This window comes from Pseudorca crassidens, chromosome 19 (assembly GCF_039906515.1).
Source record: "Pseudorca crassidens isolate mPseCra1 chromosome 19, mPseCra1.hap1, whole genome shotgun sequence".
NCBI classification, from domain to species: Eukaryota; Metazoa; Chordata; class Mammalia; order Artiodactyla; family Delphinidae; genus Pseudorca; species Pseudorca crassidens.
The window spans coordinates 39,340,108-39,454,359 of record NC_090314.1 but is presented as its reverse complement, the minus strand read 5'-3'; the positions used below and the strand labels follow the sequence as shown (position 1 = coordinate 39,454,359).

At 38.1% G+C, this 114,252-nt stretch overlaps 2 protein-coding genes across 18 annotated transcripts; one reads left to right on the top strand and one right to left on the bottom strand.

Annotated features, from left to right (window-relative positions):
- Positions 1–1,425: 1,425 nt before the first annotated feature.
- On the bottom strand, positions 1,426–69,241 carry MBTD1 (mbt domain containing 1). Of its 10 annotated transcripts, none has more exons than XM_067714421.1 (18): positions 68,993–69,241; positions 68,035–68,098; positions 64,191–64,288; positions 42,318–42,519; positions 37,799–37,938; positions 36,415–36,529; positions 35,760–35,845; positions 25,273–25,390; positions 22,753–22,887; positions 22,393–22,481; positions 21,949–22,183; positions 21,286–21,341; positions 20,844–20,948; positions 16,597–16,744; positions 15,520–15,602; positions 14,880–15,114; positions 14,308–14,385; positions 1,426–4,694 (listed from the first exon to the last, which is right to left on the bottom strand). In XM_067714421.1, exons 4-18 carry the CDS (start codon positions 42,469–42,471, stop codon positions 4,576–4,578), a joined length of 1,896 nt encoding a protein of 631 aa, XP_067570522.1. In that variant the 5' UTR covers positions 42,472–42,519; positions 64,191–64,288; positions 68,035–68,098; positions 68,993–69,241; the 3' UTR covers positions 1,426–4,575. The 10 variants fall into 10 exon arrangements, with proteins under 10 accessions (XP_067570522.1, XP_067570520.1, XP_067570523.1 ...); XM_067714419.1 differs by lacking the exon at positions 68,993–69,241 and adding an exon at positions 68,709–68,956; XM_067714422.1 differs by lacking the exon at positions 64,191–64,288.
- Positions 69,242–69,338: 97 nt separating this feature from the next.
- On the top strand, positions 69,339–108,919 carry UTP18 (UTP18 small subunit processome component). Of its 8 annotated transcripts, XR_010937215.1 has the most exons (15): positions 69,342–69,788; positions 71,432–71,544; positions 73,726–73,824; positions 75,853–75,920; positions 80,332–80,420; positions 81,959–82,084; positions 82,897–83,071; positions 88,884–88,984; positions 89,274–89,364; positions 92,070–92,193; positions 101,003–101,177; positions 106,053–106,195; positions 107,526–107,564; positions 108,388–108,434; positions 108,764–108,919. XR_010937215.1 is itself a non-coding variant. In XM_067714429.1 (14 exons), exons 1-14 carry the CDS (start codon positions 69,459–69,461, stop codon positions 108,771–108,773), a joined length of 1,587 nt encoding a protein of 528 aa, XP_067570530.1. In that variant the 5' UTR covers positions 69,339–69,458; the 3' UTR covers positions 108,774–108,919. The 8 variants fall into 8 exon arrangements, 7 of the variants coding, with proteins under 7 accessions (XP_067570530.1, XP_067570529.1, XP_067570531.1 ...); XM_067714429.1 differs by lacking the exon at positions 106,053–106,195 and having other exon boundaries at positions 69,339–69,788; XM_067714426.1 differs by having other exon boundaries at positions 69,341–69,788; positions 108,388–108,919.
- Positions 108,920–114,252: the final 5,333 nt, after the last annotated feature.

Genomic DNA, 114,252 nt, shown 5'->3' with positions numbered 1-114,252 from the left:
AAGTCATGAGTTTGGAGGGTGATGAAGTCAAATTTGGAGTGGTGAGAGCTGAGAGGAAGGATATGAATGTTAGGACTTAATTTGGTAGAACTGAATGAGGAAGGGTAGGCTATGGTGAGGACAAAAGCACTGCCTCTGGAGTAAGGTTGGACCTAATCCTATGTAACAGTTGGGTGTGTGAAAGTGGACAACTAATTCAGAAACTTTTATGCTTTCATAAAACTGTATTTTAAACATATAATAAATGCATTTTAAATAATGCATTACTTTTTATATAATTATTTGTTAATAGGCAAGCCCTGCTTTGGCCTGCTCGTGAGGCTTGGAATTCTTAACAGGCCAAAGAGGGATGTCAACCTAGCCTCAGTAAGAGTCTGCAGAAAGGAAATAGTTGCTGTTCTCCCCGTCTCACAAGGCTGGATAAACAACACAGTGCTAAAGTTACTTGTTTTGGGGAAACATTTGTTCCTCTTAAAACATGGGCATAAAGCACTTTAGGAAACTAGTTTCCCAAGAGGCGCGTAAGGGTTTAAAGAAGAATGTATATGTCAGAGCTCGGGGTAGTAATTGAGGCCAACCTGGGAATTCCAGTTTACTAGGGCAACTGTTTTCAAGCCATTTTAGGTAGGAAGCAGGGCAGAAATTAGGTTCTGTCTTTCTTGGAGTGTGTTATATTTTTCTCAAGTGATGAAATTAACTACTAAAGATACCCAATCCATCTCATTACTATCTAACATCCATAAAATTCTCTACAAACTGCTTCTGCAGTAAAAGTTGGATAATTTCCCACAGAATCAGCTGTTGATAAAGGAGGGTGTCTGCGTTCCCTCTTAATGTAAACAGCAAGAGCAAGCTGGGATAATTCATTTACATCCTATGAACCTTGTTGCTGAGGTTAATGGAGCTGGAAAAAAAAAAAAAGTCTCCTAGCAATCATGCCAACCCTGAAACACCATGTTCTGACTAAAGTGATTTAATTTCCCCACAAGGGGTCCACACTCACCCCTCCCGTGTTTTTTGCCTATTCCCTCCAAGTGAGATCCTGGCTCAAATGCAACTATGGCCATATATCCACCCATATCCTCTTCCTCTCGTCAGCCAGCAGTAAATTCTTCCTCACTTGTGCTGGCTTACCTTATGAGAGTACAGGTTCTGTGAGGGAGGAACTGATCTGACTTTCCCAGGTGCCTTCGACTGCTTATAGAAGGCACTCAAGGGGCTTCCCTGGCCGTCCAATGGTTAAGACTCCGTGCTTCCACTGCAGGGGGTGCAGGTTCAATCCCTGGTTGGGGAACTAGGATCCTAAATGCTGTGTGGCGCGGCCAAAAATAAATAAACAAACAAATAAATAAAAGGCGGCACTCAATATTTCGAATAAAAAAGGAAATCCCTCAAATATCAAAGCATATTAAAGAATTGCTCATATACAACTTAACTTTAACGTTTTATTTTGTGTAAAAAAGGGCAAATTTAGTGAATTATTTTCATCTTGTACACAAAGTTATAATTTTAATGCTTTTCACATCCATGCTGAAAATTTGCAATTTGGTAAAAATGAAAGGAACATAAATTTCTCCAAAGGAATTTTTCACGCCATTATATACACTTTACGAGAAAGTTTCAAACACTTTCTCAATGATCACAAGTTACCAAGAAAATAAAAGATTAAATTTGTACAGATATTGATCTATTTATCAAATACATACAGAAATGATGTAAAAACCTTATGCAGTTTACTTTGACCTCTGTCCTCAAAAGATTTGCCCAGGGACAGATACTTTTCTTTTGTATAAATGACTGTGGCTTTATTTAAAATATGAAAATCAAAGGAAGAAACCCAGTTTAATCACAGTATTTTTAAAATCCCTTCCCAATAGTAAAGGATCATTACCAAATATATAGCACCATAATACAAATATTGACGGGAGAGGGTATTCACATCACACAAAATTAATAATAATAAAAACAAACAAACACTGAAAACCCGTGTTAGTATCCGTAGAATAAGAAGTTGATAACAGCTTTAGCTTTCCTCATACACAGCAAGGAAAAGGTTAAAGAGTTTAAACCACCAAAAATCCCCAAATAATCCTAACAGGAAAAAAACAAAACAAACCCAAGGTCAGCAGTACATTTGAACCGTAGAATAGAATGGGGCTACTGAGTTGTACACTTGGAGTTGTGGCTAAGACATAAATCTCCTCTGCATCAACTCATTTTCTGTTCATCGGCAGCAGGGAGTTAGAGTCTGAACAATGAAGAGGGCTTCAGATTGTGTTTACTCGGTAGGAAGTCCTTACCAACATTTAACGTTGGTCATGGGATTAAGACACGAAACACTTCATAAATAGGTGGGAAATCTGAAAACACTCAGAGCCTGGCTTTGCTGTAGAACTGGAAGCTTATAAAACCTGGCTACAAATGAGCATTTCACAGAACTAATTACCAGGCTCCAAATCAAATCCCTCCTGGTTTATTCAGGTCCCTATAGAGCCCCTAAGCCCAGGGTACTGTTAGAGCACACGATACAACTGGCTTCTGGTGCCCATATCATGGAATCGGAGTCCTGGGTTTAATTCACTAAGCCTGAGAATAAAGATTGTTGTAACCCTTGCTTTTTGGAAGTCTTCCAGGCTTTAAGTTTATAGGAAGATTCTTAAAAGTTAAAGATTTGGGAAGTGTGAGGATGTCACATTTACAGTAGGTCCCTCTCAGTAATGTTGTTTAAGATAAATATCCAGTAATTTAACAGCTGAATTCACATATATCTGACACATGAGAATCAACTTGGCATTGATATGGTCTGCATTTATGCCCCTAAAGAGTCAGTATTAAGAAATGTTGACATGCGATTCCATACATTCTTACACTATAAAGTAACAAATTTTACTTCCAGTAGCAACTATAAAACCTTATGATATTAACCCCTCTTGCATAGAATGAGGTAAACCTGTGCATATTACCAATGCTATTATTCCCAAAAGTAGAGCAATATTTTAGAAAATAAATTGCTGGTTTTTAATGTTTTATGCATTTTAAAATTCAAACAAAAAAAATCTTACCTAAAATGGTCTCCTGGGGCTTTCCATTAACATTTTTTAAAGCATTCCATAGGCTGAAGGACTGTAGAGGTTAATCATTTTGATTAATTTCTAATTAGCCCTACCTATATTCCAGAGGAGATGGTCAATATTACCACTCTGAAGAGGCCAGGCTAAGACCCAGAAGCACTTCTAGAACAGATGCAAGTAATTCCTGAGAGTTTAGTTTATGAACCTCACTGGTAAATGCTAAAGCTCTCTCATTCAGTCACAACTCAGAAAGTCAAAAAATGCAGAGAGCAAACCTTTCACCAATTTACCTTTATATCCTTTTTTCAAAGGAAGCCATGTGAATTTTAAAATAGGGAATGTTCAAAATGGTCCAAATCCATTATTATTGTTAAAATTAATTCTGAATAGAGTTAAAGACAATTCATACTAATTTTACACATATACATATATATATATATAATTAGTATGAATTGTCTTTAAATTTTAAGAAAATTAAATTCTCTTTCAAATTAGTTTTCTAACAAATCCAGGATAGTTAAAAGCAGAGCTGGAATGATTTTGAAATCTAAACTTATCTTGGCTTTAAACTGTTAATTTGATTCTCCTGGTAATACAGAACATGTGTTTTGGGGTGTGGTTATACCAAGTATTATCTCACAGATGGAGAGAAATGGCAGAGAACTGATGAGAATCCCTTTTGTGGGGTATTTTTTAGTAAGGAAAATAAAATAAACTTAGGACAATATTGCATTTTCCCCAACCCCTCAACATGTAGACTGAGATCTCGTATATCTTGTCAACCATTCCAGTTTAACACTTTAGTGTTAGGATAATTTTACTCATTTTTTAATTAAAAGAGAACATATAAAAGTATCCAGAGTTCTTCCAGTTTCATACAGAACTCTAAAGAAATTTTCACAGAATGAAAAACATTTCTGTACAAATATTTAAAATGGGCTGCAATAAAATGCCAACAAGCAGAATTAATTACCCTTCCGTGATCTATGTGGTGATGAGCTCTCCATGGGGCGGGGATGGGGGGGGGACGTTCAGTTGCATATTCTGCAGCAGAGGAAGCTGGAGATGTGACTGGCCTAACTTCCAAAATCCCAAAATCTCCCAACAGGTACCAAAAAGGTTCATTTGTAATGACAGTTCATTTGCATTTACAACTATATCCTTCTTAAATCATTTCCTTCAATCCTGCTACCTAAACTTTAATCTTACCAAAAAAGTTAGAATTTCAGTTCTTGTTAACAATGCACATAAATCCAAACTTGGAAAATATTACAAAATTCTTTCAAAAGCTTCAAATACAACACAAAAATTGTCCATCTTTATAAATTGAAAAATTTCCCCCCACAGCTAAAATAGTTTCCCTACCCACTTGAAAAATCTGGAACTGAAATTTTCTATGTTTAGCAAAATGTTCCAGTAGAATAGCCCCGCTGTACAGCTGGATTGATTATAAATCAGTCCTGTGTAAAATTCTTTCCCTCCCACCCTCAGTTTCTGAGCAACCTCAGGGCTCTTGTTTGATGTAGAAGTTGGCAGAGCCATTGCTTTCCTGATCAGATGCTCCTTGGAGGAAATTATAATCCTCTCCATCTATCAACTCCTCCTTCAGCTGCAATGTAGTCACTGTAAGAAATAAATGTACAAGATGTTATTAAGTCTTTCTAGAATATTCAGATTGCTTCATGTTCCACCAGCTTCACAGTTAATAAGACTTCTTCATGTCTTCAGTAACTCTTAAAACTAACCCCCCCGAAGGAAGAGCATTTAATTAATTTTAAGTTTCAAAGTATATTCGTAGTTAAGAAGAGTTCCAAAAAGGAACAATACTGCAAAATGGACACTGTCAATGAAACGTTGAAGGTAACAGTGATCACTAATTTGACTAGAATGATTAGAGCTTTTCTCATGATTAAGTATTCACTTTTATGTCAATGTCTACATAAACAGCATATTTCTTGGATAGTTCTGAATAATAAGTAACACAACAAATGACTTTAACATGTTATTATCTCCAAGGAGTACCTAAAGACTCTCTTCATAAAAAAGATATAAATCTGATAATATTAAACACCTGTATTAAAACTAAAATCAAGAAAAACTTAAGTAATCATTTTAGGTAAAATAAAAATTGATTGACACCAGCAACATGAAAATCCTTGGTATAAAAAACAGCTAACTTTGGGAATTCCCTGGTGGTCCAGTGGTTAGGACTCTGCACTTTCAATGCCAAGGGCACGGGTTCAATCCCAGATGGGGGAACTAAGACCCTGCAAGCTGTGCAGTGCGGCCAAAAAAGAAGACAAAAACAAAAACAGCTAACATTACCAATGGGATCACTTAACAGTAGTACTACCTGTTTGAGTTCTTATCTGAAGGCTTCTTTTTTTTTTTTTTTGCGGTACGTGGGCCTCTCACTGTTGTGGCCTCTCCCGTTGCGGAGCACAGGCTCCAGACGCGCAGGCTCAGTGGCCATGGCTCACAGGCCCAGCCGCTCCGCGGCATGTGGGACCTTCCCGGACCAGGGCACGAACCTGTGTCCCCTGCATCGGCAGGCGGACTCTCAACGACTACGCCACCAGGGAAGCCCCGAAGACCTCTTTTTTAATGAAAACAAACAACAGTATAGGCAATCTTCAATTTATGAACAGGTCATGTTCCAATAGGTCTTTATTTTTATGGACAACTGTTTTTCAGTTTCCAGTATTTTCAGTGGGGTTTAGGTTTCTTGGTAGTCACTGAAGTCATGCTAGTCATAAGTTTTAGTGACAGGAGGGCTCTTCTTACTGCATGGACAAGCAAGAAGAAAAAGAGGAATGTTTTCTTTGCTGGTCCCAGCACTGGTCTTAGGCAAAAGTTTAGGTTGTTTAATTCTGAGATTTTCCTATCTCTTTTTATAAACATCTCTTAAGTTACCTCAACGCAGTTAGTCAGTAATTTCAGGCTGCCCTAAATCCTTTCCCCGAAGCCCACCCTCTACTTCCTATAGAACACCTCCCTTAAAAAAAATTACTTTCCTACTTTTTAAATGAAAATGATCTCAGCGAGGTGTTAAACAAACACTAGTCTTAGTAACTGCCAACCTCTCAGAGATGTATTTGAGTTTCTTAAAAAGTTACTGTTTAACCAAAATTGAGTTGGTAAAGTTTCAAATAATTTAAAGAACAGGTGATCTTTTATGCTTATATTCTCACTGGAATCTAATCCCATTGTGAGTAATGCTAACTTTCTTCTTCAATTTCTTCAGCACAGAGATCTGTTAAGTCAGAGTTCACAAACTGGGCTTTTCCCTCCCTCACCTCTGCCCTGTGGTTCTTTCAAATTGACTGAATATTCTGAAACAGGAGATTTCATATAAAACCATGAAAAGTAGGGAGACTTGGTAACATAAGACTAGCATTCTTGAAGGGCTATTAACAGCGGGAACCAATGTAGCCTAAGGCCTCCCTCTGCACAACTTGTGACTCTCAGACTGGCTGCTCAGCCACTGAGTAACCCACCTGTCTGCTTCCTGCAGGGACTGTCTCCAAAGGAAAGATGAAATTTTTCTGTTTCTTTTTTTATGGCTCTTTTCATAACAATTGGAGTGAGAGGATGAAGATATATATGGAATGTAAATTGGGAACTGCTTATACAGGGGGAAAAAGGTCAATTTATGAGAAGAATTAGGACTCAGAGTATTTAGATGAGTAGTAAGCCAACTAAGTTTCATGAAACAATAACACCACGTGGAACAATATTAAAATGGCTATTTTTAAAGTCAAATAGTGATAGAAAAATACTTCGTGTCTTGATTTTAGTTACAAAAGATTAGTTTCAAAAATAATGGTCTTTGACATCTTATTTAATAATTTAAAGAATAATCTTTTGGGGCTTCCCTGGTGGCACAGTGGTTAAGAATCCGCCTGCCAATGCCTGGGACATGGGTTCGAGCCTGGGTCCGGGAAGATCCCACGTGCCGCGGAGCAACTAAGCCTGTACGCCACAACTACTGAGCCTGTGCTCTAGAGCCTGCGAGCCACAACTACTGAGCCCACGTGACTAGAGCCTGTACTCTGCTACAAGAGAAGCCACCGCAATGAGAAGCCCACGTGCAGCAACGAAGACCCAACACAGTCAAAAATAAATAAAAATTTAAAAAAAGAATAATCTTTTGAAATAACGCTAATTCATTTTATTTTACTTTGGTACTTGTTTTGGTAATGGTGTTAAAAAATTTAATAGCCCAAAGACTGAAAAGTGAATACACTATGCCTATAATAATAGCAAAACACATACCAATCAGATTGCTGAAAGGTAAAGCAAACATGACTCTGCTTACTTTCTTTAAAAAATCCTTTAAAAAAATTAGTTAATATGATAAAAATGCTTTTATGGAGGATATCAAACATATAACAGTTATCCTTCAAGTCAAACCAACATGCGTTGTTAAGGACATTTGAACAATACCATGAAAATAAACACATGGAAAAGGAAAAAAACCCCAAATTTCATTAAAGGTGCAGTACCCACAATAAAAGGTTGATTAAAACAATATCTTGTTATATGATGATCAGATGGCTAAATGAATGAGAAAAGAATTACTGTGCTTCAAGACCAAACATGCTCCATTCAAACAGATGCTTTTTGTTTTTTTTTAAATGTAAGAAAAGTAAATTGAAATTCTAAAGCACATCCTGAAACTATTTGCACTTATTATTAACAACAAAGTTCTGGATTATGCTTCTACTCATGTTAAAATATGGAAACAATGTTCTTAAAAAAAATAACTCAAGATAAAGGTGAAACAGTCACTCAGATGTGTAATGTTCTAATGCAAAGTTTCAGTGTTTTCAAGGAACCTAAAATAAAGCCTGTCTGGTATCTTCACACTTATCATTTCTCCTTTACAGGCCTTATTCTCAATGAATGATGGATGAAATAAAATAGATCCTGTGGCTGATGTCACTTTCTACACAAATGCATTTTCTTGGCTCTGTTTTTAAAAAGAAGTTACTTTGCTGACTTTACTCACTAACATTTCAAAAGACAGTCTAACAGAAATCACATTTTCCTAGTTAGAAGTCCAAAAATAATAAATTCTCTCAATAGCTAAACAAACTGTAGCTTTCAGAGTTAAGACAGCAATGTAGTCCCTACACAGTTTCACCACAGTAAAATCACATTAAATCCCAGAAGATGTGCCCCTAGCTCAGAAGATACACACAATAGACACCAGTGGAAAGGGAAGTCACTTAGGAGGCCTTGTGGGTTCCATCCTGTATGCCTACTCCAAGTTCCTGGGTTTTGCCAATCCTAAAAGTCAAGTTCTCTTACAAAACGTGACACACGCCTTCAAAATCAGTCTAATGCTTAAAGAAAATACACCTCAAATGCAATAAAAATTCAAACATATTCAGAGCTCACAATATCTATAGTTAATCACTTAGGTTACAGAAAACTTTCATAATAACAAGTACAAAAAGAAAAAAGTTACAAAGACAAGAAAAGAAGTTGAAAGGCTCTTTAGTCATTTGAAGGTATTTCCATAAAAGAGCAGATAAACTTGCATCTGCAGTCCTAATCCATTTCTTATACAACAGAGGTATAGTAATTTTCTCTAGATATAAAGATATGAGTGATCTTCAGAGAAACAGACTAGGAAGGATCAAGATCACCTAATACACTGTTTAAGAAGGCAAAAGCTAAAGAACACATTTTAAAATGGAAAAAAAAAGGCTGATGACAACTTCAGGTGCAAAAATATTAGCAAACAGAGGACTGAGAAGAAAACAGAGCTAGGTACTAAGTCCCATCATGCTTTTCAACATATAAAAGGCATTTTAAAGACTGCAAATTCGATAAAAAATTGTTTAAAGGCAATAGTTAGGATATGGCAGAATATATGCCAAGGCAGATACAACTTTGGATTTGGGGCTATTTGATCTGTACTCACGTCTAAGATTCATCATATGCAAGTGAAGCCTCTGACATTCTACGGTAACATGTTTGTTCTTAGCATTTACAAAGGGCAGTCTTCCTTATACTCTACCAGCTTAGCCTAACCAATTCAACTCAAATTAAATGTCATTTACTTACTTAATCACTGTACATATATAAACGTGAAATTATAGAAATAAATTTCACTCAAATTCAATACCAAAATTATAGAGGCATTATATTTCCAAATCCGTTATTCAACTAAGACTGTGGTAAATGTTACTACCAGAACTAAAATCACACAGGAATACAAAACACATCCTGTCTACTGAATGAGGCGCTATGGAATGCTATGAACAAAGCCTCATTTTTGGATCTGATTAATCAGATTGCTCCCTTATGGCATATTTCTCCCTCAGGTCAAGTCACGTAGAATTCTGCAATGCAAAACGTTCAATCATTTTAACGAAACCATGAAACAGTACAAGTTGTCTCACAATTCCATAAACTGAAATCACAGCTTTACCTGAATTTGAAGCTCAAAAGTGGCTTGTAACAAAATAAAAATCCTTCCCTGATTATTCATTTTAGTGAAGTGACTACCAAAGACTAATGAAAATGAATTTTTTAGTTGAAAGAAAAAGAAAAATTTAATGTCAGCATCTGTCATGCCAGACCATGCTTCTGTCTCCCACCACCCTAACCCAGACTTTGACCCTCTGCAGTACCTGAGGTGCTGATGTGACCAATTACCTGTTTTGAGGCTGGGACTGAACTCTCGGCTAGTGCGGGGAGGTGGGAAGGCCTCCAGGGCTGTCTGTGCTGGAAGGGCTCGATATAGAGGGGGAGTCAACTCTTCGCCACCAGAGAAGCTCCTCCGTACCCCACCTGTCATGGGCAGGCTCGACAAACTGACAGGCTTCTTCCCAATTGGCATCTTCCTCTCTAAATATCAAGTTAAACTAAAGTAAGCTTTTACTTACATGTGTGGTAAGAAAACTGCATCATAACTAGGAAAGGTTGTGCTGCACAGGATACTCTGAAAAGAGAACCAACTATGCAAGGTTTGTATTTCCGAAAACAAGGGGGGTGTGTGTGTGTGTGTTGGGGAGTGGATGATGGGGGAGATTATTTCTAGTCTCTCAGAGTCTGGTAATCCTGGTTCTTGACTCTCTAATCAATTTAAAACAAAACAAAGCAAAATGAACTACAGAGAGCATCGAGTGTGGAGAACAGCTGGCTAATTACCTTCAAAAAAATTTTAGTTTGAGGGGGACTGACAATCCAATGGCAGAGAGGGTTTTAAAACCCTACTTGTAGGCATTTCACTGCCCATATAAGCCCAAACAAACACTGTCCTTCAGGGAGAAATCAAACAGTTTAATTAATGAATTATATGAGTGGCAGGATTTTACTGATATGAAATGTGCTCCCCTAACTTTTGGTTTATAATTCACTCTTTTAGAAAACAATTATAGTTCTTATTCTGAAAAGCAGTTCTAAAATTTAAATGTTTGTTGCCTGCAAGTTCTTCAGCAACCTAATTTCTTTTGAAACACCCTTTGGTTACGGTTTCATAAGCACACATAAGCTTTCAAAGACTTACACAATGCTCTTACCAACAAAAAGAAAATAAGCTTTGCAAATACTGAACAACCAAGCATACTGCATTAATTTGATCGAAAGCTGAAGGATACTTACATATCTTTGTGACTATAAATTATATCTGTTTTCTTCCAGAGTTTACAAATGACTCAGGCAAGAGCAATCAGAAATTATCCTTTGCAAAATCAGAACTAAAAGACAAATCTAAGTTAGACAGTATTCTTATGTAAAATGATCTGGAAACCAAGCTCCTGTGAGTACACTCTCAACTGCCAAACCAAAACCACTTGCAGCATTCATTTAGACGAAAAAGTCTAATGTACTACACACTTGGAGGTAAAAATGCAAGGAGAATCTCCAACTCTCTACTACTTACAATAGCCCCTGAAGATGGTACAGAAATTAGTGCTGGTTTTCCTGGTCTAGAATTACTAGGCCTTGAGGAAAAAAAGGCTTTTCAGATTGGACAGATCATGCGTACACAACAGTCTACATGATTCCCTCGACAGAACATCACCCTTATTTTTCAGAAGCACTAATTAATAGTTATCCCTCTGCAGCATGAACACAGCTAATTAAAAAATAGGCTAGAACCCGCGCACTGCAATGAAGAGCAGTCCCCTGCTCGCCACAACTAGAGAAAGCCAATCAACTGTCTAGTTCCATAAAAAATAAGCCCTAACAAAGAACACACTGATGGATGATTTTAGGTACAAAAAGACCAAAGAGCCTAAGATGAAACAACAGAGCCAGAATATAATAATCTGTAGACAAACTTAAAAACAAATAAAAGGTTTTGTGGCCTATCTGACTGATATAAATCTGCATGCAATGGATGACTTAGGTTCCTGGACCCCAACTTCTTTCTTATTCTGGTGGGTAAAGTTTTGCGGAGAAAATTTCTAATAAATTATTTGCTGAGTAATGTGAAAAAATAAAAGGAACAGTGTCCTTACAATGAAGACTGCTTCTTCATTCACAAAGCACTACAATTCCTTATCCTCAATTCCAAAATTCAAAGGTTTTTTTGGGCAAAACTTCGGCAACAAAATCAGACCTCACTTGGTGATACTATTTATAATCTTTATTTGGCCCATTAAATGTAACTATTTATATATATTTTGCTTCAAAAAATGCTGCAGATGGGGCTTCCCTGGTGGCGCAGTGGTTGAGAGTCCGCCTGCTGATGCAGGGGACATGAGTTCGTGCCCCGGTCTGGGAGGATCCCCCATGCTGCGGAGTGGCTGGGCTCGTGAGCCATGGCATGGCTGCTGAGCCTGTGCGTCCGGAGCCTGTGCTCTGCAATGGGAGAGGCCACAGCAGTGAGAGGCCCGCATACTGCAAAAAAAAAAAAAAATATGCTGCAGAGTCTGCAAGGGGTGTTACATAATATATGCTACACACACTGTACTTCTTTTCTAAAATCCAAAAAATTCTAAATTCCAAAACACATTTGGTCTCTAGGATTTCTAATAAGGGGCTGTGAGTCCCTAGTTCTTTTCTTTTCTATGTCCAAAGGACAATTTAAAGGCATTAGAGGGACTTGCCTGGTGGCGCAGTGGTTACGAATCCACCTCCCAATGCAGGGGCCATGGGTTCGATCCCTGGTCCGGGAAGATCCCACATGCCGTGTAGCAAGTAAGCCCGTGCGCCACAACTACTGAGCCTACGCTCTAGAGCCCGCGAGCCACAACTACTGAGCCTGCGCGCCACAACTACTGAAGGCTGCACGCCTAGAGCCTGTGATCCACAACAAGAGAAGCCACCGCAATGAAAAGCCCGCGCACCGCAATGAAGAGTAGTCCCCTGCTTGCCACAACTAGAGAAAGCCCGCGCACAGCACTGAAGACCCGACGTGGCCAAAAATAAATAAAATAAATAAATTAAAAAAAAATAAAGGCATTAGAGATGATGTCATAATATTAGGAGCTATTAAAATGTTAAAGAACAAATTATACTTTTAGCTAAATTCATTTCTTCAGCTAATCCAGAAATCTGATAATGTTAAATGTCACTAAAAACTGGGATAGTGATATCATCACTTCATTAATTTCACATTTCTTCCCATGTCCCCAGCCCATTAATTCAAAATAATTAAGCCCCATAAACCATAAACAAATCATGTGAGTGTCACACTGAGGAGGTATGTGAACTGTGTATACAATGCTCAGAAATTCGTCCTAAAAAATATATGTCATAACGTCACTGAGTAATAAAAAGCATTCTTAAATTCGACACATTGCAAAGAAAATTCTGAAATCTCATAATAATAAATAAAAAGTGAAAAGACAAGCCAAAGCAGCCTGTCTTAGAGAAAGCTTAGTGATCACGTCTGCTATGGTTAGTCCACTGACATGAAGTTACTATGTAACTTCTTGCTAATCAGTTCCAGATAAGTGGGAAGTCACTTTCATGGATCTGGTCTGGCAATGTTCTCTAGAGTTCTTTTAGGTGAATATCAAACAGCCAGTCAGCAAAATAATTTTTGGTCTGTGGGAGGCTTATGTCCATAATATAAAAGAGAGGGTGAGAGACAGGCCTGATGATTATCACGATTGTGAGGCTGACTTGCGTTTCATGTGGGGAGGAAACTAAAGCACCACTGCAGTGGCTGCTAGAAGTCCCCACTGAAAAAACAATTCACATCAACTATAATCAAACGTGTGAAGGTATATTTGACTCTTCACACTGTTTCAGTCTCTTTGTTGTTAATGAGACAGATTAGCACTTAGTCGAACATATGGCAAGTCAGTTGGAAAAATCTGTTTTACTTTCAATCCTCTAATATACTTTTTACTTAAAAAAAAATCTTTAAGTAAAAATAATCTTATCTCAGGATGAAATATTCCATGACAGGTTTCATGAAGAGAAAAATCTGTAGTTCACTATGGGGTGGGGGAGGGAGATTTTAAAAGAATCAGAGCTATCAATATATTTTATATTATTTTGGCATCAATGTCAGTAATCATTCATTGTAAGGTAAAAATATAGACAGCATATTGAAAAAGAGTTTCTTAAGCCTGATTGTGCTACCTATCAACTTGACTTTCTTTTCTTTTTTTTAACTTCAATTTCTTACAAGTATCATTCTAGAAAGAGAGTTTTGGTTTATAAGAAGGATGGGTTTATTAGTTTCCAAGTCTATTGTAAGCATCAAGCATCTGCTTTTACAGTTATTTTAATAAAAATTTTTTTAAAAAAGGATTAATTTTCAGAAGGTTTACATATTACTTCAAGAATCATTCACAGGGCTTCCCTGGCGGCACAGTGGCTGAGAGTCCGCCTGCCGATGCAGGGGACACGGGTTCGTGCCCAGGTCCGGGAAGATCCCACATGCCGTGGAGCGGCTGGGCCTGTGAGCCATGGCCGCTGAGCCTGCGCGTCCAGAGCCTGTGCTCCGCAAAGGGAGAGGCCACAACAGTGAGAGGCCCGCGTACCGCAAAAAAACCAAAAAACCAAAAACAAAAAACGAATCATTCACAGACTCTATTCTTTACCATATATCAAATATTATGGTAATTTTTCATGTCAATCAAAGATAAGTGCTTCTCATTATTGAAAAGGTTTGCCTTTTATGGCATACTGCACCTTTAAGCATAATACAGAATGCACAGTTATCAGCTCTCACAAGGGATACCATTTCTGTGCAACAATACCAAGATCCCAGTTGGCTGACAAGTTAGGAAATGTATATAAACACCATGTGGTGACCCACTTTTCTTATGTCCTTTGTATTGCTGGGACTTAGCCTTTTTCTTCTGTTTTGATGAACCTGATTGGCTTTCTCTTGATGCTGAAAAATAAAAGAGAAAATTGATATCAAATAATTGCTTACAACTCTAGGTACAACTTAGATGAACTATCTTCACCAAAACCATGACGTTTATAAAAGTACACGATGCTTTGAAAATAAGGGTACTTGTTCCTGCAAAACCATGAAGCTCAATACCAGACAGATTCCATTATTTATTCAGTAAGCACTTATTATATATCAATAAATTTTAGCCTATAACTTTAAACTCATTAAAGGAAGTCTAGCTTAATTTGGTGAGTGCTCTTAATGTTGTGTTTCTATAGTCATTAAGCAACTGCCTATTGAGTTCACACTGCCATGGTACACATGGTCTGATTCTGTGATATTGTTGTTGAGTCTTAAGATCTTACCTGGCAACCAATCAGACATAGGTATATTCTTGTCCTGTGAGCTCACAAGATGATTTATGTGAGATAGTCCTCGGAGAATTGCTGATTTTTACAAAAGGACACCTTTTCTGTATACCAACTTACACTGTGATGCTGGAGGCTGTAGTTGATATCCAGTTAATTGACACCACCCTACAGGATAGAGGTCAGGGGATTCACAGTCTACCCACTGATCATATTCTTCTTCCCATCCATCAAAATGTATCCTCAAGAGACGATGAATAATTCGAGTTACTGTGGCTACACATATTAATCGTGGCTCCATGAGATCTACTGCTTCTAATTTCATTCCTACACGAAATCCGTGATTTGGAACATCCTAACATGGAGAAGCAAAATATTAACACTGGTGAAAAGAAGAATGTGTAACTCTACTAACACTAAGAAAGACAAAAGAGAAGTAACATAACCAATTAACAATTTAGACCAAAAAAATCCCAAATAATTAATCATTGAAACATATGAAGGTGAAGCATATAAGAACTAGTTAGGAAATGTATTCATTCCTATTTTACTCAGATTAAAAATGATACAAAGTTTGGAAACAAGCTTCAATGCCTATGTAAAGGAAATATGTACATTGTTTTACTAATATATATTTGTTTATATTAATCTCCACTAAGAAACTCTAACATAAGGCAAAGACATTTTGATCAGCAATGATTTGCATTTGTGAAGCATCAAAAAAAATCCACGTAAGTATTATGCGATCTTTTAAATTTACCTTATTAAATAGTTTTACTGGTGCTGCAATGGAGCCAGTTTCCCTGAGGTAGTCAAACCATTTAAAAGGAAGTTTTGTGTAACCTGAAAAACATAACTGGTTTAACTAGGAGTTCACCTAAAATTAGTGTAATATTAAAATGCAGACATAAAGTAATTCAGTGCGCACTACGATCACAAGTGCTAATGCTGTACAGTACAATAGCTCCTCCCTGTTAGATGGATATTCTTCTTTTTCTAGGCAGAAACAGGTGCGCCCATTTATTCTAATGCCAAAGTAACTCTCCTCTCCTCAGTGTGTAAGAACTACAGACTTTTGCTTTTCAATCCTAGGCTTAGAACAGTCTAATATTTAATATTTTTTCAGTAGTATTTTTCTTTCTTTGTAAGAAAGAACACTGGCTGGGCAAATACTAATTTTATAGTCTTCTGTTTGGCTTTTCTCCTTCTTAAGAGGAAAATCCAAGGCTCAGATATTGAAATTAGGAAAGTCACTGGTTAAGCCATATGAGCTATTTAAGGGTATGTAATCTTTTAAAAAGTCACATGGTAATCATTTTTATTTTTTAACTTTTTTTGGCCACACTGCTTGGCTTGTGGGATCTTACTTCCCCAACCAGGGATCGAACCAGGGCCTCAGCAGTGAAAGTCCCGAGTCCTAACCACTGGACCGCCAGGGAATTATTCCCTCATATGGTAATCTAAAGATGAAAACTTGCTTTCTCTCAAAGGCTAAAGTACCTATTTTTTAAAAAAGCTCATGTATGCAGTAGCTCTTTGAGCCTACATCAACATCTCAACAGGGCTTGAGAATACCAATTCTTATTATAAAATGTACAGACACTAAGGGAAAATTCTACACCAATGTAATTTATTAAAGCTACTTAGGATACAGTTCTTTATGTTTTCAGAACACCTCTCAGCTCTTGTTATGTACGCATATGTTTATATATACGTATACACACATACTATATTTTCATACAGCAAGAAATCTAGGGCTGTGGTAAATGTTGTAAACAGGTACCATGTAAAAGGAAAGCAAGGATGAAAACCCAGTGTATATATTAGGAAGAAGTACCTCTGGGTGGAGTAAGTTCAATCATGTTAATTTCACAGAAACCAACAGGGAAAATAGAAGGGGAGGTTGCATGATAACAGAACCAGTCAGATCCATCGGCTGCTTCTGAGCCATCGATCCCAATCATCAGGAATCCATCAGCCAGCACCTTTTAAATTAACAGAATTCCAAGTATTTTAAATTAGGTACCCACAATGTTCACTGCAGCACTATTTACAATAGCCAGGACATGGAAGCAACCTGAATGTCCACTGACAGATGAATGGATAAAGAAGTTGTGGCACATATATACAATGGAATATTACTCAGCCATAAAAAGGAACAAAACTGAGTTATCTGTAGTGAGGTGGATGGACCTAGAGTCTGTCATACACAATGAAGTAAGTCAGAGAGAGGAAAACAAATACCGGATGCTAATGCACATATATGGAAAAAAAACAGTACTGATGAACCTAGTGGCAGGTCAGGAATAAAGATGCAGACGTAGAGGATGGACTTCAGGACATGGAGGTGGGGGGAAGGGGAAGCTGGGACGAAGTGAGAGAGTAGCAGTGACATATATACACTACCAAATGTAAGACGGATGGCTAGTGGGAGGCTGCTGCATAGCACAGGGAGATCAGCTCGGTGCTTTGTGACCACCTAGAGGGGTGGGAGGCTCAAGAGGGCGGGGATATGGGGATATACGTATACATATAGCTGATTCACTTTGTTGTACAGCAGAAACACAACACTGTAAAGCAATTATACCCCAATAAAGATGTAAAAAAAAAAAAAATTAGGTACCACTATTATAAAAATGATTCTTTAAGTCACATTCTAAAAGAAAGGAAAATCTATTACATAAAGATCTCTTAAAAGTGAAAAATGTTTCTTTATTTAATTACCTTAAATAACTGAAATTATAATGAAAAAAATCTGTGTAAGTTCTAGTGTGCACCAGAAATCACAGCATGGTTCCACAGAAGTGATTTCAGAGGTCTAGGGAAAACAGTACCTCTGCCAGTGGCCAAGGCTGTCTGCTGCTGTGGCACGTGAAAGTGGGCTGAGTGCTCTTCTACAATTTAACTATCTAGTCTCAGCTAAGCTTTAAATCCTACTCAGTAATATCTGATTTATCACATAGAGAAGTTTTTCTAAACCTTTTCCACCTTCCTCAAGCTCCAACTTTACCTCTCTCATGCTCTGGATGATCGCGCTCCTCTATCACAGAAACTATGTGAGGGGCCTCACAGTCCATCCTTTGCACCTCAAATTGTTGTAAGCAGTAGTCCTTTCTTTGCCCCTCAAGACAAACTTCTCCATCTTGACCTATTGTCACTGGTACCTTGCTCCTAAAACACCATCTCTTATACTCTAATGTCTCCCAACTCCCATTACATTAAAATAAATATTTTATTTTGAAACAGTTCAAACTTACAGAAAAGATACAAGAATAATACAATGAATTCCTATATACTCTTCACCCAGAGACTCAATGCAAGTTATATACTATGTAACTCCTTGAAGTCTGACTTCTGTCCTGACCCTACTAAACTGCTAAATTCACCGATGACCTCCTAGTTTGTCAAATCCAGTGCCTTTTTTCCAACACTTCAGCCTCCCTTACAGTATTCCATACCAGTTGACTACTCAATTTTTTGAAACATTTATTCCCATACTCTCATTACATTACAGTCTACTGGTCCATCTTCTCCCCTCTGTGTTCATTCCTTCACATTATTTTGGTGGCCACCCTTTCACCTCCAACTCTTGTTTCTGATTTTAGCCCTTTTCTTTTGTTTTCATGATGGCATCCACTCTTCAATGGTTGACTTTTATGCCAACAATTTCTCAAGTTTTATCATGAGTTTGTCACCCTCAAACAAACTGTCTCAGTCCTGCATTTTACCTGCATGCTGAACATATTCTCTGAGAGTTAGTACAGGGCATCAAACCAACAACTTCCTTCTCCTGCTCCTTTCAAAGGCAATCAATCACTGGGTCCCCACAGCTCTCCCTAAACATTCAGTCCCTTTATCCTTGCCATTAACTAACTCTCTCCCCATTATGTTGTTTGATATCATTGCTTTCAGCCTTCCTCTATGGACATCTCCCCTCTTACACAGTTAAACTTTCCTTTGGTATGACCTCTGTTCGTTCCAGAAACCTTTACCAACTTCTCCTGTTCATAAAGAAAACTCAGACAGCCTGACCAAGCATTAAAGACTGCATAATCTAATTCCACATCATCTTTTTGTCTTTGCCTGCAGATTCCTTTCTCCTAGTTATTTCTACTATATTGGATATGTACACTAACTTTCTCTTCAACCTTAACAGCTCTAAGACCTCTGGAAAGGACTACCTCCACTCACATGGGATTCTTTTCTCCCTTTCTAAATACAGCTGAGTGGATCCGGGGTTAGTATTCAACCTTCAGAGGACCAGGCCAAAGGCTGGGCTCAGTTGTTTAGATTCTCTCTCAGTAATTAGAATTAACAGACACAGAGATAGTAGTCAAGCCATCGGTTGGAGCTGGCACTGAAAGGTTGTGATACAGACAGGGACAGGGGCTACCATGTGCAGACTGAGTGAGCAGGACACCAACAGAGAAAGAGTGAAAGAAGAGTGGTGCAGACACAGAGCATAGGTGGAATAAAGAGGCCCCTGAGAGGTGGAGGATGACACTAAGTTTATGCCTTCCCAGGTCTCATCCCTGTGTCCTTGCCTGTCTGTGAGCGTGCCCATTGCAACCTTAGAGTAACTTTCCTAGAGCTCACTTGAGTGGGTTTCTGTTCCTTATAAACAAAAAGCCCGGTCCAGAATATTCAAAGCAACTTGTCTGATGTGTAATGTGTGCGAACCACTCTCCACTTCCTAAACGTGGCCTGTACTTTCCACTCTTGATGCTTTTGTGCATATTCACTTTCCATGGCACAGTTTCCTCCTGCATCTCTGCTTGGCAGAGTTTTTCCCATCCTTCAAGACAAAGTTTTCAAATGTCCTCTCTTCCATAAAGCTTTCCCTGATTCCTCTGAGAAGATGTGACCTCTTCTTTATTTGAATTCCAACAGTACTTGTACCTTTCTTAAATCATAGTTGATCTTGTATGTTAAACTTATTTTCATACATCTTATCTCGTTCTACAAGACTGTAAGCTTCTTAAAGTCCAAACCAAACCCAGCATGGCAAGAATTCATAAAGTATGTTCTGAGTGAAGCTGGGTATTCTGCTCGCTGGACACTTATTTTCCTTTCACACAGAGCATGGCACTGGTTCCCAAACCTGGCTGATTTTCAGAAGTACCGAGAGAACTTTTTATTTTCTTTATTTTTTAAACAAATACAGATATCTGGGCAATAATTCTTGTGATTCTGATTGAGTAGGTCTGGAGTAGGTCATGGAAATCTATGTTTTAAATAGTACCAGGTGGTCTGGATCACTAGTCAGGTGAAGAAGAAGAACAAGGGTTTGGAGCCTGTCTGGTCTAGCTGTGTGACCTGAACACAAGTGTCTGGGACATGGCAGCCATCACAACTGTTTTTAATTCTTCTGGCTTAAGGCTTAAAACTGTGTTGAAATGCAAATCACAATTTAGTTACACCTTTATGTAAGCAGATTCTGGATCAATGGTTCTTAACCTTGGTTGTACCTGAGAATCACCTGGGGACTTAAAAAAAAAAACAAAAAACCAATGCTAGGGCCCCAAACCAGACTGATTAAATCAGAATGGGGGTGCAGGGTCAGGGAAGAGGCCTAGTCAATGGTATTTTTTTTGTTCGCCAGGAGATTCTGATGCCTACTGAGAATTGAGAACCACTCTTCTACATCTTTTTATAAAAACAGTTTCAGAAGAGAGAAAAAAAGAGAAAAGAAGAAGTAAAGTACTACTAAAAGGGAAAAAAAAAAAGCACACAAAGGAAACGTAGGAAACTGAAGATAAACTTGGCCTTGTTACAAATTCTGTGTGGGACAAGCTTTGACCAGGAAGTAAGTTAAATAACTATTCCTCCTCTAACTTAAGGATATACTTCCATAAAATAAAGGTAGCAGACTCAAGATAACAATCTTGACAACAAGCTATATAAAAAGAAAAGCCCCTAAGAGAATTCAAATTTATTTTGAAATTACTAGTAACGTTCTCCCCAGTGAAGATGCAGATGCACACATTTTATGTCAAAATGAATATGTTAGGGGCCTCCTTCTCCTATTACCTTAAACCTAGCTCCTATAACTGCATTTCTATATTTTAAAACCTATTCTCTTACCTTTCTAATGGTCGCAACACATATTGTGGAAAGATTTAATGGGTCTATAGCTTCCAATTTCATTCCTTCCTTGAACCATTCCCCACTCTGGTCTACTTCTTTTACCTAAAGAATTACATGAAAGTACATCTACTGTCACAAGTGTTATCAGTTTAATAATTAAAATAATACCAAGTTGAAGAAGTTTACCAGATGAAAATACCAAGTGTCTTCTCCTACCTACCTAATATTATAACTCAAACTTCCATTAGGGAATAGAGAGAATTCAGGCAAATAGAATTGAAGAATAATTATAATCAACAGTTGTGACACATATGGATTACAAGGTCTTAATCCTTGTAGGTGAACATATGTAATTACGATTTCCATAATATCAGGAAAAAACCCACAACCCTATTTCAAACCTAACTTACAAATGAGGGTTCTTATAAAAACTTCTTACCTTAGCAAATAAATGTGGTGGTGTATCAAAATGTCCATCCTGTTTCTTTGTAATATCTGCAAGGAAAAGTTACATACTAATCTGTCAGCATTTGTGGGAAGACCAAAAACCACGTTTCTTTGAAGGTTTCAAACTCACAAGGTATGTATACTCTAAAACATGGCAAAAATACATGCCTTCTACATTTATGGTGAATAATATTCTTTAAAAGTCTTTCTCTCTTTAGAGTACATGTGCTGTTAAACACATTCAGCCAATCAGAATGCTGGAAATTCCCTAGTTAGGGAATTACAACTTTAGAAAGTACGTTTTAATGTGTTTAGTATTAAGCCTAACCACATTTAATTTCACTATTTCAACTAAAATTGAATGGAAAGGGAAAGGCTATCTTCAGTTCTTTCAAACAGGCTGGATAAAAAAGTGTAAGAAAACAAATGTAGTTGTGACCAAAAGTGCATTATTTTTTACTTGAGCACAAATGGAAGGAATATAAAGGAACTGTTAGGACATTAACATCCTGGTGTGAAACTTTCCTAATTAAGGTAGAATAAGCAGCCCCGGCAACTAGTTTTGATCTATGCTATTCTGCAGAGAAAAATAACCAAGTAGTACAATTTAGCCTCAATGATATTTTCCACAGGAGTTCTTGTGACAGGTGCTTACCAGATCTTTTGAATCGATGGCCTATGCTTCGAGACCAACCGATATGATGGATTAATGGGCTGTGCATATGGCACCAGAAGTCATCTGTTCTATCTTCACTCTCTTCATACACTAGTCTTAATCTTCCTCCAATTACACTTTCCACCACTGCCACTCGTGTTCGACACAAATGCCTCTTGTCAACCACTTCTACTCTCATGCAAGGTTTGAAAGGATACTGCATGCTCTCTGAAACCTTGAAACAAAAGCAGAACTGTTGGGAATTCATGACAAAGGTCTACAAATAATTTTAGTATTGTACTATAAAAATACCGAGCGCACTCGATAGTTAACATAGGTCATCTGACTCACTAATTCAAACAATTCCTTAAAAAACTTCGAAGGTATTCCATTTTTTAGAGTTCTCATTTGCCACTTCAGTCCTTTCTAAGATCCTGTCTTTACCTTTTGTGAGAAATCGGGAGGAAGTGTTTTGGCACCAGTAAGTCGTTTCACTAGAAAAGCTTTCCAGTTTGTATACTTATGCTGAATAGCTAAAACAAAAGAAATAACCAGTTACACTTTAGCAAAGAATAGAATTGCTTCATAAACTGTTTGTTAAAAAAAAAAAAATAACAAATTTCCCTGCAATTAAAGTTCTCAAGAAGAGTAACAAAAATAGGGAAAATAAGCATGTCTTACTAGCAAGTAAGTTACTTGAAACCAAAAAACATTATTTTAATTTCTATGTCACTTTAACGTTACTAAGTGTAAAACTGCATTAAAGTGCAAATACTCTATAGTAAGGGTAAAGAAGCTACTCACTTCTGGGAGGGACAAGAGGTTTTCCACTGGCTGCACACCAACCAACTGGATGGATATCAGAACCACATATATTGCACCAGAAGTCCAGACCAGAGTCATTTTCAAATCCTTCATATCTTAAAAGGGCATTGTAGCCTGAAACCAACAAAGCAATTGCCGCATAATAAGAAAACCAAATGAAATAAAACAGGATATAGTTGCTGGTAGCGGTTGTCAAATGTCAGTGAGCATCTGAAACAGATCCACATGCAGGGCTTGTGAACAGACAGATAGCTGGGCCTCACACCCCGGAGATCCAGATTCAGTAGATCTTGGGTGAGCCTGAGAATCTGCATTATAACACCTTCCCAGAGGCTGCTGTCACTAATGGTATAGATGAAACTTTGAGAACTATCTGAACAATGTAATTAGTTTAACTGTTTTCAGAGCATGGCCTACTCCTCTGAATATATTTCAACTTGACCCATAGTTTCTTAAATTCTAGAAAAGAAATTCTCAGTGAAAAGAGGGGTGGGAAAGTTCTATTAGAATGTGTAGTTTTGGAAATAAAGAAGACTGTGGTAAGTTAGTATAACCTTGTTAAGTCACAGAAATCCAGTTAAAGTACATTTCAAAGAAACTGCTTTATCCAAGTGATCAGGTGACCAAATTATTATTGGATAATTTGGATGTGGCTCCTTTAGGAGCCTAAACTTTTCTGTCTTGTTTATTTGGAAATAAGATTTGAAAATGCGAGGTAAAAAAGTTCAGTAAACACAAATAAAAGTATGTGAAATCACTTAAAATCTATATGTACTAAACAAATCGGAAGAATTATTTCCTGAAAAGAACAAATAGTATAGGATATATATTGTTTATAATTTAATAAACCTTGTATTGATAATAGATTAAGGTTTAATTTAAGGCCTTTAGTGGAATAAAAAAGGCCCAATAAACTTGTATTTCAGGCTGGGAGCTAAGTTCAGTCAGCATTTTCATGTGTTAATATTTATGATGAAAATTTATAGCATTAAACTTTTAGTTTTAAAATTCAATAATTCACAGAACAACTCATGACTTTGCTAACTGTTGCTGATTCTGGGTTCATGATCAATATCAGGCTCACTTCTAAAATGTCATTAAAGGGGCTTAAAATGAGATATAAGGTGCAATCAGATAAAACAGAAATGTAAAACCAGATGGAAGATAGAAATAATTCTTGGATATTAAATACATTGATCTTTAGAGCCATTTAAATGCAACTGATTTAACCATCAAGCAAAAAAATATATACTGCTGTTTTCAATTAAGGTGTAGAGCATAATACAAGCATTTAAAGAATGCTTATATAGCTGGGGAAATGTTTCAAGGAAAAGGTGGGAACTGAACTGGGTTAAATACGGTAAGTGAGAGAGTGAGTGAGTAAAGGCATGGAAGTGACACAGAACATGCTGTATGAGAGAGGAGGAAAACTAATCTCACAAGAACAGATCATTTATGTTGGGGAACAATAAAAAATCTGGTCAGTGGTGTATGGTGAAACTCATCAATAGCTGTAAATGCTGACCATCCTGATCCTTTAAGGACGAAGAAGCCATTAAAGACAGAAAGACGGAATTGAGATCATTTTTAGGTAAATTAAGTCTATCAGCAGTACATAGGGAGCAATACGCAGGGTGTATGGGGGAGAATGGCTGGAGATAAGCCTAGAAAGAGTAGGAGGAGTAAGACACCTCTTCCAGTAATCTCAGGACAACTTTTATCATCTGAGCGGCTGCTCCCCCTCTGAAGCACTAGTGTCCTACTGCACCACTCACTAAGCACCTTGTGTTAAAATGTATTCAATATTTAGCAGATGTGAGCTCGCTGAAAAAAACAAATCTTATACGTCTGCATGTCACCTGCCCACGGTGTCTAACACAGCAGACACCTAATGCATTTACTTCATGAGCAACAATGTAATAAGGGCTGGGGTACTTGGAAGAGGTGGGAATGAAGAAAAAGGTAGTACCCAAAATAGATGAAATTTTCATCACTAGTTTACTTCTCATATTATGGACCATATCACTTTTTTTTAGTACTTCGACTTTTTTGTTACTTTGCAAAGCATCTCCCTCTACCAGGGGCTGGTAAACTATATATGGCCCACAGATCTGGCCTACTGCCTGATGTTTCTTAGTTTGCCATCTAAGAATGGTTTTTACATTTTTAAATAGCTGAAAAAAAAATCAGAGGTAAAATAATATTTTATGACACATAACAATAAATAAAGTTTTACTGGAACACAGTCATGCCTATTCATTTACGTACTGCTTCGGCTGCCTCTATGCTATGATGGTAGAGTTAAATGGTTATGACAGAGACTGCATTGCTCACAAAGCTGAAAATATTTACTGTCTGGTCTTTTACAGAAAAAAATTTGCTAACCTCTGCCCTACATCGTACTTATCTGGCAATACTTGAAAATTTACAAATATGCTTTCTCATAAGTTACAAATATAATTGACATTTTTAAAGTAAATTATTACACATGCTTTTCACCTGCTAATTTTACAATCCCAGCAATCCAGAAGACTTTGGTAGGTAGGCTGCAGTCTGTATTGGGAACTTCTACTCTCACATTTTCTGAGATATCACCCCAGCAGGTCCCCATAGGTGCCTGTCATATAAAAATTATTAAATTATCATCTTATTAAATAAAGCCTAAAACACATCATTCAAAATTAAGCACTACTATCAATCATGGAAACATTAAACTAAAAATACCGTTTAATTCATTCATTTTTCTCTAAAAATATAATTGTTATTCCCTGTGTCACAGAATTCTATTTGGAAAAAGCCGACGTCAGGGACAAGCTCAAGATGAAGAGAATTCACATATATTAGAATAGATCCATGTCGAGTTCAAAATTCAAAACTGCCCTAAAACAAGATTTGAGCAGCAATTTTTGTAAAATCCAAATTACAAACTTGATAGTAGGTTTCAAAGGAAAAAGCTGATTTAAGAAATTCATTATTTTTAATATGAACTGAATGAATGTACTTTACCTTAACCTCTAATTTTAAAAGATCTGGTCAAAGAGCAGAAAGAAAGATAATTCCAATCAGCAATGTGGTTTCAGAAACGTAGAGAAACAAAACTTAGTTATCTATATTTTCAACTTCAGTTAAATTCATAGAATAGAAATATAGTCTGTTACAACTGACCTGTGGCAAAAGCACCAGATAAAGTTATTAAAAAGGTGGAGTGGAAGAGTTTTTGGAGAATCGTACCATGGTAAATTATTAAATAATTTATTATTTCAAAATTTCTCATGCAGGAATTAACATAAACAAAGAGAAAACTTTCAGTGTTAGATCTGGTAATCAATAGCCTCCACGCAAATGGTTAAGATGGGGACTCAGAAAACCTATTAAATGAATACCATGAAGGGATTTTCCAAAACTTAATATGTTTCCAAATTACAATTTCCATTATATTTTAATCCTTAAATTTGAGGCAGTTTACAACTATTTGGAATTTAGCAATGGTTAACTAAACCAAATAAATGAATATAGGAATTTAAATACTGATACTACCAAACAGTTTCTGCGGTCCTTGATAATCAGCTCCTCGTTAAATACAATTTAGAACCTTGATCACAGAAAAAAGGATTAGGTAAGGTTATAAAAGACCTGATAATATGAACAAATCAGGAAAAGACAAAATAGCTTCAAAGCTAAAAGATGACTAAACAAAGATATCCAAGAGTCACACAAACTAGTCCATCTGAACACTGGGCAAATGTCTTCCATGCAAGGCTGCTCATACTTGGGTGGATGCTAACCCAACAGGATTAGCTTAAAACAGCACTCAACCCTTATGCTCTCAATAGTTTAAGGAACTTCTGAAGGAGAGGAAGAAAATGTCAAACAACACTGAACTAGGATAAGTCTAGAAACCAAACACAGAATCAACTTACAGCTATTCTTTAAAGTAGCAAGCAATGAATATACTTCAATCACTTGGAGACAGTGGCCTATCTCAACTATTTGTAATTCTGGAAGGATACACATAACTATCTTCCCGAGCTGTGCAAAAAAATAATACATCTATTATGACTACCTCTTTCTGCTTTTTTTTAAATTGAAAGAATGGACTCTTCAGGTTCTGCTATCTCCCCCTATATCATTCTAGACTGTAGGGCCATCCCTATTGCCAGCAGATATGATTAGAAAAGGAGAGGCTGGAAAGAAGATAGGTAACAGATTAAGCTACCATATATTAACACAAAGACCATGTGTTAATTTCTGTGAGGATGAACCAATTAGAGCAGACAGATGCAGTGAAATGTATGCATTAAATTAAGGTAGGATATCCATTCCTCTTTGTTTGGCTGCCAAATCTTGTGGAATGGGCTTTATTTTTCACTGAGAAGGAAGAAGCATGGGTATGCTGACAAGTTGTGTGTTAGGTGGGCACACTGTTAAATGAATTTGGCATACAGGACTGACTCCCTTTTGAGCTAGATGTGACAATGTCATACTGACTTTTTTTTTAAGTCTTAACAATTGTTTGGAGAAAATAACTTCTGGTCACATTTTACTAAAGAGAATGTGTCAATATGCTCACTTAGAAAATAAAGTTAATGCTCACTTTAGTGGGGTATGTTATGTTTTGCTCCCTACAGTCTGGATTGGTATAGGAGAAAGTAGCAGAAAGTGACATTTGTTCTTGCCTGTAAGGTTGTGGTTCTGCTAGGCCCTCTTAAACCAATCCATATGGTTCACTCTAAGAAAAAAAATGAAGAAACAAAAACGAGCACCATAGTCATTGCATAGTATGTGCTCAATGTGTTGAAATAATAAAGTCATTTCATAGATATATCTGCCCTTTTGTTTAAAATGAATACTCTTAAGTGTGGAAGACTAAATGACCCAGGGCTTGAGAGCCATCTTCATCCAAGTCATCTGTCTTCTCTTGCTGGCAGGAGGGATACCTCTGAAAGTCTGGATTGGCATAGCATGAACTAGCAGAACCATAATTTACAGGTAACAACAAATTTACCTTCCAGACTCAGGACGAGAGGTCCACCTCAGGTTCCTCCCAAACCAAGAAGATCTGCTGCACCACTTCCTGCTCCAGGGCTACTCGTGAGGGCTATCTGGGAGCGACTCTCCTTCCCTGCAAGGTACGCTGTCATCAGGTCCTGCAGGACATGGCCAAATCCAAATGTTGAGGGCTCCCCAACACAAATATATGATAACCTCCACCTGACTGTCTATCTGTAAGAAACTAATTGGGTGGGATTCTTACTTTTCTGTGCTTAAGAATATTCCCAGATAGTCCAACAGCTCAGATGGCCAGTATTTCGACTCTCGGAGGGCTGACACACTGTACGTGTGATGCTTTATGGGAGAAATACAGATTTCCCTCCACAGAGCTGACAACCTACAACTTTTGATAATCACAATCTTCAGCAGTGACAAAGAATTTAAGTGGGCAGAAGTTAGCCTTCAAGTTGCACATAGGTAACTATTATTGATCCTAATAATGATATGGCAAATATACAAAAAGCCACCATTAAAATACTTTGACTAATAGGCATTATGATGACTAAAATGAACCTAGTAGAGAAAGATAGACTATTATTTGGCCAAAAAGGGGAGAAAACATTATAGGAAATTAACTAGAAAGAAATTAGAACTCCTAAGTATTATTTGCTAGAACTGATAGGAAGTAGAAACAGAAAAAATAATTGATCCCTCTTTCCCCAGAAAGTCCACTCACCTTTTGATTTGATAACACAATCTATTGGGTTGGCCAAAAAGTTCGTTCAGTTTTTCCGTAAGCTGGCTCTAGTAGCCCTTAGTTGTCTTTAACTTCATTTGAAACAATTTTGTTAGACTGTATTGTGACAGCTGTCGTATCAGTGTGCACTTAAAAAAAAAAAACTTATCAAAACTGGTGAATTTTTGTGTAGCCATTTTAATATTGAAGATGGAAGAAAAAAGCAAAATTTTCAGCGTTATCATGCTTTATTATTTCAAGAAAGGTAAAAACGCAACTAAAACGCAAAAAAAGATTTGTGCAGTGTATGGAGAAGGTGCTGTGACTGATGGAACGTGTCAGTGGTTTGCGAAGTTTTGTGCTGGAGACTTCTTGCTGGATGATGCTCCACGGTCAGGTAGACCAGTTGAAGTTGACAGCGATCAAACTGAGACATTAATTGAGAACAATTAACACTATACCACACGGGAGATAGCCGACATACTCAAAATATCCAAATCAAGCACTGAAAATCATTTGCACCAGCTTGGTTATGTTAATCGCTTTGGTGTTTGGGTTCCACGTAAGTTAAGTGAAAAAAACCTTCTTAACCGTATTCCTGCATGGGATTCTCTACTGAAATGTAATGAAAACGTTCCATTTTTAAAACAAATTGTGACGGGTGATGAAAAGTGGATACTGTACAATAATGTGGAATGGAAGAGATCACGGGACAAGCGAAATGAACCACCACCAACCACACCAAAGGCCAGTCTTCAACCAAAGAAGGTGATGCTGTGTACATGGTGGGAACGGAAGGGAGTCCTCTATTATGAGCTCCTTCCGGAAAGCCAAAAGATTAATTCCAACAAGGACTGCTCCCAATTAGACCAACTGGAAGTAGCACTTTGCATCGGCAAAGCATCCGGAATTAGTCAACAGAAAATGCATAATCTTCCATCAGGATAATACAAGACCACGTGTTTCTTTGATGACCAGGCAGAAACTGTTCCAGCTTGGCTGGGAAGTTCTGATTCATCCGCCGTATTCACCAGACACTGCACCTTTGGATTTCTACTTACTTCGGTCTTTACAAAATTCTCTTAATGGAAATAATTTCAATTCCCTGGAAGACTAAAAGGTACCTGGAACAGTTCTTTGCTCAAAAAGATAAAGCTCTGGGAAGATGGAATTATGAAGCTGCCTGAAAAAATGGCAGAAGGTAGTGGAACAAAAGAGTGAATATGTTGTTCAATAACGTTTTTGGTGAAAATGAAAAATGTGTATTCTTATTTTTACTTAAAAACCGAAGGAACTTTTTGGCCATCCCAATACGTTTTGGGGTGGTGGTAGCAGGGGGATAGGGAGTACAAGGAAAGTTCAAAAGTAAAATGGGATGTTTGGGGTGAAAGTAAGATTAAGAATGAGGGAATACTAGTGTATGTAAAAAGAGACAGGAAGCAGTGGTTACTAATTTGAAAGGCATAAACAGCCCATAATTTAAAAAAAACATATCAAATGAAAATAATCTAGATTATTTAGGCCTTCCTTAAAACAGGTGATTTTTATTATATCAGAGTCCACTGCTTTCCTGCAGAGAATCTGTTTTGTGGCAACACTCACAATAGCTAAACTGGATGGAGTACTAACAAGTACCAGAAACTAATTTAAGTCTTATTTCCATTAGAAAGAAGTTTTGCAATCTAGGATGACATACTGAAGATTCTAACTTTAGTTAAAATGGATGTGAAATCACATTTATTTTCAATTTTCAATGGAGTTACGTATGCATGGTTAAGGCTAGGGAAAAAAACAAAGAATAATTTTATTTGAAAGAGATTATTTTAGTAATACAGACCTAAGAAATAAATCATGAGTTTTACTATAAGCTACTGTTACCGCACATACACAAACAAAAAGGTTTCTGTTTTTGTCCTTAAAATCCAAAGATATACTTGTAATATGTGTTGCAAAGAAATATGGATAACCTTATCCCCTTCAAAATAGCTGGCATACAGGTCTGGTACCAAAGAGAGGATTAGAAAACATCATGTAGGGCTTCCCTGGTGGCGCAGTGGTTGAGAGTCCACCTGCTGATACAGGGGACACAGGTTTGTGCCCTGGTCCAGGAGGATCCCACATGCCGCGGAGCGGCTGGGCCCGTGAGCCGTGGCTGCTGAGCCTGCGCGTCTGGAGCCTGTGCTCCGCAACGGGAGAGGCCACAACAGTGAGAGGCCCGCGTACCGCAAAAAAAACCACAAAAAACAGAAAACATCATGTAAGCAATACAAGGTGATATCTGTGGAGAAAGGATGAAATAGTATAGTAAACGCAGCTTTAAAGTTATGGCACGCACGTGTGCAAAGGACCTTTTTAAAAAATACCTAACTACAACTATTTTCAAGGGAGAAGAAAGTAGGATGATTACATTTCTGGTTTGGCAATGACAGTATCAACAAGACACCAGAGTATATAGTCCAGGTACCAAACAAAAGAAATCTGAAGTCTGTAAATACATAACTAAAGGAATATGATTTTAGCTTTTTATGATTCACATACATTTGATATTAGCACATTTTGGCCTGTGCTGTAATGCTTAGAAAAGACATATTCTACTTGATTTTTTTTTTTGGCCACGCCATGTGGCTTGTGGGATCTCAGCTCTCTGACCAGGGATTGAACCCGGGCCAAGGCAGTGAAAGCCCGGAATTCTAATCACTAGGCCACCATGGAACTCTCTGTACTTGATTTTATAAGGCAAATAATGGGGAACAGGAGTGCTTCTATTTAAAAGACTATAATATTAAAAAAATTAAGAATGCTTTAAAGCTAAATGTTCTGCATACACAGAACAACTCTCTTGGGTTCAAACATAAATTGTCAATAGGAGAAAATAGTCTGTGAATTTCATTAACGTGGAGTACCTAACTGGCATGTGATACTGCAGTAGTATTTTGGAGATTGTTCCACAGTTAGTAAAGATAAGGCTAAAAGGTGCTTTTAGAAGCTGTGAAATAAAAAAATATATGTATTAGTCTCTGGCCCTGCTCCTGGCACAGAGGTCTTAACAGCCTTCGTAATTATCTAAGTGATAAGAGTACTAGAGGTATCTTTTCTTTTAATATTTGATCTTTGACCCTAATTCCAAGACACAGACCTCCTTTGGAATTTCTTGGGTGATAAGAGTGTCTTTTGTTCTAATGAGGCAACTCTTTGTGGGCCCCTAGATAGCTTCAGGATGGGAGCTGGTCACCACCTAGATCAAACTATGATTAGAAGCTTGGAACTTTCAGCCCCATCACCCATCCTCCAGGAAAGGGAGAGGGGTTAGAGACTGAGTTAATGACCTATTATGCCTATGTGATGAAGCCTCCATAAAAATCCCAATACACAGGATTTGGAGAGCTTCTGGGTTGGTGGATAAGTAAAGGTGCCAGGAGAGTGGTGCACCTCAGAGGGTATGGAAATTATGCCCCTTCTCATATACCTTGCCCTACACATCTCTTCATCTGACTGTTCATCTCTTTTATTATATCCTTAATAATGAAACAGTAAACCTAAGTGTTTCCCTGAATTCTGTGAGCCATTCTAGCAAATTATCAAACCCAAGGAAGGAGCATGGGAACTCTGATTTACAGCTATCTGTCAGAAGTAGAGGTGACAATGTGGGATTTGCAACTGGTGTCTGAAGTAGGGGCAGTCTTGTGGGACTGAGTCCGTAGGTGTGGGATCTGATGCTAACTCCCGACAGACAGTGTCAGAATTGAACTAAACTGTAGGACACCCAAGCTGGTGTCAGAGAAATGCTTGATATGAGGAAACCCACACAGCTGGTGTCAGCAGCACTGTGTGGTCGAGTTGTGTAAGTAAAGGGGGAGCACAGGAGGGTTTTCCTATAGGGGCTTAATTCAAAACTATGTTAAAACCCGAACAAATAAGAAAAACTGCGTGAGGAAAAGCAGGTTAAAGCCCAAAGTTGAAAATTTCAATCCAGCTACTGAAAAACGTAGCAAGAGTTTCTTCATTTATAATAAGAGATGGAGTAGATGAGCTAGATGATTTTTAAGATAACTTACAGCTTTGTGACCATATGATTTAGGATTAATTAAAAATGATATTACTTAACACCTGAAACCAACACAAAATTGTAAATAAACTATACTCCAATAAAAATTTTTTTAAAAATGGTATTAACCTAATTCAGTGGTTTCCAACCTCAGAGACTGCCAAAGAAGGGAAAGCCAAGGGTCAGGGGCCAAGGCTCCAGCCATACCACCCTACTCTTGCCAGACCAATCAGTATAACTTCCCCTTATGCTAGCTATGTTTATTAGGGAAAGCGGGAATCGTAATGCTTTAAAAAAAAAAAGTCTGAAAACTACCACCTAGATGAAATGAAAGTTGCATCAGATATACAGCAATCATAATATACAGGTTTCCAAGCAGATATATTTAATGACAACTGGGCTCCATTTACACTGATAATTATAAAAAATGTCAAACACTGTTGTAATTGAGTGATTAAGTATAAACCATTATGCACAATTACAGCAATATTCAAAGAGAATATTGTCCTATGATATACTTTGCAGAAACTTCCCAGAAATTTAAAGACAGACGATGGAAAAGAGGAATTCTACTGAAATTCTATGGTTTAAGAACTAATCACTATCATTTTTAAGTGCTGGAAAATATATTTACCTGGGGTCCCTACTGCAAGAGGTTGAGTTACCTTAAAGAAGCAAGGCAGTCAAAGCTGTGACACCACCCCCACCCCCAAATCCTGGTTCAACCAGAACAGCTCTGTTTCCATGTACACACTGAATTTTTGTTTGTTTGTTTTTGGCGGTGCCACTGCCTTGTAAGCCGCGTGATCTAAGTTCCCCAACCAGGGATGGAACCTGAGTCCCAGCACCGAAAGCACCGGACTGCTAGGGAATTCCCAGATTGAATGTGTTAAAAACTTATGCTTGAAAAATGAATCCCCTAGGCTTCCCTGGTGGTGCAGTGGTTGAGGGTCCGCCTGCCGATGCAGGGGACAGGGGTTCGCGCCCCGGTCCGGGAAGATCGCACATGCCGCGGAGCGGCTGGGCCCGTGAGCCATGGCCGCTGAGCCTGCGCGTCCGGAGCCTGTGCTCCGCAACGGGAGAGGCCACAACAGTGAGAGGCCCGCGTACCGAAAAAAAAAAAAAAAAAAAAAAAGAATCCCCTAGGAGCAGGGAAAGGCTCCCAACCTGCGCTCAAGTTGGAGACAACGCAGGTGTAGAGTGTGGAGGAAGAGGCCCCACAGATGAACCAGTGTTAGAGCAGGCATCAAGTGTTAGAAGATTAGAAGACTGATGATTCAAGGCAGGACCTTGTGCTTGCAGCTGCTCCTGGCAATAGGTTTTCTAAAGCTAAAGCCAGTAATTCTCCTTGGAGACCCCAAAAACCATCTAAGGGGGAGAACCATGAAGAGTCAACTCTAAAGGACAAAAATCAAGTACAGCACAAAGTCTGACCTCCTAAACCAAATGACTTCAAATAAAAATGCTCGTTAAGGCAACAAAGCAAACTCATTTTGTACTAAAATATATTAAGACATTAGCAGTATAAAATGTTTCCTATTTGGTAAGGAGAAGGCAGTAAAGGAAGATGAGTGGAGCAGGAAGGCACTGGGTGACAGATACCTTGCTTCTGAACGAGAAACAGGAGGTCCCACAGTATCATTATTAATCATACAGCTAAGGCTACCTGCTCTATTCTATATGATAGAATACTTTAATCTTAAAAAAGCAAAGTCAAAAAAAATCTGTTTCATTATAATAGAGATTTTCTTGCAAAGAACTTTAACATAGTATTACTACTCAAAGATACGGACATGAAATAAAATATTATACGTTTGGGACTTTGAAATGCTATTTTAAAAAATATCCTGACTACTTATATAAAATAGCTGAACATGGCTTATGATATTAAAACCTAAAAAAACAAAATATTAAAATAAAGATAGGGAAAGAGATAAAGGATACTCAGAAGGAGACAACAGACAAATGTCCCAGGAATCTGGGATGAAAGAGTTATTATAACTGAGAACTTAATCTAATTCTTATCTTCTTAGTGCCAAAAAGAACTATCTCAAGACAGGAGAGTTAAAGACTTGCTTTGTAATTCTCATGAAAGCTGCTGTTGCCATGTATTTAACGTATCTCATAAACATGACACTACTATCAACACTACAGTAAAATATATCAGCTACTGGATACTAAGGCAAAGTATCTAAGATTCCACTTAGGCTGATTCAGATGGTCAGCATGCCACCGACCAAGGGCTTAACACCTGGACTTTTAAGAAAGAAAACTTAGCAAATGAATGAATTTGGCTTTAATTCATATTTCTACCACTGAATTAATATGTTTGGCCTTGATCAACATCCTTTATTGGACACGAATGAATTAAAATTCATTGGATTTCCACAGCAAGAACTCAAGCTCAGTTTTGTTCACATGCTATTATTTAACAGTAAACCCCAAGTTAACAATATGTTAAGTGTACACAAAATTTCATTCATTAACTTTCTAAATTCTCTTTCCTTCTTATACATGGTCAGTAGCAGATAGAACCTTTAAATATAAATTAAGCTTACAGTAAGGTTAAAAAAAGTATTGAAGAGAATCAGATAACTGAATCAAAAGGAATGAAATCAAAAGGAAAGAATTTATCATTAGATACATTTTAAACATAACTCTCAATTACTCCAGATGTTCTGTGACACTACTTGTTAAAAAGAACATCTCCCAACAGATCATTTCAGCCCACGATACTGTATTACTAATAGTTCCTTCTTTGTTCTTGTGATTTTACATTTGAGACAAAACAAAACTGGAAGATCTTTCCTTTTCTGAATTATTAGGTCAAATCACAAAAATTTAGGTAACATATACAATGCATGGTTTCTATGAGGTTGAACCATATGACTTTGCCAATATACAACTATTTCTGATACACAAAACCAGCAATTTTATATGGTTCAACTTAATACGAAAATTGGATGAGACTAGTGGCCTTCCCCGTTTGAAACAATTTCAACTTGCAATGTCTTTATAGGAAACTTTTACTTATAAAACTTAGAGAAGTTATGTAACTATTCATAGTACAATAATTAATAAAAAAAAGAAACATTTCCATTACAACGTATAAAATAAAGACCTTCTAAGGATAAGATGATTAAATGCCATTGTGCCTTCAGATTTAAACAATGACTAAGCATTTCAACATAAGCTGAGAAATTCCATACTCACATGTTTAAAGCAGGTAACTGGAGCTGCTATAAAGCTATTGCTACTGATGTAGTTACCCCAGCTGAAACCTTCCATGGAGACTGCTACTGAAATAAAATAAATTTAGATATATTACAGTTCTCAAATTTGTAAGAAGGCTATTATTTTAAAATGTGAAATGACATAAATTTATCACCTCTGAAGAAAGTTTCTTCTATAAAGACAGAACTTCTCTAAATAAACATGAACTTTAGCATATATCATATTTGCAAACAAATAGCAGTTTAACTCTTCTATATACAACATATGCTCCTTGGGAAGTGAGGCAAGAGCTCTCCAGTTATAAGAAACAAAGAACAGCGGAGAGCAGATACCTTCAGGCTTACAAATGCTGTTCTGGCTGCTCTTGTGTTTTATTCCCACGCAGCTGTTACCGTGCACTTCAATGAAATTTCTATCCAGTATCCACCACCTAATAGCACCATAACTTGTGAACACTATTCTATTCTAGAATAATTTACTGAAACCAAAACCACTACCAGGAAGCCCAGTGTCATAATGTGCAAATACATACACAAATAGCTTAGTTAACAGAATCCAAAATTAAAATGTTATTAATTAAAACTAGATGAATCAGTACCAAATATTTCACCTCCACTACATTCACCCATATTACCTGATTTAGTCTTTGCTTGATTTTGCAAGGTAGCTTGATACTGAGCATATGCAGCTAGTTTAGCAACTAAAGGTTGTTTCTGAAGAACTTTTGCTTTCTTTGTTGGAGGCTTACCCTAAAACAAGAAGAGTTAAGTAAATAGGATTCTTTCTCATCCTCCCACCCCCAAATCTGAAAACTAACTCGATTGCATACTACTCATTCTGCTTAAGTAAACATCGAGGGTTTAGAAAATTATTAAAGCAGAGGAAACATACAAGGAATTTTAACATGAGAAATGTTTTCTGGAGTTCTGCTACAATGTAGATACGTAATATGGGTAGCAGAGCTGGCACAGACTAAAATAGCAATATGCAAATTAATATGTTAATAAAAAATTATATCCCATAAGATGTTAAAATATAGGCTGTGGTGGATAATTCATTCCTTCTTGTACTAGATAAAACCAGTGGTTATTCACTCATGCAGGTTGCCAAGCATTGCTATTCATATAAGAAAAGATAACTTAATGTTTAAAGAGCAAGTGACTGAGGTTTATACCTTTAGCGCTAACGCAAAAGATCAATGACAAAATGATCATGGGCCAAATTCAGTGTGACAAACTGCCATCCATTTGGGTACAGACCATTGCTCAGGATCTTTAGGTACTGTCTATCTGAAATATAGAAATACATCTAAGTGATGTATTTCCTTGATCTGGGGAATTTAAATAATCCTCTCAGTGCTATGTAATGATCACAATAAGGTAAAGAAGAATATGAAAAATGTGATCATTCAAATAAAATATATTACAAATATCAGTTACGTGATGCCTTTAAAAAGTAGTTTATATGCTACAATAGTAATAACTTAGTCAAATGGTCAAATCTCCAGTCATTTTGTAGGCACTGACGTGCATTTACAGAAAGATGATTTGCCTTTTGTATTATGAATTTTTCCAAAAAGTTAGTTGGATTAACCAAATACACTTGGTCAAGGTATCAAATGGGTTACAATCAAAAATACAAACCAAAGATGATAGAAAAATAAAACCAAAGGGTAAATCATTCCCCCTCCCAACACTGAAAGTTTCTACTTTGATGTTAACTCCAAAGAAAATCGGGGGAAAAATGGCTTCAATTCATATATATCTAAAGATGTTTATTACATCTATACTTATTTAGAAAAAAGACACAAACAAGTCATAGTTTATTTTGGATAGTATACCTTCTCTATCTATAACAGCTACTCAATTTTATAGAATGAACATATTTCTTTAAAATGTGGGGTATAAAATGATAACTGGCCAATTGGGCAAAGGTGAAGTGCAACGACTCACAATCAAATGACAGATAAACAGTGAAAGCCATAGAAATAACAGATATAAAGAATAAGGTTTCTGTACCGTTACCTGAAGTCTGGCCAAAATGCTTGCCTTCTTGGAGTTTGACGAGTAACTTCTTGAACATGAAACACTGCAGAAACGCTTTGTTTTAGAGTAAAAAGCATCTCGCACACCAACCATCCCACACATTTCGCAGGTAGCTAATTAACAAAAACACTGGTGTTATGATCATATAATAAAACCAATTTTCATCTAACAGTTTAATAATTTCTCCAATTATCTAAAGGTTTTAATTTAAAAAATTTCTTTAAAGCAGATAGAAAATTTCTTCTATCTGATACATAAATGATATAAAAACCTAATAAAAGGTAGGGGAAAGACTGGAATGATACCACAGCTACAGGCTCCAGAAGGTCTGACAATAGCTTAAGGTCTGAAAGGGCTTTAAAAAGGGTCAAAAGACTCACAAACAAATGTAAGTTAGATTCAACTAACATTTCCTTAGTGCTCACCTTGTGCCAGACATTATAAGCTCTGATGTTTGAAAGGATTATAAACAAAAGATTAAAAAAAGTGCAACACAACTGAAGATTAATACAAAGTGCAGCACAGGTCTTTAAAATACTGTAAAGACTGAAACATAAAAATGGCCAACTCAGAAAAATGCTAACGGCAATATGAGGATTCTCTCGAGTTATATTCAGGAGACGAGAGAAACAGGATAGGTTCAAAGCTTGAAGTACGTGCCCTATTATTAACTGATAATAGAGGGCAACAAAACTCTAACCACTAGTGGGTCTCTTTTGTAAACTAGCATAATGGACAATAATTTGAAAGGCAGAATTAGAAGAACAGGGTAGTAAGAAGTGAAGCTCAAAAAAGATACATAGGTTGTGGGATTGCTGAATTACATAACAGTTCTATTTTTAAATTGTTGAGGAATCACCATACTGTTTTCAATATGGCTATACCAATTTACATTACCACCAAGAGTTTATAAGACTTCCCTTTTTCCACATCCTCCTCAACATTTGTTATCTCTTGTCTTTTTGATACTAGCCATCCTAACAGGTATGAGGTGATATCTCATTGTGGTTTTGATCTTCATTTCCCTGATGATTAGTGATGTTGAGCACATTTTCCTGTACTATTGGTCATTTGCATGTCTTTTTTGGAAAAATGTCTATTCAGGTCCTTTGTCCATTTTTAAATTGGATTATTTGCTTTTTTGGCCATTGAGTTGTATAAGTCCTTTATATATTTTGGATATTAACCCCTTATCAAATATATGGTTTACAAATATTTTCTCCCACTCTGTAGGTTGCCTTTTCAATTTACTGTTTCCTTTGCTGAGCAGAACCTCTTTAGTTTAATGTAACCTCACTGCTTATTTTAGCTTTTGTTGCCTTGAGCTTTTGGTGTCTTATCCAAGAAATCACTGCTAAGACCAACGTCAAGGAGCTTCTTTCTTATGTTTTCTTCCAGGAGTTTTATAGTTTCAGGTCTTACATTTAAGTCTTTAATCCATTTTCAAGTTAATTTTTGTGAGTGGTATAAGATAGGGGTCCAGTTTTTCTTTTGCATGTGGATATCAAATTTCCCAACACCATTTACTGAAAAGACTATCCTTTCCCCATTGTGTGTTCTTGTTGCCCTTATCAAAAATTAGTTGACTGCAACTCAGTATCTCAAAGAGATAGCTGCCCTCCCATGTTCACTGTAGCATTATTCACAATAGCCAAGTTATGGAAACACACTAAACGTCTTTTGATGGATGAGTGGATAAAAAAAAAAATGTGGTATATATCTATATAGACAAGATAGATATGGTATCCATATATATGGAATATTATTCATTAAAATTGAGTATTATTCAGCCATAAAAAGAAGGAAATATTGTCATTTCTGACAACATGGACAAAACTGGAGGGGATTATGCTAAGTGAAATAAGCCAGAAAGAGAAAGACAAATAGTGTATGGTATCACTTATATGTGGAAACTTAAAAAAAGAAAGCCCATTTCATAGAATGGTGGTTGCCAGGGGTACAAATTTTCAGTTATAAAAAGAATAAGTTGTGAGGATCTAATGTGCAGCATGGTGACTATAGTTAATAACACTACTGTATCGTATACTTGGAAGTTGCTGAGAGTGGATCTTGTGCTCACACCGCACGCACGCACGCACGCACACACACACACACACTCAGTTAACTTTGTGAGGTGACAGATATGTTAATTATCTTGATCTTGGTAATCATTCCACTGTATCCGTGTATATCAAATCACCACATTTATAGACATTTATACATTTAAACATATACAATTATATTTGTCAATTATTCCTCAGTAAAGCTGGGGGGAAAAAAGATAACAGAGCAAACAACTATGTTGTTGAGTGGGTTGAGTGGGTTCAAATCTCCATCTAAACAGTTATTACTGGAGGAACTTACAGTTTAACCAGTAAGTTCTCATAACAAATTATGAGAAATCATGGAAAAAATGTAAGAAGCCAAGGATAAGAGATAAACAAAGGGTGTCTAAGGGAAAAAAAACCTGAATGATTTTCTGTTGTAAAAATTCTAGAACAGATTATTTAAAAGGTTTGTGGATCATCTACGTAAAAAAAAAAAGCGATCCCAAGGGGACAGTATATCTTTTCCAAGAACTAAACATGTCAAACTAGAATTCTCATGACCAGGATGTAAGCCCCACCAGGGAGTTTATTCTATATTGTTTCTATTTGTATCTGTAAAACAGAGTCTGGCACATATAAAGCTCCCTTTTGTTATAAGATTACCAGACTGGTATATCATAACTAAACCACGACAAGATGTATATTAACAGGAGTTAACACATTTGATAAAATCTCTCATGTAGCTTTGTCAGTAAGGATTGAGAAATTCAAGCTGAAGTAGAAAACACCTAGGTAGGTTTTAACTGGTTGGATGACTACACCTAGTGAGTCCTGATAAGTGAAGTTAAGTTCTTTGATATGATCTGCAGGACTCTGTACCAGGGCCTTCGATGCTCAACGTTTTAATCAAAAGACTAGAATATAGGGCTTCCCTGGTGGTGCAGAGGTTAAGAGTCCACCTGCCAATGCAGGGGACACGGGTTCGAGCCCTGGTCCGGGAAGATCCCACTTGCCGCAGAGCAACTAAGCCCGTGTGCCACAACTACTGAGCCTGTGCTCTAGAGCCCGTGAACCACAACTACTGAGCCCGAGTGCCACAACTACTGAAGCCCCCGCGCCTAGAGCCCGTGCTCCACAACAAGAGAAGCCACCCAATGAGAAGCCCGCGCACCACAACGAAGAGGAGCCCCCGCTCGCCGCAACTAGAGAAAAGCCCACGCGCAGCAGCAAAGACCCAACACAGCCAAAAAAAAAAGTACCAATGTCATTAAAGGCCAAAGGAAACTAATTAAAAAAAAAAAAAAGACTAGAATATGACTTACAGGGCATTATTATCAAATCTGCAAATGACGATCAGATGACACTGCATTCAACATTAGATGAAAGAATTAGGAATAAAATATTTCTAAGACCAAAATTTAGTAAGAAAAAGGTTACATGGAGAGTTTTAAAGTCTTAACACCTTGGGTTTAAAAAATCAACTGCAAAAGCGCAAGACTGATTTAAATTGGCCTAGTTCATGTGGTTTCAGTTATTTGCAAATTCAGTATTAGTTTTAAAAAAGTTAAAGCAATTTTGGTGGCCTGAATGGAAACACAGTGTCATAAAAAAAGGAGATAAAAGCTGAACTACCTTCTGTCCTAATCACACAGGGTGACCAACTATTTGCCTGAGGTCCTTTTCCAGGATGTGGGACATTTAATCCTAAAACCAGGACAGTCTCAGGCAAGACAAGTTGTCACCCTACTACCACATAATCTGAAGTATTCCCAGAAGAAAGTGAGCAGGATACTGATGAATTAAATCATTGATGCTGAGAAATGACTGAAGCAATTAGGTTTACTTAGTGTGTCCTAGAGACACCCTAGAAATAAGTGTTGTAATGTGATGGGAAGAGATGTCTTTGTTACAGGGATTAGAATCATTCTGTGTACCTTTAAAAATCAAAATTAAGACCAAAAGACAAAGTTAGAGCAAGGATAATTTTGGTTCAATATAAAGGATATTCTGGTAATTAGAGATACCCTATAGCCAAAGTGTTAAAACAGAAAACTTATAAGGAATCGTTAAAGAGAAGGGAGACTTAACCTTGAAAGTCTCTTTCAACTCTGTAAGTCTATTATCTTACACACTTCCAATTACATAGGGATTTATTATTTAATTATGGAACTTAAGTCCCATTAAGTTTCTCAGCTGCTTTTGTTTTCATTTTTTTCTACTTGTTTTCTACCAGCAGGTGGTAGGTATGCAAAATAAAGAGATCTAACACAAACCCAGTGATCTTATCTAGAACTATAAGTTTCAGACTGTGTTTCTTCAAACTGTTCTTTAAAAATTCTAAGGGAAATGACAGGAGAAATGGAATCAAAACATACCCTCAAGTATAAAGTGTGTAACAGGTAAAGGCTGTTCACCTGAGCTGAAGTATATATCTCCATACTCACCCATGCCAGATTTACCATCTGGGTATGTGTACACTTGGCCATTGTTTTTGATAATTGGCAGATTAGAAGGTAAAGGAGCAACTTCCTCTTCACTCTCCTCAGAGCTGGAGCTGCTACTCGTGTCCTCACTGCAGCTATCATAACCGTCAAACATCCCGAAAGAGTCTCTTCTTTTCCTTTCGGATCGTGAAGAATGTTCAGTCTTAAAAGTAGAAGAAATCAGTAACACATGACACAGCACTCATGTACACTACCTAAAAGACCTTAGTTCAAATTGTGATAAATGAGATTTGAAAAATGAAAATCTAGCCCTGAGAATTGATAATTTTATTTTATAATGAAAAGCTAAATGTTTGAGGAGGATGCAGTGGCCAGATCACCAGGGCCCTTGAAGGCTAGGTTAAAGTTTGATATATTTTCTTCCTGAGGGCAACATAAAGACACTATGAAATATTTATCACAATGCCTGGAATATACATTTAGTAAACACTGGCTGGAATTCTAAATCCTAATAAATTCATACACCCTAACTCCATACAGAGATGATCTTTTACATCCAGAGTTTTCATATAAGTTTGTCGTCCACTTTATAGTCAGCTTGGTTAGCAGCTATTTACTGATCCTGAAATGTCAACACAGAATATCTTATTCTGACTCAACTTGTTAGAGAATATAAACTTAAAATTTCAGGGACCCAATGATTACAAACATTTTGGTTTCAATAAGTATAGGCTGTTAACATTTAAAAAAACGTATTATGGTCAAATACATTTGGGAAATTTTCCTTACTTCAAAGCCCTCTTCGAACCCTTAAGATGCTTGTGAACATTACAATAATTTAAGAGGTATATATAGTATGCAGTGTTTTCCAAAGCATCTTTTTTTTTTTTTCTTTTGGTACGCGGGCCTCTCACTGCTGTGGCCTCTCCCGTGTGGAGCACAGGCTCCGGAGGCGCAGGCTCAGCGGCCATGGCTCATGGGCCCAGCCGCTCTGCGGCATGTGGGATCTTCCCAGACTGGGGCACGAACCCATGTCCCCTGCATCGGCAGGTGGACTCTCAACCACTGCGCCACCAGGGAAGCCCCCAAAGCATCTTTAAGGACTAATGTTCTAGAGAAATGTTCTCTATATCAGACCAAAGCCACTGAGGGGGCTGCAACTTCAATATAAGTTGTAAAATGGGTGGGAAAAAAACTGACTACATGTAGGGAGTTCCCTGGTGGCCTAAGTGTTAGGATTCCAGGCTTTCACTGCGGTGGCCCGGGTTCAATTCCTGGTCAGGCAATTGAGATCCCACAAGCTGCACAGCTCGGGGACCTACAAAGGAGCCTTTTTGTCCGTGCTCTGGGTGGAGAGGCTTCTCTGGGATTTTGCAACCAAAGACCTGAAGTTATAACTTATCCTACCCTAGATGGTCAGAAAATTCCCATGTCAAGAAATTAAAGTGGTTCTAGGATACCAGTGCCCCTTGACACCCAGAAAAAGCAATCCTAAATCATTTCAGAAATAATCACCTACAATTCCGGCCTTTCAGCATTTCCCCAGATTTTTATCAAATATCAGTACACAATCAAATATCAAACACACAATAAGCGGTCCACCGCAAGCGTCAGCAGAAATAGATTAGATATCCCAAATAGTTAGGCACTGGAATTGCCAGAGACAGAATATAAAATAACCATACAAGAACTAAGAAGAAATAAAAAATGTTATTGAAAAATGAACAGAGAATACAATCAGAAAGAACCAAATGTTATTTCTGTAAATGAAAAATACAATTGCTGTAATTTAAAAAAAAAACACAAAAAACCCTAAATGGATTAGACATGCCTAAAAAATAATTGGGGAAATGGAAGATAAACATTAAGAAAGAACCCAAAACAGCAAAGAACAGAAACATAGAAACTAAGAGGTTAAAAGAGCACTGAATGTAAAGATCTAATAATAAATGTCAATAAGAGTTCTCAAAGGAGATGGACTTCCCTAGTGGCGCAGTGGTTAGGAATCCACCTGCCAATGCAGGGGACATGGGTTCGAGCCCTGATCTGGGAAGATCCCACATGCTGCAGAGCAACTAAGCCTGTGTGCCACAACTACTGAGCCTGCGCTCTAGAGCCCGTGAACCACAACTACTGAGCCCGAGTGCCACAACTACTGAAGCCCTCGTGCCTAGAGCCTGTGCTCCACAACAAGAGAAGACACTGCAACGAGAAGCTCGCACAGGGTAACGAAGAGTAGCCCTTGCTCGCTGCAACTGGAGAAAGCCCGCATGCAGCAACGAAGCCCCAACACAGCCAAAAATAAATAATAAATAAATAAATTTATATATATAAAAAAAAATTCTCAAAGGAGAGACTATGGAGAATGGAAAAAGGTAAAGCTGAATGAGATACTGGCTGAAAATTTTGAAGAAATAACAAAAACATGAATTCACAGATAGAACTACAATATATGTTAAGCACTACAATATATGTTAAGCACAACAAAAAGATATCCACATCTAAACAGATCACAGTAAAAGTGCAGGAGACCAGAGAGATTTTAAAAGTAACCAATCACAACAGTGAATCTCACTAGTCAACAAGCCCAATTTAGGCACATTTAGTCCCATCAGCTGCTTAGTAACTAACCATTAAATATGAATAAACAGGCAAGGATTACCAGTCATTTGTCAAAGGCCTCTTAAAAATGTGGAAGACCAGGAACTTCCCTGGTGGTCCAGTGGTTAAGACTCCTCGCTCCCAAGGCAGGGTGCCTGGGTTCGAGCCCTGGTCGATCCCTGGTCGGGGAACTAAGATCCCACATACTGCAACTAAGCACTTGCGCTGCAACTATTGAGCCTGTGCACCTCAATGAAGAGCCCATGTGCCGCAATGAAGACCCAGTACAGTCAAATTAATTAATTAATTTTTAAATTAAAAAAATTAATTTAAAAAATGTGAAAGACCAAAACAAATCTTCAGAAAAAAGAATCTACAGGAAATAGAAGTAATACAGGGAGCAAAAGAAAACTTCAAAAAAAAAATTCTTCAGAGAAATATAATAATAGGATGTTATCAGTGAACAAGACAGATCTTGGAATTTAAAAAACAGAAGAGGCAAAATAATAAATTAATACATGGATAGTAAAATCAAGGAAATCTTTCAAAAAGCATGTGTGTATGTATATACATGAGACAAATAGGTAGATAATAAAAGAGAAAAGATAAAAGTTAAATACAGAAGATACAAAATCCAAAGAATAGAGATACTGAAGAAAGAAAACAGATAGGAACAAAGAAAAAAATACAACAACAACAAGAATTCCAGGATCAAAAGACAGAGTTCCTATACTGAAGGGACCACGCAAGCCCAGCTTAATGACTTAAAAAAAAACCAAACTATACCAAGGTACATCCTTATAAAAATTACAGAACTTTGCCATACTAAAAGCTTCAAGAAAAACACTATATCACAGAAAAAGAGAAGGGAATTAGGATATCAGTGGGTTTCTCAATGACACGATTAACAAAAGTAATGCCTTCAAACTTCTAAAGGAAAAAAATTCTTATCAGAAAAGCTATACTCGAAGCTCCACGTGAAAATCAACTAACTAAAAAACAAACAAACAAAAAGAAGAAAAAAAAGAAAGTAATAGCTGGTTAAGGAAAAAAATTCTTATCATAAAATCTATACTCAAAGCTCCAAGTGAAAATCAACTAACTGAAAAACAAACAAACCAAAAAAAAAAAAAAAAAACAATGAAAGCAATAGCCAGTTCTTTGAGAAGATCAATAAGACTGATTAGAGATAAGCAAAAAAGAGAAAAGACAAAATTTCCAGTATCATGGGTGAGAGGCAGCATCACTACAGATTCTGGAGATATTAAGAGGAGAGTAAGAATATGACCAACAACTTTACGCTAATAAATTTGACAACTTAGAGGAAATGGACAAATTCTTTGAAAGACATAAAACCAAATCTCACATATAAACGTATTACCTGAATAGGTAAATAACTATAATAACCTGAATAGGTAAAGAAATTAAATGTGTAGTTACAAACCTTCTCACAAAGAAAACTCCAGCCCAAATGGCTTCACTGGAGAATTCTACTTAAGAAACACTACTGATTCTACAACAACTCTTCCAGGAAACTGAAGAGGATGAAATAGTTTCCAACTCATTCTATTAGGCCAGCATTACTCTGATCCCCAAACCAGAAAAGCTATTGTAAGAAAACTACAGAGCGATATTACTCATGAATATAGGATGCAAACATTTTAAACTAAATTTTAGCAGACTGAATCAAACACTACATAAAAAGAATAATATAGGATGGCCAAGTGGGTTTATCCCAGGAAGGCAAAGCTAATTCAACATTTGAAATCAATAAATTCATCATATTAATAGACTAAAAAACAGAAGTCATATGATTATCTCAAGAGATACAGAAAAAGCATTTTACAGACTCCGAGACCTATTCCTGATTAAAAAAAAAAAAACCGTCAGCAAACTAGGAATAGAAGAGAACTTCCTCACCCGATAAAGAACATTCAGGAAAATCCTAAACTTAGCATAAAATTTAATGGGGACTTCCCTGGCGGTCCAGTGGTTAAGACTCCATGCTTCTACTGCAGGGGGCACGGGTTTGATCCCTGGTAGGGGAACTAGGATCCTGTATGCTGTGTGGCCCAGCCAAAAAAAAGAAATTTAATTATGAAAATCTGGATGTTTTCCCATCAAGACTGGGAGTTTATATATTTGCTTTTGCCATTTTAATTCAATATTGTACTAGAAATTCTAGCCAGCGCAATAAGAAAAAAAAAGTACAGAAATAAATAAAAGAATCCAGATTGTAAAGAAGTAAATTTAACTAAATCTTTATTCCCAGACATCATGATTGTAGAAAATCTGATGGAATATACAGTAAGTGTTGGGCTAATAAGTGTTTAGCAAGGATGCAGGACAAAATATCAGTACAGGAAAATCAGCTGCATTTCTATATACTAGCAACAAAACTCCAGAAATTTCAATTTCTGGAGTTCAATTTCTGGAAATAAAAAAATACCACTTACAATAGCATCAAAAAGTATGAAATAATTGGGGATAAATCTGGCAAAAGATATGCAAGACCAATACCATGAAAACTACTAAATGTTCCTGAAAGGGTTAAAGAAAGATCTAAATAAATGGAAAGATTTACTGTGTTCACAGATTAGAAGAATAAATATTGTTAAAATGCCAATTCTTCCCAAGTTGATTTATAGATCCAACACAATTGTAATCAAGGGACTTCCCTGGTGGTCCAGTGGTTAAGAATCTGTGCTTCCACTTCAGGGGGCAGGGGTTCAATCCCTGCTGGGGAACTAAGATTCTACATGTTACATGGAGTGGCCAAACAAACCAACCCCGAAAAACACAACGTAATCAAAACACAGAAGATTTGGGGGTAGAAATTGACAAGCTGAATCTAAAATTCATATGGAACTGCAAGGGCCTAGAATGGCCAAAACAAATTTGAGAAGAACGAAGTTGAAAGACTTAAGCTTCCTGACTCCAAGATGTATGCTGAAGCTACTCTAATCAAGGCAGTGGAATTTTGACATAAAGACCGACAAATAGATCAAAAGAAATAGACCCATACATATATGGTCAATTGATTTTTTTTCACAAGTGTGAAAAGGCAATTCAGTGGAGAAAATATAGTCTTCTCAACAAAAGGTGCTGGAACAAGCAGATAACCATATGCAAAAAAAAAAAAAAAAAAAAAAAGAGACTGGGATCTATACGTTATATCATAAACAAAACGTAACTCAAAATGGATCACAGGGAATTCCCTGGTGGTCCAGTGGTTAGGACTTGGCACTTTCACTGCTGTGGCCTGGGTTCAATCCCTGGTTGGGGAACTAAGATCCCACAAGCCACATGGCGTGGCCAAAAACAAAAACAAAACGGATCACAGACCTAAAAGTAAGAGCTAAAACTAAAAACTTCCAGAAAAAAAACTGGAAAAAAACATTCACGATGTTAGGTTAGGTATTAAAAAGTTTTTGGATATGACATCAAAAGTATGACCCAGTAAAGGAAAAATTGATCACTAAACTTAATCAAAATTTAAAACTTCTGGTCTTTGAAAGACACTACTAGGAGAATAAAACAAGCCACAGACTGGAAAACAATATTTGCAAATCATATACCTGATAAAGGATTTGTATCCAGGACATATAAAGAACCGTCAAAACTCAGTAACTTAAACAACATAATTAAAAAAAAACAGAAAACAGGCAAAGATCTAAAGAGAATTCACAAAGCAGCTACATGGACGGCAAATAAGGACATGAATACATGTTCAACATCATTGGTCATTAGGAAATTACAAATTAAAATCACAAGATGTTCTTATGCATCTATTAGAATGGCCAAACCCACAGCCCTCTATGGTCTGTGCAGCAAATGGAACTCTCATATACTGAAGATGGGAATGTAAAATGGTACAAGCACTTTGGAGAACACGCAGTTTTAAATACAATGTTAAATAAAACGTGCTAAATATACACCGCCTACGATACATTCCACTCCTGGGTATTTATCTAAGAAAAATGAAAGCTTAAGTCCATACAAAGACATATATATGAATGATCATAATAGCTCAAAACTGGAAATACCCAAATGTCCATCAAAAAGTAAATGAATAAACAAATTGTGGTACATCCATACAATGATTCCATTTTGCTACTTGGCAATAAAAAGGAATTAATTTTTGACACACACAACAGCGATAATCTCACAATAATTATGCTGAGCAAAAACCATACCAAAAAAAAAAAAGAACACAAGCTGCATGATTTCATTTTTATAAAACTTTAGAAAATGCAAACTAATGTATAGTGGCAGAAAACAGATCAGTAAGTTACCTGGGGAAGGGATGGGCCAGGGGTGGGGAAGAGGTTATAAAGGATCATGAAGAAACTTTTGGGGATTATGGACAGCTTCTGTATCTTGACTGTGGTGATGGTTTCACGAGTGTTATATTTGTCAAAACTTATTAAATTGTACACTTTAAAGTTTTAAATCTCGTGTCAATTTTACTTCAAGAAAGTTGTTAAAAAAATCTATATCCTGTCAATCTATCAGCCACGTATAATGGTTGGATAAAGATATTTTCAGATATGCCAAGTCTCAAAAAACTTAGATCCCATGTTCACTTTTACTCAGGAGATGTGCTTCATTATAACATCAAAGTAACAAAGAAAGAGAAAGATCCAACAGAGGACAGGGAATTCCCAAGACAATGATAAAAGGGACGTCCTCGGATGACAGCTGTACAGGAGGCCTACAAAGCAACCAGACTATACTGGAGGAGGATGGACGATGGCAGCTCCAGGATAAAAATAAAACTTTGTGTTTGACAGAGTTTGTTGGAGGATTTAGGAAAAAGGCAATAGACACTTTTAATAGTGTTAAATGATTAAACGAAAAAATATGAGACAGTTGTTAACTCCAGGAAAAGAAGTTATATCAAAAAGGAACAAAGGGAAGGCTTCCCTGGTGGTGCAGTGGTTGAGAGTCCGCCTGCCGATGCAGGGGACACGAGTTCGTGCCCCGGTCCGGGAAGATCCCACATGCCGCGGAGCGGCTGGGCCCGTGAGCCATGGCCGCTGAGCCTGTGCGTCCAGAGCCCGTGCTCCACAACGGAAGAGGCCACAACAGTGAGAGGCCCGCGTACCGCAAAAAAAAAAAACAAAACAAACAAACAAAAAGGAACAAAGGAAGTTCCCTGGTGGCCTAGTGGTTAGGATTCTGGGCTTTCACTGCCGTAGTCTGGGTTCAATCCAGTGACCCGGCTGAGCAGCCGTAAACATTATCATATAAACACTAATGATTTAACTTAAGAAGTGGATAGGTATAAAGATATAGTGATTCCTCATTTCCCCATGAGATTAAAAATAACAAGAAGTGAGTTTTTTGATCAACTTGAATAAAAAGTTTGGAGGATAGAGATAAAAAGGGCGAATGTCAACTTATATTTATTGCCTGGGTTATAAATTTTTTCCATAAAGCTTAACTTATTAAACTTAAATGACTAAATGACTACTCTTTATTATAAGATTATGTCCCCCCTTAAGAATGGTAACAATAGACGGCTATTTTTGCAAAATATTTCATCTTTACTTACAAATGATTTACAATGTATATAGTTCCAATAGATTTACAGAAAAGTTGAAAATACAGCGCAGATTTCCCATATTATACCTGTTTCCCTATTAATATCTTATGTTAATATTGTACATTTGTTAATTAATGAACTAAAATTGGTATGTCATTTAACTAAGTCTATATATACTTTATTCAAATTTCCTTCATTTTTACCCTATGTTCTTCTTCTGTTCCAAGATCCCACACTACATTTAGTTGTTAGATTTACTTAAGCTCCTCTGGGCTGTGAAAATTTCTCAGATTTTCCTGGTTTCTGGTGACCTTGACAATTGAGGAGTACTGGTCAGGTATTTTGTTGAACGTTGCTTCTACTGAATTTGTCTCATATCCTCATGATTAGACTGGGGATACATCCTGTCAACATAACTTATCCCTGTTGATGATGACCTTGATTACTTGCCAGAATTATTCTTTTAAAATAAATAAATTTATTTATTTATTTATGGCTGTGTTCGGTCTTCATCGCTGCATGTGGGCCTTCTCTAGTTGCGGTGAGTGGGGTCTACTCTCCGTTGCAGTGCGCGGGCTTCTCATTGCGGTGGCTTCTCTTGTCGTGGAGCGTGGGCTCTAGGTGCGCAGGCTTTAGTAGTTGCAGCACTCGGGCTCAGTAGTTGTGGCTCATGGGCTTAGTTGCTCCGCGGCATGTCGGATCTTCCCGGACAAGGGATTGAACCTGCGCCCCCTGCATCGGCAGATGGATTCTTAACCACTGCACCATCAGGGAAGTCCCACTTGCCTGAAGAATTATTTGGCAGTTTTTTCTACTATAAAATTACTCTTCACCTCTCTCCATACTGTACTCTTTGGAAGGAAGTAACTATTCGAAGCCCATGCTCAAGGAGTGGGGAATTAAGCACCCACTCTTTTTCAAAAAATTTATTGAAACAAATAAAGTAGCACTCTTAAACAAATTAATTAAATGAAGTAGCACTCTTCACCCCATTATTTCTCATTTCAGTATCCTGTTTCTTTCAGAGAATTTATTATGAATTTGATTTTAAGATTTTTGTGTGCACTTAATTTTTTACCTATCTTCTCTGAACTGTATTTCTGTCTTGTTCACAATATTCTCAGAGATCAGCATTGCAGGACTCAAATATTTGTTGTCTCTCAACTGGGGGCAGTGGATATTAGCCTCCTGGTAGATATTTGGCAATATCCCTTAAGAGGACTGGAGGAAAAGAGTCACATTCCTTTGCATTAACATGACAGGAGAGTCCAAAACGCTGTTTAGTGCCACTGGTGAGAAACCCTGATTTAAACTGAGGCTTTATGTTTTTGGTTATAAGTGACAGAAACCTAATTAAACTGTGGTTCCTAATTTGATGAACAAACTGAATTTGGTAGGGGCTAAGCAGAAACCAATTTTATTCTCTCATTATTGTCCCTGAATATTTGAGGATCCCTCTTTATTCCTCAGACAAAATCTTAGTCAAAGCCTTTAGCTTTTTTCCCTGGTATTATGATCTCTTTATCATTCATTTCTTAAATTTGCCATCTTACAGTTCTAAGAGCAGAGTTCCTAAGTTTAAAAAATCCCAAATAATGGGTATGTTGTCTTCACCTGGGTTAAGTGCATGCCTAGGGGTATTCAACCAGAGGGTCAGGGGCATAAAAGAACAGAGCAGCTCCAAAGACAATTATGTGGATGAATGGAATGAAAATTTCCAAGAGAGAAAAACAGGGGGTCAGGTCAACTCAGTATCACACACATACACACACACACAAATGATACTTGTTTAAAGGCTGAGAAAGAAGATTTCTGATGGGCGAGAGGAGGATCTTTTTAGGCAGAGAACAGCATAGGTGAAGGCACATCAGCAAGAGGCCATCAAGCACCCCCTCTTTGAGCATGGACTATCTACACAAATTATTTGGAATTCTTTCACATAGATTTCCTCTCCTTTAAAAACTTCCCCTTTTTGGGTTTGCAGTTTTCTCATCATTAGATTCAGACTGTATATTCCCAGTTGAAATACTACATAACTCATGCTACTCAGGGTAGTAAACCCAGATTATATGATGTTCATCTGCCCCTTATTGGTGACGATAAGACTTGGTCTAGCTGTGGGATCTGGTTCTCCACTGGTGTTTTACTGTTTTCCCTCTTTTAATAAGCAACCTATGGAAGACACTTCAAGACCATGCAAATATACTGCTCATCAAAATTTCACTCCAGATTTAGCATCCAATGATTCTTGCCCAATCTTTTACTACGATTTTCCAATCCCAGAATTCCTTCCATATTCATCAGTTGGCATTCTTCTGTCAGGAAGATTCTTCTTTTTTCTCTTATGGGTATTAACTCCTGGATTCCAACTTTTCAATGGTTTGTAATTCTTTATTGTCCTTTGTTATTTGGGGGCTCAAATCATGACAGATTCAGCCAGTGGGAACCCATTCAAGCTGACTCCTGTGTCATTCTGACATGCCCCTATCATTTTTGAACAATTTTTTGCTTTCTGGCATAACAAGACATTCTAGGCTTATCTCACTTTCCTGTCTCAGCTCTGGAATCAACCATTTCTCCAAAGAGCCTTGGTTTCTTTTACTAGGAATGTTAGAAATAAAGATCTAGGTGGTCCATGTGTTCATTGCTACTGGGGTATCTCTTTGCTTCTGGAGCCTTTCAGTGCATGTGAGTTGGAATATATATGCAGACATGTATGTGACATATGACTTACGTATATATACAATGTATTTTCAAAATCATAAGTTTACACTTACACCTCCAATTAGAATCCATCCCCACAGGGCTTTTCCTTACCTTCTCACATCCGTATTTGTCTCTCTCTTCTTCTATTGAAAACCCTGGCTTCCAACAAAATTAACATTTATTCATTTGCTCCATCCTTTTATATATTTAAATAGTTTCAGAGCATAACATCCATACTGCTACAAAAATGAACTTTTGAGTTCAGAATTTCTTTGTAGTCCCTTCTCCTCAAACTGAGGAACAGAGTACTGAGTTTTAGAGTTACTTGGATTAGCTATTTCTCCCTCCTTCAATTGTCAGTTTGAAATAAGTTGGTTTTGGTTTGCTTTTGGTTTTAGTCTCCCTTGACATCCTTATTGAGTTAATTTCATTTACTGGGACTATCAAAAAAATCACCCTGCTTTCAAATATAAACAGCTATACAAAAAGGTATAACTTGGAGAAATATTTCCTTCCCTTACCTCGCCACTGTCTCCTGTAGGTGGGTAACCAACTTTATTGCTTTCTGGTTCATCTTTCTTATGTGTGTATGTTTTAAAAAGGTAAACAGGTATATTTATGCTTCCTTATATACACAAAAGGCCACATACTAAATTCCTCTGTCCTTTAATTTAGAAATACATCCTGGAAACCACTTCATTTCAGGGCACAGACATCTTCCTCATTCCTTTTTAAGCTGCGCAGTTCTCCACTGTGCGCATGTTTATTCAATCAATTTCATTTGGACACAATAGTTTTCAATGTTTTGGCAATAACAAATATTGCTGCAATGAACATACATACATGTATATATACATATACACATATATGTATATAAATTGTTTGAGGTATAACTTCAGGGTATATTCTCAGAAGTGTGACTGCTGGGTAGAATGGTGAATGTTTTGTTAGATATTGCCAAATTCCCCTCCACGGAAACTTTACCATTTTGTATTTGCTCCAGCAATACTGGGAGTTTTTTTTTTTTTTTGCCATATAATATGCTGGATGAAAATGGTATGTCAGTAGTCTTTTTTCCCCTTTTTTTAAAAAAAACTTTTTACTTGGAAATAACTCCAAATTTACAGAAAAGCTGGAAATATAGTACAAAGAAATCCTGTGTATTCTACTCAGATTCACCAATTACTAAAAAATCGCTCCATTTGTTTTATTCTTCTCTCGAAATATATAGATGTTTTTCTGAACCATTTGAGAGTGAGTTGCATACAATTTTTTTTTTTTTTTTTTGGCAGCAGCATGCAGGATCCAAGTTCCCTGACCAGGGATCAAACCCATGCCCCCTGCAGTGGAAGTGTGGAGTCTTAACTACTGGATCACCAGGGAAGTCCCATACATGTCTTTTTATTCCAAACTACTTCAGTGTGCATTTCCTGAGAATATAAACATTCTCTCATCACTATAGCACAGTTATTAGTTTCAGGGAATTTAATGTTAATACTTTGCCCTAATTTACCATCCATATTTCAATGGACCCAATGTCCTTTATAGAATTTCTTCCCTCTAGTCCAGCATCACATGCTGTATTTGTTTCCTTTAATCTAGAAGATTGTTTTTGGAGAATGTAGGCCTCCTCTCCTCTTTTTTTTTTTAATAAGCAAGAAATAAGGAAATTTATTATATTAGTATTAAGTTACAATATAAGGACAAGCTATATATATATATATAGAGAGAGAGAGAGAGAGAGAGAGAGAGAGAGAGAGGGAGAGAGAGAGGGAGAGACAGAGACAGAGACAGAGACAGAGACAGAGATAAATGTACATACATCACCAGTTTGGGAGAACTTACATCACCAAGTTGGGAGAACAAGCAATATATATATAGATAGAAATAAAAATGCATACAGCACCAATTGGGGAAACACCTACATCCAGACCCAAGCAATGCTGGGAAGACCTCTCCTCTTTTTAATGGGATGCTTTTCATTTGGGGTTCATCTGAAGTTTCCTCATTTTCAGGTTATATATCCCCATAATACTACGTAAGTGATATATCCTTCTCAAGAGTATTACATCCAGAGGCACAAGATACATATCTGCCCCTCAGTGGTGATGTTCATTTTCATCACCCTGCCAAGGTGTTATCCAGTTTTTCCAGTATACTTACCATATTTCTCCTTGCAACTAATAAGCAATCTTGGGGACACATTTAAAACAAACTAATACAGTTGCTCACTGAAATTCTACCCCCCTCATCCCTAAATTAGGCATCCAATAACTCCTGCAGAACCAAACATTATGATGTCTGCAAAATGATTTTCTAGTGCTAGTACTCTTACCAGTCAGCAGGAAACTCTCATCATCCCCTTTATATATCTATCTACCTATTCATTATCAGTATGAGTTCACTAACTCCTATTTCCCCGCCCCACCCCCCTAGTTCATAATTCATTTCTGTCTTTAATTATTTGGGGGTTCAAATTATCCCAGATTTGGCTACTAGGATCCCCTTGAACTGACTCCCATGTCATTTTGACATGCCCACATCAATTTTTGAGCAGTACCTTACTTTCTGGAATATCAAGATATTCTAGGATCATTTTAAACCCTACACTGCTCCAGCTCCTAAATCAACCTTTTCTCCAAGGAGATCTCATCCTTTTTAGTGGGGATTGGTATTAAAAACCAGTATAGTTCTACACTAAGCCATTTTTGTACCTTTCTGTATATGTGTGTGGACTTGTCTGTTCTTATCTCTTGCCCTTTAAGTGTTTTTAATCTTTTAAATGTTTTTTCAAAACTCTTTGTATTTAGGAATTTACCCTAAATTTACCTGTTATATATGGCAAATTTTGATTTCATGGAATTTTTTGTCATACAATTAAATAAAATTTTTTTAATGTAGTAAAACTTATCAGTATTTTCTTTCATTGTACCTTGAGTCACAGAAAAATTTCCCTTATACCATGGTATAGAAAAATTCACCCATATTTTGTTATTTACATCTCTGATCCATTTAGAGTTTATTCTTTTTTTTTTTGCGGTACACGGGCCTCTCACTGTTGTGGCCTCTCCCATTGCAGAGCACAGGCTCCGGATGCGCAGCCTCAGCGGCCATGGCTCACGGGCCCAGCCGCTCCGCGGCATGTGGGATCCTCCCGGACCAGGGCACCAACCCGTGTCCCCTGCATCGGCAGGCGGACTCTCAACCACTGCGCCACTAGGGAAGCCCCTAGAGTTTATTCTTATGTATGGTATAAACAGTGGCCCTAATATTATCTTTTCCCAACTATCTAGTTGTACCATCGCTTTTTACTAAAATGTCCCTTTTGTCACAGTGCTTTGAAATACCACTTTATGTTTTAGATTTCCATATGTAGTTGTGTCCATATCTAAACGTTATACTATCTTATTGGTCTGTCTATTCATGTGCCAATAGCTTCCTTTTTAAATTAGAGAGCCTTCCTAGTCTAGTCTGAAATCTGGTAGGCCTAGACACCCGCCCCCAATATTCTTCCTTTAATGCTTTGATATTCTTGCATGTTTTATTTTTCCAAATGAACTTCAGTATTAACTAGCTTAGTTCTATACCAAAGAATTGTTGGGTGTTTTTATTAGGGCCTCATTAGATTTACTAACTTCGGAATCTTCATAATGTTGAAATGTCTTAACTGAGAACAAGAAACGTTGTATAGTTTGCATCATATAGGCTTTTGAACAATTTTTGTTAAAAGGAAATCCTTATGAATTTAAGTATTTTATTTTTCGTGGCTAATGTAAATGCAATTTTCCCTTTTGTTATATTGTTGAATTGACTGAGTACACTTAGATTTATTATTTTATATCCTGTAATCTTGCTAAATTATTTGGAAAGTTTTATCATTGATTTTCTAGGGCTTTCCAGATACACTATAATGTCACTTGCAAAGAAACTTTTCTCTTTTCCACTAAGCTTATAATTTTCTTTTTCCTAACTGTATTTTTTGCATTGGCTTTATTTATTTATTTATTTTTGGCTGCGTTGGTCTTCGTTGCTGCACGGGCTTTCTCTAGTTGCGGCTAGTGGGAAGAACTCTTCGTTGCTGTGCGCAGGCTTCTCACTGAGGTGGCTTCTCTTGTTGCAGAGTACGGGCTCTAGAGCACAGGCTCAGTGGTTGTGGTGCACGGGCTTAGTTGCTCCGCGGCATGTGGGATCTTCCCAGACCAGGGCTCAAACCCGTGTCCCCTGCACTGGCAGGCGGATTCTTAACCACTGCGCCACCAGGGAAGCCCCAGGATTAAGATATTTTGATGTATGTATGTATGTGAGTGTGCATGTGCATTTACGAAAATCATGTTAAGGAAGGATCTATCCATTCCTGTTTTCTTAAAAGTTTTTATTAGGAATAGGTGTTGAATTTGTCACAGACTTTCCCAACATCTAAAAAGAGAATGACTGTTCTCCTTAGAGCTATTAATATGGTAAATTATATCAACAAACTTCCAAATACTGAATCATTCTTGTACTGCTACTATCAAGCTCACTTTGTCATAATGTATTTGACTATTGTGTTAAGAGATTGCACAATATTTAGGATTTTGCACTGATATTCATAAATGTCTAATTTTCATTTTTTTGCACCATCTTTATCAGGTTCAGAAATCAGTATTAGTCTTGCTTCATAAAAATAATTAGAAAGTTTTCCTTCATTTTCTATGGTCTGAAATGATTTGTGTAGCATTGGGACTACATGCTATCTAAAGGTTTTGCAGATTCCCTTGTGAAATCACTCAGGCCTGGTGTTTTGTGGGATAGCTCCTTGATAATTTCCATAAAAGAAATAGAGAAATTTACCTAAGTTTTTAGGAAACTCTCTAGTGAGGTCAATTTTCTCAAACTGTATTTTCCTAATAATCCATTTCATCTAGGTTTTCAAATTTATTTGCACAGTGTGTGCAAAATAGTTGTGTAAGATTTTCTCAATTTCTTCTGTATCAAGTTATTTCCTTCTTATTTCTTATTTTGTATGTTTGTGCATTCTCCTTTCCCCCTTGATTAAACTAGCTAGTGGTTTACATACTTTGTGAATTTTCCCACAAAGGTCCAGGATTGACTCATCAATTTTATGTATAGTTTTTCTGTCCTTTAATTCATTAACTTCTACTTTTATCTATTATTCCCTTTTTTGTGTGTGTTTTGCTTTGCTCTTTTTGTTTCTGAGTTGGGAATTATTTATTTTCAATCTTCTATATTTACTATGCTAAAGTAACCGGATTAGGCCCAAGGTGGAGTTGCTCATGCTAAGCCCCAAGTCAGAAAGCCAAAATTTAGTGGTTAGTTTTCTACACTCCGCTCTTCCAGAAAAAGATAAGCCTAAGTCAACCTATCAGCACAAGTTACTTGACCCAGCTCCAAGACTTCCTTTTGCTCCATTAAGGCCAGCAACCCCATTTTAACCAATCAGCAAATGCCCAGTATAACTTCCTTGTTCCTCCTGCTCACTTTGGTCTATCAAAATCTCTTGGCCTTCTGCAGCTCTTCAGAGCTCCTTTCTACCTGCTAGACTGGATGTTGCCCAATGTATCAACTGCTGACAAAGCCAATAAAAAATTTAGAATTTACTTTTGAATTTTCCTTTAACAGCTGATAATTTAGGAGTACGAATTTTCCTCTGCTCACTGCTTTAAACGTATTCCACAGATTCTGGTATGTATGTAGCATTTTCATTATTATTATTTATAAATTTATTTATTTATTTACTTTTGGCTGCTTTGGTTCTTTGTTGCCGTGTGCAGCTTTCTCTAGTTGCAGCGAGCAGGGGCTACTCTTGGCTGCAGTGCGCGGGCTTCTCATTGCAGTGGCTTCTCTTGTTGTGGAGCACGGGCTCTAGGCATGTGGGCTTCAGTAGTTTTGGCACATGGGCTCAGCAGTTGTGGCTCACGGGCTCTAGAGCATAGGCTAAGTAGTTGTGGCACACGGGCTTAGTTGCCCTGCGGCATGTGGGATCTTCCTGGACCAGGGCTCGAACCCATGTCCCCTGCATTGACAGGTGGATTCTTAACCACTGTGCCACCAGGGAAGCCCCATTATTATTACTTTTTAGAAACTCTGTAATTTGTTTGCATTCCCTGTTTATCCAAAAGTTGATTTTTTTAAATTGAGGCATAATTTTGAATGCATATCAAAGATGCTGAACTTTTCAAGTTCAATCAAGATGCTGAAATTTTCTATCACTCTAGAAAGCTCCCTCATGTCCTTTCACAGTCAGTTTTTCTCCTCCTCCCAGTTTTAGCACAATTGCTTAATTTTGCATATATTTAAGATTTTACATAAATGGAATAAAACTATACGGACTATATTGAGATTTATCCATGTTATTGCATGTATAATGGTTCAACGCTTCTTACTGCTGAGTGAAACTGAACTTTATCAATGTATTAGTCTATCCATTCTCCACCCAGACTTGAATACTATGAATAAAACTGCTATGAACTTTTTTGCACAAGGCTTTCTAACATATAATAGAAGGTTTCTAAATTTCAAGATGGAAGTGCCCTTTTGCTTTTTGGTTTTGCTTTTGCTTTCTTGAATGGAACCTACTGATGTTTTCCTAATTTAGCAACAATTTTTATGAATACTCTGTGTTTGAAATATAGTGTCTACTAGGATGTAGCAATGGATATACCTGATGATCTGCCTTATTATGTGGTTTAGATCTTTTATAACCTTATTTTTTGTCTACAACACCTATCTTGTGCTAAGAGTATTAAAGTCTCCAATTTTTAGTGCTTTTCACTACTTGCATTTTTTATAGCTTCTGATTTACACAGATTGTTGCTGTTATTTGGTTCATATATACAACTGTTGTACTTTTGTTGTGAATTGTGGTTATAGCATTATAAACTGTCCTCTTTTGTCTTGTTCAATGCTTTTTGGTTTGACTTCTACTTTATCAGCATTGCCAATCCTGTTTTCTTATTATTTGTTTGCCAGGTATATCTTTGTTCATTCTTTTACTTCTACTGTTTTAAGGGCCTATTGTACATTATAAAGTGGGTTTTGCTTTTCTAAGCCAATTTGAAAATATTTTTAATTGGCGATGCGCCACTATTTCTTGCTGTGTATGTTGCTTTTGAGAAACCCAATACCAGTCTAATTCTCTGGCCCTTGTAAGTCACTTCATCTTTTTACCCTGGAGGCCCTGAGAATTTTTATGAATCTTTAAAGTTGTATAGCTTTACTAGAATATTATCTTGGAGTTTATATTCTGGTATGAACTTTTCATATATTCAAAATTCAAGATTCAGATCTTTTATTTCCAGAAAGTTTTCTTGATTATGCGTTTAAATGTTATGCTTTTATTCCTCTGCCTTCTTGAGAGACACCAATTACATGTGAGACTTTTTGTACCCACCTTTCACTAAAACTGTCATTTTCATTCTCTTAGTTTTGTTTTTCTTCTATGTCTTTTATTACATTTGCATTTGACTCTATTGTTTGTTGGGAAACTTGTAACTTAGTCTTCATTTCTGATATGATTTTTTTCCTTCTACTTTCTCAGTTTAATCTAATCTGACCTTATTTCATCCTGTTTTTTGTCCCTTTCTGTTCTGTGTTATATTTCTGAGTGAAGGTATTTTTTTACCCTTATCTCCAAATATGGTCTGAAGATGTTTTATTTCATTTTGAGTATTATTGTGTCAATTTTCTTCTGCCTCACGTTTTTCTTTTTTGGGGGAGGAGAGATATTCATCAGCTGATATGCTTTGACTCACACTGTTTCTTCTCAGAGAAGTTCTGTATGGATGTGATCCATTCTTTTCTATTTCTATTCATTTCATGGTCAGAGTTCCTAGTTAAAGAACATCCTCTTTCTTTTTCTGAAAGATTTTTTCCTCTTCCTTCTTTCTCTTTATCCATGACTCCAAGTCTCCATGTCTTCACTCCTTCCCTATGAAGCACTGGTAATTTCAGCTTACCAATTCTGGTATTGCTTGCATTCAAGCTCTTCTCTGTGGCTGGAACTGTGAACTATCAGATTTCAAACCTGTGTTCAGTATTTTGGAACTTAAGTGATGAATTTCTCTCTTTTGGAAGTGGTACTTTTGTGCTTCATCTAAGCCTTCCATGTCCCTAAACTCTTTCAACAAACCTGTTAAGACTTCCCTTTCCCACTCTTCATATGGGCAGGAGGAGGTCTTGGAATCTGATTTCTCTGCTTATAGGTAATTTGAAGGTTGTGGTAATCTGTTTCTTAATGCTGAAGGCAGGGGTGGTGCGTGATTTATACATGCTTTTTTATTGGTTTATAGGTAGGTGGGTGGGAAAATTGCATCAGGCTTCTGCCACTGTTCTCCAGAAGAAGTCTATACATACATGTTTAAGTAGTATATTAGAATATATTATCTTAGAAATATTGCTTTTGCCATTTTCTGAAACACTTCCCCTGTCACACATTAGATTCACTTTTTGTATCACTTGACAGTTTTCCAGAGTAAGTCTTGTTCATTTTCATCTAATTTGGTTTAGAAATACATTTTCTCTACAGGAGTTTATTTGTAAATTCCGCAGTAACCTTATGAAATACTTTTGCTCCTTATTTGTAAAAGGTCTGTTAAGATTAGTAATACAACTAATATAAGTCATACAACTTAAAGGATGCTTAATATGTGCTAGGGACATTCTAAGCACTTAATATGTAGCAATGCATTTAATCCTTATAAATATTATTACGCCCTTTTTACAAATGAGGAAGCAGAGGTTCAAACGGATTAAGTAATTTGCCCAAGGTCACAGAGCTAAAATGAACACTAGCAATATGAATCAAGGGAATAATCTTAAATCTATGTTCAATTTTAACCTCCTTTCTCTTTCTTTCTTAATTATGGTTCTATCAGCTAACTTCTGTAAGCACAGAAAACAAATATCAAATAAAACTGTTTCAGGTAATGTGCCATTCTGAACACACTGCTCTTCAAAATAAAACTGAAAAACCATGTTAGGTGACTACTCAAGGCTTTGAATATAAGGTGATGGGATGACTGCAGGTGGTGAGACCTTGCCTAATATTAGGGCATATATGGTAACTCCTCAACTAGCACAGAGGAAGTCAAAATATAATACCTAAAATTCATACATCAGGTAATGGAAGTCTAATATTTAGAATTATGGAGATGGATATTAGATCAAAAAGATAAAAGAATTAAAAGTAGTTGTCTCAGGACTTCCCTAGCAGTCCAGTGGTTAAGACTCCGTGCTTCCACTGCAGGGGGCATGGATTTGATCCCTGGTCAGGAAACTAAGATCCCACATGCCATGAGGCACGGCCAAAAAAAAAAAAAGTACTTGTCTCATGAAAGCTGAACTGGGAAGAGAAAAAAAGATTGCTGCAAGGGATCCTTTTTGGGGGTACACTTCTACTATTGTTTACATGGTACTATCAAGTGCATGCATTTGTTTTATAAAAATAAAAGTTAATTTTTATAAAGTATAAACTACCTCTAAAGAATTCAATAACTGGTAAAAAAATTGAGAGACTGATGATATCTGGCATTGGTAAATTTATGTATGGGAGAAAAAGCACTCATATACACTTGGTAGGAAGGCAAACATATGCCATCTTTTTGGAAGGCAATTTGCATTACTTATGAAAACTTAAAAAAAATGAGCATGCCTTTGACCAGGGAATTCCACTTTCAGGAATCTGTCCTTCAGAAATACTCATAGGACACAAGAATCCATGTGGAAGGATATTTCTTGCAGCAATAATGTAATAGTGAAAAACTGAAGGCAATCTAACCATCAGTAGGGGGGTGATTTACTATAGGTAAAATACTGAGTAAAAAGTATTTGAAATACTGAAAAAAAGTAAATTGCCAAATACGAATAATATGACTCATTTTTTATTAAAAGAAACAATATATGCTGGTATATGCACAGATTGATATATCTGTGTTTGTTTATGTATGCATTTAGAAAGATCCTGAAGGAATAGCTAAACTGTTAACAGTGTGAGAATGGGATGGGAGGATAATTTTAACTTTTCCATATTTTTCATTTTTTTTTAAAAACAGTAAATATGTAACACTTCTATAATGAAAAATAAAACAAAAAAGAGGTTTTTAGAGTGACAAAATGTAGGAAGTCATAAATTGCAGTAGAATTTCATTTTCCTACCGTGACTGTAACCCTGATGAACCTTCCTCCTTATAAAATCTACAAAGGAATTAAAAAGTATAACCATTAACTTATTTGTATAATCACCCCACAGGTTGCAATAAAAGTGTAAACCTCTCCAGGAGAAATTTTACAGAAAATATTTGAGATTCTAAATGCAAGCACATATAAATATGCAACCAAGTCCTAATAGCATAATTTCAACATGAATAAACTAATCAAAAGTTAACCAATTCTCCATTATCCACACTAACAGGGTACAGTGACCCATATAATTATCAAAGTTTTATATTTAGTCATGGAATATAAGTTTTCTAGAACCTTAAGTCTGAACGTTGTATGTGTGAACTGACAAAGTTCAAAATAAGAATTAACAGATACTCTATGATGACTGGACTCAGTAAGAGCTACTTAGCTCTTGCTGCTTTCTTCCTCATACCACTATCAAGATACAATTCACTGGGCTAAACAGAAAGGCCTTCTGGCTTTCTAAGTTTACTATTAGGAGAAAAATAAATGGTAAGGATTTGGGATTGTTGGGTTTTTGTTTCCCACAAGTTCAATGTGAAAGAGTAAGTCCATGTCAAAAATACAGTCATCGAAACTGAAAGCAATAATATCCTGAATATCCCACCTAGAGAAAGTGAAAAGTACCCAGAGAAGGACAGGAGAGGACAATGTTCTACATAACAATACTCTAAGATTTAAAGCAACAGTGAGCAAAGGGAAGCTATCTTTGATATATAAAAAATACAAATTTCTATCTCTTTGGGTTCAAGTCCTGGTTCTATTACGCAGGACTTTGGATGTAACAATTATTTGGGTCTCAGTTTCCCTTTCTTCTAAATAAGGAAAACACCACTTACCACACAGGAAGGATGTTTGAAAAATAAAATAATTCACATGAATGCGCTTTCAGTTCTTCAGAAGAAAGTTATGAATCCTTAAGTATGAACCTGAAAAGCTAATTAAAAATAAGATGACCTCGTCAAAATTAAGTCTGAAATACAGTAACCGAGAGGGTCTTTGAGATCATTCATTATCAGCTATCAATTCTACTCCAAATAACTGAATTTATATTAAGGCTGGGCTGAAGTGTAAATGTAATTTAAGTAATCAAACAAGAGCATTTATAATGTTAATGTAGCAAAAATAAGTTAAATAGGTTATTCAGCATCATCTTGATTTGATATACCTAAAAATACTGATGCAAAATGATGACATTCTCTTGGTGTTTATCTTTTAAAAATATATTTGGAGCTGGTTGCTCAAAAGATACACAATCACTAACAATAAACACTATAGGGTATTAATAATGGAACAATTGAAATAGAGTTAAACACACATATGCACACAAGGGGGTTATTTCTCTGGTGTATAAAATAATCTGAAACTAGCTAATTAAAATTTTGAAGTCTAATAGTAAAGTAATAGATGGTATTATCCAACATTTACTGAGCAATATATACAAATCATTATGCTAAGCACCAGAAGTACAAAAAAGTGTTAAACTTAATATGCACATCCTAAAACTAGACTATAAACTACGGCCAAATAGTTGAGACAACAAGAAATTACTAAATTAATTAATGCGTATTGTATACAACTAGTTCTACAATATAAGTAGGAATTAGATAATAACAGTGAAAAGGGAAATAAGAAAAAGGGATTCTGGATAGATATCTTAACATTTTATCATTTATAGCAGCTCCCATTTTCTTATACAGTGGTCATCACATCTGACTGGAGGTTTACGGAAACCTTGGGAGGAAGGCACGGCTGATTCCTGGCTGGCCCTTATTTTAGATGAGGAAAATGAAGCCTGAAGAGATTAGGCAACCTGCATTAAGATCACAGGTCAGGAGGTGGCAGAGGCAGAGCCTGGCCAGTTTGCCAACTTTGTCCGTAGCTCATTTCTACTACATTACATTTTAAGTTATCAATACTAAAGTGAGAACTAGAAGGGAGCTCAGAAATCTTCTCATGCAGTATTGCTCTAACCAATCTGATAAACCTTTCTGAAGAAGGCTCCACCGCAGACCTACTGATTGATCACCCACAAGAGGGAGGTTTTGTATTTTTATAAGATCCCCAAGAGGTGATTGTGGTGATGAGCTAAGCTTGGAAAACACTGTTCTATTATCTGTCCAGTGTGGCAGACATGTGGCTATTTAAATTTACACTTGATTAAATGAGATTGAAAATTGGGCTCCTCAGCCACACTAGTTACCCTTTAAGTGCTCAACAGCCACATGTGGCTAGTGGCCACCATACAGATGGCACAGATATAGGACAGTTCCATCACTGCAGAAAGTTTTATTGGATAATGTTAATTCTAGACAAACCTTTCCACTCTAAGGATGAGAAAACTGAGGCATAGAATCTTGTCCAACAAGGCATATGAAGTTATTTAGTGGCAGAATTGAAATGCTAACCTAATCTGCCAGTGTCCCTCATACTGCATCACTCCATCCCCATAAATTTAGGGTTTATTCAAATGGGAATTGTTTTCTTTTCACCCTTCCTTGTGGGCTGCAGTAAGAAATTTTAAATTTATGGGAAAAAAATCCTAAAAAAACAAAGGCTTATTTAAAATTCATGACTAAAATCAAACAATTTGCAATTTTTGTATAAAATTAAAAGTAGCCTTGGACAGTTAAGAATACCCTAGTGTTAGGAGGCATATCTTAGTTTAACTATTAACTCCTTCCTCTTTTACCATCCTGATGTTTTTATCTTTCTTTTGGATCTGAAACTCTGAAACTAATGATAATTGGCTTACCTTAACATTATAAATATGAAAAAGTTAAATCTTACTTAGCAAACATTTTAAAGATGAACAATTGAGAAACAAAGAGCAACCAAAAGAATAGTGACTTGTCTAATTTTAGGATGTGGTCACTCAAATCACTGAGAACTCATGGCTTTCAGTAATCTAGTGGTTTTGTATTTATAACATTAATAGGTTGTTTTCACTTCTAAACTATAGTTTAACCTTCCTTTGACAACTATGTTACATTTAAAACAATTTAAATAGTTTTAATTTCTGATGAAACTGAGGGTTTGAAGCCTCTGAACATCTAAGAAAAGGTTTAGACACTAATTAAATCAACATATAACCAGCCATAAAAATATACAGTAGTGTCTTCTTTAAAAATAAAACCAGTCATTCCTGTCTAGTATGTTTAGAATGCAAACGTCTCCAAAGTCAGTCAGCTTAAGTCATGACAGTTCATGTTTAAAGTGAAAGGAATTTGGGAATTTCACGTTAATGAAAACTTTCAAGACAGAATTATGCAGCTCCATTAACTTTTATCAGTATCTAGTATTCATTCCCATGTTAACTTTCAGTGACTAGATTTAGAGAAAATATCACATGTCAAAGTGTGTACAAAATTAAAAACTGGACAGTTAAAAAACATGGTTCAACATAAGATACTTATGAACAGATACTTATTCAGACAGTTTTTGCCATAATTTGCAAGTCACCCAGAAGCGTGGAGTATGGGGTTCTACATAAGTAGAAGCTACTTGTTATTCAGGTAAGGAGGTGGTGCAAAAAAAGACAGCTATTTTCTTTCTAAACACTCATCGGTGTAGAGGTAAACAAATGAAAAAAAATACAGTGTAAGCACATTAGAGCAGAGCAACAGTCTCCAAGTCATAAAAGGGGGAGAGAAAACAATTTCTGTGCTCTAACATTTTAACCGGGGGACTGGGAGTTTAAAGTAAAATTCATTCTCTGGCTTTTATACTAGATTCATTACCTCTACATTTTATCTGTTACGTCTTGACTCCCACTTCACCATATTAGGAAGAGGAAAACATGTGCCCCCAAGATTCCTATGCCAATAAAACTTCTCTTGGAAGCAGCATAGCTCACCAAATGAAGGAGAGTATTAGAAAAATGCTAAGTGACAATAGTAGAACTGAACTATCTAAACCACCGAGTGATAACTACTGATGTATACTAATACAAGAAGCATGAAAAATATTGCAAACTCTAGGCAAATATTAAAGTGTTGCAAAAATTTCATATCTCATTAAAGATTGGAAACGAAAAAGAGAATGTATTGTGAAGGAGGGGCCCCAAGCAGGAAGCCCAGCTTGAAAGGAAAACACAGGTCAAAAGGAGGTGGTGGTGGGGAGTGCAGTTCTTCTGATCATCCCTCTACCAGGAGATGCTTCTAACAGCTTTGGTACTATCTCCAAGAGGCAATTTAGGCATCCCTTAGGGAAAGTGATTTAGGCAACGAGAAATGTGATTTGAGATAGAATGCTGAAATTTCTAACTTTAAAAAGATGCACTAGTGAGAGAAAACAGCCATGAAATTCCCAGATCCTATTTCCCAAACTTCCTGTAGAAAAATATCAACCATTCTCAGACATAGAAGCCAGCACATTTGAACTGACAAATGTAACAAAACAAAGTTTTCAGACGGCTCTCACTATCTCTCAAGCCCTCCTTCCCCCACTTCCCTGCTGTTCTTTCCTGGCACACAAAATATAGGCCAATGAGCAGTGGGTGAGGAGAATGTGAGAGAAAATTTGAGAAGTAAAAAGGGAATCCACTTAATAAGGACATGAATGAGTCTAAAGAGTCTAATAAGGGTAGGCAGACAACAATCAGAACTGAACGGCAAGGGCTTTCCATGGCAGCAGCGAGCGCTCAGTGTTTGCAGGGGTTTAGGCAGAGGCCAGGCTACCTACCACTTGTCAGAGAGGCTGCACAGGGGACGGCTGCTTTGGGTGACCTCTAATGTCTCTTCCGACTCTGAAATGTTAGGATTCTTATTTCACAAAAGAGAACGCAACGGTCGTAAAAGCCCACCGACCTAGAACCCTTTTAAATAGGCGGCGGCTTCCCAATCACCACTCCCACCTCTCCCATCCCACACGTGCCCACCCCGCCCCCTTTCAATTTTTCCACCTCCACGTGCGAAACGCCTCGTGGCACCTGCCCCACAGCCGAGAGGCGCCTTCCCCTGCAAAGCACCAAAACTCTGCCCCCTTGGGAGAAGTGAAGACTCCACTCCCCGATTCTTGGGCGGCCAAAAAAGGAAGTCTCAAATCCAGCCTTTCTCCCCAAGCCAGAGCTGAAGGGGGACGGGAGACCGGAACGAAGAGAACTTTCTTCTAAAATTTTTCTTCCAAAAAGTAAAGAGGATAGAGAGAACCCTGATGAGTCCGGGGATGGGGGGAGGGGAACCCCCGAATCGTTTAACGGCCGGTAGGGGGAGGGGGGCTCCGGAGGTGGAGGGGGCGTGGGATGGAGAAGCAGGCCTGGGAGCGGGGTCAGGGGGCTGCAGGGGTTCCTGGGGTCGGGGGGCTGCCGGCGTCCCCCCAACCTGGCACACAAAGCAGATGCCGCGCTCGGCTCTCACCAGATCCTTTGTGTTTTCCATCAGGGCCTCATGGGTAGGGGCTGTCCGTGCTCCCCGGGCCCGCGGCGCCCCCTCCCGAGCTGGGGGCAGGCGCCTCTCCCCGGGACTACGGCGACTACAGGGGGGCCCCGACTGGGCCCAGACCGGTGGCGGCGGCGGCAGCCCCCGGATTTCCCCCCTTTAACTCGGGTGGCCCCAGGATATCAACAACATTAGCATAGCCCTCCCTCCCCAGCGCGCCTGCGCCGTGACCCGCGCCCCGATTGGCCCACTTCCCTACATACCCTCCGTCTGTCTTCCAGCGTGGGACCCTCTGCAGGCTCCGTACTCCAAGGGCCGTACCAAGACGAAGGGGTGGAAAAGGCGATTGGGCTCCTGTAAGTCGAGTGGTTAAAAAGTTAGGAAGAAGAGTAGCAGTTTTAGCCTGTCATCTCAGTTTATACCCTGGCTTTCTTGCGCTCCTTTCAATCAATTGCAGCTGCGAAGTTCTGTTGGAAAAAAATTTCCACTCCAGTCACGCCGCTTCCCCCTCCACCCGGAAGATTGGTTCTCTCGGAGGAACTCCCACACGGGGAGGGGCTCGTGAGGGGATGGGCGTTACACAAGGGGGACAGTGCTGGTCACGTGCTCACAGGGCGGTGCAGCCTCTTTCCGGCCCCCTGTGGCCTCAGCCGCTACGAAAAGCAAGGGCCTCGGCGCACGCGCAGTGAGGATCCACGTGAGCACCTGCGTTCCTTCTCAAACCGAACCATGCCGCCGGAACGGAGGAGCCGAACGAGACCGGACCGGAGAGCCGGAGCGAGACCAGACCGGAAGACCCGAATGAGGCCGGACGATAGAGCCGCGGGGCCGGGCGGGCCGCTCCAAAAGGCTGCTCCTTCATTTCAGCGGAAATCGCCGGCCCGGCCGCGCGCGGCGGCCGCCGTAGTCGCGGCCGAGGAAGAGAGACGGCTCCGGCAGCGGAACCGCCAGACGCTGGAGGAGGACAAGCCGGCCGTGGAGCGGTGCTTGGAGGAGCTGGTCTTCGGCGACGTCGAGGACGACGAGGACGCGCTGCTGCGGCGTCTGCGGGGCCCGCGGGTGAGGGAGGCCGCGGCGTGCGGGCTGGGCGCTCGGTGGGCGGTGTGCCTCCGAGGGCGGAGCCTGGGCGACCTGTGGCGCAGGGGAGCGTTCAGGTGGGAGGGAACCGGGAATGCGGGCGCCGCGGGGTGCCAGACTGAAAGTCCCGGGAGGGCGGAGACCGCGCCTTTCTCCGCCCCCGAGGGAGCCGCTGAGCCTGGTATGCAGCAGGTGCTCAACACATATTCGTTTAGCCAACTAATCGTGAGCATCTTTCGATTAGTGGCAGTGGCTCAGTTCCACTGTTTTCTCCCCAGGCTCAGTGTTTCTTCTCTCTTGGTCATTCAATCGCCTGCCTCAATACTTTGCTGTGATTCAGAGGTTGCACTTCGTTTGTGAAATCAGAATTCGTGGGCACAGGCCTGGGAGTCTGTTTTAACAACGACATCGAGTGGTTGATAAGCCAGCTTTTGAGAGTGACCGTGTATTCGTCTATTAAAGTAATATTTGTGAGCCAGTTTGGCGCCAGATACTTCTCCTGGCAGTGCAAACCCTGCATGATTAATTGATTATAATTTTTTTGCATGCTTTTTGCTTTTTTTTTTTTTTTTTTTCATCCTATACTTGTCTTTTTTTCCAATATAGGGAGTCTCAGGCAGTTTCTAGGCACTGGAGGAGAAACAGCAGTGGACGAAAACTAACAAAAATCCCTGCCTTCTTGGAGCTTGGATACTTAGTGGCAGAGGCAGAAGATAAAATTCAAGTTATGTCAGTGAAGTGCTGAAGGAAAAAAAAAATAAAGGCGTTCAAGAAAGGGAGATAAGCGTGTGTCGAGGGGGCTTGTGAAATTTTACATAGGGTAGTCAAGCAAAGCCTCACTGAGAATTACTCAGTTTGATAAACGAATGCAGACCTACCAAGTATCAGTTGATTGCCAGAACCTCATTTGGGTGCTTATGGGAGAGGTTGCAGAATCTAGTTGGGAGATGGAGAAATGCTACTGGAAAAATGCTGAACTGTGTGACAGTTTCCCATTCGGGAAAAGAAACAGTTTAAGTGAGGTGGGGTTTGTTGGGCTTTGAAGGATCATAGGCCAATAATAGAGCAAGTAGAAATCATTTGGACATTTCTATCATGTGGTTTTGGGAAAGCTCTCAAGCTCACTTCAGGTGAAATTCTGTGGTCTAGATTTAGATTTGTTTGGGTAGTATAAAGTTTCTTGAGGAGGTAAGGGGTCAAGAACAGTTAAGAAAAGTGGAGAAGTATGTTTATGAATATGAAATATGACTTAATTATGACATTCAGTCATGTTATTTTATCTTTGGTGTCTGCCTTTGGTCCTGTGATTTCTGTAGTTCTGTGATTTTCCCTGCTCCTTTATTCATCTGTCAACTTACCTTTTTTACTTGTCTTACTTGGTTTTTTCCTTTCAGCAAGTTGACTCTTTGACTATTCCAATCTTACCTCATGTGTCCAATGGGGGGTGCCATTCTCTAATCTCCTCATTTTCTGTTCGATCTCCAGCATTTGCTGTGGTAGCATTCTGTCCCATAATTTGATAAGAGGGCCATGAAAACAAAGCATTCTACAAGCCACTATTCTGCAAAGTCTGCCACCATGGGGTATGAAAGACTCAGTGCTTGTGGGTATTTTGTCTTTTCTAGGTTCAAGTACAAGAAGACTCAGGTGACTCTGAAGTGGAGAATGAAGCAAAAGATAATTTTCCACCTCAGAAGAAGCCAGTTTGGTTGGATGAAGAAGATGAAGATGAGGAGATGTAGGTTGCCTAATTTTTCTTCTGGAGTCCCTGATTCTTCAAAAGTTACTTTGCAGGTTTTAAGAAAGTTCTCTTTCTGAATATGTGAGTACGTGAAGACTTGAAAAATACTGGAAAGTATAGCAAAGATCATTCATAATCCCATCACCGAGGGAGAACCACTGTTAACATGTTGGCATACATCTCTCCCTCTTTCTTCTGTGCTGTATAGAAAAGCTAAAAGAGCACAGTGTTTGGGGTCAGACCTGAGTTTGCCTCCTAGTTAGGCCAGTTCCTAACTGACCATTGGCAAGTTTGGAACCTACCTTTTCTTATGTGTAAAATAGGGATAATAGTAACTATATCAGAAGGCTCTTGAGATTAAATAGTGTATGTAGAGCTCTTAACACAATGCCTGAAATTGAGAAAAGACCAAAAAAAGTTAGCCATAATGTACAATATGTACCTTAAGATGAGAATGTATTGTATTGCAAGTATTTTCCCCAATTAAAAAAAAAAAAACCTTTATAAACATTTTAAAATGGATGTATTATAGCCCATTATATGATTTAACCATAATTTACGTAGCTATCGTTGGATAAATATTTTTCCTCTTAATAGATTGATGTTGAGATGAGCATCTTTATGCATAAATCTTTTTCTACTTAAAATTATTTAAGAAAGATTCTTTGAGATAGATGAACTTAGTCAAAGAGCAGACATTTTTAAGGTTCTTGATAAATACTGCCAGGCTGACCCTGAGGTTCTGCTAATTTACCTTTCCATTGAAGAGTGTCCGTTTCACTCCATTTTAAAAGCAATGATTTCTCTGGACTTCCCTGGCGGTCCAAGTGGTTAAGACTTTGCCTTCCAGTGCAGGGGGTGCGGGTTCGATCCCTGGTGGGGGAGCTAAGATCCCACATGCCTTGCGGCCAAAAACCTACAACATAAAACAGAAGCAATATTGTAACAAATTCAATAAAAACTTTGAAAATGGTCCACATCAAAAAAATCTTAAAAAAAAATAAAAGCAATGATTTCTCTTTTTTCAGACATTGTCAGTTTAGGGTGACAGTTTAGGGTAGGAAACATGTAACTTGTGTTGAGAAAACTATTAGTGTTGGTTTTTCTTAAAAGTAGTCTCCATTATGTCTTTGCGTATTTGTCTACTGGAGACTTTCATTTTGTGTTTTTATTTTTAAAATAAAAATTGTACATAAGGTGTACAACATGATAATTTGCTATATGTATACACGGTGAAGTTATTACTATAGTTACGTGAACTAATTAGCATTTCCATTTCTTCAGATGGTTACCATTTTTATTTGTGGTGAGAGCCCCTGAAATCTACTCCCTTAGCTAATTTCCAGCGTACAATATTGTCATTAACTGCAGTCATGCTACGTAACTGCAGCTTTGTACCCTTTAACCAACATCTCCCTATTTCCTCTACCTTCTCACCCCTGGTAACCATCATTCTGCTCTTCGCTTCTACGTATTCTATTCTTTTCAGATTCCACATATAAGTGAGATTATGCAGTACTTCTCTTTGATGTCTGTTTTATTTCACTTAGCTTGACGTCCTCCAGGGTCATCCATGTTGTCGCAAATGGCAGATGAGACTGTTTATTAATGATTTTAGTATATCAGCTCCTTGCATATTGAGAATTTCAAACCTTTATATGTCAAATTTATTGCACATTATCTAGCTTTTTGTTTGCCTTTAAGTTTGTTTTAATGTTGTCTGATGCACAGAATATTTTAATGTTGATGTAGTGAAGTCTATGACACTTTTCCTTTTTTTTTTTTTTTGGCTGTTGTTTTCAGTAAAAAGTTCTTCAGAGAGAGAGAAATATTTGCCTGTATTTTTCCTTCACAGTATTTTAAGGTTTGGGTTTTTGTTTTTTTTTTTGTTTTTTTGTATTTAACTCTGATTTACCTGGAATTTATTTTGGTGAATGGCATAAGCTGTGTCTAGATAAGTAATTGTGAATTTGAAATAACTCTTCAAAGGGTAAACTAGATGATCCGAAATATTGGAGATTCCTTTTTGTTTCGGGAAGAATGGAGAATGTGCATTGGAGATGTTCCACATCTTATAAATCTTGACCTATGTTGTTTGCTCAAAATACTAAAGGCAGCAACTATTTATGTTGATTCTTTAAGTTATTGAAAGCATGCTGTTTTCTGTTTTTTTTATAGGGTTGACATGATGAACAATCGTTTTCGGAAAGATATGATGAAAAATGCCAGTGAAAATAAACTTTCAAAAGATGAGCTTCAAAAGAGACTTAAGGAAGAGTAAGTGTCCTTTTTTATAGGTTTGCCAAGATGTATTTATAACCAGTATTTTATTTTGATTTGCTCAGTCTTTGGCTTCTTGGGTAGTCAGATTTCCATTTTGAATTGGAAGAGCATTGTTCTTGGAAGACATGATTAAGTTTTAGTATGGGGGCCTGAGAAGGAATCAAGTACAAAAAACTTTGGAAAAAACCTGTAATCCCACCATTTAAATATAATCAATGATATTATTTTTTTTAACATCTTTATTGTAGTATAAACGCTTTACAGTGGTGTGTTAGTTTCTGCTGTATAACAAATCAGCTATACATATATCCCCACATCTCCTCCCTCTTGCATCTCCTTCCCACCTTCCCTATCCCACCCCTCTAGGTGGACACAAAGCACCGAGCTGATCTCCCTGTGCTATATGGCTGCTTCCCACTAACTGTCTGTTTTACATTTGGTAGTGTATATATGTCCATGCCACTCTCTGACTTTGTCTAAGCTTACCCTTCCCCCTGCCCGTGTCCTCAAGTCCATTCTCTGTCTGCGTCTTTATTCCTGTCTTGCCTCTATGTTCTTCAGAACCTTTTTTCTTTTTTTAGATTCCATATATATGTGTTAGCATAGGGTATTTGTTTTTCTCTTTCTGACCTACTTCACTCTGTATGACAGTCTCTAGGTCCATCCACATCTCTGCAAATGGCACAATTTTGTTCCTTTTTATGTGTATTAGCTATTTTAAAGTCCTTGTGTGCTAATTCTGTCAGGTCGGTCATTTCTGTTTCTGTTGACTGCTTTTTCTTCTGGTTATGGTTCATGTTTTTCTGCTTCTCTGTATATCTAGTAATTTTGATTGGATTCTGGGCAGTGTGAATGTTATTCAGTGTCTGGATTTTGTTTTTTGCTTTTAATGTGTGTTGAACTTTGCCTTGGCAGGCAGTTAATTGACTTGGAAATCACTTTGATCCTTTCAGGATTTGTTTTTAGCTTTCTTCTACAGTAGCATTTATTCTAGGCTGGTTTAGCCCCATTATTAAGTTATGACCTTCCTGGGATCTCTCCTGAATGCCCTGAGTGTTCAGTAAGGACCCTTCCTCTGACTGGTTGAACTCAAATGTCTGAGTTTTGGTTCTGTGCAACTTACAGACCCCTAGTAGTTCTTTGCTTGACCTCATGGAGTTTCATCCTATGAGTGTGCAGTTTAGTATTCAGAAGAAGTGTCTGTGGACCCCTGTGCAGATTTCTGGAGCTCTTTCTCTTTTTCTTCTACAGTTGACTGCCCCTCAAATTCGTGTTGTTTCAGCCTCTTTCAAATCTGATCTTTTTTCTCCTTGTTTCTGTGTCAGGGTCTTATAAAAATGCCTTGAGGGGAAAATCCCAATAATGGCATTGCTCACCTTGTTATTTTTCTTCTCTTAGAGATCATAGTCCTATGTTGCCTGTTGTCCAATTCCTGAAAATAGTTTCACATATTTTGTCCAGTTTTCTAGTTACTTATGGCTAGTGGGCTTAGTTTGGTGGACTTGTCTGTGATTCTGCATTAAACAGAAAGATTCTTTTCAGGCTTCCAAATACCAGCCCTTCAGAATATAACTGTCATGCTTCTCCTGAAGCTTACTTTTTCCAGGATGAAATGCTCCCATTTTATGCAAAGGATATATGATGAAGTTTTGTTTATTTTACCAATCTGGTTGTTTTCTTTCAGACATGTTCTAGTATTCTTTTGTGTACTCTGTGTACTATAGCATTGATTTATAACCACAAAGAGATTTCTATTTCTTTACTTAGTCACCAAATTTGGTGTGTTGATATGTGCAAATAAGACAACTGTGTAACTAGATGTAAATAAATAACAACACATATGTATCCAGGTGGTTATTACCAATTTAGGACTATCCTGTGTGAGTAGCCCTTCTGTTCTGAAAGATGATAACTTCTTTGGAAGAGATTCTATTCATGCTCTGACCTATATTCTTGAAATGTATTAAACTCTATATAAATACAGTGGTCACTACAAAATTTTATTTTTACATTTTTGCTTAGATTCCAGCATGCCATGGGGGGAGTACCTGCCTGGGCAGAAACCAATAAGCGGAAAACATCTTCAGATGGTGAGTGTTGACACCTCTGTTTAAGTTGGTAAATAGATTCCTATTCCTGTTCTGTTATTGTTTGAGGTTTCCCACGAGGCTTGTTAAAACCTGGTGTTTGAAATATGTCTTTTTTTTTTTTTTTAATGTCTGGTTTTGAAGTCTATCATTTTTCTGAAGGAAGCTCTTCTACAGTAGTGTAAGAGGTACTTAGTAGCATATTCTTTACTTGTAGAGACAATAATGGATGGATTTTATGATGTTTTTCCTCAACAGAACTGTGTTACATTATGGCATAGATTAAGTAAAAAATAAGTAGTACTGTTATTTCTTGATTCAGAGCCCCTTCCAAAGACATGAGCAGCTGATCTAGCTATCCACTAGGAAATGGAATGTCTTTCTAAGGAGCACATGTCAGGTTAGGCCCAGATGATTATTCACTTTCTAAAAACCTATTTTTCAACTGCAGATTTTAAGTTTGACTTGTACCAAAACTGTTTTCTGCTGTTTAGATCTTTGAGTTTAGATATTATTTATATGGATGGTTTGGCCAAGATCTGATTTGAGTTCTTGGAGTTATAAATTTTAGCCTTGGAATTGACTTCTGAAATCCTTGAGGAACTCCAGAGTATATCCTCCCATTGTAATACAGGAGCTCCTTTCTTAGCATCTTTGGTATCTGATGAACCTCTGTTTGATTATCATCATCACCTCTCCCTCCCATCTCCCCACCCATGTCAGTCTTCATGGTATTCACGTATAGGGAGCCCTTACAAGGAGCCAGTTTTATATAATTCTGTTAGAAAACTTAATCTATTATTAAGTAGAAACTTACCTTCTGGTTTCCAACCAGATTGTTTTAGAGGTTGAAGGACTCTTAGTGATGTAGCCCGACTTTATCTGCTGCAAGAAACTTCTCTATAACATCTGTTAGATGATAATTTAGCCTCTGCTTAAATATTTCAAATAATGTTGTGCTCTTTATTAATTTCTTCCTCTTTTCTTCTTCTCTTTAAAAACTAATTGTAATTTTTTTACTATTGAAATTTGGTCTCCCTACACTGTAGTCCTCCCTTTTGAAGAGATATAATCTTATCTCTCTTTCATATAAAAGTCTTCTGTTATTTGAGAAATGTCTTTCCAGGTTTTTTTAAATATGTTAATCATCTTGTCCTGTCACTGTTTTTTTTGGCCACCCCACGCAGCATGTGGGATCCTAGTTCCCAGGCCAGGGATCGAACCCATGCCCACTGCATTGGGAGCGTGGAGTCTTAACTACTGGACCACCAGGGAAGTCCCATCCTGTCACTTTTTTTTACATGGCATAATTATAAATCTCGGTCATCAGTTTACCTTCCTGGATGAAATATAATTTTATTATCCATTTTAGAATATTGGATTCATAGAACTACAGCAGTTTAGATATAGATTAGGTTTATGCTGACATTGAAGCAGGAAATCTCCCAGATCCCAGTGGCTTAATCCAGTAGAATTGTTTTTTTTCCTATGAGTACAATTGAGGTGGTGAGAAGGTGATGCTCTACTTAAGGGACCCAAGTTTATAGACGTTCTGCCATCTTCAGGCTGGCTCTTCCAATGTTGCCTAGGATATTGACCACCAGTTGACTTATAGGAGAAGAGAGAGAACTCACCAAGGGAAGTTTTTATTGTCCTGTCCTGGAAGTGCTACGTGATACTTTCACCTACATTTTATTGGCCAGAACTCAGTCATGAGGCCACACTAACTGCATGCAATACGAGGAAATATAGATTGTCCTTGTGCCCAGGAGAAAAAGGAAATGAATTAGGTCAACAGTTAGCCAGTCTGTTACTATCTGGGATATCCAAGTCTAATACCTTAATTGTACATATGACAGTAGTAAAGTTCAAAAAGATAGAAGTGACTTGTCCAAGGTATACTTATTGGCGGAGTGGTGACTACAACCCAGCTTCACAGTTATCTCCAACATATTATTTGTTTTTATCTGTAAATACTAGATTATCTTTTTTTTTTTCCTGAATTACCTTTCCCCCCCAACCCCCCACTGGCCCACTGGCATGCAGGTTCCCTGACCAGGGATTGAACCTGTGCCCCCTACAGTGGAAGCACGGGGTCTTAACCACTGGACCACCAGGGAAGTCCCTAGATTGAGCATCTTTGAAAGAGAAGTACTCCTCCCTTTAAACACAGCTATAATGCTATTATCATACACCTTCAGAAATCAGTAGTAATTCCTTAATATTATGGAGTTTTATTGTTGCTGTTTGGTCAATTTATTCACCCCCACCCCCCACCCCCCAGCCCCCTGCCGCAGTATTCCATTGTTTTTAGCTTGCTTTGTATTCTGCTTGGTCTTCATAGGTGCTGTTGAATCTGGCTACATGTCTTTTCTAAGTTTTGGAAATTCTTGCCTGTTATCTCTTCACACGTTGTTTTTGTTCCATTCTTTCTTTCCTTCTGGGATACCAATTACATGTATGTTAAAAATTTTTTTTAAAACATTCTTTGTTCTTTTCTGATGAGATTAGGTGCATTCAGGGTGTTATGGCTGTAGACTGTGTTCTTTTCTGTATCTTCTGTCTTTCTGCTTTCTGTACTTTAGTCTGGATATTTTTTTCTGATCCCTTTTCCAGACCACTAATTCTCTCTTCAGGTAATTTTGATATCCTGTTAACACCATCCACTAGGGTGTTAGTTTTAATTACTGTTTTTCAGTTCTAGAATTTCCATTTGGTTCTTTTTTTTTTAATAGTCTAGTTCTCTGGCTTAATTCTGAGTCTTGCCTTTCATTATCTCTAATATGTTAAACATAAATTTTTTATTTTATTTATTTTTTATTATTATTTTTCCTTCCAGTTTTTTTTTTTTTTTTTTTTTTGCGGTACGCGGGCCTCTCACTGTTGTGGCCTCTCCTGTTGCGGAGCACAGGCTTCGAATGCACAGGCTCAGTGGCCATGGCTCACGGGCCCAGCCGCTCCGTGGCATGTGGGATCCTCCCAGACCGGGGCACGAACCCGTGACCCCTGCATCGGCAGGTGGACTCTCAACCACTGTGCCACCAGGGAAGCCCTCCTTCCAGTTTTACTGAGATATAATTGACATAGAGCACTGTATAAGTTTAAGGTGCACAGTATAATGATTTGACTTACATACATCATGAAATGATTACCTCAGTAAGTTCAGTGAACATCCATCATCTCATGATAAAAATAGATAAAAATTAAAGAAGTATTTTTTCTTGTGGTGAGAAGTCTTAGGATTTACTGTCAACACCTTTCATATATAACATACAGCAGAGTTATATTTATCACGTTGTACATTATATCCCTAGTACTTATTTCTTATAACTGGAAGTTGGTACCTTTTGACTGTCTTCATCCAATTCCCCTCACGTTACCCTCCATCTCTGGTAACCACAGACCTGATCTCTTTTTCTATGAGTTTTAAATGTAATATTTAAAAATTTTATGTCTGATAACTTCATTATCTAGATCTCCTGTGAGGATTGTTTGTTTTTCTTTAGGTTTTCAGTTAAGTTATCTTACCTTGTCATTATTTACCTGGTTATATGTCATTGAGTGGTGGGCATTGTATATGAGAAATAGTATTGATTAACTAGAGGTCTAGGACAATGGTATCTTTCTCCAGAGAATTTGTATGTTTGTTTTTGGGCAGGTGGTTGGGCAGTGGGCACTAGCAATCCTAGAACATCTTATTCTAGTGAGAGAGTGTGAGGATTCAGTGCCGGGTTTCCGTTCTTGGGAGATTTTCTCGTAATTCTTTGATTTCACCTTTAATTTTATGTATAGCCTTTTGTGGCAACAATCCAGAGCCTGGTGGTTTACCAGACTCCTTAGGAACCTTAGAGGGCTTTTGGTACTAGTTTTTGCTCTCTTAACCCTACAAGTGTTTTAAACACTCTGCTTAGCTTCTCAGCTTTCTTTACTAGAATCGTCAGTCATCTCCAGGGGAAACGCAGCCCTATTACCTCTCTTGGAAGTTTTGATACACAGTTTGCTGGCATTGTTGTTTCAGTCAGCTAAAAGTTCTAGTTCTTTTTCCTGTGAGTTGTTAAGCTGGATCTGCTGTTCATCCTGTTGCCCATCTTGCCACTGTTACGAGTTTCTCTTTTTAAGTTGAATGCTGACTCCGTTTCATCTTCATTTCATGTTGTTTTAGTCACTGTAGTGAATGCGTGTCTTTTGTTCCAGAGTCAGGCGTTGATTTTAACCATATACATGGAGGTCTTGTCATCGTTTTCCTCTCCTTCAAATTTATTTTGCTGTTTTACTTTTACCAGTTGCAGCTTAAATAAAACGATTGAGGTTGGGAGACTGGGAGGGGAGTTGAAGTTTGAAATATAGATGTTTGGGATAGGTAATGGCCATCTCATTGATTCTGAAGATCAGCCTATGGGTTTGTTTGATTTAGATGAAAGTGAAGAGGATGAAGATGATTTGTTGCAAAGGACTGGGAATTTCATATCCACATCAACCTCTCTTCCTAAAGGAATCTTAAAGGTGAGAATCAGTAAAATTGGGTCAATCCAACTAATTACCTCTGAAATCCAATATACTTCCCAGTTACAAATGTATGGATTCCTGTTATCTGTGGGATTAAATGTGCTTGCTATCATTTTGCCTTGGTAAATATTTGTGTTAGGTTTTTTACCTTTTGCAAAAGCAAGATTAAATTATGTTCCCAGGAATTTTTTAGGAATGTTATTTGCTTCCTCCTTTTGCATTTCTTGTTCCTTCTGTTGGCACCAGCCTTGTTCATGCTGCTCTCATCTCTCGCCCAGTGCATAGCAACAGCTTTGTGGCTAGATTCTCCACTTCAGCTTTCCTTCTTCCTAAACTGTTCTTCCTATAGTAGCCTGAGGGATCTGTTAAAAATAAAATATCATGTCCTGTCACTTTTCATTGCTCTTTGAAAACTTCTGAATTCCTTACCATAGTCTACACTGCCCTTCACAGGATCTGGCCTTTGCCGATGTCTTCAGCTTCATCTGATGCCTTTTCCTCTTATTCCTTACTCATGCCACACAGGCCTTCTTTCTGTTTCTGGCACATGCCAAGTTCTTTCTTGCCCCTGAACCCTTGCTCTTGCTCATCCCTCCATGTGTTCTTTAAGCACTGCCAGTGGCCAACTCATTCTTACTTTTTTTTTTTTTTTTCCCCCGGTACGCGGGTCTCTCACTGTTGTGGCCTCTCCCGTTGTGGAGCACCGGCTCCGGATGCGCAGGCTCAGCGGCCATGGCTCACAGGCCCAGCCGCTCCGCGGCATGTGGGATCTTCCCAGACCGGGGCACGAACCCACGTCCCCTGCATCGGCAGGCGGACTCTCAACCACTGCGCCACCAGCGAAGCCCTCATTCTTACTTTTCTGCTCACATGACGCCCTAGAAATGTCTTTCCTCACCATCTTACCTAAAGTGGCACCTTTCTGCTCACATGATGCCCTAGAAATGTCTTTCCTTGCCATCCTATCTGAAGTGGCTTACTCTAGTTACTGTCTAACTCATCACTGTGTCTCACTTGTTCATTGTGGTAACCAAGTGCCTACCCAGCACTTGCTTCAGTTAAATATATGCCAAATGAACAGTTCTCTCTTTGACATAATTTTCCCCATTATAAAAGGGTAGCATGCGAATTTAGATGGTGAGAGGGGACCTTATTATGGTAAATTATTAGAGTGATTCTGTCACTCCCCACCCTGTGCAGATAATTCATTTAGCTCCTCATAGGGTGAATTCACCTCCATTGAAAATGTAGTCACCACAAAAATTTATCTTCAGGGGTTACAAAGAAAACATCATACGATACTGTGTTTTTTATGTAATTGCATTTTCAATGTAGTGGAAGCCCCCGAAAAATGGATTCTTGTATGGTAAAGCGCTGTACTAGAATACTAGTTGGTAGCAGAGCTGTGGTCTTCTGGTTACTCTTCCAGTGCTCTTTCTTCTGCATTGTAAACTACTTTATAGTGTCTTCATGCTTTAAAGAAAATAATGTTAACCCATTCGAATTGATAAAATTCCAGCTTTATTTTTCTGTAGATGAAGCACTGCCAGCAGGCTAATGCTGAACGTCCTACTACTGCTCGGATCTCGTCTGTGCAGTTCCATCCTCGTGCACAGGTTGTGATGGTCGCTGGATTAGATAATGCTGTATCGCTATTTCAGGTATGCTTTTTTTTTTTTTTCTGCGGTTCCCGGGCCTCTCACTGTTGTGGCCTCTCCCGTTGCGGAGCACAGGCTCCGGACGCGCAGGCTCAGCGGCCATGGCTCACGGGCCCAGCCGCTCCATGGCATGTGGGATCTTCCCGGACCAGGGCACAAACCCACGTCCCCTGCATCGGCAGGTGGACTCTCAACCACTGCGCCACCAGGGAAACCCTCATTCTTACTTTTCTGCTCACATGACGCCCTAGAAATGTCTTTCCTCGCCATCTTACCTAAAGTGGCACCTTTCTACTCACTTGATGCCCTAGAAATGACTTTCCAGGGAAAGACACTGTGCCACCAGGGAAGCCCCAGGTATGCATTTTTAAATGAAGACTTGTAGGGACTTCCCTGGTGGCACAGCGGTTAAGAATCCGCCTGCCAATGCAGGAGACACGGGTTTGATCCCTGGTCCCGGAAGATCCTACATGCCGCAGAGCAGCTAAGCCTGTGCACCACAACTACTGAGCCTGTGCTCTAGTGCCCATGAGCCACAACTACTGAGTCCACGTGCCACAACTACTGAAACCCATGTGCCTAGAGCCCTTGCTCCACAACAAGAGAAGCCACCACAATGAGAAGCCCGTGCACTGCAATGAGGAGTAGCCCCCACTCGCTGCAACTAGAGAAAGTCCGTGCACAGTGATGAAGGCCCACTGCAGCCAAAAATAAATAAATAAATTTTAAAAAAAAGACTTGTAGTGAAAAATGTTTACAATCAGCTTACATGGTCTGTGGAAATAATCAAAAGGAATATTTGTACTTCCTTATAGGTTGATGGAAAAACAAATCCTAAGATTCAGAGCATCTATTTGGAAAAGTTTCCAATCTTTAAAGCTTGTTTTAGTGCTAATGGAGAAGAGGTTTTAGCCACGAGTACTCACAGCAAGGTTCTTTATGTCTATGATATGCTGGCTGGAAAGCTAATTCCTGTGCATCAAGTAAGAGGTAAGGTTTCTAATGAACATATAGCTGACACGCACCTCCCTCCCCCCCAGCCCATAGTTGAGTTTGTTTAACAGTATTACAACCACTTTTTTTCCTCCCCATAGAATTATTAAAAATAAGGATTTCTTTGGTTTTAGTATTTGGAAAATGTCGTGTTGTTGAGATAACCTGTTTGAAAAAAGTGAACTGACTTTTTACTGAGTACCTATGGGAAGAAAATCATAATTTGCAAATATATATTCCCCTAGACCAGAAAAGCAGTTGCAAATACTTGGCTGTAAAATTAGCAGTTGCTGTAGCAGAAGGAACATGAGCCTGGGAGCTAGAAGACCTGGGTTCTACTGCCTTGGACAAATTATTTCACTCCTCTGATCTGTAATTTGGGTGCCCTCCAGTTCTTCTGCTGTTTGTTATAATACAATTTTGGTTTATGTTTAAAGGAAATAAAGCACTGCTTTTGGAATTTGTAATGTATTTTGAAGAATGAACTACTTAAATAATACATCTTTTTTTATCAGATAAAAATTTATCTTTCCTCTGCCTTATCTCGTCTTCTGCATTCTCCTACTCCCATTACCTCAAAAATATAATGACACCTTCATGAATCCTTTGGGAACTAAAGTCCTTGTAATGAAGTTGGTTGGGTTAACATTATAAATCTTGGGAGGTGTTGTCATACGCTACAGCTTGCTGGCAGTCTCCCTGTTAAATTGCACATATGTGGGGCTGTAAAGGTTACAGGTTGCTCTGTACAGCCTTTTTTCTGCTAGTGGTTAAAAGTGAGTAAGGCCAACTTTAGAAACATTTATGAAGTTTATTTTCAGTGTTTCTGGTCTGGTCTTTCCTGTGTTCCTGACACTTTCAGTGATCCTTTCCAAGGGGTTTTTTCTTTTTTTTTTTTTCTTTCTCTCCCATTGCGGAGCACAGGCTCCGGACGCGCAGGCTCAGTGGCCATGGCTCACGGGCCCAGCCGCTCCACGGCATGTGGGATCTTCCCGGACCGGGGCACGAACCTGTGTCCCCTGCATCGGCAGGCGGACTCTCAGTCACTGCGCCACCAGGGAAGCCCTCCAAGGGCGGTTTTAATTTATCTATTTATGCTTTAAATCAGTGCTTCTTAAACATTAATGTGCATACGAATCACCTGGGGATCCTGTTAAAATGCAGACTCTGATTCTGTTGTTCTGAGGCGGGCCTGATTCTGCATTTCTAACAAGTTCTCAGATGCTGCTGATGCTACTGGTCCATGGACTTCCCTTTGAGTTGGAAAACCTTAAACTGTCTCCCCATATTGAAATAGAAAACAACATGTAGTAGTTATTATTCTTAAATGTCATTCCGCTAATCAAAAGGAATGTGCTCTGGTCCTTCCTTGCCTTGCATCCTCTTGGGAAAAGCAAACCAGGGGTGGCTGAGATCCAGTAGTTAGTGATGTGCACTGTGGATCTGCTGGTGTGCAGGGGTGTGCATCTGATCACCGGATTCTTCTAAGACATGGCATTTATCTTTGCCTTTTAATATTTTTCCTTCTCTTTCCTCAATAAGCATAACTTGGTAATAATGATAATTATAATAGTAAATCAAATGTATTTCTTCTTGTGGTGGTGTTATTGAATATAATTCTCAGTCTCTCGTGATTATAAAACAGTATTCATAACTCGAAATTAAGGACAGTAGAACAAGGGGGAAAATTGCTGACAAGTTAGGATGTGCAAGCCTTACATGTATGTGAGCTCTTGGTTCTTGCAAATGCAAGTCTGAAAAATGAAGAATTCAGAATTGATGCATTCTGAAGAATTCCACTTTGATGGTTCCTTCCACTAACCTGTCAGGGCTTTTAAAGTGGGGTCCGTGGACTCTCAAAATTCAGGGGTCTGTGAAGCTGGATAGGAAAAACATTCCATCTTTATTTTCACTAATCTCTAAATGAAATTTAGCATTTCCTTCAGTTACGAAAGTTTTAAACAACCATTATTTTGAGAAGGGTATCATACACTTCACCAGACTGGCACACAGAAAGGTTAAGAACCACAGATTACTATTTCAAAGTTCAGAAGCAGTTTCTGTTGCATCATTTAGAAGGACAGTTCTTTTATCTATATCTATCCATCTGTGCCGGGTCTTAGTTGTGGCATGTGGGATCTTTGTTGCCGCATGCAAGATCTTCATTGCGGCATGCGGGAATCTTTTAGTCGTGGCATGTGGACTCTTATTTGTGGCACGTGGAATCTAGTTCCCTGACCAGGGATCGAACCCGGGCTGCCTGCATTGGGAGCACCGAGTCTTAACCACTGGACCACCAGGGAAGTCCCTAGAAGAATAGTTCTTTTTTTTTTTTTAAAGATTTATTTATTATTTATTTATTTTATTTTATTTTTGGCTGCATCGGGTCTTAGTTGCGGCACACGGGATCTTCGTTGAGGCATGTGGGATCTTCTCTTGCAGCATGCAGGCTTCTCTCTAGTCGTGGCATGTGGGGTTTCTCTCTCTAGTTGTGGTGCATGGGACATAGGCTCCAGAGCGCATGGGCTCTGTAGTTTGCAGCATACAGCCTCTCTAGTTGAGGTGCCTGAGCTCAGTAGTTGGGGTGCGTGGGCTTAGTTGCCCCGAGGCATGTGGAATCTTAGTTCCCTGATCAGGGATCTAACCCCTGTCCCCTGCAGTGCAAGGTGGATTCTCTACCACTGGACCACCAGGGAAGTCCCAGAAGGGCAGTTCTTAAGGGAGCTGTCTTGTTCTAGGAAAACACAAAGAATTTGACCATTTGGGAATTCAGTTAGTCAGGCAGCCATTTTGATTTATAGGCATATGGTCATTGCTGAGCCTTAGTTTTCTCTTTCTGTAAGCTCAAGGGTTCTAAAATATTAAAAGAATTTTTTAGAAGATTGTAACTAAGCACCAGTTCACTTCCCATCCTATGGAATTTGGTTCTATTCTAATTAAATTGGCCATTCTTTTCTTATCTATCAGTTGCTCAGCAGTTGACCTAAAAATCTCATTCCTGGGACTTCCTGGCGGTCCAGTGGTTAAGACTCCGTGCTTCCAATGCAGGGGGCGTGGTTTCGATCCCTGGTCTGGGAACTCAGATCCCACATGTTGTGTGGGGTGGCCAAAAAAAAAAAAAAAACTCATTCCCTAATCCATAGAAACATTTACACCTGACGTCTTTAAAGCTCTGTATCTTCTTTCTCAAGGCCATGTTATAAATTTTGTCAGGCTTCAATTTTTTTTTTTGTTAGTTTCTGCTTTATAACAAAGTGGATCAGTTATACATATACATATGTTCCCATATCTCTTACCTCTTGCGTCTCCCTCCCTCCCACCCTCCCTATCCCACCCCTCCAGGTGGTCACAAAGCACCGAGCCAACATCCCTGTGCCATGTGGCTGCTTCCCACTAGCTATCTACCTTACGTTTGTTAGTGTGTATATGTCCATGACTCACTCGCCCTGTCACAGCTCACCCTTTCCCCTCCCCATATCTTCAAGTCCGTTCTCCAGTAGGTCTGTGTCTTTATTTCTGTCTTACCCCTAGGTTCTTCATGACATTTTTTTTTCTTAAATTCCATATATATGTGTTAGCATACAGTATTTGTCTTTTTCTTTCTGACTTACTTCACTCTGTATGACAGGCTCTAGGTCTATCCACCTCATTACAAATAGCTCAATTTCGTTTCTTTTTATGGCTGAGTAATATTCCATTGTATATATGTGCCACATCTTCTTTATCCATTCATCCGATGATGGGCACTTAGGTTGTTTCCATCTCCGGGCTATTGTAAATAGAACTGCAATGAACATTTTGGTACATGACTCTTTTTGAATTTTGGTTTTCTCAGGGTATATGCCCAGTAGTGGGATTGCTGGGTCATATGGTAGTTCTATTTGTAGTTTTTTAAGGACCCTCCATACTGTTCTCCGTAGTGGCTGAACCAATTCACATTCCCACCAGGAGTGCAAGAGTGTTCCCTTTTCTCCACACCCTCTCCAGCATTTATTGTTTCTAGATTTTTTGGTGATGGCCATTCTGACTGGTGTGAGATGATATCTCATTGTAGTTTTGATTTTCATTTGTCTAATGATTAATGATGTTGAGCATTCTTTCATGTGTTTGTTGGCAGTCTGTATATCTTCTTTGGAGAAATGTCTATTTAGGTCTTCTGCCCATTTTTGGGTTGTTTGTTTTTTTGTTATTGAGCTGCATGAGCTGCTTGTAAATTCTGGAGATTAATCCTTTGTCAGTTGCTTCATTTGCAAATATTTTCTCCCATTCTGAGGGTTGTCTTTTGGTCTTGTTTATGGTTTCCTTTGCTGTGCAAAAGCTTTGAAGTTTCATTAGGTCCCATTTGTTTATTTTTGTTTTTATTTCCATTACTCTAGGAGGTGGGTCAGAAAGGATCTTGCTGTGATTTATGTCATAGAGTGTTCTGCCTGTGTTTTCCTCTAAGAGTTTGATAGTTTCTGGCCTTACATTTAGGTCTTTAATCCATTTTGAGCTTATTTTTGTGTATGGTGTTAGGGAGTGATCTAATCTCATACTTTTACATGTACCTGTCCAGTTTTCCCAGCACGACTTATTGAAGAGGCTCTCCTTTCTCCACTGTACATTCCTGCCTCCTTTATCAAAGATAAGGTGACCATATGTGCGTGGGTTTATCTCTGGGCTTTCTATCTTGTTCCATTGATCTGTCTTTCTGTTTTTGTGCCAGTACCATACTGTCTTGATTACTGTAGCTTTGTAGTATAGTCTGAAGTCAGGGAGCCTGATTCCTCCAGCTCCGTTTTTCAAGATTGCTTTGGCTATTCGGGGTCTTTTGTGTTTCCATACAAATTGTGAAATTTTTTGTTCTAGTTCTGTGAAAAATGCCAGTGGTAGTTTGCTAGGGATTGCATTGAATCTGTAGTTTGCTTTGGGTAGTAGAGTCATTTTCACAATGTTGATTCTCCCAATCCAAGAACATGGTATATCTCTCCATCTATTTGTATCATCTTTAATTTCTTTCATCAGTGTCTTATAATTTTCTGCATACAGGTCTTTTGTCTCCTTAGGTATATTCCTAGATATTTTATTCTTTTTGTGGCAATGGTAAATGTGAGTGTTTTCTTAATTTCACTTCCAGATTTTTCATCATTAGTGTATAGGAATGCCAGAGATTTTTGTGCATTAATTTTGTATCCTGCTGCTTTACCAAATTCATTGATTAGCTCTAGTAGTTTTCTGGTAGCATCTTTAGGATTCTCTATGTATAGTATCGTGTCATCTGCAAAAAAGTAAAGTGACAACTTTACTTCTTCTTTATCAATTCTTGAATACACTACTGACACATGGTTTTGTTTTGTTTTTTCTTTTTGATCCACAAAGTTAAGAATTAGACTCCCATTCATCATGGGATGTTTAGTAGCTGGCTAGCAACTAGTTTCTGCATGTTACTGTGTTTTAGCTGTTTCTGTGGCAGTGTATTTTCGTTCTGGTGATGAACGTTTTGACAAAGAAGTATAATTTATCCTTTTAGTTACTTACAGGTATTACTGTTTACATTTGGAAAATTAGTCGATAAGTTTACTGGTTGGAGAGCTGGCTCCCAGGCCTGTAATTAGAATGGTGAATGTTAACCAAGACAAAGAACAGAAGTTTGCTAAGCATTTTGTAGTGACCTTGTATTTCGGTCATACTCAGTGATGCATGGGGTCAGACTTATTCAGAGTCTGAGCCCATGTTTCATTTAAGGCACTTAAAAAGTAAGGAACTCTCAATTGTCAGTGAAAGCTTTACTGTAAACCATTAATCCTTATTGATTCATCTCTTTTCTTAGGTTTGAAGGAGAAGATAGTGAGGAGCTTCGAAGTCTCCCCAGATGGGTCGTTTTTGCTTATAAATGGTGTTGCTGGATATTTTCACTTGCTGTCAATGAAGGTGAACCATTATTACCTGTTGCTTGTTCTTCTAGGATAAGACATTAGTGTAGGGATGGTCTTGAACCATAACTCATGGTGTCCTTAAATCTGCATCTCAAGTAGAGGAACATATTGAGACTTCGGGAGAAGTTTTGGGCAGTTCGGGAAGAATTTTTTTTTTGAGGGTAGGGAAAAACAAAGTTGAGTAGGTGCTCAAAATAGAGAACTAGATTGCTTTTATTCTGCACGTTGTGATTCTTCTCTGCAGCGCCTAACAATTTGATAAATAATATTTATTGTTCTTCCAGACTAAAGAGCTACTTGGTAGTATGAAAATTAATGGAAGGATTGCAGCATCCACATTCTCTTCAGACAGTAAGAAAGTATATGCATCTTCAGGTAAGTTAAGTTAATGATAAGATGATCCGAAGCTTCTTTGAAGCTTTGGGTGTGTTTAAATACCAACTTTAACCAAAACTGTGTTTGATTTTAGACTTTTTTGTGTTAGTAAGAAAATCATTTTTATTTTTACAATTCATTTTTCATTGCTGTTTGCCTTCTCATTTACTAACTAGTAATGGTGAAGGGTTAACCACTTAACATGCACTGTTTGGGGAAAAGATGGGAAGAAAATGCATTTTATTTAATTAATTAGTTAATTTTTGACTATGTTGGGTCTTCGTTGCCGCGTGGGCTTTCTCTAGTTGTGGCGAGCGGGGGCTGCTCTTCGTTGTGGTGCGTGGGCTTCTCACTGCAGTGGCTTCTCTTGTTGCAGAGCACGGGCTCTAGGTGTGTGGGCTTCAGTAGTTGTGGCATGCGAACTCAGTAGTTGTGGCTCGTGGGCTCTAGAGCACAGGCTCAGTAGTTTTTGGTGCACGGGCTTAGTTGCTCCGTGGCATGTGGGATCCTCCCGGACCAGGGATCAAACCCGTGTCTCCTGCGTTGGCAGGCAGATTCTTAACCACTGCACCATCAGGGAAGTCCCCAGAAAATGCATTTTAAAAGATGATTTATTCTGAGACTTTCTTACTTTCTTTTTGAAAGTTACTTAGAATCATCACTTCTATTAGCCTCTTTTGACTTGGATAATGTTTGGAATTTTATTCATTATTGACTGAAAACAATTCTGATCTCATTCTGACATTTCTTTAGTACTACCAACCAACCCTTTATCATTCCTGACAGTCTCTAATCTTGTGCTTTTCTGCTGGCCTTTCTGACTGTCCTGTGACTCTTACGCCTTTTCCTAAAGGATCTTGGGGACCATCACAAGCTCAGCGTAGTTCATGCTGTTTGGTAGTGGGAGGAATTAGAGTGGTTCTGCCAGTGAGTATTATTCTTCAATCTATTCATAACTTTTTTTAAAAAAAGGATTAAGTTTAGCATTAACTTTAATTTTTGTTTTGGTTTTGGCCCAGAATCAAACTTTCACAAGGTTGAGTTACTTACATTTGTATGTTTTTAATCCAATAATATAAGAATGTCAGCAGCATATATAGTCTCTATTAATTAATATGCTAGGTTTTATGAGGGGTAAGGAATAAACATTGGTTCAGAGAAATAATGCTCCTAATGAAATGGCCCTTGGATCCTGGGAGAGTCAGAGTTGGGGAGAAGAGTTGAAGGGTCAGCACAGATACTGAGATTTGGTTATATGAATTGGATATAGATGTTAAATATTTACAAATTAGGTTAGTACCATGGAGGTCTAATTTACCATAAGAAAGGTCCTAAAATCAGAGAAGGAGTAATGAAAAGTTGAGCCTTGGTAAGTTAGGGGTTACCTATATTTTGATTGGTGTTCTCCCCCCTCCCCTTCCTCCTTTCCTTCTTCTGTAAGGAGTGATTTATGTTATTGGTGGCATATTGTTCATATTTATTGTTTTATATATATAAAGAATATTTTGATAGAAGGAGTGTTGAAGAAAGAATTTACCTTTTATCTTTTTAGCTGAACCAGTTTTTTCTTTTTGTTTTCTCTTGGATTAATTATTGCTTCTTAAGTCAACATCAACTTATGACCATCTAATACACTTGCTTTCTAGATGGTCTTCCTGCCCTTGATCCCTTCTGTTCCCATTTTAGTCTGTTGCTAGCTAGGCTGATCTTTAAACCCCTTCCTTTATCGTACCATTACCCTACAGACAGACATAAAGTTTTTAAAATTTGAGCCTATTAAATTTTTTCTAAATACATATTTTACTTCTACCTAACCTAAACCCTTATGCCAGCCTGGGAAATTTTGTTTCTTAATGAAACAGTTGAAACAGTGAGATTCATTGAATTCTCATTGGAAGGATAATAGTATAGAAGGGTGAACGTTAGAGCAATATCCACATAAAAGAAAGATGAAATACATGAGTGAGGAGCCATCTTTGAGATGGGTATAGGGTCATTATACACATCTATAATGGGTGTGAGGAAGGGGGTGATCATCAATATTGAGTGTATAGGAGAGAGAAAAAAGGAGGACTGATTTTGGCAATTAGATGGCCATTTCTATCATGAAAATATTTGTGTTCTCATCAGATTTAATATCCTTTATCTTTCACACATTCTCCCTTCTCTAAACTATTTGTGCTTACTACAGTAAATTATCCATACCTCCTTAATTAAACTATAAATTCCTTTTGGTCTGGAGCAGTTCGTTCTTCATTTCCTCCTCTGTCGTCAACTTCATCCTCAGTTTGGTATCTAGATCACCTAGCCTTACATGTTTGGTACTCTGATACCTCTTGATAGATGTTGGAAAACCTTTGCTGGTGGGTTTTTTGTTTTTTCAAATTTTGCGCCAATAATTTATCTGAGTGAAATGTAGAAACTTTTTCTGAAAGTTCAACTCAAGCCAAGAGTTTGTGATTTTCACTCTAAACCTAAAGATATTGTTTATTAATGACTAATGAGGATATAGTTTTCTATATATGAAAATGTATACAAGAAACATTTTTAGGCCAGTTTTCTAGACCTAGGACAATTATAGTATATAGTAGGTCTTTATTTGTAGTATCTTGTACTATTAAAGAGGGACTAAGAATAGTCAGTTCACTTGCCTTTCAAGTTTAAAACAAAATTAACCAAACCCAATTTTTGGCTGTTTCATTCAGGGGATGGAGACGTTTATGTTTGGGATGTGAACTCTAGGAAGTGCCTTAACAGATTTGTTGATGAAGGCAGTTTATATGGATTAAGCATTGCCACGTCTAGGAATGGACAGTATGTGGCTTGTGGGTAAGTAAACTGAGGTTCTGGTAACCTTTAATCACCTTTTGCTAATGAGAAAATATTAAAGAATTGAGGGGCTTCCCTGGCGGCGCAGTGGTTAAGAATCCGCCTGCCAATGCAGGGGATATGGGTTCAAGCCCTGGTCCGGGAAGATCCACATGCCGTGGAGCAACTAAGCCCGTGCACCACAACTACTGAGCCTGCACTCTAGAGTCCACGAGCCACGACTACTAAAGCGCCTAGAACCCCCTGCTCCTCAACAAGAGAAGTCACCGCGAGGAGAAGCCCGCGCACCACAACGAAGAGTAGCCCCTGCTTGCTGCAACCAGAGAAAGACCGTGTGCAGCAACGAAGACCCAACGCAGCCAAAAATAAAATAAATAAACTTACAAAAAGAAAGAAAAAAAAAAAAAAGAATTGAGTATACTGAATGGTGCCTAGTAGTTCTGTTTATAAACTAGTAATATGAAATTAATAAACCCAGGTCTTACATTTTATTGTCTTAATAATATTTGTTAATATTTGTGTTTAATAATACTAATGGCAGTTTTTCAGCTCTTTAGCAATGAAAATACTGGACTACCTTATGTTATGGTATGTTTTCTTATGTTTGAAATATTTGTTTAAGTCTTAAAGATACTTAAAGCATTTTTGCCTTTAGCTAGCTAGGTGGTATAAACCAAAAACATGTTTTTTGGGAACACTGTTGTTAGTATTTTAGAGACTTTGAAAATATTATCTAGAACATGTTATTGTGTCATTGCTGAAAAAAATGGTTATTACACTGGGGAAAAGATGGCTTTATTGTCCTACTTGATTTTAAAGATGCAGGGTGGGAGGAGGGGGTATTGGATACTTACCTGTAATTCTAAACGATTTTACCTACCAAATCACTAATCAGCACCTGTAATTTTAGAACTTCCAGAAGTCAATCTTCATGACTTTCTTAGACTAAACACAATTGATCCATAAAGAGATTTCAAATTCTCCCTTGGTGGGAGGTCCAGTGGGTCTTGCCGTTATAGCATACTCACCACTTTTTCTTCATTTCACTCCTTCAAAGGTTAAAATTGGGGAAACTGCTTATAAATATCCCTACCACCATTTGGAAATTGGTCAGCAGCTACCTTGGGGCCTGGGAAGAAAGGAAAGTGGAACCAGGCTGTGGAGCTTGGAGGCCAGGCTAACATCACGTGGGTCTGCCATAGGCAGTAGGGCAGCCTGAGCCCAGTGTTGCTAGAGCACTGTGCACTATGGCAGCAGTTCATGATTAGCAGGTCTTCTGAGACTAAAGCTCCTTTAGAATGAAGACTGGTATTTAAATTAATTATAAATAATTTTAAGCAGACCTGCTTTTGCCTTTATGTGGGAAAGAATAACTGCACAAACATAACCTTCACTCAAATCTGTGAAGTTAATCTTTTTCTAGTCCTTGCCTCTCTTTTTTTGTATCACTTTTTATTAATCGCCTTTGAAGGGCCCAAAGAGGAAAGAATCTAGTATTAGTGGTTTAAACTCATTGGATTTTAATTGCCTTTCAGTGTAATTGAATTCTGATGTGCTTGGCCAAAGACCATTATTAGGTTTTTATTGTTAAACCTGGAAAGAAAGGCCTTAACCCTTGTTAGAGGAATTTCCCATGTTATCAGACAGACGGGGAAGAGTTGGTGGTGGAATCAGGGCAGAGGTAGGAGAAACTGAACTCACTTGACTGGTTGGCTGGCTGCTCCTTCCCTTCCTCGCACCTCCCTCTCTTACCCCTCTCCATGTACTGGTGTGAAATTTCTCTATCCTGGACTTTGCTGCTGGGAATTAACTCCTCCCTTGATCTCAAAATTCGTCTGATAGTGTCTATTAACTCTTCTCAGTGTCCTGGCATAAAGTGGTTGCTTTTGATTTACAGCTTTGCTCTGATAGGGAAATAGGGAAACTAAGAATGTTGTAAATAGAGAGGTCTGTTAGTTTGCAGTATCTTTTTTTATGGCTTTGGTTAATATAAGGATTGCTGCATATTTTTAGAAAGTTTTCACATTAATTTGTACATCAGTGTTAGGACATACTTGGGAAATCATTAGGGGCTAACCCTTCCTTACAGGTCGGGGGCGCTGATGCCCTGAAGCGTTCTGTAAGACACAACTGAAATCATTGATAAGGAGGGGTCTTGAAGCCTGCAGTCTTACTTTTCCAGGTGCAGTGCCCTTCTCGCTCTACTGGGTAGAATCTTAGTTAAGTTGTACCTTTGCTGCATCTTCTGTATATGCAGTAATGTGTTTTGTGACTTCCTATCTAGTCTAGAAGTCAGTCAGTAAAAAAAAAAAAAAAGAAAAAAAAGAAAAAGAAAAATTTGAATGCTGGCTATGTATTACAAAGCACTGTATATTGAAGAATGGGAAGTTGAGACCTGGCATATTCTCTCCTTTGCATGTGACAGCTCTTTGAATACATAGACTTCAGAAGATAGCTCACTAAATTCAGGTGGCCCCGTAAGGTGACTTGGAGAATCCCCTGTATCTTGTTGCTGTTGCTTTATTTTCTCTGCTTTACAGTGAAGAAGTTAGGAGCATCTTGTGCTGCAGTCATGGAACGTCACTGGCTTGGGCTCCTGCCTTGACTGGGGGTGTGCAACCGATAAACCACTTCGGGCTCTTTGTATTTTGAGAACTGTTGGTCAAAGCCATAAAAATACCTGTTTTTATATTTTCTCATCAAAGTTCTATCAGGTGGTTAGATACTTGTTGACTTTAGTCTTCATTACCTTCTTAAAAATACACAAATTAAGATTGTCTTTTTACTAGTTTCCATCTAAATAGTCTTAAACTGTGCTCTGAATAATAATTATAATAAAAAGATTTATAATATTAATAGCAAAATTTTTCAGCACTTAGTATCTGCCAAGCACTGTTTTTCATATATAGCTGTATACGTGTATTTTGTGTGTGTGTGTATATATGTAAGCTACATATGTATGTGTGTATATAAATATATATATAGATATCTTCTCATATATAATCTAACTTAATTCTCATTTCCTACTCCATGATATTGGTACTATGATCCCTGCTTTACAGGTGGGGAAGCTGAGGCACTGTGAGTTAAGTAACTTGGTTAGGGTCAGACAGTAAGTGGAAGACCCAAGATTACAAATAGTCTGGCTCCAGAGCTGGAGCTTTTAACCTTTAAAATTTTTGTTTGTTTTCTTTTTAAAAATTTTATTGAAGTACAGTTGATCTACAATGGTGTGTTAATATCTGCTGTAAAGTGACTCAGTTATACATATGTATTCTTTTTCATATTCTTTTCCATTATCGTTTATCCCAGGATATTTACTATAGCTCCCTTTGCTATGCAGTAGGACCTTGTTGTTTATCCATCCTATATCTAATAGTTTGCCTCTGCTAATCCCACACTCCCGCCCCTCCCCACCACCCCCAACCACAGGTCTGTTCTCTATGTCTGTGAGTCTGTTTCTGTTTTGTAGATATGTTCATTTGTGTCGTATTTTAGATTCCACATATATAAGTGATATAATACGGTATTTGTCTTTCTGTTTCTGACTTACTTTACTTAATATGATAATCTCTGGGTCCATCCATGTTGCTGCAAATGGCATTATTTTATTCTTTTTTATGGCTGAGTATATTCATTGAATATAAATATATACCACATCCGTATCTATTCATCTGTCGACAGACATTTAGGTTGCTTCTGTGTCTTGGTTATTGTACATAGAGCTGCTCATAGCATAGGGGTGCATGTATCTTTTTGAATTATAGTTTTGTCTGGGCTGTTTTATTTTATTGAAGTATAGTTGATGTGCAATATTATGTAAGTTACAGATGTACAGTACAGTGATTCACAGTTTTAAAGTTTATACTCCATTTATAGTTATTAGAATATTGGCTATATTTCCTGTGTTGTACAATATATTCTTGTAGCTTATTTTATACATAATAGTTTGTACCTTTTAGACCCCTACCCCTATATTGCCCCTAGTCGCTTCCCTCACCCCACTGGTAACCACTAGTTTGTTCTCTATATCTGTGTCTGTTTCTTTTTTGTTACATTTATGAGTTTGTTATATTTCTTAGATTCCACATATAAGTGTCATACAGTATTTGTCTTTCTCTGACTTATTTCACTTAGCTTAATGTCCTCCAAGTCCATCCATGTTGTTGCAAATGGCAACATTTCATTGTTTTTTATGGTTGAGTTCTACTGCCTTTTTAAAGGTACATCTCTGTGTGTTGATGTGTTTAAATATAAAATGGTACAATCACTAGGAGTTTTGCAAATTAAGGAGTCTTACAAGAAGTAAAGAACATTTAGTCCAGTGTGTCTTTAGAATGAATCCTTTTGTGCCATGTATGTAATCCCTTTGGAACATCAGCTTCAAACATTCTGTGCTTCAGCTTTTATTAGCTTTATCTTTTATCTTTTAAAATGTCTAAATATACCTTAGATTGCTATTTTTCCTACTTAAATCTGTGTTTTAAACCCTTAGCTTAAAACTTTGCTTCAGGATTTTTGTGATTTCAGTAATCTACCTGGATTGGGAGAATGTGGAAACTAGTCTTTTATAACTTAAAGCTAACAAAAAGTTTCTCTTTCTAAGATATTTTCAGTATTAGTTTATTCTGATGATGATTGTCCCTTTTCTGTTATCTTTCCATTTGTTTGTGTATCTGTTTTTAATTTCTTGCTGGTGTCTTAGTCTAATTCTGCACGTCCATCACAGTAACTTCTAGCCACATGTGCTATTTAATTTTAAATTAATTAAAATTTTAAAAAAATCTAGTTCCTTGATGACACTGGCCACATTTTATGTATTCAGTAGCCACATGTGTCTAGTGGCTATCATATTGAGCAGCACAGCTATAGAGTACTTCCATAATCACAGAAAGGTATACTGAGTAGTGCCAGTCTAATCCAGTCATTTTATTGATAAGGAAACTGAGGTCTATTAGTTAGGTAATTCAAGTGTTGTTACTTATCAACTAGTTATTGGCAGAGCTGGATCTGGAACTCATGTTGTCTAGTTTCCAGTTCTGTGTTCTTTCCACACTGCCACCCCCAAGTATTTTTGATTTTATTTTAAAAGAATACTGAATAATTCAGGGCTATAGAAAAGTGTGAAATTTGTTATGATTTAGGGCCTGGAATTAGTAGTTCTTTAATTTTAGTGCTCTCATTGAACATATAAAATGGGTTTCATTTTGCTTCATCTAGAGATTGTTCAGGACATGTATGCTTTATAACGCAAGGAAAACCTGTTTTATTCAGGGATATGTTTTTGCTTCAGTTTCCTCATTCATAAAAACATTTATTGAGCATTGAGCTGGAGATTGTGAGATAGAACTATGCATCATCACCTTCTCATAGTTTTTGATCTTTTGTGAGGACATGCATACATGTATCTCTATTTACAAGGTGAGACGTCTTAAGGGCTGCAGTTGAGATACAGTGTTTTAATTTTAAGAATGTTAGGAATGGTGAAGGCTGTTATTGTTGAATGTCTGGAAAAGGGTTTGGGGGATATTGGCACTTGAGCTGGCCATTTTGAGGGCCAGGTGGAGTTCAGAGAAAGGCATTGCAGATAGTGGAAAGGATGAGAAAATTCAGGTTTGTGTTCTGAGAGAAGTCTGGATGGGATGACTCTTAAGGGGGGTTAGGCTACAAAGGTAAGCAGTCAGGGGATAACTTGTAGAAAGGTCTTTTATGCTGTGTCGAAGAATATGGACATTAAGTGGAAAGAGAAACCGTTAAGAGTTTTTAAGCAGAGGAGAAACATGATGATATTTGAATTTTAGAGTTTGAAGTAGATAATTTGCATGACAGCCTTCAGAAGGGGAATAGAGGTGCAGGTAGATGAGCCTTGAGGTCATTGCAATAATCCAGGCATTAAGTAGTAAAGGTGGGAATGGGAATAGGGAGATAGGTAAACAATGCTTGTAACATATGTCATAACTGCTTAGAAAATTGGGATGGGAGAGAAGCAGTGACATTATCAGGCTCCTGGCCAAGACAGCCAGAAGAGTGGAGTTGTCCATAGAATGAGGGTGGAGGAGGGAGGCGTGCCAGAGATAGGCGTGTCACGGGGCTGTTCCACAAGCAGTTAGAAGTGAGTGGAATTAAAGACACTGATGGTCCATGGGGGTAAATGAGATGAGAGAGACACTAGAGGTAGGTTGATGTGGTTAATTGCCATCATTCCTGTTGGGGAAGATTTTTGTGTACCAGGATACGTCATGGTTGCTGATCTGCTAATGGATTGGCTTCTTGATTCAAGAACCTGCTTCTAGTCCAATCAGCTGTGGTTGAGGGTGGAAAGATAACAGTCATGTCTGTTTCTTTAGTTTGGATTTCAGGGATGAGCTCCTTTCTCCCTTTGGTCCTGTTCTTCCACTTACGATACCTGGTTTTCGTTGTTGTTGTTCTTTGTTTGTTTTTTTAACCTAATATTTCCCTTCTCCATCTCACGTCTTACCTACCTCTTCCACAGAGCTTCACTGGAGCAACTTCACCTCATATTGATTTTTCCCTTCTTTGAGGTTCTAGATCACGTAAAGAGCTTAGCTTATGTTCTGTATTTCTGGGTATTTCTTGCAGGTGTATTTTTTCTGGGGTTAAATTCCTTCTGATATTCTATGTTCCTGTGACAGTTTGCATATTGCTGGTTATATAGATATCATTCAATAAATAACCACTCTCAGTAGCATATTAGAATCAGTTATCAATATATTTTAGCACAAATACCACTGTAAGTTTCCATATGTCAAAATGATTAACTTGTACCATTTTTGTTCCACACATCTAAGCAACATAGGCTATATTTAAGGGTACTCTGATGTTCACGAGGATAAGATTTGATCTAAAATTGATATTTAGAAGAGAGTATATGGATTATAACTTTCCATCTTTAATTAAGATGGATTTAGGCATAAATTAGTTTTCAGCAAGAAAAGAGATTTAGTATAAAATAAGTACAGTGAATAGATATTTTGATCCAAGTCAAATATATAAATAAGGAAAATATAAATTTTGTCTTAGGTTGTTGTAACAAAGTACCATAGATTGGTAGCTTATAATCAACAGAAGCTTATTTCTCACATTTCTGGAGACTGGAAGTCTGAAATCAGGTTGCCAGCATGCTTGGGTCCTTGGTGAGGGCCTTCTTCCCAGGTTGCAATAGGCTGGCTTCTTGCTGTGACCCCACAGGGTGAAAAGAGAGTGAGAGAGCCTCTGGGGTCACTTTTATAAAGTCCCTGGGCTTCCCTGGTGGCGCAGTGGTTGAGAGTCCGCCTGCCGATGCAGGGGACACGGGTTCGTGCCCTGGTACGGGAAGATCCCACATGCCGCGGAGCGGCTGGGCCCGTGAGCCATGGCCGCTGAGCCTGCACGTCCGGCCAGGCCCGTGAGCCATGGCCGCTGAGCGCCTGCGCGTATGGAACCTGTGCTCCACAATGGGAGAGGCCACAACAGTGAGAGGCCCGCGTACCGCAAAAAAAAAAAAAAAAAAGATCATATAAAGTCCCTAATCCCATTCATGACCTAATTACCGCCCAAAGGCTCACCTCCTAATACCATTACATTTCGGATTAAGATTTCGACATAAGAATTTCAGTGGGACACAGACGTTCAGTCCATAACAAAATTATATAAACCCAGGATATATATTGTTTCTCCTGAGTGGTTAATATGGACTATATAGTTAGCTGTCCTTAAATTAAGGCGTTCTTAATGTATATGAAATATATATCAAAAACTGTATATGTAAGCAGTTTGAAGACTTTAAAGCACTAAATCTAACATACTATTTGTGTGTTGGCTATAATTTCAAGCTATGGAATCTTGTATGTGAACTGAATTTATCTTGTGTATGCACTGTGCCTGGTTCACTGTAGGCAGTAAGCTTAAGTGAGAATGAGTATAGGAATGAGAGAACACTTAGTGGAATACATGTGTGTCGCCCTTGTTAGTTTGAGGCTTAATTTCTTGCATCTTTCAGGTTGATGTTGCATTTGCTAATTAAGTTTGAATTAAATATCTATGAATTACAAGTACCTTATTCTTATTCCTTACAAATGATGCCCATAACGTTAGTTTGTCTGAACACTGAGGGCAAAAAGTTTACTGAAAGTTCTTGTCTGTGGATGATTCTGTTAAAGCCATTAAGATCTACTTTTTATGAATATTGGGTATAATTCATTGCTGGTAAATGTTTCAGTAAACTTGGAGTGGATGATCATTTCCATAACTCTTGACTGTAGATATTCCTGGTAGAGCAAAAAATTAATATGCTTGCTGTTACAGCTGTTGTTCAGCACTGTTTTGGAAGTTCTCATAAATAGAATAGAATAAAAAAGGAAAGGAGGAGACCTATTTAGATAGGGGAAGGACAGCTCTCATTCGCATATTAGGATGTTAGGTTGGCCATAAATACCATGAGAGTGGCAGTCTTACTCTCTTTTGTTCACCTTTGCATCCCAGGCGATTAAATAGTGCCTGGCATAGAGTTGAAATTCAGTAAATAGTTACTGAAGGGATGAATAATGACGATTTTACGCTTTGTAGGATTTTCTAGCTAGGCTAGTAACTAAAAAGCTGCCAGAGTTAACAAGAGTTCAGTAAGACTACAGTAGAACTGATAGACTGTGTCTAGCTTTTGCCTTGGGATGAACTCTCCAGCCCATGGTCCCTGTGTAACACAATACGATTCCTGTAAATATCAGTTTGGGGGGTTAAATCTTTATTCACTTAGGTGGTGAAAACTCTTTTGCTTGTTTTTAATCTGTTGTATTCCTTTTTCTCTTTGCAGTTCTAATTGTGGAGTGGTAAACATATACAATCAAGATTCTTGTCTCCAAGAAGCAAACCCAAAGCCAATAAAAGCTATAATGAACTTGGTTACAGGTGTTACTTCTCTGACCTTCAATCCTACTACAGAAATCTTGGCAATTGCTTCAGAAAAAATGAAAGAAGCAGTCAGATTGGTAATATTTCTTTACCCTTTCCTTTTAGCATTGATAATTTTAAAATTTAAAGTTGAAAACATGGAAAGATAATAGGAAAGTGTTGGATTATTTTAAAAAGAGTAGCCTCTTTTGATGTAGAAATTCCTTATACTGTAGCTTTTGGGTATTATTATAGAAATGACTAACAGTAGCCACCAAATTTGTATTATGTCAGTTCTTTTGGGAAAGCTGTGCTGTCCATTCCTAGCATTTCTTAAGTGGTAGTCTTCATTTTCAGAGGTTTCTTTCGGCATACACATGAAGGAATATGTTTAAAGCAAACACTTCATTCCTCTATAGTTTTTTTTTTAAATTAATTCATTCATTTAGTTTTGGCTGCATTGGGTCTTCGTTGCTGTGCACGGTCTTTCTCTAGTTGTGGTGCGCAGGCTTCTCATTGAGGTGGCGTCTCGTTGTAGAGCACGGACTCTAGGTGCGCAGGCTTCAGTAGTTATGGTACACAGGCTCAGTAGTTGTGGCTTGTGAGCTCTAGAGCTCAGCCTCAGACGTTGTGGCACACGGGCTTAATTGCCCCACGGCATGTGGGACCTTCCTGGGCCAGGGATCGAATCTGTGTCCCCTGCATTGGCAGGCGGATTCTTAACCACTGTGCCACCGGGGAAATCCCTAGTTTTCTTTCTTCATCTACTTTTTTAAGGCCTGGTGTCATAATGGAGTAGAGGCAGTTCTTAATTTTTGAAAATAAATTGTGTACAAAGAGTGCAATTTAGATAGCTGGATAGTTACTTGTGAAGATAGCTCTGTGCCAGGGATCCCCAGGACTTCCCCCAGGTTTGGTGAATAGTATAGTAAATAAAAGGACTCACAGGACTCAGAATATGGTCATACTCATGGCTAAGAATAATTACAGAGAAAGGATACAAAGCAAAATCAGCAAAAGGAAAAGGTGCATGGGGTGAAACCTGGAAGAAACAGGCACAGACTTCCAAGAGTCCTCTCCTAGTGCAAGTCACATAGGACACATTTAATACAAGTCCTCTCTCAGTGCAGGTCACATAGGACACGTTTAATACAAGTCCTCTCCCAGTGCAGGTCACATAGGACACGTTTAACACAAGTCCTCTCCCAGTGCAAGTCACATAGGACGCATTTAATACAAGTCCTCTCCCAGTGCAAGTTACATGGGACACATTTAATTCCTCCAACAGCAAATTGTGACAACATGTGTTAAGTGTTTTCTGCCAGAGAAGCTCATTAGAGACTCAGTGCCCAAGGTTTTTATTGGGGGTTGATCATGTAGGTACCCTCTGCCTAGGAGGTACCCAAAGTAAAGGCTCCCAGAAGTAAAGGCAAGTGTTCAGCATAAACCACATGAGACAAATCATTTAGGCATAGTGAGCTGTCCTTATCATTTAGGGAAAGTTTCCCATGTGTGTAGGGACCTGTATGCCAGTCAAGTTCCCAGACGCCATCTAAGAGCCACTTGCAAGCGGGCCTTTCTAAGGATAGCAGCCTCAGGCCAGTGTTGACTCTTTTCTGCCCAACCTCAGAGTTCAGCTTAAATGTCACTCCATCTGTGTGAAGTTTCCTACCCTTCAGGCAGAACCAATTTCTTCATTCATTCAACAGTTACTTGCTGTGGGCCAGGTATGCAGATGGCATAGAACTTTGAATGGCAGCATTACACTGTGCTATTGTTATGTGTATACCATAAGCACTTTACAGAGATTCTTATTTTTATCTTGCTTACTCAGCAAATAAACCGTACACACTTCATCAGCTTTAATAGTGTATAGTTTACAAAGATTTATAAAGAATTGTACAAAAATATTTTGAGCCAAATAACAGTCCTCAGAGGATTGGCTCACCCCAAGTCAGCAGCTAGTAAAGGGCAGTGAACTGTGATGCTAGATTCCATATTCTTCCTAACATTTTAATGGTTTTCTGACTAAACTCCTCAGAGCCCTAGAATGTGTATAGGACTTCAGATGGTAAGTAGGGCAAGTAGGAGGCTAAGCTCCTCCCTGTATTATATAGAGCAGCTTCAGTATTACTTGTGGTATGTATTGGCATTCTGCATAAGATTTTCTTTGAGGGAAGAAAGAGTTCTGCTGGAAAAAGTGTTTGGAAAATATAGCATTGTGTTTTATTGCCTCTTGAATGAATCATTTGATAAATGAGGGGATCCTAATTCAAGTCAGCTTTAAAATCTCCGCTCCTGTAATGGTAGTGGTGGACTAGTACATATTAACCTTTTATCATTTTAATGGTAGTAAGTTGTTTTAGAAAACCATGGGATCAATCTCTTTTGACATAATGTATTCTGCAAGATGCCTAGTAGTTAGTTCTGCCTAGTTTGCTTCAGTGATCATGGCAGCATTTGTGGTTTTTTATTGTGGCAAAATCACACAAGGAATTCATTAGTAACAGCCAACTCCCTTTTTTTTTTTTTAACTCCCATTTTTTAAATGGTAGTCAACCATAATATCTAATGGAAAGAAGCCAGGCATAGCTTCAGAATGCCTCAGTGAAACAGTGGTAGTGTCATTAAATGCAATCTCTTATAATGATCCAAAGAGTTCTGTTACTCCAGCACAAAGCAGTGAATATGAATCTAAGCCATTGCACCAGTCAGAGACTCAGAAGTTAAATTGTTATTACATCTACAATCTTGGATGTTGTAGAAGTTGTGGAACTCCTTATCCATTAAATTAAGGATGAGAGACCTTTTATTTGTTGAATTTTGGTATCTGGACCCTTAAATGTAATACAGAAATTACGTTGGAGATAAAGGGAACTTTCTGAATTAAAGAAGTTGGTTTTTTTTGGTGGTACGCGTGCCTCTCACTGTTGTGGCTCTCCTGTTGCGGAGCATAGGCTCCGGACGCGCAGGCTCAGCGGCTATGGCTCACGGGCCCAGCCGCCCCGCGGGATGTGGGATCTTCCCGGACCGGGGCACGAACCCGTGTCCCTTGCATCAGCAGGCGGACTCTCAACCACTGCGCCACCAGGGAAGCCCAGAAGTTGGGTTTTTATAGGACTTTTTCTTATTAGTTCAATTACAGCTTTTAATACGGGGGTCATAAAGAGAGGTTAGAGCACAGCTGAGTTCTAACCAGGTGGGGGTCATTGGTCTGAGGGAAGATGTACTAAAAACACTGGGGAATAGTTACAGTTGAGTCTTTTAGGAGGGCATAAACATGTTTTTTGCCCCTGATATCCAAGTCAGTAGGGGAGATAAAATTTAAAATTAAATTGTCCAGGGCTTCCCTGGTGGCGCCGTGGTTGAGAGTCCACCTGCCGATGCAGGGGACGCAGGTTCGTGCCCCGGTCCGGGAAGATCCCACATGCCGCGGAGCGGCTGGGCCCGTGAGCCATAGCCGCTGAGCCTGCGCGTCCGGAGCCTGTGCTCCACAACAGGAGAGGCCACAACAGTGAGAGGCCCGCGTACTGCAAAAAAAAAAAAAATTAAATTGCCCATAAGTTGGTATTTATCCTCCATCAGGAAGAACACATCAGCTTGTCGTGTGAAACCATGGCAGCTGTGTACAGTTGTGTAGGTTATTTGTTGCACAAGGCACCACATCTAAAGAGACTCCATTTACATCATAAACTTTGTGTTTGTATTTACTGTAGTATTTCTGATAATTTTGGTAACAGAATTGTTCTGTTTATTTAGCTAGAAAAATACACAGCTACCTTCTGGTAAAAATGAACTTTAAAAAATTGCTTTGTGTCTTGTGCCCCAACTTTTGTGAACTTCTTAGCTTTAATGGGTCAAGACCACTTCTAGTGCCTTTGCATTGATGCCAGGCTGTGCAGGCAGAGCCTGCTTCCCAGAGAAGTTGAAAATAATCGAAAATGGCTTGGAGATTCACTGTAAATTTTACTTTCTTGACAAAAAATGGTCAATAGGCATTTATTGGGGGAGTAGGGCCTAGTGACTGACTGAAACCAGTGTAATAGACAGGTGTATCTAACAGTGGGTTTTACCTGGTACTTGTCTATGAAAATCACCTTGATTGGGTGGTTTAAAGTCTCATCTAAAAGTGAAGGATGATAGACTACCATGATTAATAGCTGAATGATAATTCTGTATGTGAGTATTAAGGTGGTGTATTTCTTGGAAGAGCTAGAGAATGTGTGAAAATGAGAGTTTGTTAAAATCCTAGTCTGCTTAAGGTAACGGCTTCCGTGCTTGGGTTTTATTTATCCACAAATTGGACGGGGACTTGTCTTGCCTAGCTTGGATTTGGGCCTGTTTTCCCCCAAGTAGACTTTCCTGGAGAAAGAGACCTGGCCTTGGGGTGAGCTTTTGGCTCTTTCTCAATCAGAACACAGTTTCACTTGATGAACTAGGTTTTCATGGTTTAGCCCTCCTCAAGGAGAGATTGCAAAAGGCAAAGAATATACCACAAAATTGACAGATAAAAGTGAAAAAAGGGGAGTTAGATGATATTGGAAGATTTGATATGACTTTGTCTTGGATTCCAACTCTTCATAATGTTTGAAGTATCTGTTCCTTGTGATTAAATTTTAGTATCCTTTACTGTGGTTATTAAGTTAGAGCATTAATGGGCTCTACTGTTGACTTTTCACTTTATTCATTCACTTATTCGTTTGACCCTCCCAGGCCCCATGCTAGATGCTGCATTTTAATGCAGCATCAAGAAAGCACTTTCTTCTCTTCCTTCCCTTCCTTCTTAGTTAATAGCACATTGAGAATCAAATTTTAATTTTGGAACACTTTGCCTTATTAAGAGAACTGTACTTGATGTGTGCTACAATCAAAATGAACTTTTTGTTCCAGCAAAATGACAGAATGAAGACTAAAATTTAAGAAAGATGAGCTCCCAGTTGTTGTAGTTTAAAGCTTTTTATTATTTCCTGCAGGTCCACCTTCCTTCCTGTACAGTATTTTCAAACTTCCCAGTTGTTAAAAAGAAGAATATTTCTCTTGTTTATACTATGGATTTTTCTCCCAGAAGTGGTTATTTTGCTTTGGGGAATGAAAAGGGCAAGGCCCTGATGTATAGGTAGGTATTATTTATGTTTAGAAGTCAGAAAGAAGTCTCAGCTTCTTTTGAAAATGTGAAGATAAAGTTGTTACATTCTCAAGTCTATAATTATATATAATTTATTAGATCTGTAGTTTATTAATTATAATTAAGAATTATTAACTGATAAATTATAGAGTGTTTATAGTCGACTCCCATCGTCATATCTAAAAAAAAATGTGCATTTTTCTACCATAAGATTTTTCTAGCAGAAAATTTACTTGGGGAATTTTTGGAGGAAAGGGGGAAGCTATATTTTGAAAATGTCAGATTGAGGAAAAGTTGCCACCTTAATAATACTGCCACTTTCATGGTGCCTTATGTTTAGATTAGCCTTTGTTGACCTGACAATGCTCTATTTATTCCACTAGATGTAAGTGATTTTTTTTAAGAGGTATTTCTTTTCCTGCAGCTGTAAGCTGTAAATAAGGATGTTAACTACAAGGATACCAAAAGGCTGTGCTCTGTCCAGGTTCTTTTCTGTGCTCAACCTACTTGGCTATAAAGCAAGAACAAATAAAATGTAATTACATTGTTGCTAGAAGATACAGGTGACAAGGTAGCTCTGGGGGAGAACCTGTGACTTAAAAATAATAGCCACCTTTCGTTGCTCCCATGTGTTGGCAGTGAATGTTGCATAGAACCCTGTGTTTATGTTTGTATGCTTCAGGGAAGGCCTGCTTTCAAAGAAACTGAAATCTGGGGTGAAGAAGAGGAGGAATACAAATTGGTTTTGAAGAGAGAACAGAGCAAACAATAATATGGCTTATAGTTTTACTTACTTTGAAAGGAAAATGGTTGGGTGGTACCGGGAAAATTGATAATTCCATCATTCTCATTTCACGTCATTTTTGGAGTGGTTCTTTCAGTTTGGATTTTATAAAAGGATGCAGATTCTTACTGAACTTAGGAATTCTCTTCCAAAGCTTTGGTTTATTATAACTGATTTGTTTCTTTTCTTAAGCCCCAAAGCTCATTAGAGTTTTCACCAGAGCATTGGTCTCTAGTGAGACTGTTTCTAGCGTGTGGATTGGACTGACAGTATTTCTGTTGGATGTGGCTGATCAGGTATTTCATAGACCGTGATGTAATGCTTTGGAGCAAGCTGATGGCTTTTATCTAAAATCTGAGGTATTAGCATTAGGATACTTCAGAATGGCAGCTTGAGGAGTCACCTAGCTGCCTAGTGAGAGTGATTGTGATTACATTTCCGCACCAAAGTCTTCCTAAGTGTCATTCTGCGATCTAATTGACAGTATCCTGGGTAATCACAAAATTGTTTTGATGATTTTGTCTTTTACTTTTTCAGGTTGCATCATTACTCAGACTTTTAAAGAGATTATTTGAAGTAAGAAAATCTTTCACTTTTTTTTTCATCCTACAAAGTTTTAAGGTTACACCCATTGCTGTCAGTTGGCAGAGGGACCATATTAACTGATTTTTGTTTCTTTGCCTCTGGGTTGCGCTGTCTTCAGTTAAGGGAGTGGGATGGATGTAGATCAGGAAGAGCCTAGTTGGACTTGAACCTTCCTTGGGAATTTTTTATCCCAAATCACAACAGTCTGGCTCTGTTCTTCTGAGGGCAGATCTTTAATATTGTGTCCATAATGGTCATCAAAATTATAATTACTGAATATTTAATCCACAAAGGAGAAGAGACTTAACTGAGAGAGACAAGTATCTCCAGATATAATTATAGCTTCCGTAAGCTCAAACCCTTTTATTTCGTATGTTTCTTGAGGGATTATAAGTGGCTTGCCTTGTGGCTAGTTAATGGTTGGTCATTAGTTTTGCTGCCGTATATAGTAGATATATTTGGCATATGCATATATGTACACATATACGCCATATATGTATTTCTTTTTCTTCCAGTTTCATTGAGATATAATTGGCATACAGCACTGTATAAGTTTCAGGTGTACAGCATAATGATTTGACTCACATACGTCATGAAATGATTACCACAATAAGTTTAGTGAACATCCGTATAGATAAAAATTAAAGAAATAGAGAAAAACTTTTTTCTGTGTGGTGAGAAGTCCTAGGGTTTACTCTCTCAACCACTTTCCTGTATAACACACTGCAGTGTTCGTTATATTTATCATGTTGTACATCCCATCCTTAGTACTTATTTATCTTATAACTGGACGTTTGTACCTTTTGACTTCCAGGTACAAGATTTGTGCCTTCCTCCAATTGCTGCTTGGTATTTAAAACAGTAGGACATGCTTCTCTTCCTATGGCTTGATTTTTCACCTGAGATATGGTGGTGGTTCTGAGGTGGAGCTGCGACCAGCTGTTCATCACAGTTGACTAATTTGGTCTTCTCTGAGATTCATAAATGTTGAGGAGAGACTCTGGGAGTGCATGTAGACTTAATTAGGGGAAAGAATTTTTGAAGGTGGTGGAATTTTGAGCAAACCGTTAGCCAGGAGGGGAAAGCAGTCCAGCTGCCTTGCCTCCCAAAACAGCACTGCCAGTGCATGTTGTTTGTTGGTGACCAGTGACTATAAATCAAGTATATAATTTCTTCTGTTCTTTCCTCAGATCCAGTTGAGCCACAAGAGAAACCCATCCTGATAAATCTTCTCAGAAACTTTCCAGAATGAGTGATAATATAAGGATAATGATATATTGAGCCAGCTGTGCTTATTTAAGTTACCAGAAATGTTTTAATAAACCCATAGTAACTTTTGTTTGAAACTAAGTGTATGTGGTTCTTCCCTCTCCACCTACACACACGCTAATTTGGGTGCATTTCTTTTAAGACCCAGCATGAGAGATTGGAAACACCTGTCTGTAGCCAAAAATAATACAGGTAGTTAGTCTCCTGTTTCACAGTTAACCCTGATGAGTATTTCCCCCTTTCCCAGCATAGATCTCTCTGTGTTTCTGGGTATCAGCTAACAGAGGTTCTGATGAGCTGGAGGTCAGTCCACATTTATGAGAACCATGGGATCTAATGGTATAAATTTTGAACCTTCAGGTTTTCCTAGAAAGGTAGTTGTGGAAGCGAAAAGACTTTTCTGGGCTTAGTACTTCAAATGATTGTCACTGTTACTTTGTGGGGAAGGGGGCATATGAACACCTGGTATGCTTGTCCTACTAATTACTAGCCACTCCCCTTCCTGGAAATGTACATGACGCCAACTTAAAAGTTTAGTTGAGGTTCCAAGTTTGTCAGTTGATTGCATAATTCTTTAATCATACTATAACCTTGCTTAAGTCCCTATGTTTCTTAGGAAAAACTGACATTATATTATGTATTTCACCCCACCTCCTTTCTAAAATGTGGAAAAGAAATGGCAGGTTAGAAAAGGAAGTTACTCCAATGACAAAAAATGGTTCTGGCTCTGCCCAGAGAAGTAATAGATCCCACTTAAATGTACAGACAAACAGGCCAGTGCTGAGTATCTTCAGTGTCTTCAGGGTCCTTCCAGGTCTACGGGTGATGACCTCGAGCAGCCCACTGGATTGTGTTAACGTATCCCAGCATCTTTCTAAAAGAACATTTTCTATTAAGATGAGCTATTGCTGTACAATTGTGGAGACCCTATGTGGCCTCCTTTTTCAGCGTCTTCTGTCGTAAATAAACTAAGGCTAAAAATTTCAGAGTCCTAGATCCAGTAGGCTTATTAATATTTCTCTTTTGAGTTGCTAGAGGGCAGCATTAGATTATGTGAGTAATTGAAGCTTTTGTAGCTTTTTGTCATCACCTTATCTTAAGCTTCAGCTCAATCATTGTTTCAGAAATGGACGCTAAGCGTTATATGTGCTTATTTTGCATGTGGTTTTCAGAGTGAAAGACTTATAGGAATTTATCGTTCTAGAAAAAAATAATGGAAGCAGAGTTTAAATTTATTTTATTTTATTTATTTTTGGCTGCATTGGGTCTTCGTTGCTGTGCGCAGTCTTTCTCTAGTTGTGGCAAGTGGGGGCTACTCTTCCTTGCGGTGGCTTGTCTTGTTGCAGAGCACGGGCTTCACTAGTTGTGGTTTGCGGGCTCTAGAGCGCAGACTCAGTAGTTGTGGCGCAGAGGCTTAGTTGCCCCGCAGCATGTGGGATCTTCCCGGACCAGGGCTTGAACCTGTGTCTCCTGCTTTGGCAGGCGGATTCTCAACCACTGCGTCACCAGGGAAGCCCCCAGAGTTTAAATTTTAATTCTACTTTGTTAACATCTCTAGGTCATATTTATACTCTACTAGGGGGAGAATAAAGAATACCCAGTTCTAATTTTTTTTACTCCCTTGATGGGGATTAGAGGATTTGAGTCAAGCTCAAATCCTTCTTCTTGTAACCAGTGCCAAGCGAACTCTTCAGGGAGGTAAGAGCCACAGTCATGAACTTATTTACCCACTTCTCTATTGGCAGTTGCTAAGGTAGCATGAATGTGGCTTATATGTGTTTTGGGGGGGACTGTCAAGCTGTGAGGTGATACTTTGTCATCTAGAGCCACATGGGGTTTATTTGGAGTAATGCATTGACCTTTAGTGTATTCAACTCATCTCTCGCCCAATCCCTGCTAATATTCAATGAACTGAAGAATTATTAGCCTCTTGAAAAATTTCTCCATTTGTGAGAAGTCTCTTGCTGTACTAGCTGTTAAGTGTGGTGTGTTCCTGGTGAGGGTGTGTAACCCTTTCTAAGCCTGTGCAGAATGAAGTGACCAGCTGCAGGGTTTGTGACCAGCATTTTTGCACTTCACCTTGGGGATGGGATGTAAGCAAGCAAATGCCTATGAAATGAAGTGCTTGCTCACACCTGTAATCAGCTCTCAAGCCACTCGGGAGTCCACTTAAATGCATCTCCAGATTCCTCACACAAGAAGCAAAAAGCATGGGCTATTCTGTTACTCTAATCTGGAGGAAATGGAGACTGGGGCAAGAGGTGTGGGGAGAAGGAAGAATGGAGTATAAACAGCATTTTGCAGCCCCTGGCACCATACTTGTGCTCACATCAGCATATATGTAGATCTCATGACATTTTCATTGTTCTTCTGTAAGGAAAGTAGTATTTTCTATAAACATGGGAGTAAATTGAGGTTCAGAGAGGTTGAACATTCCAGTCTAAAACCATCACCCTTACGGAGATCAGTGGTCCTCAAAGGGTAGTGTGTCCATACTCTTAATAGTATGAAATACAGCCCATTAAGTTGTGGGTAGGAAATGCTAGAACTTCTATGCCATGCAAAAAGTATCTTTGTTACATAACATATTACTATAGATCATTTAGGTAATTTGTAAACAAATAGGTTTGATTGAATTGAAGGTATATACTCAAGGATTTTCTATGAAAGGGCCACTGATTCAGATGCCCCACACACTGCCATACCAAACTCGACATATCCAAAACTGAACACACTTCCACACCCTTCCTTTCACTGTTTCCCAGACCTGTTTTTTTATTCCCTATAATGTTAACAGCTGCTGCATTAACTGCGTCACTTAAGCTAGGTACCTAAGACTGACTTTAAACCTGAGGTTTTTCCGCTACTCCATCCCCCCACCACAAAGACTAGTTTCTCTCAAAATGTCTTATTTTTTTTATCCTACTGCCACTTCACCGACTCTGATCAGCTCTCACCTGTTAATACCCTAACTTCACACTTTCAGTTGGATCTCTATATTGCAGCCAGAGATTTTTAAAAAACGTTTATTATGGAAAACTTCAAATGTATACAAAAGAAGAGAGATTAGTATAATACACCCTCTTCTATGCATCACCCAGCTTCAACAATGATCAGCTCCTGGGAATTTTTATCTATATCCCCACCCACAAACTGGTTATTTTGAAGCAAAGCCAAGATGTATCATTTCATCTCTAAATATTTAAGTATGTATAGAGATGTGTTTTAAAAATACAAATCTCAACATGCTACTCTTGCTTAAAATCCTTCAACAGCTCATCTCTCCCAAACTGTTTAGTTTCCCCATCTATGGAAAGGGCATAAAAGCTGACTTGCTTTGTAGGACTAGTTATTAGATTCAGAACAGCACCTGGTCCAGAACATGTTCTCAGTGAATGTTAGCTGCCATCATTAGAATCATGACCACAGTCAGGTTCAAGCTGACATTCCAGCTCCTATGCTCGTAGAAGGACCCTTTATTTCAGCCTCTTTCCATCTCTCTAGCTCTCACCACTCCAGAAATCTTGAGCTACTTGAGATTTCCCTGAATAAACTTAGCTGTTTTTCTCCCACATGCCTTTGTTCTTGCTGATGCTTCCTCCTTGCCTTTACTATTTCTGCCTTTCAAACTCTGCACATCTAACAAGACTGAGATGGACTTCGATTATAGTACCTATACCCTTTGTTGCATTTTTTTTTAATACAGTCTTTCAACAGAAGATTGGAAGTGGCCTTCCAAAACACACAGTAAAGAGGGAAAATAGAAGTGAATCAGAGCCTGGGAAAATGAATAAGACAAGGGAAATTAGAAGCCAGATATGTAGGCCATGTGTGGTTACTAAAGTTGAACTGTATTTTTTTTTTCAATTTTTGACCTAAGCAATACTCATATATTTTTTGGGAAAAATATATTTCAAGAAAAAGTGAAAGTCCTCTCTCCCTTCCTATCCAACGGAACCTCTATTAACAGTTTGATGTATATTTTGCTAGTAGTTTTTTTTTGGGGGGGGGGTATTGAGTCAATTATATGTTCAGATGCAAGAAAACCTGACAAATAGTGGCTTAAATCATAAGGACATTTAACGTTGATGAAGTCTAGAGGTGGCAGGCTGGCTTCAGAATCCATTCGGTGGCTCAGCAATGCCGTATCTTTGGTCAGTGTGTCTGGGGTTCTCTTTGCCTATTACTCATGGCTGCAAAATGGCTGCTGTACCTGAAGTCTCACATCCTCACACAACCCAAGAGCATTCCAAGCTGGAAGGAAGGGAACAGGGAGAAAATAGTCTCTTCCCTGGCAGGGCTTTTCTTTTTCTTTTTTCCAGTTTTATTGAGAAGTAATTGACATACGTCACTCTATATGTTTAAAGCATACAGCCATGATGGTTTAACTTACATATATTGTGAAATGATCACCACGATAGGTTCAGCTAACATTCATCTCATGTAGTACAATAAAAAAAGAAAGAAGAAAAGAATAAAGGAAAAAAAATTTTGTGATGAGAACTCTTGGGATTTACTCTTTTTTATAAAACACAACATGATTATATTTTAATATACAACCAAAATACAAATCACCATAGTAAGTTGATGGCAATAAAGTATGGTATTTCATTTGCATTGCATGACAAATAGTTACCATCCTCAGTCATAAATGAGTTCTTAGAAACCAGTAACAAAGACATTGAGGTACCAAGGGAAATGAAAAATGAAATAACACAAGTGACTAGTAAGGATTAAGCATATATGAAGATGACTGAGCTGAACAATAAGAAGAAAAGCAATTTCTTTGTAATATCATATTACCAAAGATTAAAAATCTTAACATTTGTACAGCCTTAGGAAACAGACCCACATAAACAAGGGACAAGATTGATGAGGTCCCATCTATATATAGTAGGGGGGAATCTAGTTTGGACTCAAACTATAGATTTTGGATATCCTTAGTCCTAGCATTTCCAATTCATTGGAATTATTTCAACAGATTAGTTGGATAAATTTACAGTTTATATAAAAACCATGTTTGCTGCATAGAAAATTTGTAGCTAGTATATAGATCCCCCCGAATGACTTGCATATTAATTTGTTTATCAATACACCCAAAGGGATTTGCACAAAATTCCATTAATAGTAGATAACATAGATGGAGGTGGCAGAGGGACTTACTCTTAACATCTTTCCTATATGCCACACACAGCAGTGTTCGCTATAGTCATCATGTTGTACGTTATGTACAGTACACCCTAGTACTTAAGTGTCTTACAACTGGAAGTTTGTAGCTTTTGCCCACCTTCCTCCAATTCCCTCTCTCCCCCCACCCCCACTTCTGGTAACCACAGTCTGATCTCTTTTACTGTGAGTTTGGTTATTATTATTTTTAGATTCCCTATATAAGTGAGGTCATATAATATTT

Excerpts from the sequence above, each read along its gene's own strand:
- MBTD1 (XM_067714414.1), bottom strand. The coding sequence starts at position 68,729 with ATGGAAAACACAAAGGATCTG. Across the intron at positions 22,888-25,272 it reads TGGGATTGTAAAATTAGCAG|GCTACAATGCCCTTTTAAGA; the intron begins GTGAAAAGCATG and ends TGTTGGTTTCAG. Across the intron at positions 22,184-22,392 it reads CTCCCGATTTCTCACAAAAG|GTTTCAGAGAGCATGCAGTA; the intron begins GTAAAGACAGGA and ends TTTTGTTTCAAG.
- UTP18 (XM_067714426.1), top strand. The coding sequence starts at position 69,459 with ATGCCGCCGGAACGGAGGAGCCGAACGAGACCGGACCGGAGAGCCGGA. Across the intron at positions 75,921-80,331 it reads GCGGAAAACATCTTCAGATG|ATGAAAGTGAAGAGGATGAA; the intron begins GTGAGTGTTGAC and ends TGTTTGATTTAG. Across the intron at positions 89,365-92,069 it reads GAAAGTATATGCATCTTCAG|GGGATGGAGACGTTTATGTT; the intron begins GTAAGTTAAGTT and ends TGTTTCATTCAG.